Source organism: Phoxinus phoxinus (genome assembly GCF_949152265.1).
Source record: "Phoxinus phoxinus genome assembly, chromosome: 9".
Taxonomy (NCBI): domain Eukaryota; kingdom Metazoa; phylum Chordata; class Actinopteri; order Cypriniformes; family Leuciscidae; genus Phoxinus; species Phoxinus phoxinus.
Window position 1 is genome coordinate 29954048 of NC_136884.1, and position 144179 is coordinate 30098226.

A 144179-nucleotide genomic window follows, 5' to 3' on the forward strand; every position below is an offset into this window, starting at 1 on the left:
ACAAACACATTAAATGGCCAACATTTATACTAACGTGATTAGCCTGCTGCTGGACGGGTCGTAAAAAATAATAGCACACTGTTAGCCATACTAGTTCAGACTAGCTGAATTTACCTTCATAATTGCAGAGATAAGACGACACATAAAACTTGAAACCTTTCTCAAGTTTGCTCTGTGGCGTTGTCCTGCACATCCGTAAAATTCTTCGCACATCATTGATTGTAAATTTGGGCAACTCCAGCAAACAACGAGTAAAATTCGACGACTCTGCCATAATCCCTTTTTCCTCCGCTTTAAATCTCCACCACCGGAAACTGAAGAGCAGCCTTGCATCAAACATGGAAGTTAAGCGTGCATATAGCCTATCCCTCCCAATTCCTAATAAATTAAATCTATAAATTTCTCATAATTACATCTCTGTGCACTTTTACATGTACATTAAATGGTTTAAATAAACTTATTTTAAATCGATGCTACAATTCTATAGTACATATTTCTGTAGCTAATATGCACAATTTCTTTATTAATATATACAATTATGTAACTTTCTACTTTTACATATTCAACAACTAAATTGTGACAATGAGAAATGAACAATGACTATGGGTTTGTTGACTGTACTAACCTGCATGCCAAACCATGATGTTTCACAGATTCACCATCTCAGCATTATTGGTGGGGCCAATCCAGGGGATTGTGTGAGGAGAGTGATGCGGGAAGTAGCGACAAACATCGTGTGGAGCCACTTCAGTTTGAAGGGGAAAAGGGAGAAATTTGCCTCTGATTGACACTACTCTGTGTAAAGTCATCAAACGTGAGTCTGAAAAACCCTTTCTTAAAAAAATACACATTTTCATCATTTACTTGCCCTTATGTCATTCAAAACCGTATTACCAGAGAATGTCTAATAAGGGGAGAAGGTTCACTCTCGCTACACTTCCGGCTTCTGACTGGTTGCAGTTCCACTCTGATTCCACATGAGGGCGCTCACAGGACGAGTGCAGAATGAATGGAGGTCTATGGAGCTATACCCCTCAAAATCCACTTTTCTCAGGATAACATTTTTTTGTCTAGTAATTTGAATGTTGTATTCGAAAGGAGATACAAAGAAATTGCACATTGCTGGGTGTTAGATTTTTTAGAGTCACTTATTTGCTTTAAAAAGTCTTTTAAAATGTCAATGACGTCATACACATCGTACGACCGGAGATACTGCTTTACGGCAATCCTTCAGTCACTTTGGTGCTGTCAGAGCCCGTCTACTGGTGCTTTCCAGAGCCGTTGAAAATTAATTATTTAACGGCTCTGGTGCTTTCGTGCTCTGCACTTTCTTTTCTCTCGAGGCATCGACAACACAGCTGACACAGGTAAACACACGTGCTAGAAGAGTTTTTGCTTGAAGACATTCTGGTCCTGCTTCGGATGCCACGATGCCATCAAGCGGTATCTCTGGTCGTAATCAGTCCTTTACTGACCAATCAGCGTTCATAAGCAGAATGCTAGCGTGTTATGGGCAACAACAACTCAACCTGTAAGAAATCGAAAGGACATAAGTACTCGTTCATTCAACTTTCGACCTATAACCCATGTTGAACTTGCCAAACCTACAATCAAATCTGAGATTTCTCAACGGCAATCGGGTGAAAGAGACACATTTAGTCGTCTAGCCCCATAGACTCCCATTCATTTTGCACTCGGGCGATCGCCCCCAGTGGAACTCTGGTGGAACTACAACCAAAAATTTGGTACAATAGGACTTAATAGGGAGTGGGCAGGCTCTCCATAGACGGGCTCTGGTATTACTTTCTTGCATATAACAAGGGATCCTTTGCAGAATGTTAAGCCATTTCAAACTATAAAATCACTGTGCACCTTTTTTGTGTTGAAAATATCAGCATCTACTTTAGTGTATCAGAAAAGACAAAAAAATGTGTGTTTCAAGGACAAGGAGTCAAGTAGATAATAATCAGGGCTTGACAATAAGGACTGCACGACGCTCGGGAGAGTTGAGGGAACGGTCCCTTGCCCGATGGGGCCAGTGCTGAGGGGTGTGATATATATCGTCTATGGCAGTGGTTCTCAAAGCGTTAAATTTCACTGCTGGTTGTATCTTGTATATAACTGTACATGTGACAAATAAATCTTGAATCAAACTGAATTGCAAAACAATTTCAAACCTTTTTGCAAACTCATTTGACTGATTACTTAAAAAGAGTGATTCGTTCGTATATCTAGGACAACCAGTTCTGATTCTAAACAGCGGATATAAATCACATATGATACATATGACTTGATTGCTAAAATATTATCAGAGAAAATGATTCTCAGGTCGGTATACGTCAATCGAATTGATACAGTAATATTTTACTGGAGCGTAAAATAATTTTACCATTTAAAAATAAATTAAAAAAAAGGGATCAAGTGATGCCTCTGATAACAACTTTTGTAAGTGAAATACCTTTACCAAACTTGGAATTAAAGTATTATATTGATAAAGTGAATTTGAGCTTGAAAGATAAATAAATGGTACTTGCATAATATTTGTGATTTCTGTTTTGTTACAGATGCCGTCATGAAATCTAAGTCTGATCTTGGAGAGAAGGATGCTCAGAGAAGGATGTTTTTTCAGGTGCTACACTGAAAAAACATGTTCAGGTATTGATGTTGAATATAGGAGAATAGGGGAAAAGAATACTACAATGTTCTAAGTCAAAAGTAAAGTTTACTATTTTACTTTTCTTTTTTACTATTTTATATTGCTCAGACAATGGTTCAAGTTGATTTAAACTATGGAGGGCGAAACCTGCAAAAACAATAAATAAGTTAACACGCATAAATGCATAAATAAATCCACAAAATTCTACATAAAAAAATAAATGTGCAAATAAATACATAAATACATATTTTTTGCATAGATAAACCTAAATAATTAAATGTACAAGGAAATAAATAATTTAAAAATAAAAACAAATGTTGGGGGAAATTTAAACGAAATGCTAAACGGAACGTTTTTTTCCCTCACCCTTTTACCGTTTTTTATTTTTTTAATGTTGCTCCGTATACATTTTTCCTTGGTGCAACATGCAAATGAGAGGGTGTCAATCAAACATCAGAAGACAGTCTCAATGACACTGTTGAAAATAGTAGTAGGCTACACTATCTGCTGATTATATTTATCTTCACAGTAGATGCATACAACCCTCTACAATGCGACTAAATCACTCGCATGAGTAAATTTAACTCTGGGTGACTAAATAATGTCTATTATTAGCTAATAAATTCTTAGAACAGACAAAGCTAATTTAAAGACAGAATTTTTTTTTTCCATTCTTAAATCTAGTAATTTACAAAAAATACAAAACAATAAAAACCCATCAATGTGGCTTTTCTTTAAGGAGAACAAAGGACAATGCTCTTAACACCCCTGAAAATACAACAATACACAATTGTATTTATAAGGCCACATTTATCATTCAAACAGTCTAAAACATATAGTCTTAATTATATAGTAACACAATTATACAGTTAAGAACAGTATCATGGTATCCGTTTTACAACAGATTTCTTGGATTTACAACACAAATAAATCAACATCCCTGCTAAAAAAAAATGCAGCTCTTATGTGGTAGCCAACGTACTTAAAGTAACGGCCCAACATTTATAGCTACCAACTGGAATATATCATGTATAAGTTTCTTTCTTCTGTGGAACATAAAAGAAGATATTTTGAGTATTTTTTAATACAATTGAAGCTCATTTATGTTTTGTCTTGAAGATCCACATAGGAAACAATGTTTGGATCAGAGAAGAGGCGTGGAAGAAGATTAATTCCTCTACAAAAGATTCGCTCTATGTTAAAGAGATGGCTGTGGCACTGTGGGGGACACACACTTTAAAGAGCAGAAGTGTGTCAGGAAAGGAGTGTCCCACGAATAAACTTTCTGCAAAGCCTCCCCTGACACCCTCCAAGCTGCATGTTTTAAAGGGTAATCTATTATTTCATTCATGTACTTTATGTAACCACAGCCAATTTAGTTAAAATGGTTTTACATTAGTTGATATTTGTAATGTTTGTAAAACTGTCAATGTTTAGATATCCTTATTTATAGTAATCCATTTATACTCACCTATTGGTCAATAAAATATTTAGAACATATTTAAACACCTTCATATGTATATTTAATTTCATTGGCGTATAAAGAATAGATTACTTTACATACACTTTCTCTTTATATTAGCAATACATACAAGGAACAACTATCAGAGACAACTGTAGGCAAATATGTGACACTCTAGTTTGCCTTTCTAAATTTGACTAGTTGAAAAGTGACAAATTAATCATCTAAATGATTTCTAAATTATTTCTCTTTCAAGTCTGCTTCAGTGACTGGCTCAAAGAAAGAGAACCGGAAAAAGGAGAGAGAGAGAGAAGAGGGAGAAACAAGTGGGGTATTACATATCTCAAAAAATACAGGATGTCATAAAAAAAGAAAATCTTAATCGACTTTAATCTCGAAATATTTCGACTTTAATCTCGAAATATTTCGACAAAACCATTCACATCAGTCGCGACGCGAATTTGCGTCTCAAAATATTTCGACTTTAATCTCGAAATGGTAGAAAAAAATTGTCACTTTTTTTCCCCCACTTTTTTTTTTTTTTTTTTACTTTTTTTTTTTTTTTTTACGTTTGCGTTCAGGGCTTCCATAAAAATCAATTCACAAAACTGAATTCGATTAATTTTTTTCTGTATTTTAATTTCATTAATTCAAAACAAGAATCAAAATTAAATGAAAGCTTGCGAATCAGAATCAAATCGGGACATCTGAATCGATACGCTGCTCTAGTTAATATGTCCTGCATAGTTAACATTTTACTTTTTTTACAGGTGAAGGTCATAAGGATGACTCGTCTGAGATGGGAGAAATACCAGTCCTGGACCTGAAGGGAAGCACTATACCAAGCGCCGCACTGTGGCGGGATGAAGCCCTAATTCCAACGTGTCTGGACGACGAGGTCATTTTGACACATTTAAGACCCACCACATCAAATGGCCTTAACAAGCTAAATAGCTCAGCATACACATCAGTCAAGGTACAAGTAGCCTTCTGCAACAATTAAGCTGCAATCAATGACATAGTACGAGAAACATATTAAAACTCTGTCTACATCAAGTTCAATGTTTATGGAGAGACGACCACAGGACTGCTGGGTGAACGGCTATAATCCACTGCTGTTAAGAGCTTGGGATGCAAACATGGACACACAGTTCATTCTGAACCTCTACAGCTGTATCATGTATATTGTCTCGTACATTTCAAAAGCTGAACGCTGAACTGAGATGAGTGATTACCTAAAGAGAGTTATAAAAGACTCAAGCCATGATAACCTGTCTGAACGTGAGTGCATGAAGCAGGTCATGAACGCATATTCAAAGAACAGAGAAGTCAGTGCTCAGGAGGCAGTCGCTCGCACATGCAGTCTGAAGTTCATCATCACGTGCGGTCATATTCATACCTACTGATGACAACGCTGTAAAGATGAGTTTACCGATGAGGTGCTTGGAGTCCATGGATGATGACGTAGAGAACGTGTGGATGACAGGATTGCCAGAAAAGTACAAGGCCAGACCAAACAGACCTGAATTTGAGAACATGTGCATGGCTGAATTTGCAAGTGAATACCGCATTGTTTATGCAGGACAGAAAAAAGGTAAAAATGTTTTGTCACTTCAAATAAATATGGGACACATACAGAAAAGAACGAGGGGAAAACCGGATCAAATTTGCCCGTTTTTCACAGCAGAAAAATTATTTGGACCATTTCTAAAGCTTTACCTGCCATATCGCTAGGGTTGCTAGGGTGGCTGCTAGGGTGGTCTGGGTGGTTGCTAGGGTGTTCTTGGTGGTTGCTAAGTTGATTATATGTGGTTGCTAAGGTGTTTGACTGCTGTTGCTAAGGTGTTATGTTTGGTTGCTAAGTAGTTAGGGTGGTTGGTAGGGTGGTTAGGGTGGTTGCTAGTGTGTTCTTTCTGTGTGGTTGCTAGGCTGTGCTTGGTGGTTGCTAAGGTGTTTGACTCTTGTTGCTAAGGTGTTATGTTTGGTTGCTAATTTGTTGTTGTTGGTTGCTAGGGTGTTTTGGGGGTTTGCTATGGTATTATAATTCTAACCGGAAGTTTACATATATCTCCGCCCAGGAAGCTGTCAGCCACATGAAATCGGTATCATTCGAAAGGGTATGTTCTCACCTTTCCAATGAGTGTAAATTCATGTATGTGGTATGTTTGGTTAATGAGATATTGACCGTCAAACTTTTAACCGGAAGTGGCCATATCTCCTAAATAGAAGAATGTAATGAAGCATGGGAGGGGTTAAAATAAAGGTCCTGATGTGGCCTTTAAGATGACACTAGATGTATGTGTTTCTGAGCTTAGGGGGCGGAGCTACGGGACATAATATAATCGTGTATTCAAAAATTATCTCTATTATGTCTAGGAAAGTCGAAACGACTCGTGATTGGTGTCATTTTCGCTGAGACCTTCCTAGACCGAGATACATTTTTGAAACATGAATATATTTTGTCCCGTAGCTCCGCCCAGGAAGCTGTTAGCGACATGAACTAGGATCTATTCTAGAACTATTATCACTCGAAAGGGATTTCTCAGACCTTTCCAACGAGTGTAGTCTGACTTCTGTGGTATGTAGGGGTCAAGAGATATTGACAGTCAATTTTTAACCAAAAGGGTACTTATAGCTCCGCCCAGGAAGCTGTCAGACAGATAAAATTGATATCATTCGAAAGGGTTAGTTCTCACCTTTCCAATGAGTGTACTTGCATGCCTGTGGTATGTCTTAAATCAGTAGAAATATTATGTTAGGTGATTTTAAGGGGCCTTTTTTAACTGAACGTTGTAATTTTTGTTTATTTACTATTCATAAAATTTTTATTTTTTGGGAAATTCTGCTAGAGTCACATGAGTACTGTTATCCCAGTCCTAAATCAGTAGTTTAAATCTGAAGTAGAAAGTTCTGTGATTTTTAAGGGGCCTTTTTTGATTAAAAGTTGTAAATGTTCAGTAATTGTACATTATTAAATCATTTTTAATTGAAATTTATTATCATATGTGTAATTATGAATTTTTGGAACATTAATATTCACTGTATGATCATTAAAACCTAATAAAAAAATAAAAAAATGCATATTTTCTGGTTAAACTGAACTGTCAGTTACTAGTGTGGGAACTGGCAGTTGTTTTATTTTGTTGTTTACAAACATCGTCTAGTTCAGCAAGGTCATAGACTGCAGCTGTCAGTTGGTGTGAGGAGAGTGAATAGAGAGGTTGGCTTGATTTTTTCAGTAGAAATTTGAGAAATCTGAGTAAATTACAGAGATGGCACTGCTTTTTGACATTGGGAGAGCTAATGCAGACAACATTTTGTCTGCTTTTTCACAGTTTCCAGGAATTGAGGAGTTTCTTCGTGATGAAGAGCTTAAAATCCCCATTCACTGTACTAGTGTTGATGGTGAAAGTGTATATTTCACATATGATATTGATGGAGTTGTTGTACAGCTGAAGGAGTTGTCTGGTGTGTGTGGGCGTGTTCATTATCTGTTCCTGCCGCAATTTCATCCACATATGATGAATGAACATTTTGAAATTTTGAGAAAGCACTTCAAACTGAGCAACCTAACCCAAAAATATGCAAGTGCACTGCACAATTGCACTGGTTGGACGCTGGGCCATGTTGAGGGTGGTTATTTCATGAACATTTTTTGTTGTTCCACCAATCAATGGGACAATAGACGATATGTTCGTGGATAAATATGTAGCAAAATGTAAGACTGCTGAGATATTAAATGCAGTGTTAGATGAGTTCAAGTCCGCACTGCGTGCAATGGCTCCTCGTAACATGGATCGTCCATCCATAATGAAGGCCAATTTTCATGACCAGGGTTTCTTGTTTAGTCTATTGCAAATGTGCATTAGCAAGGTAACTGAAGGGTTAAACATCAAGGTGATGTTTACACTGTCCAAGTTTGGACAGAAAGATGATGATGTGCTGGATTTGAGTACATTTGTGGATGTTGAGTGCATTATGTCTGTGTCTGTGCACACTGCATGTACGGTCCACTCAAAAGACCCGAGGATCCATCTATTGTGGTCGAGGTATGGTGTTCAGGAGGTTGTGGGGTATAGAGGGAGTTTGTTTACAGCTCTCTCTATGAATGAAACGGCCAATTTCTCCTCAAACCTTGATCACCGTGATCTAGATATCTCAAGGGCACTTCGGGAGATTTTTAGAGAGCGTGATCTTGGGTACAGCCTCACGTTTGTCCAAATATGTGCTAACACACCGCACAACAGACTACAAAAAGTCAGTTTACATCCAGTGAGTGGGTGCTTGGTCACCTGTGGTGCATGTCACCCAAGACACCGGAGAACAATGAGGACGAGGGCAGACACATATCTGACTTACATGTCAGATATGTGTCTGAAGTTTGGGTCGACAGTGAGGGCTCGTATTGAGCAAGTTGGGCTCTTTGAGGAAGGTCAAATTGATCATGTGATTGATGCTGAGTCCAGTTTTAATGAAGAGAACTTGGTCAGTTTGCTGAGGGACAAGCCTATGCTTGTTCCGTTTACCGATGTCAGTGCTGATGGTGGGGCCATTCACACTGTGAAGAATGTGGCACAGCACATGGTGGCCAGTCTAAGATCCCTTTTTGAGGGAAATTGCGATAAAGGAGGTTATGGCCAGTCCTGGGCTGCCTTTCAGTTGGAGTTAGGGCTGGAGGAACTGTTTTTCGGCCACCCATTCTGCTCATGGGACCATCAGTACAGTGTTAGCCTGGGAACTAGCTCAAACCAGAGCAAAAGTCTGACCTACCAGCGGGGATTTGCTGCTCTAGCCCCACCCAGCAGTGCCAGTGCTGGTCTTGTTCCACCTCCACCTAGATACTGGACGTCGAATGAGACTCAGCAGAGTCGTATCGAACGTCTGTTTAAGTTTTCAGACACTGTCAATGCTGGAATGAGTGTGGTTGGGGCAGAGCTGGTCGTGCTACTGCTGTGTGATCTGTACGATCGCAATGATCGAATCCCCATTGCGGCCCTGCAGAACAGTATCTGCCCGGGGACACTGAAGGGGTCCATGTCCATCCAGGGTCTAAGTGAGACTCTGGAAGGTGAGGCCTCCTTTGTTTATCCCCATACTTTCAGCAGGGCTAAGGATATGGTGTCTCAAGCAGGACATGACGTAAAGTCCTGCTTGCTGACAGGATTGCGTGGACACTGCGTTCGCTTTTTCCCAGCCTTAAAGTTCTATAGTGTCAGTAAAAATAAAAAAGTGACCTGGAACTTTAAGGATTTCTGGGAAATCCACGACATTAGCGAAGAACCATCCGTGGAGGCTAGGGCAGTGAGCCTGGTGGGAGATGTGTGTCTCGAATTGGAGAAAAGGGGACTTTGCTTCTTTCGAAACACATGATATAGATGAGCAGCTGAAGTCCACAAGATTTCAGACATATAAATAATTTTATGTATTCTCGTCAAAAAAACTACCAGGAACTGTACAATATTGTAAACGAAAACTGTAAGAAATAAAACATAACGAGGCTATAGAACAGGGTTAGGGCAATACATTATTATGAGCAATGCAAAAAAAGAACTGGGTAAGACAATTAACCTTTATGTGCTAAAATAAATAAAAACTATCTAGGATTATTAACATGGCCTTTATAAAGGCAGATAAACCTTCTAAAGTAAAGAACAATAATGAGGGTTAATAAATATAGTACAATAATTTATGTCAATTTCCATGACCTTTATGAAGGCAAATAAACCTTCTGAAATAAACAACAGCCATTTAATGTTTTAAAATAAAGAGCAATTATTTATGACAATTTCAATGACCAAATACACATTTATAAACAGGGGTGCACATAACTGGTACGCAGGTACGCATGCGCGACAAAAATCAGGAATGCGTAATGCCACTTGTGTTACTACGCGCCTTTGCGTACTGTCGCCAAAATGCAACCTAGGCAGTGTTAATTTAATTTTTTCACAGATGAAAACGAGACGATAACTAAATAAAAACCTTGTTTTAAATGACGACCACTATGACGAATAAAAACTAGACGGAAATGTAAGGGAGGGAAGATTGGGGAAGTGATCCAGTCAGAACTGATTTGCGTTTGTGGAAGATGCGCACATTTGAATTGTAACGTGCTGATCTACCGAGTCGGCATGCATGTCTCAAATCGTTAAAAAATGTAAACGTCTGGGAGAAAGAGAAGAGCAGACATATGGATAGATCTGAATAAGAGTGACGACGCGAAAGACAGCTTTATTCGGTATGTTTTTCTGTGCGAACACACACACACACACACACGACCCGAAGCGTGCAGCCCCGCACATAGACACAGCGCGCTGCGCGCAAGGACTGAATTGAGCTCTCTTTCGCGTCTGAATGGACAAATACACACACAACATTATGTCTAAATGTCCGTTTTGGAGAGTATTCACGTAAACACAGTCGGTTATGTCTTTACAGAACATACAGTGCATCAGTGCACACTCTTAAAGTGACAGTGCGTAATAAACCTAATGCCTTCTGTACACTTAATATTGATCAAACAACAAAATAAAAAGAGAAAATTCACTGCTCTTTAATATCTTTAATAAGGATTAATTATATTTAATTTATACAAATAAATATATCTGAACCATCAAATAACACTTCAAATAATTTATCCATCAAATAAACACTTCAAAAAATCTATCATTTTAGGTCGTTCTTTTCACGCTGATGTAAATTTAAGTGTTCGTTTATTTATTTGTTATAAGTTAGGTTTTAGTTAGTTATTTTATGCTATAAAAACGGAAATGTGACGTCATGATTGACAGCTGTGGCCACGCTACATATGGGGTGAGTACCAAACACCATCTCCTGGTCCTCATCTGAGTAACTCACTGAAAAAGTTATGTGCACCCCTGTTTATAAATATAAAAGTATCGGCATGACATTTATGAGGGATTATAACAAATATTTATGACAAATAAAATGTTCTCAAACAAAGAAAAATATTTAAATGTTAAGAGTAGCTAAATGCTAAAATAAAGAGTAATTATTTAGGACAGTTTCCATGACCTTTATAAAGGCAGATAAACATTATAAAGTAAAGATCAATCATTTAGGACTATTTACATGATCTTTATTAAACACAAATAAAAGTTCCTCTTCTCTTCCTCAGTGTTTCCCTCTGCTGTGTCACAGAAGAAGAAGAAGCTTCCCACCCACATTGACTGCATGTTTAATCTTTTCGATTGGGGTTTTCCCTTTGCTCCTGGGCTAAAACCTGCTGCCTTCCTCTTCCTCCACAGTTGTTCTGCTCAAGGATGTTCCTGGAGCTGCCGGTGGAGCAGAGAGGAGGTTGTTGCCCACGTCGTGTGGCCTGACCTGACATGTTATTACATGTTATAGTCTTGACAAGATATTATTACAAATGTTTATTCATTAAAAAATTAATAGTTACTCACGAAAATGTTTATTCATATTCTATGCGGTGGTCAGTTCACAGCAGTGACATAAATTAACATTTTTATTAAGGTCAATATTTGCCTCCTGAAATTGATTGCCAGGGGCATTTTTACCTATATACGGGCAGTTTTTTCAAACTTATTAGATGTATGCATCACCGTTTATGTTTTATGTTCTATTAGAATAATAACAGTTTAGGGCATATACCAGTCAAATGCAATCATTATCAACAAAATCCTTCTTCGCAGTGAAGAGGAGACATAGAAGCGGCATCAGGAGCGGCAATAATATATTTATTTTGCATAAATAATGCTGAGTTTTGTTTTAATTCAATATTTAAATATGAAATGATTTACAATTTGAAATTTAAAATTAAAGGACATTTTAAATATGAAACTAAAACCACCAGTAGGTGGCAACAAGTCACTGTCTTAATAAGTGAGTTGAAGGAGTCATTAATTCAGCCGATGACTGAGGTCATCCCTGGACGCCTAACCATCCTGCCACCCACAATTAACTGATCACCCCAATGAGTTCCAAGATGGCATGGGTTTGGTACGAATCAAAGGAAAACCTGACTTCTTCCTCACCTTCACTTGCAACCCGAACTGGCCTGAAATCACAGGGTCACTTTTTGAGGGTCAACAGACCAACAGAGACCAGACATCATCGAGTATTTCACATGTAGGTGGAAGCACTGCTCACAGACCTCCTCAAGCGTGTCATCTTGGGTCACATTGATGCATATGTGATAGTGAAGGAAACACAAAAGAGGCATCTTCCACATATACACTCGCGACAAACCCAGGACCGCCAGCGATATTGACCACGTGGTGTCTGCAGAGGTTCCTGACAAAAACACAGATATGGAACTACATCGTATGGTAACATGGACTGTGAATCATGTGTGATGTGGACAATTGAACAGTGTCAGCCCCTGCATTGTAGACGGAGTGAATGAATATATGACAAAGAATTTTCCAGGAGAAGAGCATGTTTACAGACACTGCAGAATCTGAGGCAGCTAGCATACTAATCCAAATAAGTGACAAAATAACGCAAACATTTTCCTATTTACATGTTGTGATTTGTATAGTCACAGAGTGTACAAAAAACAAAGTCACATGAGACAGACATATTTTAACCGTATAAATACTGGGAACTATATTCTCTGAAGGCGAAGCACTGCTACTTGGGCAGAGTGATAATCGCAGCACCTGAGACGCGCCGTGGTGAGGAGCAGAGAGTTCATTTTAACAGTAGCTACAGTTGAAGTAACAAGTAAGACCACGGCAAACCAAATCATGTCACTTAAAGGAACACTCCGACTTTTTGTGACTTTAGCCTTTTCACCTTATCCCCCAGAGTTAGATAAGTCCATACATACCTTTTTCATCTCCGTGCGTATACAAATCACAACATGTAAATAGGAAAATGTTTGCATTATTTTGGTCACTTATTTGGATTAGTATGCTAGCTGCAACCATTTACATCCAGTCTTTGTGCTAAGCTAGGCTAGCGGTGGCTGCGTCAAACAGACTTATAGGACGCACGGAGATGAAAAAAGTATGTATGGACTTATCTAACTCTGGGGGATAAAGTGAATAGGCTAAAGTCCCAAAAAGTCGGAGTGTTCCTTTAAGTGAAACATTGCGGGAGTTTTATGCCTCTGTTCAGTCTACCGCTGGACGCGAATACAGTGTTGCAAGTTTGATGTGTCTCAGAGCAGGTATAAACCGTCACATTACAAAATACAACATCATAAGTGATAAAGACTTTAAGTCAAGCAATGCCATCTTTAAATCAGTTTTAAAGCGCTACAGGAAAAATGGAAAAGACACCAGCGTTCATCATCCGCGTATTACTTGGAGAAAATTAGAAATGCACCTGCACTCTCCCCTTTCACACCCACAGGACTTGTAAAAAAAGTTTGGTTTGACATACAGCTGAGTTTTGCACGGAGGGAAAGAGAAGGAAACCGTAACCTATTAAAAGAGTCTTTCGTTCTCCGGCAAGACGAGAATGGGAAAGAGTACCTGACCCTGGCGCATAACCCAGAGACAAAAAAACACAAGGATCCCACTGCATCGGATACGGGGAAAACAGTTGTAAGGGAAAAAAAGCTGCGGCGACCCACTTTGTCCCATGGACAGCCTAAAAAAAATATCTGTCAAAGTGTCCAGAAAATGCCGGTGCTTTCTATATGCATCCGAGACGCATCCCTCTGTGCAAACTCGAGAGCACCGACGTGTGTGGTTCACCAGGGAGCCGATGGGGCTCAACTACCTTGGCAATATGCTAAAAAGTATTTGTTAAGAGGTTGGTAATAGATATTTCGTTTTTGCCCATGAATTTAAAATGTGCTTTTATATTATTTTCCAAATCTAAATTGTATACATTAAATTCTAGTTGTTCAGGTGGAAGGTATCTCACAAATGTACACAAAGCATAGTTTGCGGAGCACTGCCGTTGGACGACTCTCTGATGCAGGACTAGAAAGTCGCCAGATCATGTCAGTGACAGGCCACCGATGTGAGTTTGCGGTCATATTGGGCCCCATCTTTGTCAGAGAGGAGGGCATGGAGACGCCGGTTTTATTTCACACTCTACATAATTCATTTAAATAAATGACATGATTAGTTCAAATAAAGATTGCCCTGTAGACTTTAAAGAAGAGGTAACTTGCGCACACATCTCTCTCTCTCTCTCTCTCTCTCTCTCTGTTCCTTCTCTTTCAGTTCTCTGTCTCTTTTAATAATGAATTTAAATAAATGTGATAATTCATTCAAATAAAAGCAATCCGATGGCTCTACTTTAATTAAAGCGGACGGAGTGCTAGAACTAACGAGCCGTAACTTAAGAAAATAACCATAATTTTTACCCGTCTGTTAAAAAATGACACAGTTACAGCTTTAACTTGTTAAATAACCAAGGTATCCACGGCTTGCCATGCATTAAAGGATTTTAATGCACGACGTAGATGCAACCACCCTCCGTATAAGACCCTAATACTTGAGAGCGGCACATATGAGATGTTTCTGCGTATTTCTCCCTCATATCTGCTTCAAGGTCTTAATAAATTGTGGCATTTCTTTGTTGTTTAGAATCCAGTATTCCTCTAATACTTTAGTCTTTTATGAGTTTAATGAAGAACTTGTCTCGTTTTCTGTCCAAACATAAAGAATGATCGACTTCTACGTACTCCAGTTTTGCAAAATATTCCTCCTATGCAAAAAAAAAAAAAAACTAACTTTTTTGCGATATATGGGAGTTTTTGCAAAATTGACAAAGTTTCCATTTGGAGTATTTTCAATTTGCACAATTTTAAGGGTAATTGAAACACAGCTAGTGTCAGAATATTGTTTATTATTCGTTTTGAAGCCATAATCCGTGTCTTTCCGAATAAAGCCTGGCTCACACTACAGGAGTTTCAGGCCGATTTATGTCCGATTTACCCCTCCCGAGAATCTGAGAAAAAAATCTTGTCGAGGACCTCAATCGGTTCCGATGTTTGGCGCAGATTATCTGGTAATGTGAGGCGTTCACAGATCGAATCTTGCACCTCCCGATCTGCTCGCAGACACATCGGGGCCGCCCCGATAATATCAAACATGTTTGATATTTAGGATTAAAAATCGGGCATAAAACGTCAGTACTTCCACAATAGCCAATGAGAGACCGGTTTACAAGGAGACGGAAGTGACGTAACTTTTGAAAATGTTAACCGCGAAAGCAGCTGTACGGGTCCGGTGTAACGGGTCCTGCTTCTATGTTGGAATACAATAACACCTATTTGATTTAAATTGTACTAAAACACAGTTCTACACTGTTTTAGAGTATGTTAGCGCTATAAACTAGCAGAGGTGGGTAGAGTATCCAAAAACTGTACTCAAGTAAAAGTACAAGTACTTATAGAAATATTTACTCAAAGTAAAAGTAAAAGTAACAATCTTAATAGTTACTTGAGTAAGAGTAAAAAAGTATCCAATGAGAAAACTACTCAAGTAGCTAGTTACTACGGATCATAGGCCTATATATATGATATATATATATATATATATATATATATATATATATATATATATATATATATATATATATATAAAACATGATATTATTTAGATATTTTTTATTTAAATGACTATTATTATCATAATTAGATAGGCTATCTTTGCCACAAAAACAGAAGAGACAAGCATTATCTCTGCGATCTGTAGCCAGAAAATCATGCCTGTCCTTTGGTTTGTATAATAGTAACTTATACAACTACAGTTGGATTATTAGACAATGTCGAAATATAGTGAATCTGCAGAGTTTAGCATTTAAAGGCATGTAAAGGGAAACATTGACACAGAGAAGAAAGAGTTAAAACTCTTCTGACCGCTACTGAACATCTGAACACAAACGATGATCAAATGCACATCGACGGATCTTCTTCTGTCTGTTCTCCAAAATGTAGCTAATCAAATGTATATTTCTGCAAGCATGTTTAAACTGGTCAACAGTGTCTAAGCCAGGCAAAGGCATTGTTTTTAAGTTGAGTTCGCACGCGACTGCGCAATAGGCCTACACATTACCGCGGGATGGCAGGTGTTCATTTCATATGTGGACAACGTTAGCTTATTTATTGTATAAAGTAATGTAGGCTATATGTCCAAAAAAAAACAGGTAATGTCATACTTTGAAGTAGTGCTATCATATCGTAATAATCTGTTTGGTTGTAAAATGTATTAGGCCTACCTGAATGAAATTAAATCGAATATCGTCCTGTGGAACGATATTCGTTCCACAGGATATCGTCCTCAGCATACGAAGATGTTCAACTAATCTTCATCGCTGGCAAAAATTATGCATTTGCAGATTTGCTTTCACTTGACTGTACTGTACGTAGGTCCACAGCCACTTCATCCAACGCTCTTGATGTTCTTAAATCTTCCTGTTACGACTATGAGTCGAGTGTGAATTGAAAGCGCTTCAGACGACTCAGTGCGTGCAGGAAACTGAACAGATCATACAAACTGATTCGCGAACCGATTTAGACATCTGACAACTTGTTTGATGAAGTCTTTGAACAGAATCGACTCAAAAGAGTGATTCATTTGTGAATTGAGCATCGCTCATGCCCAGAAAAAAGATACAGCGCGCTTGGAATAAACTGCGCATTTAACAACACGTATTGCATTAAAATAAAGTAACGAGAGGAACGTCGCTCAACGTAACGAAGTAAAAGTACCGTTTTTTTTATTAGAAATTTACTCGAGTAAAAGTAAAAGTACCCACATTTAAATCTACTCTTAAAGTAAATTTTTTTCCAAAAAATACTCAAGTAAATGTAACGAAGTAAATGTACTTCGTTACTACCCACCTCTGTAAACTAGTGCTAACATGTTGCCAAACAACTGTAAACAATCTAGCTCTTGCTCGCGCACTACTGTAAACATTTTAAAATAGTTAAAAATCTTACCTCTAGTTCTCGCTGAAGAACAGACAATCCATGCTGACCCCATCTTCCCATTTCCTCGTCCACGCTCGTTTGATTTTCTTTTGTTTTTTATTGCTACAAAGAATAAGTATTAATACAGCAAGTTGCCGCGACAGTATCCATTTTGTTTACATGTGCTTCCGTGAGATCGCGTCACGTGAGGTGGTAAATCTGGCAAGATAAATCTTAAGAATATCTTGTAGTGTGTGATGCGCCACTATTTTCAAATCTTGTAGTGTGACAAGATTTGAACATCTTTACGATTTGAGGGAAGAAAATCTGCAAAGATTCTCCTTAAGTGTTTTCAAGATTTCAAAATCGGTTAGGATTTTAGTGTGAGACAGGCTTAAGGTATTCAGCTCCAGACCCACCCCTAGTCACTAGACAGAGGTAATTATCCGGTTTCCACTGTTGGGCCAAAAGCGTGCGTGCCAGTGGATGATATCATATACCAGGCTAATATCAGCATTAAAGAGTTATAAAATAATTTTAGCTCAAAACTCACTTTTCATGTTTGAATATCTTCTGTTTGTGATCCGATGTGGATTCTGATCACCGTATAAGGCAGAAATATTTATACGCGATGCAAAAGTCTATGCACGCTAAACATTACATGATATTTATGACCGCTTGAAGAAATCAGACAAATCATATAGACTATCACAATCATGGTTTTATTTTATCTGTAAGTGTGCTTGTCTCTTTATACCAGACTGTCTGATATCCATATTTAACTCTGCATATGTCATAAAATAAATCAACTCCAGTTTTTCAAAAGCTTCTCTGTTTCTCTGCCTGAAAATATAACTGTATTGGGAGAGAGTGCTAAAGCTACTCAAGTTGTATTTTTGGTGGCATAAAATGATCATTCTTTCTAGAAGTGATTTAAACCATCGTCCTTTGACTACAAATAAACAGAAACAGACACGACTGAAAAAGTAGGCTATGCGTGTCCTCGTTCTTTTGTAAAATAACGGTAAACCACTTTATTTCTGTGTGACTATTATGCACTCTTGACAAATTAATTAATTGTGATCAATGTATCACTTTTTATTGTAAACTTGTGGTAAACCATCAATGCTAGGGTTTTAAATATTTGAGGGTTTTAAATATATATTAATATTCACAATATTAAGTGGTTGCTTTTATCATGTTCATTTTGCGATCTCGCTAGTTTCCAGTGCTTTCTTTCTGATTAGTTGTCTGATAAAACTAATGGGAAAAAAGATGGGTTTTGTGACGTTGTTCCAGAGAGGCGTGTTACGGGCGGGTTTTAGTGACTCGACGGTGGAAACGCAGCATGGTTTCGGGCTCAGTGAAACAGGCCCGAGGCTATTGGCCCAACACGGCACAGCCTTTTTAAAGCCCTGACTCGCACTGGCCTGACAGTGGAAACACGGCTATTTACTATACCATATAGATGGCCACCCCAATGCTTGCTCTCTCAAAGTCTTTTGTTTAGTCCCCATAGATCCATATACACTTGAATATAGAAACACTATCTCAAGTCAGACCTACTACAGCCCACCAATATTACTTTCTCTGATAGTAGCTTTGGTTTGGTCATGCCATGGTTCCCATGTACACTTCTTATCTAGAGTAGCATACCAATAAACAGAGGTAAGTCATTCTGTTGTCCTAAACAGAAGTTCCCTTCTTAGCCTTTACAGTCCAAGTACACTTGATCCAGTGCCAAGAGTAAAATCGCAGTTGGTGTGCCGGATCCAACATAATCTACTAGAGTCAATTTCAGAGTAAATCAGAATAAATTCTAGCCTGGTTCTACCAGACTTTCGTACATTTCATTTGTACAGAGAGTCTGGCCACTCTCCATTGACAAGCGTTATCTTCCTTGAAGGCGGGTACTCTGTTGAAGTTTAAAATTATTGGATCTGCCCAGAGCCACTCAGGATCTGCCATAACCAATCGCTAACGTTTGGTCGTGACGAAACTTCAACTCAAACTAGCGCACAACCTTAACGTCATCGTTCTCAGGCACTCCCTCTGTTTGCTGGTTGGACCGGTAAAAAAATGACTGGAGAAAACCCAAGAATATACCACAATCCCAGACCTAGTACTGAAGGAAAATTACAATTGAGCGGAAGTGCGTAGGAGGGCGGAGCCAGGCTAAATAAATTCAAACCTAACAATTTATAATTAGGGTAAATAAGTCATGGTAATTACACAATTCAAAGAAAATAAATACAAAACATCAAATGCTCAGAAATAAAGAGTAAAAGACGCATATAACACTGCAGTTTCTTTCTAAAATGAGTTTGCAAATTACTTTTCACATATATTTGATATGTGAAACGCACTAAAGATAAGTCCTCTTTTCAGTGTGTGTTCTCATGTGGGTGTAACGGGTTCCTTTATGTGTGAAAGTCTTTCCACACTGAGGACAGGTGTAAGGTTTCTCTCCAGTGTGAAGTCTCATGTGACTCTTCAGGCTTTCTTTTCGCGGGAAGCTCTTTCCACACTGTTGGCAGGCGTAAGGTTTCTCTCCGGTGTGAACTCTCATGTGAGTATTGAGGTTTCCTGTGTTTGTGCAAGTTATTCCACAGTGATGGCACATAAAAGGCTTCTGTCCGATGTGAGTTTTTACGTGCCGTTTGAGCCGTTTCCTGTCTTTAAAGCTCGTCCCACACTGATGACATGTAAAACAGTTCGCTCTTAAGTGAAGCTTCATGTGCTGAGTAAGGGTTTCTTTACGTGCGAAACATTTTCCGCACTGACCACACGAGAAAGGCTTCTCTCCAGTGTGAACTCTCATGTGTGCCTTAAGATTACCTTTTCGATTCAAAGTTTTTCCACACAGTTTGCAGGTGTAAGCGCTCTCTCCAGTGTGAACGATCATGTGAGCATAAAGGGTTCCTTTATGTGCGAAACTCTTTCCACACCGATTACATGTGAAAGGCTTCTCTCCGGTGTGAATCCTCATGTGGACTTTAAAGTTTCCATGTTGATAAAAACTCTTGCCACACTGTTGGCAGGTGTAAGGCTTCTCTCCGGTGTGAATTCTCATATGGACTTTGAGGTTTCCATTTTTTTTGAAAGACTTTCCACACTGTACGCAGATGAACTGACTTCTAGTTCCTGTGTCTTGAGCTCTTTTTTCCGAGGAAGTCTTTTCAGTCTCTGAGCAACTAAAAGATGTTTCCTCAGTTATGAAATCATGGTGTTTCTCATTCAGATTTTTCTCATTCAGATTTTGACTCTCCTCTTTCAGCACCATCAGATCTAAGGCAAATAAAGACAAATATATGTTAACCCCAGCTAATGGCAGAAAGCAACAGACATCAAAACATTTAGCCATTTAAAGCATAAAAACCAACAATATAGCTGTAAGCAACGATAACAGGCTGAAGCACTACATTCCCATCGTCACATATGCATTTCAGTGGATAAATATAGAAGGACTGTTTCATAGTGTGTTGTATGTGCTACACTTTCTGCTGCCAGCTGGTGGCGTTATGACCATGAATCACAGTAGCCATATTCATGACCCCGTGACCAAACCTACAACACCAATGTGATCTTTATCAGGCAATGCACTAAGAAGATCCGAGACTCTTTTATGACATTAATTTAAACCCTCGCAATGGCCACAGTGTTCGAGATATCAAGATTCTGCTGGCAACTTAGCATCTTCAATGTCTTGCCTATTGGTTTGTCTCAATCAGCACTGAAGTGGTGGATTCTGGAATCCACTGCTGCTTCAATGTATATCTAATGAGTGATTATAATCAAGGTATTAATCAATATTTTTCCTTCTAAATATCACATGAGTTGAATGACTTCTCTAGGCTTCTGAGATTTTACCTTGTTAAAGAAGTTACCAGTGTGATTACTGAAATGTTCTCTTCATGTATTCTCTAATGTCTGTATTTGATATGATTGGAGTAACAATGCTTGGTCTCTTAGCCTGGCTTCCAGAAATGAAATTTGGAAAGATGTTTTGTTTGAGAAAGGTCTTCAACATGTGTTAAAACATATCTGTTCTTCTAGCTCATCCTGGCGACAATAGGTCACAAGGGTCATTGAAGTCTATAGTTTTAAGGGACCATTTCTCAGTAAAAGCCTTACTTTCCATTCAGACTAAAGTGTCCTCTCCTTGAGAGAAAGAACGTATTATCTTGATGTTTTGAGAATACTCTCCTGTTTATAGTTAGAGCAGGGTCCCCGCAGATCCTTAAAATGTATTAGAAGGTCTTAAATTCGATATTTAAAATTTAAGGCCTTAAAAAGTCTTATTTTTACCTATGAAAGGTCTTAAATTTTAGATGACACTTTGACGACGTATCTAAATGCTTTCCAAATGAAAACTATCTAATTAGCGTACGTATTATTTTTATTATTCTATCTTTGTGGATTTGCTTGCATGTTCACGTGACAATTTGCGTCATTTACGGCAGCATATTAGCCTGCGTCTGTCTCCTGCACGCGAGAGAGGAGAGGATAAGAGAACGAGTAAATGTCAGTTCAATAGTAAGTTCATTCTTTGTGCTTAGGATTGTCTATGAACTATGATGATATTGTAATCATTGTTTTAACTACGTATGAGGCACCGCGAGTGCGAGGTGACATCGCGTTTGTCTCTCATGCTGCTTTGACTGCGTGATGTGTCAGTGCAGTTATAGGTATGTCCCCAAATTAGTTTTTGTCTTATTATATTTATATCATATTATGTTGTTATATTAGAATATCACGAGCAAAAGTGCCGTTTTCCTGTGCACAATTGCAAATGTGCTATTTATTTTATACAACAGTTAAATTAACAATAAAGTTAACATTGTGTGTTACTTTTTATATTGTCAATATTGTTTGTTTCCCCCTTTATTTCGCCGACGAGAATTTCAAAATGAAACTGTAGTCCAACAGACAGCGATTATTTTTAAAAAAACTGAAATCCGCGTTTTGAACGAATCATTTGATTCAATGAATGAATCGGCCGTTTGAACAAATCGGTTGAATAAAACTCCAACAACTCGCTTATTAAGACAGTGACTTACTGCCACCTACTGGCGGGTTTAGTTGCATATTTAAAGTACCCTTTAATTAAAATGTTAAAATTATAAATAATTTCATATTTAAATCTTGAATAGCTTTATTTATGCAATTGCAAATGAAGTGTAAATATAGTAATGCCAGTTCGGATGCCGCTTCTGTCACCTCTGCACTGCAAGGATGGTTTTTAATTTAATTATTTAATTTGACAGTGGTACGGTCTTATTCTAATAGAATTTAATTTGAATGTTAGAATTTGACATAAAAGGTGATGCATACCTCTAAATACGTTTAGAAATAATTTCCATATTTAGGTGAAAATGCCCCTGGAAATCAATTTAAGGTGGCAAATATTGCCCTTTAATAAAATGTTTTATTTCAGTCACTACTGTGAACTGACCACTGCACAGATAGAATATGTTAAATATGAATATCTTTGTGAGTCTGCTATCAACAACAAACCTAATGGTACCAGTACAAAATCAGTAAAATATCATCTAATTATTATCAACAAAACTTTGAAAATATCGAGATATATTTTTGTTAATATTGCACACCCCTAATGTACGGTATTCATTTTGATTTCTTCAGGTCTTAAAAAGCCTTAAATTTGACTTTAAAAAATGTGCAGATACCCTGTAGAGCCTGGCCAAATCCAACCTTGGAAAAACTGTGTCGGTGTGCGTGTTAGTCTTATTGGGTACAGGTTAAGGAAACACTGGCATTATTGGAGATTGACTGACTTGTTGTTCTGGACAGGCTGGAGCCCAGCTACACAGATCTGCGACCTGGAAGGTCACGACGTGCCTAATTCAGAGTCCAAGTGTCAGCCGCATAATCGATGGAGATTTGCGTCAGTCTATCTGTTTATGTGTGGAAAATTACTGTTTATCGATTTCTTAGCCAATGAGAAACATTCAACCTGAAGCAAGGACGTAGCTTAGACCTTGGTGAAGGGAAAACTGCTGTGATCTTTGTAACTTGTGAGTCTTGACTCCTGGTGATGAAACTGCAGTAAACTTTTTTTCTTCAAGTTATTATAATTCTGACTCCGGGTCTTCAAGTGTACCTGCATCTACAGTAGAGATAGCATTTTCCTTCAGGTCAGTCCTATAAATTCATAATAAAAAAAATCCAGAATGTCCGCAGCGACATCTTGTACTTTTAACAGTTAAGGGGTTTTCCCGTGCCTATAGTCATCTGTCAGTTGCGTCTTCCTTCTCCGTGATCACAAGTTTGAGTCCTTTCAATGTAAAAGTCTTCTCTACTGACTGACTCACTCATAAAGACATCTTTGCCGCCATCTATTGGCGAAATAATGTATGTAACTTCTGTTGCCGTTTATGGCCAGGGACTATTTTTTCCAGCGGAAGGAAGGCTTTTATTGGTTTTACTTCATGAAAGTTGCATAGATGCATATTTTTCGGCTTTAATATTTGTATTGTGTGGTAACCATTTTATAAAAGCAATAAGGTACTCGAGGCAAGTGCTGTATCGTGAATAAGTCACGGCTAAAGGAGTTACTTCGCTTCACGTCATGCCTTCAGCCGTGACGTATTCACGATACAGCACAGCCTCCCTAGTTTATTAGTCAGGCTTCCGATCAGGGAGTCGGCCATTTTAAGGGTTCTTAATCCTACCAGTGGACTGAAACTTTCACACCCCAAAAAAGTACCCCAATGCACTTTGAAAACCAGGAAGCATCAATGAAATTAAGAATAACTATTAATGGGTTAATTCACCCAAGAACAACTGTTAAAATACATATTATACACAATATGAACAAGCATCTTCTGTACATTATGTATTATAACAAATGCCTGCAGAGGGCGGCAACGGCCTGGTGTTGTTTTACAGCAGATCAAATCCTTGTTTAATATTGGCCAAACAAGATTTAATTCAAATGTTTACATATTGTTTAAATTAAATTTAACAAACAATGCTACTGCCACTGTAATTTCATGAACAAGAACATGGGGATTAAACTTTTTTTATTTGAAATCGTGATGAACAGTTTGCATATTTAGTAACATATTGATGTATTCTCCTGTGTTGATATAGGTTTATCAATTATTTATCTTACAAATGTAGGTTTATCAATGATTTATCTTAAACATCTGATGAAATGATGAACATTGCGTACCCAGATGAATGTTATAAGCAACCCAAACTCACAGCATATGCAGAGATGGAGTTTGAGACGCTCCACGCATTTACTGTGAACAGAGCCACTCTGAGACGCACGTAAATAATTAAAGCTCATATATTAAACTCACAGGGCATAATTTATTTATTTATTTGAATAGTAGCCTTAGCACTATGCTATTTTCATTGGTTTTGATACATCATGCCACCGTATTTTGCCGGTTACTCGACGGGTAAATTGCAATCGAGGATTTTTTTATTTATTTTTATCGAGTACTCAAATTTAATTGAGGAATCGTGACAGCCCTAATTGTGTTCATGTTGAATTGCAAAACTATGGTGACCCAGTACTGCACACTTGACCTAAATGCACTTTGTTTTTATGAGAGAACATTTCATTTTAAAACCTTTCTGCCAATAGGCCTGTACATTATTATTTAATGTACACATGAGTGGGGTCAAGTTAAACATTTTAGTTTGAATTTTATTTTATACTGTGAATTGTTGCTATGTGCTAAATAAATATTTGCATAATTTGTAATTGATTTATTCTTTGAAACTTTTAATATTAATTTATGCAATTGCAATGCCTTGAATTTTATTTTATACTGTGAATTGTTGCTATGTGCTAAATAAATATTTGCATAATTTGTAATTGATTTATTCTTTGAAACTTTTAATATTAATTTATGCAATTGCAATGCCTTGATTTTAGTAAAGTTAGTACACAGTCATAGCCATAAATGCAATGGTACTAATAATCAGAGGTGGGGGGACTCGAGTCACATGACTTGACTCGAGTCACAATTTTCAGGACTTAAATGATGAAAATGACTTGACTTGAGAACAAGTTACTTGAGACTTGACTTGAAGTGGAAGACTTGACAACGACTTGAACTTATAATAAACAAACAGCAATAAAAAATAAAAAAAACATTGTGACGTCACGTCAGCGCCACTAATCAGCGTCTGTGCCTTTAACGCTGCACAATTCAAACCGCGCCAAACATGACAGACAGTAGTCGAGCTCCACAAATAGTCTCGTTTGGCTATAAGAACTTTGAACTGGACCGTGCCAATAAAAAAATATTTGCCAGATGCAAAATATGCAACGCAAGAAACCGACACGACAACGTCAAATTTCATTCGACATTTCAAGAACCACAAGGAAAGGTAAGAAAGTAATCTCTTTATAGTCAGTTTCACTAAGATCTATAACAAATACAATGTAATGAATTAATCTTTTCTCTTTGTCATAATTTGGCCTTGGTTACATATGTTTTTTTCTTATTAGAAATGTGACTATTATCATTACTGATACGTCTTGTAAATAGATGTAGCCTATTGGGGAATTTGACTATAACAGTGGCGTACCCTGAATTTTTATGTTGATGGGCATCTTAAAGTGAGCGAGCCGCTCTATATTACATGATGTAGGCTATAATGTCTGTATTAAATGTGCGCATATTCAGTTGTGGACTGCGTGTGGAAACTACAAAGCATTGCGCTTATACCATAGGCTACTGCATGACAGGCTAACATGGAGGCGCCGACGTGATCACTACAGGGTTCCAGACTGCGCATTTTTTGACAATGTGCGAGTTAGAATTTGATGTGGTCGCAGTGCATGCAGTTAAATTTGCGCGTGCGCAACAGAGCGCCGTGGTATCCGTAACTGCTGCAGTCCGTAACTTTTTGTGTTCAAAATGAACAGAATTTATAAAATGAACGGGTACATCATGAATCCATTTTCCAAACCGTATTTTTGTCTTATCCTGAATCACTACAGTACGCATATAATAAGTGTTTATATTCTGCCTATTTTATCCAGAGAAGTAGCATTAGACTCTAAACGTTTTGTGTAAACAACACAATTTTATTTTATTTTCAAATATTAATGTAGCACAGATATGCATATGATTCATATATAGCAAATGTATAATGAATAAGATACATAATATGTATACAAGTTCATCTTTTCTGTGCAAAAGTAAATATGATTCGAAAAAAATTTACCTGTATTTATTTTAGTACTGTGACTTGACTTGAAACTTATCAGGACTTGACTTGACTTGCTTAGAGTGAACCCTTGACTTATCTGAACTGTGACTTGAGACTTGACGGTTAAGACTTGAGACTTGCTTGGACTTGACCATGTGTGACTTGTCCCCACCTCTGCTAATAATTGGCACAATTTCTTTTGGTGTTTCGGTTTTCGGCCTTGGTTTCCACTTTTTCGGTTTCGGCCAAGAATTTTCATTTCGGTGCATCCCTAGTAATAATATGAGCAAAGTTCAATGATCCATAAAAAACATTGGTGTGGTAAAAAACTGGTCAAGTGCCACTAGTATAAAGCGTCATGTTAACTTTAACACACAACCTCTAACTATTGGCCCATATAGGCTGTTATAGTTGATGCTATATACCGGTAGTGGAGTTTTGAAGCAAGCCTCCTGTCCAATAATCGCAATAAGCTTTGTTATTTGTTCCTTTCGATATAAAACAGTGTCATCTTTCAAATTCTGTGAATGTTTTCCGGAAATTCATACAATAAATGCTGTTTTGACGCTGTTTGGTGTGGCGTGACAGATCACTGCACTGCCTCAGTTCAAGCAGCACCGCAAGAGAACGCCATCATACCGTCCTCTTTACTACCAGTTACAGAACATCTCATGTAATCACTCAATCTGGGTTTCAAACGCAGAAAGACGTCAATTACCGTAGTGAAGACTAACATTTTATTGTTTAATGTTATTTTCTTTATTAAATTTTCATAATGTATTTTGTGAAGTCAGAGTATGCTGTACATGTGCACTAAGCAGAGATGTTCTACTGATGATGATACAGCAAATGTGTAGAGTTGGCATATTCTTCTTATAGTGTAACCCAGAGAAACAGCTGGCATGAGGGGGTGAGGGAAGAGTAACACATAAAGGCATAATGGGCTGAGAGGAGAGAAAGAGGACAGAGAAATGGGGAACAGAGAAATCTGGGATGAAGACCACCTCTCATATAACCTTCTTATTCTATGCCCGTTTCTCTCGTATGTCTGACACATGTATAAAAATAATATTTAAAGAATATATAAAACGGATAGTTCCAGTCCTCGATTCTGATTGGTTGAGCCGCGTTCAAAGCCGTTGTAAATTACTCAACAAACACACACCTGTGACCGCATTACATTAGTGTTACTGCGCAACTGCCGTTTGTGATTCTTTATTGCTGCATGTGTTGCTTAGCAACCTCTTTGGAACTACACAGAGCCATATAGAGAGAGAGTTGCGACAACTCCATTCACTCCAATGGAACGTTTTTTTACAGCAATGGCGGCTCACGGAGCCTTTCAATAGTTCCCGGAAGTAGCATTTGTGATGCCCTTTTAAAAGGTAAGACGTTTAAAGAACAAGATTGTATATTATCAGTACATCGGAATCAATTTAACTTGTGTATTAAAGCATGCTAGTTGATTATTGCTATCTAAATTAGTAGTTTTAGGGGACGTTATCAGATAAATGATAGGTCATTGGATAAAATTAGTAGCGCATAACAAACCCACGAACAGCCTATTGATGTTAAACCCGTTATATTAATGTAGATTTATCCTTTGTTGTGTGTAATAAGAGGGACACGCTTCTAAACAGAGGCTAAATATAACATTGGGAGTGTGATAGTCATTAATGGAAGTGGTAAAATAAGAATATCCGTTTAATTTCGTATTAAATGTGCAATAAGAAAAGAAAATCCTTATTTTAGATTGCATATTTGAGTAAACAAAAACGTATGGGTGGAGTTTTTTAGGCATTGTGTTTCTGTTGACTATTATCTGTCTATTACTGTTTCAGCCCAGCTGATTTTGTATATAATTTGTCCCGTTTTTGTCTCCTTTATCTCTTTCAACACAAGAAGCACAAGCGGATTCAGTGGATCCTGAAGACTCCCGCACTGACGCTGTACCCTCACCTTCAGTCTCAGCTCCTTGGATTTGCAAGACTTTTCTTGCTCCTCATTTTAAATAAACATTAAACTCGCCAGTGTTGGTCTTTGTGAAAAAGTGCAGATACACCTAAGTAGCCTACTGTATGATTAACGCTCAATTTAACAAAAGTTGTTAAATTATCTCAACATCTTTAAAACGAAAGGTTTATGTGAAAGGTTTTAAACATAAAATGATGCCATAGAATTTCGTTTTAAATTTTTTGTTCTTAAGACAATAGTTTATTTATTTTAAATGGTTTATTAGTCTGTTTATTTGTGCGGACAGTTGCACAACCTGACATTTTGGGGGTTTAAGATAACAAAACACAAAATATGTATTATTTAAATGTATTAAAAATGAATTCAAACTAAATAGGTTTTATAGATTAAAGTGATGTATGTCATGAATTTATCAAATTATGTTAAAAGGAAATAATGCACTTGGACACAAAATGCAATTGGACACTTGGAAATAATGTGTGTGTGTGTGTGTGTGTGTGTGTGTGTATATAATCATGTTTTGTTATAGAACTGAATATATTGTGTATTAATTTATATAGTAATACGTGCATTGGGGTGCATAAGCATGGTAAACATTAAGATTATTTGAAAATTCACTTAATTAAATTTTACATTAAGACAATCACCTGTTACCAAGTCTCCTGTCCTTGTGAAACCGTAGTGAACATATACGTGAACCCCTTAAATAACATACAAGTTTAAGAACACAAAAATATATCAAAACAATTGACCGTTCGCAAAACCCCGCCCTCTAACGGTTCTCGTCCAATCCTAGCTCAGCAACTGTAACTAAGGAGAAGGACACCGTCAAACATTCCGATTTCAGCAAGATAGTGCAACGATGCGCCTATGGCAGTGAGGTCTGCACGGGCTTAAAACTTGCTGTATTTTATGATTGCTTGCAACTATAATAAAAAAAAATAGGCTACATGTACAAACACCGTTTCACTACGGCACTGCGGCCCCCTCATCAGTCAGCAAACAAGAGGAAAAAAAGAGAAAAAGCACGGACTTACTAATTAGGACAAAACTTTGATGTGGTTGAACAGGTACACAGTCACAAATTCCTCTGGAACTCAAGCATTAAACTTCAAAACAAAGTTCGCGCAGTTGCACAACTATTTACACAAATGTATCCTTCTCAGTCGGCTCCGAGTTATGAATGAAGAGAACAGCATCGAGAGTTGATGGTTTCAGCGCGTCCTCTGATTGCAGTGTTGCGACTGAAGCGCGCGGGAGCACATGCGCAAAACAGTTTTGTAAAATGATATATGATCAAATAAAAATGATTGATATATAATTTTACAAAACTGTTTAGTGCATGTGCTCCCGTGCGCTATTCTGTCTATACTTTCTGTCGTGCCCTGGAGGATATGTCTGCTGCATTACTCCAAAACCAATCACTTAATGTATGGATCTCAACCCAGCCATGTGTCTGGTTCTCAATTGTTTGACGGGCGTAGTAACAATAACTAAGGGGCGTGGCTTTTGCGAACGGTCAATTGCAACACGGTCTTTTACCAAGGTACCTTTAGCTAGAAACATGTTAACAAAGGCAGGCAACGCAAGTTAAGCACACTAATCATTAAATATTATCAGATTTTTATATTTTTAAAAGTAACATTGATGTAAGTAACTACATATACATACTACATTCACATGTCAGTGTATTATATACATATTGTAAATCAATGCATTTATTGACTACAAATTACCAAAAATCACAGTTCTGCTGTCTAACTCCATCGATTTGAATTGGCGCCGAAGCACTTCCTGGAACTATCCGCCGTCTGCGCGAATCACGTGACGAAGAAGCATCTGGAACTTCCGTTGTCGCAACTCTCTCTCTATATGGCTCTGGAACTACATTGCTTGGCGGAATACATGTGTTAATAACGTTTTATTTTTGTTGCTGGTTTTTATTTTATGAATAAAATAAATATTACAATGAATATTTTTAAGAAGTAACTGTTTTATAAAAGCAATAAGCCCCTTGAAGCCGTGTTTTACAGTGGATGTAGAACAGGTAAGGAGGTTTAGACAATATCCCTTTTAGCTGATCTACATCCACTGTAAAAAGAGATCTCTTGGCGAAATAACTGGTGTAACTTAGAGGTGTGCGATACCGCTAGAATTGGTATCGATCCGATACCAAGTAAATACAGGGCCAGTATCGCCGATACCGATACCAATACCGATACATTTTAATAATTAAGGTGGATGCGTCTTCAACCTAAATCTAAATTAATTTTCATGACTTTTAATTTGTTTTTGTGATTTGCATTTTGGGTTATTAATCAGTACTACAAAAGCTTTTGTTCAGAAACAACTTTTGGTTACTTCTGTTTTATTTAAATAAACAAAGTTACAAAATGATTACTTCACAAATATAAAAAATGTAAAAACAAATTCTCTTTTCAAGTAGCATGTTAACAAAAAATGTTTCTCCTCTTTAGTGCACTTCTTTTCAGGATTTTTTTTTCTTAAATAAACAGTCACAAACTTTTAATTCACAACAAATATTATAAAAAATGTAAAACAAATTATCTTCTTTAGTGCACTTCTTTTCAGGATTTTTTCTTAAATAAACAAAGTTACAAAATTATTACAATTATTATATTACTTAAGCCCCGTTCACACCGCCAGCGATTTTGTCGCTGTGTGTCGCTAGTCTCTGTACTGTGAAGTCGCTTGTGGGCGTTGGTAGTGCTGTCACACTAATTTTATTGGTTGACTGGACGTCTGGCCATATCTATACTAAATACCATCACAAGTGATAACTAACTTTATATTATTTTAATTTGACTAGAAATTATAGGCTCAAAAGAAACAGTATGCTGTTGGGATAGTGTTTTTATATTCCCATAGCAGTGTTCAGTGGATTAAATCATTTACTAGATTAACGATCGATCAAGCAACAAATTAAACTCACTCATACGGTCATAAATGATTAAAACGTCATTCGTATTTGACAAATAATACAGTTTCTTGTCTCTAATAGTCAACACAATGCAGGGGAAACTGTAAAGTGAACTGCAGCAGTGCCAAACTTGCATCAAAAACGTACAACACTCGAACTATAAATGAATTAAACTCACTGAGACTGTCGACAGTTTCTTTTCCATGCATCATTTTTATTATATCCATGAATGTGGTTACAGTCAAATCATATAAAACAGTGAAATCGCCCTCGAACTCTGTCTTGCCTGCACTCGAGACGGTGACGTAACGTGAGCTCCACTGAAAGTCTTCTTTCCTATTGGTTGTCGCTCGCGAAAATCGCTTCTCATTTGCATAAAGTTGAAATTTCTGAACTTTTGTCGCTTGTCTCCTGTCGCTTGACACGCCCACATTCTGTCGCCAACGGTCACTGTCGCTCGTGTCGCCGGAAGTCGCCAGCGCTCCATTGAAATGAATGGGATCTTGTCGCTTTGTCGCTGCGTGTCGCTGGCGGTGTGAACGGGGCTTTATTATATTATTTATATTATATATTACTTCACAAATATAAAAAAATGTAAAAACAAATTCTCTTTTCAAGTAGCATGTTAACAAAAAATGTTTCTCCTCTTTAGTGCACTTCTTGGAGAATCAGCTATTGATAAAATAATAAATAATAAAAATAAATAAGTCTGGTGCACATCTACGTGTAGTTTAAATATAGAAACTAGTATCCCTTTCACAGCGAACACAAAAAGGGTAATTATATTCAAATATCAAATATGACCTACATTATATTCAGTATATTTGTTTCAGTTCCAGTAAATGTATTCATTTAAATAACACGCTTTAAATTATTTTTCTCCTCCTCTCTCCGTTTCTGCAGCTCTGCATTTTCTGGTCCGTGATTTTTCATATGTTTAGTACAAATTAGTTGTATTGCCACTGTATTTTAAAGACTTCGTCTTTAAGTCGCTGTCGTCTCATTTTCGGCCTGAAAATACAGCCATACAACGCTCCTCTTTCTCTCTGCTGCCATTCTCCGCCTCTGACTGACTGCTGTGAAATGCGCGGCTGAGCGGCGCGCGCGCCTGATTGCTGGTGGTAGCGCTAGTGGTGAGTCCTACTGTCTATGGTTGAGTCACGTGACGGTACAACACAGGAGAGAGAGGGAGGAGAGCAGTGTCGAGCACGAGCAGCACTCTTGAGAGCTTGCTCTGCTCTGTGACAGCAGCAGCATTTTGACAAACACGGCCAGGTCGCAAAACGAGAGAAACTGAAACTTAAGTATCGATATTTTCACATTGGTATCGATCAATACCGATACCAACGTTGGTATCGATATTATCGATATTAGTATCGATCTGCCCACCTCTAAACTTCCGTGATTCAACCATAACGGGGAAAAGCTTAATTTTCAAATCTATAGTAGCGTTACATTTAACTCAGGCAAGTCATTCAGTGTCCACAGCTTGTTAGTTCACTAGAGAAATTAACTCTAAAGAAGAGCATTAAGCTAAATACATGCACAACAGTAGCCTATATATTCATTATATTTTACTTAACGTGTTAGTTATGTCTTCATTATTTAGTGTATGTTTAAATAAAACTGTCATGAAAACACTTTATGACAGCCACTGTGTAAATAATTACATTTCAACAACGAGTTGGAGTAAAAACAATTTTAGAATTAGCTGTAGAAGTTAATGTAAAAACTGCAATTTACATGTTTCCATACAATTTTGTAAAGTATTACATCCAAAAATAAATAGCACTTGAATTTGACATGTTTGGCTCTTGTTAATTGTAGCCTTTAATATTGTAGTAATATGGCTCCCTGTATAGTTTTACAGCATTAGCTGAGAAAGATTTTTATCCTTAAAAGGACAGTTCATTCAAAAATGAGAATACTGTCATCATTTACTCATTCATTACCTCAAGTTGTTCCAAAGCTGAATGAATTTATTTCTTCTGCTGACTGCAAAAGAAGATATTTTGAAGAATGTGTGTAATCAAAGAGACTTGAGGTTGAATAAATGATGACAGAATTTTCTATCCCTTTAAGAAAATGTATTATAATTACATTTATTTAAAGCCACAATTTGTTCAGTAAACCACTGTTTGATAAAAAAGAAAAGCAGCAGCAATTTTATGTTTAGTGTTTTGGAAAGTAGGAACTTCTCAGGTTCACTTGAAGGTATTATACTTGCATTAGTTATTTGTATGGTCATGTGATCTCAACATGTCTCATGTCTGACCGCTACATGTCAAATAAACCCACTTTATTTAGGACACTATGATATTCTTCAAAAAATATAATTAATTTATGTAGAGCTGGACATTTTTAATAAGGATCAAATAAACCAACCTGTTTGTGTCTCAGTTTGTGTTTCTTCTTGTTTCACTCTGATTGTTTCTTCAATCTTCACATCTTCACTCTCCTCTTTAATAAACGCCATCTTTATAAAAGTGTGTCACGTGGATCTCAGACGCTTCACCAGGAGTTGTTCTGTGTGTTTGTCCTGTTTGAGATGAATAAATACACACAAAAGTTCAGTTCACTGGTGAGAGAGTCAGTCAGAGAGAGAGTTAATGGACATAAATCACCTGATTAGACTAAAAACACTCAAAACTAAATCTCAAAATGTTACACTGCAGTTATTTATAGTTGGCGTTTAATTATAGATGACACTTTCATGAAAACATTTGCAGGTGGTTTGTTAAAGTTGTCATTACTCATGTTTGTTTGTTGTTCTTACACCGTTTTGACCAGCAGATGACGTCAGTGTGTGTCATCATTTAAATTAAATCCAGTTCAATTAAAAAAACATCCGTTTCTCTCATCACTATTTTCAACTGACTAAATTTACGAACTGATTCACGATATTGGGAGCAAAATTAGACGCTCCTTTTCTTTTACTCAAGTGCTGATGCATTAACATTAGATAAAGCATTACAATGTTACATTAAATAATAAATAATTACCTTTAGATCGCTTGCAAAAACTATAAAATACACTGATTGGTTTGCATCTATATAAACGCTTTAAATTGTTTAAAACACGAACCTTAATTCAGCCGAATCACAACAGTTGGTGGAGCGCGTCGCAGCCATATGACGTCACGTCGACGCACCATAATAAAAGTCCTGTTCACACGCTAAAATGTGCATGGAAATTACATACAAAAAAACACACACACATATAAATAATAAAACATACCAGAAGTATTCAGAGTAATAAACACATTTAAATACATGTTGCTGAAAATAACTGCTTATGAAAGTGTTTGTAACACTTCTAATATTTAAGATTCTGTCTAACAAGTCATGAGGTTGGCCATTTATTTTTTAATTATTATTACTGGGGGTTTTTCACAAGCCATTTTGTCATTTTTGTTTGATGCATTTTCTAGTGCATCAGCAAAAACTATTACTGTCATACAACAAATGGTTGTCTATAAATTAAACCATTATTAGTGCCGCAGATTATTCAAAAAACAAATGAATGAATCCTAAATGTATATAATTGCAATTGTCTTCTATCCACATTAGCATGCACAATACAGGTGGATGTGTAACATGATCTAATCTCTATAGTAATCTCTAATCTCTAATCTAATCTCATAGTAACAGCTTGTTTTATTAAAGGGGTGGTAAAATGCCCTTTAGGAGTGACTAGTGTTGCTTCAGACAGACATATATCTGAACATCTGCGTTCACAATGCTTGTAGGGGTAAAGATAAATATCTGACCATTTTGAGCCTTAAACAAACTCAGCCTAATGTCAAAATCACAAAAAAAAAAAAAAAAAAAAAAAAAATCAGAGAAGGGGTTTTTAAATGACAAATGGAGGTTATTAAAAATATAAAACAGACACAGACAAATAGAAAGCTGGTGTTTCAGTGGGACAGCATCAAATACTCTGACACAGCCTTTAAACATTAACAAAAGATCAGTTAAAGGTAGGGTAGGTCAGAATTGTCTATACCAGTACATAATTAAAATGCAAGTACTCTGAAATAGAGAGTATAAAAAACTGAGTGACTCTAGTGTATTTAATCTTCAATAAACACAGCTCATTAATTCCATTCACTCCCACCTAAAAACGAGTGCGCGCACGTGGGCAGAGCCAGTAATAGCAGCGGTAGTCATGGCGACGGAGAGTGACAGTCGCGCAAGCCAATCACTTGTTTCGTCCCGAATGGAATTAATGAGCTGTGTTTATTGAAGATTAAATACACTAGAGTCACTCAATTTTTATAATCTCTTTTTCAAATTACTTACATTTTAATTATGTATTGGTATATATAAAGACAGTTTAAGCCAATTTGAAAAAAAGTTCTTTAGACAATTCTTACCTACACAACCTTTAATGTAAGGTTTGTTTCATTTTAATGTAATATTTTGTTTATGTATAGTTGTCCACAAAAGTCCACATCTAATGTGGATCGATATGCTTAAAACTGAGAAGTTTTTCCGCGTACAGCATTGTTATAACGATCGGTTAATATAACACACGGATCCGCAAAAACGAATAAAACCCCCCGTGTTTTTAAAACCAGAAGGGGAGAGCCGGGACAGGTGAAACACTTTTCAGATAAACGTTATTTTCTAGGATAAGGTTACAGATAGATGTTTTTTTTGTGTGTGATCAACAACTCTCACATGTGTTCTCTTAGTATCATGTGTTATTCGGTACAAATCTAGAATTATTTAAGCAAAAATTTACTTTGAGTGGTTGTTGTGCTTTGTTTCAATCGTTCCGCTCATTGCAACACAGGCAACTATTCATCTAATGCTTGGTTTTATGAATACCTGACAAGTAACTTATAACATATTGTTACAAACATATTTTGTAATTTATTTTAATTCAAAGATTCATATTAACAGTTTTGTTCAGTCGCCCAATAAACAATAGGCGATAAGCCTATGTGCATTTTGCGTAATCTTTCTTTCTAATAGGCTATTTTGACAAAGGCAGACAAATCCGTTTACAATTCACAAAATTGAGTGTTTGCTAGTTGAATAGCCTGTTATTATGAAGAAAACAAGGTTTATTTATTGAAGATTGAAGATTGGTCAATTGATGATTATTAAAGAGATAACATGGAACAGTATATGAATCTATGAACAGTATAGGCTAAATAAACATCTATGAACAGTAGTCTATAGGCTAAATAACAACTATATAAATAACTGGTTTAATTCATGTCACAAAGTTCACAGATGTAATGCCCTGCACCATCGACACTTCCCCAGGCATGGAGGAATTAAAGGCCTCGCCACACACCACACATTCCTCCTCCACATTCAGTCGCTCCTGCGGTGGCAGGGATGGAGAAAAGTCACTTCTTTGGACGACGGTGCTTCTTCAGAAGACGCTGCTCCTCTTCCTTCACTAAAGCCGCCTTGACTGGGTGTCTGTAAGGACCGCAGTTGTCCTGGAACAGTAAATAGGACAATGGCAATAATTATCTTGATTTATATAGGCCTGAGTGATTGTATCATGTTTTAATGCAGGCTAATGACAGCTAAACAACTTGGAATTCACTGCACATGACTGGAAAGGAAGACAAGTCAAACACTAAACTTCACTTGCCGCCTCCTCCCTCCTCTCTTGTTTTCCTTCCTAGGACCAGCCTTAGGAAAAGGACGGACTGCCTCCGGGTTAAAGTCTTGGGCAGCTTCAAGGATATCTATGTCTGCAAATGGAAGGATGACTTTTTTTTTTAAAGAAGTGATTAATTTTAAATGTAACATTCATTCATGCATTTATTTATTTATTTATCATTCATCTATTTAATGTACCTGGCGTCGCAGAGGGTTCTGTCTCCTGTTCTGCACTGTGTGATGGGGGAGGAGGACGCTCTGTCACGAATGACGGGGCAAAGGCATCCTTATCAAAGACGTCAGGATTCAGGGCCAGATCCGATGCAGTAAAACCCAGCCGCCAGGTTAGATACTGTTGCCGCCAGGGGTAGTGTTGCTGCCTCCAGGGAGGGGACGTCATAGATGGTCATATGCTGGCCTGGATGGTTTTTCATCCACAGGTCTGCAGCTGTGTTGACGTAGTGTTTGAGTGGACCCAACACACTTCGATCCAGAGGCTGGAGGCGGTGGGAACAGTGAGGTGGGAAGGACAACATCACAATCCCGTGTGCCCTGCAGAAGTCTATTGCTGCTCCTGAAATGTGGGAGTGGTGGTTGTCCAGCAACAGAAGCAGCATAGACTCCTTGGACTAGTCTATTCTAGAGAATATGAAGAACGGGGGACAGGGTTGCCCTGCGCGTTATATCCTTCGCTGTGAATTTTTGGCGGTCCAGGACCTTCTGTAAATTGCTGAAGAAGAAGTTCACATTGTTTTTGTTGAAGCTGGTTGCGCGCTGCATGCTGGTGGCTTTGGGGCGGCGGATGGACAGGGAGTGGCACGCTGGAGAAATGATGTGAGCCAGTCCTTCCCTGCCATCTCCTCCTTCTCCCAGGAGGCAGGGCATTTGCAGTTAAAAGTTGCTCCAGGTTGGTATGCAAGCCTGCGTACCTGAGCTCATGGAACATTTAAAAACATTTTTATAATGAAACAGGACATTTTTGTAACTTATCTTGGTCATCACTGTGTGTGTGTGTTTTGTATTCATATTTAACTGTATATAGTTCTGTATTTATTGGTGTTCATGTGTGAATGTAGGATGTAGTTTAATTTTGTGTTTCCCTGTTTTCTTCACACTGACCTCTTTAGGGCTCAAACCGAAGTAAATGGCAGCTGCTCTTTTAAGATAGGCCTGCAGCTTGCCCTCCTGCTCTGGGTTGAACACCCTATTATTCGGGTTCAAGTAGCCTGGGGGCATAACTTGCTGTAGGGATGTCTCAGCTCTCCTATTCACGTAGCGTGACAGGGTGAGGCCATGTTTTTCTGCTGCACACCTAATGCTGACCTCCCTAGACACTATATCTTAATAGGCCCTTTCATATACCTCTGGCTCAACCTCTCCTTGTAGTTTTTCTCCGTATTCTTGGCATTTTCTGTAGGCTCATATGATTAAATAACTATTAAACATCGAAAACACATCTTATGCATTACAAATGTTTTCATTATTTATTGCAAAACACTTTTTTATTCAATGCTTAAACACATAGTGTGACCACATTAACAGCGATTGAAACGTTTCAACAGTCCCGACAGCGCCTCCTGCCAGTTAATGTAATTGTGATGTACTTCACAGAGACACGAAGAGTGAAGATCCAAGCACAGCTTTATTTGACAGTAGCCAAGAATCGTAGTCAATACAGGAGACAAAGGGTCAAAACACACGTAAACCATCCGAATACAAACACTAACTCGGGAAAACAGGGAAATCCAGGAAACTGAAGGTCCAGAAGTGCAGTGGTAACATATACTACATAAAACCTCGCAATGAATGACAGAGTGAACCAGGCTTTATAGACAGAACAAACAAGGCTAATAAGCAACAGCTGAAGACAATGAGTGATGATGAAACAGGGCAGAGGATTATGGGTAGTGTAGTCCATGACAGAGTAACAATAGTCTTTGGTGGAGAGCGCACTGGTGGACAAGCAGCACTTCAGCTGGAGACTGGGACAGTAATGAAGAGAAAATAAGAGACTCTATAACAGAAGTCAGCAACATATGGATTGGTAATCGCTGGCACGTGAGTAAAAGAGAGAGAGGTGTATGTTTTTCATTCAGATAAAGTTCCTCGTACCTGAATACAGATCTATAGTTTGAGGTAATCATTCCTCATAGTAACACAGCTTGTTTTATTAAAGGGGTGGTAAAATGCCCTTTTCACAAGATATAAAATAAATCTCTGATGTCCCCAGAATGTACATTTCCTGAAGGAAATGTGAAGTGGTGCTTGCAGTGGCAAAACTGGCCACTCGGTTGCTAGAGTGTTGTAAATTATTGCATTTCGAGCCAACAACCATGTTCTACGATGTTCTGGTGCTGAGATATGGCTTATTCATGTTGTTCAGGTGGTTGCTAGGGTTATCTGGATGGTTGCTATGGTGTTGCTAGGCAGTTGCTATGGTGTTGCTAGGTGGTTGCTAGGGTATTCTGGGTGGTTGCTAGGATAACATGGGTGGTTGCTAGGGCGTTGCTATGCAGTTGCTAGGGTGTTATGGGTGGTTGCTATGGTGTTGCTAGGTGGTTGCTAGGGTGTTTCTAATGGGTTGCTAAGGTGTTCTGGGTGGTTGCTAGGGTATTCGGGGTGGTTGTCAGGGCGTTGGTAGGTGGTTATTAGGGTGTTCTGCAGGGTTGCTAGGTGATTCTAAGTGGTTGCTAGGGTATTCTAGGTGGTTGCTAGGGTGTTGCTAGGCGTTGATGATAAATAAAATGAAGCTCATATCTTGCTTTCTTTGACGTGAACTCAGTGATGTGAAGTTATGTTGCCGAGTGTGAATGGAAGTTTTAACGGATAGCGATCCAATCGGAGTGATTAACTCAGAAACTTAAAAATGGCACTTCATGACAACAAAGTTCAAGTCAAGTCAAGTCAAGTATGCTTTATTGTCAGTTCTTCCACATGTATAGTTCATACATACAGAGAATTGAAATTGCTTTACTCTCGATCCCATGGTGCATACAGATAACACAATAAAGCCTAAAATCTAGATCAATATAAAAATATAAAATACAACTATACAATAAGTAATAAAAGAAGCAGCGCAAGGCACATGGCAGGTAGAGTGCAAACCATGCATTGAAGTAAAAAAATAACAACCATACAGTGTAGATTAAGTGCGAAGAAAGCTTATTCTGTATGATTTAAAGTGCCAAAAGGGCTCCAAGAGCAGTTATTTTAAACTGACTGATGAGGTAGTAGGATGACGTCAGTTCTATGCTGAATGAGGTAGTGAGCAGACCCATGCTGCACGAGTGACTGGTGCATGTCATCATCATCGTACGTTAGTGGGAGGGGGGGTGGGTGGGCTCTTGTGGATGTGGAGCCTGGGCGGAAAAGTGAAGGGAGGTAAGTTCGGGAGCGAGTTTAGCTTCCTGACAGCCTGATGTATGAAGCTGTCCTTCAGCCTGCTGGTCCTGGCCCGGAGACTCCGCAATCTCCTCCCTGATGGCAGCAGACTGAAGAAGCTGTATAACGGGTGAGTGGGGTAGGTTGCCAACCCCTTCTCTCTAACATCTCCCTGTTGCTGGTTTATCATGCAGCTCAAAGCATTATGGGTAGAGTCTCTCTACAGTCTGTTCTCATTCATCAACACAGTTTCACTGATGATCGATAACCAACAGTAAACCCAGGATAGAGCGGCTGAGTGAATGTGGTCTGGACTGTGTGGATGAGGCTCATTGTGTCAGAGACGCTGTAGAAGGACAGAGTTCCTGTGCTGTGATCCACATACACTCCTATTCTCCTGTTGATGGACTTTACTGGGAGAACAGTCTTTATATTATTATTGTGTGTGAATGAGTAACTGGAGGAAGAGCAGAACAAACTCCAGGACTGATCATTACGTCCAAACAAACACTCATCACCCGATCCCTTCCTCCTGATGCTCTTATATGACACTGATATACACACACCACCAAACACACCATCACCACTCCACTCAATCTCCCAGTAACAGCGTCCACACACACTCTCTCTACACAACACCTGACGCACATCATCAAATCTGTCTGGATGATCAGGATACGGCTGAACTGTGCCAGTGTCAGTAATCACTCTGTTCTCCTCAGACAGTCGGAGACGTTTATTCACTGTGTTCGGATCCAGAGTGAACTGATGAGAATCTGATGGAGAGAAAACACATCAGAATCAGGAATTATGAATCTGATCTTTTATTATAGCTGAACTCAATATATCTGCAGTGTCTCAGTGCAGTTTACCAGATATCCTGTGCAAATCATCACATGATCAACTCTAAAACTCTTCTGTCATGTTTTCTTTCTCCTTCTACAGGAAGAACATGAAGACACTCAGTGAGTTTCTCTGCTTGTTTTCTCAGTGACTTACATTGTAGGAAGTCGTTCCTGGTTCTGGGAACAATGTTGGTGAAAGTGACTGTGGAAATCAACAGACATGAAGAGAGTTATTATCATGTCGAGAGAAAACGATCCTAAGACATTTCTAACATTTTAACATTCAAAATCTTTAACGACCCCCCCATCATCATCCTCATCAAACACACTAGCAGACACATTTCATTTAGTAAGTCATTCAATTAAGTTTTTAGTAGTTGCAACAACAAATGAAGACAATTAGCAACATGCAATTTCTGAAACTGATGAACAAATTATAATCTGTCAATGTAAACTATCAATTAATCAGAGAAATAACCTCATGTTATTAACCCTAAAACTGGCAATGTGATCTGGGTGTAACAGTTTTTGTCGTCTGTTTTGAGGCGTAAGAATGACTTTTTCATCAAATCCTTTTATCATTTATCACAGCCTGGTCTGTCTTGAGCTGGTCACATGATTTGTTTAAAAAAATGTGTGATTAATTAGTCAGCCTGACCTAAATTCAACATGGCTGCCAGTGGTGCAGGACATTCAGATTTTGAGATAAGTAAATATATATTTAACTTACTTTTCTTTTGAAAAAATAATACTAACACTGCTAACATTAATTATGAACATTGTCTTAAGGTGCTGTAAAAGAAAATTGATCAAAATGTTGTTCATGTTGTTATTTAGCACGTTTTGAAATATTTGTTAACTTACACCTGAGTCACATTGCCACGTTTGGGTATAAAAAGGGATTAACCCTACTTTTGACTATCTTTGTGTTCTGAATTTTTTTTACAAATTATAAAATGTACAGGTGAAAAATGCAAGAAAAATGGATTTATTTGCTGCAAATAAAAAACAACAACAATATTTCAAACCTGTCATCCCCCTTTTCTGAGAATATATGTAATATTGCACTATCCAAATTTAAATGGTTGTAATTCAAGAATGCTTTAGGAGCTGTACCAAAAATGGCCACTGGGTGTTTTTTGTAACACATTAATTTATTTTTAGTCTCGATACAGTCTCAGACCTTTCCGACGATATGTGTTTTGTCAAGATTAGAAAAGTGTTTTATTATAAAGTAGTTAAAATAAATTTTGTAATAAGAAATCTGACACCACCCACTAGGTAAGGAACTCGTTAAAATAATTTTAAGTACCATTTTTATGGTAACACAAGGTCTGATTTCAAAACGGTTTTCACCGGCTGAATCTTGAGTTTTATACCCTAAACAGGCAATGTGATCTGAGAGTCACAACTCATAAACTCATAACATTTTTCAAAAATTCTTTTGGATATGATTTACATAAGTCCAGATGATATAAAAAATGACATGCAATTATTTGTTGCTTATCATTTTCTACTCTTGCCTGTTTAAGGGTTAAACAAATGTATCCATTTTATACCTTAAAATGTGTAACTACAACATGCAACGGTTCACAGGGGCAGATTTGTCTTTGCAACAGCAGCTCTGCTTTTATTTTAAATGTATGGAAATACGACAGGAACCACTTAAAATCTATTAATGTGAATATCAAATAATCAAATAATTCATGTATTATTGTATGTATTTTTACCCCAAACATTCATTAATTTAAGAAGAGCAATAATATAACCAAATCAAATATATCCGGCATGATTTTCGTGAAAGTCATCAGTTGAAAATGAATCTGAAAATATCAGATATGAAGCTCTAATAAGAAATGTGTCTGTCATTTCGTCAAGCAGTTTCTGGATGTTCAGTCTCAGGAACTCCTTTAATTTTTCTTTTAGTTCATTAAAACTAACTAACTTTAACTTTTCAACCAGAGTGTTCTCAACATCATTTGCCATCTTGTTGATTCTGTCTTTTACTGTATTATTGGAAAGAGGTTTAAGTTTGGAAGCCACATGCGGGTTTGAGCAGAGTTTCCCCGATGGTGTGCGGCTTTTTTGATTGGGCAATGCGGAGAGCGCACTCGAATGATGCAATCGTTGCCTGTCTATTCTCCTCATTTCCAGCTCTAGTGAAAGCATCTCTGATGTTCTGGGGCCTGTTGGATATAACAAGTTATGTTTTCCTCAGGAAGAGTTCTCTGGGTTTACCAGCCGTCAGTGGGTGTTTGCTGCTCTGAGGCCTCCTCAATTTGCAGGGCTTCACGCTTTCACTCGCTAGTCTCTCACTACACATCTATTATAATAGAAATATATCTCAATTCTAATATAACTTAATATAACACAGATTACACACTTAATTCTCACCTTGTCCATTGCTTCAATGCTTCAAGATAACTGTCCAAATAAATCCTTGTTTTCTTTTTAGCGCTTTGCCATATTTGCTTTTGCCGCCGCGTTTTTTTACATTTTATTTTAAAGCTGCGTCTGTCTATTCCCACCCTCGCGATAGATCATTTGCGATGTTAAGGAAATTGCTACACTTTTAATTTATAAACTATTATTTAACTATTCTAAATTAAATAATTTATCGTGCTGTTCTAAAAATGAATACAAAATCCTCCAACCTAGAGTGAGCTTGGCGACCCCTCGTAAATCTTTAGTGACCCCGGGTTGGGAACCACTTCTACATGATATGAGATGATGGGGATGATTTCTGAGAGCTGGTGAGTCTCCAGGACTTTACCTCTGTCTGAGATCTTCTTCTCTTTGCAGAAATCCTCCAGTTTGTCTCTCAGCTGACGGACAGATTCTCTCACGCCATCAAAAGAGGAGAGAGAACTGAAGGGATTGTCATTTACGTCTGTAGATTCAGGAGGAGCTGAGAGAGACTGGAAACTCTACAGAAAACAGAAATCAAAGCTCATCACCTCCACACTTCATCAATAACCTGCACTACTGCCAGATCTGAGCGGCTATATAGTTATAAATAAGAGTTTAAATATTAGGGAAGTTTTGAGCTGTTGTTGTCTGGAAACTCAATATATCATTCAGAAAAAAAGTTTCCTCAGAGATTTCCAGAGCTGAACTGCATTTGTAAGCACGTCTCTTTCAACAGAAGAAGATCAGATGAGAGTCTGACTGATGATGATATAATAACCGAACACACAGATCAACACTTCAGTCGACGGCTCATTCTGCGGTCATGAAATGTTTCTCTGTGAGTCTCTTGCTCAAGTCCACTATGACCCTGTTCTTCTAGATCTGTGTTACCTGCAGGAACTGGATGTGATCCTGTGTGTGTGAAAGCTGCTCCAGCTCAGCGTCTCTCCTCCTCAGATCATTGATCTCCTGCTCCAGTCGCTCCAGTCGTCCTTCAGCTCGACTCACTGCAGTCTTTTCCTGATCTCTGATCCGCTGTGTCGCCTCAGAGCGGCTTCTCTCAATGAAGCGGATGAGCTCAGTGAAGATCCTCTCACTGTCCTCCACTGCTGTGTGTGCCGAGCGCTGTTACACACACATCACAATCACACAGTGTCTTCAGTGAGTCCTGACTGAGACTTCTCAAACTTCTCTTCTTCTCCAGACTCACCTTATGAGACGCCACAGCCTCTCTCAGCTGCTGAAGATCTTGCTCTCTCTGCTGGATCCTCTGCTGGAACGACCTCTGCGTCTCCTTCAGCTGGAGCTAAAGGACAAACCAATGACAGGAGAAACATCGGTAACGCTTGGTGAATAAAGGGGTAACAACCAGAAGAATAAAGCACAGCGCAACGGGACTATCTGCGCGTACACACACACACACACACACACACACATACCAAGACACACTCACACACACACACATGAGCCGAAATGCTCATCCACGGACCTTTTTCACTGAAAACTACCTTTTTAATGTTTGAAATGCATCTCTTTTTGTGGTTAAATGTATGTACATGTCATATTAGAAGTAGCTCTGAGGTGTGCAGGGTGAGAACCAAACTCTATATGCCCATAATTACAAACAATCCTATATCTCTGTGTTCCGGACTCGCAAAATTGTAGTTTGTGGTGTCTGTAGAATTGTAAAAACCCAACGGCGTCGAAACTCGACGACAAATCACAAAAAGACGCATTATTTCAGAAATACCATCTTTCTGAGAATAAATACTCAATGTTGGCACCACCATAAAATTAGGTAAGGAGGGTTGGACGATTCGAACAAAGGACGTCTTTCCCGCCTCCGTTGCTAAACACCGATTGGCCCATCCACAAAAGATAGGTATGACCCAGTCGCCCTTAAAGCGGTCATATAATGCCATTTTTGTACAAGCTAATATGATTATTTAGGGTCTAAATTAAAAGTTTGTAATATACTTTAATTAAAAATTCTCATTAGTATTGTAAGAAAACAGTAATTTTACCTGGTCAAAAACAGCTCTGTTTTCAGCACGCCGTTTTAGTGCATATGTCTTTAAATGATAATGAGCTGAGTTTTTTACACAACACACGTGGAGTGTTGCCTTGACAACAGTTGAGGCAATATTTTGAAGAATGGCAGCGGGAGTCTCTGAGGATAACATAATAACTATAACGCATTGTTCAGTATACACGTGGAATTATTAATTATATTGAGAACGTCGTAAAAACATGCCGTAATGTAACGTTACCCTGAGTGTAAAATTAAGTTAGCCTTTCATCGTGAAGCGTGCTAGCGATTTGCAAAGATTAATATAAGGATTAATATAAAGGTTAATAAAACGTTACTCACTTCTTCTGGAGGTTCAGCAGGAACACGAATAGTTGGTACAGATCCTTTTTTCAGGAGCAGCTTCTTAGCAAAACCAGCTTTATATTCATTGACCTTCATTTGTAAAGCAGTCTGGTGAAAAATGATTTGCGCAAACAAAAAAAACATTTGTCCTGGGGAATATTCCCTTCTAAAGCAAAACTCAGCCACTGCGTCTTCAGCGGTTCTGATCTAGGAACATTAAAATGACTGCTGTGTTCCTTATTGCACCCGAGAGCAGAACACCACAATCGCTGAGACGCCATTCTGCTCATAGACAGTGCTCCAGCGTATATCAACAATGACGCGCGGACTATGATTGACAGCTCGCGAGGGCGGGCGGGTCTGTGTTGAAACGCTGCTGTCAATCAACAATCGTGGGAGGGGCGTCGATTTTGTGACGTCACAAAATCGAACAGCTCAATTCGAGACAGGGTAAAACATATAAGGAGATAAGAAAAAAAAAAATGGATGGATTTTTATCATTTTATGATGGTTGTGTACAGGCACTGCCAACACACATTTCAGTGCAATCAACTTGTAAAAGTGCATGTACCATTATATGACCCCTTTAAAGACAAGCCTCCCCGTTATTCTTGGCACTCCACCAAAGAGAAGAATCTACTCATCATCACGAGAAAACTCCGTCAAGGAGCCTCTTCGTTTATTTTCTGAAAACTTCGTTTTCATCTTAGGCTTTTCTTTATTTCCATCTGAGTTCAGTCACCTTTCGGTAAAGTGTTACATTCGTGTTAGCTGCCGAAGTTGCGCTCCACCTGCGTCGGAAGGAACTCCGGAAAACTGCTAGAAGGACAATCTGAAATCAGCACACACACCTCTGAGAGCCAGATCAAAAGCAAGTATTTTATCTCACGATTGAAACTGCTGTTTAAAGGTTGTCTAGAATATTCCTGCGAATATTTTAATACATACTTGGGGTCTCTTTGGAAAGTAACTGAATTGAAAATTGTCACTCTATCTCTCTCTCTCTCTCTCACTCTCTCTCTCTCTCACTCGCTCCCTGATTCATTCTCTCATTCTTTCTCTCTCTCCTCTCATATTATTCATTATTTTGATTTATTTAGTTGGTACCGTATGTGTTTTGTTTCACTATATATGCATATTTACTCCGTGTGAAATTGTAGTTTTGTATTCTTTAGTCTGTTTTATTAAAATCCAATAATTGCATTTGAATTGAATCTGTTATTTGCTCACAAGCTCGAAAGTCAATGAGACGTAAGATCTAACGTTACCTAAGCTTTATTTTGTTACTATTTAAGTAATATAAACTGTCCACACATAGGAAATATTATTTGTCCTGATCAGAGAATTTTCCTTGGAAGTTTGTAAGAACGGTACTTTAATTGATATGGAATGAGGAAGTCTGATTTTCAGTTTGCAGGACAAACAAAAATGTCAGATAACTGAAACCAATTTGATAAAGGTTACTTGTACATTATTAAATATTCCCTTTATTGGGAAGGTTAATATCTGTAGATAACGAGCAAATCATACTCATAGACTCATGAATATCCATTCCATTTGAACTAATTATTCCCAGAGACTCGTTGTTGCTACACCATATAAACTTCCCTCGTCCACTTCACAAAGTGGAACGCACTTCAAAATGGCGACAGAGATTCACAGAGAAGGAAGTTAGCGGGTGTGTATCTAAAAGTGAGTTTAACGCAGCCTAGTTTACCCCCCTTGGAGTTGTTATGGATTTATTTTATGCTATGTTAATGTCCCTTTTGAAGACTGAAACTTTTGGACCCTATTGACTTTCAATATATGGACAGTCCTTAAAATACCTTCTTTTGTCTTCGTCAGAAAAAATAAAGTCATACCAGTTTGAAATAACTTGAATGAGAATTGAACTTGAAAACGATGAATGTTCAGTTTTTTGGGTAAGCTACTGGTTTAAAGGGGTCCTATTATGCTTTTTTCCATGTTCATCTTTCTTTGGTGTTGTTTAGTGTTTATGTTTGAGGATGAAAAAGTCCCTCCAGAAGGAGTTATTCTCTATATCAGTGTCACTGTTTCTGAACTCTCTGAAACATTATTAAACATGTGACTCCTAACACCTCTCAAACTTGCATTGCTGGTTTTTCCAGCGGCGTTCGCCCTACTACAAGTTTGTTTACCATCGAAATGACTTTGAAGCTGTTATATTAAGGTACAATTCTTGCATAGTGTGCCTTTAAGGGATAAAATGATTGACTACAGGGGGACTTTAAGCATATCGTTGTCTTGTAAACGTACCCTAAACCAGAGTTCAGACAGAGGGTGAAAACAGACATTAAATGATGTAAATGTTTTCTAGTATAACCCCATTAACAAAACTAAGAGCCAGTAAATGATAATAATGGGACGTCTGTAAGTTCATACCTGATTCTCTGTCCTCTGCGCTGCCGCTGATACAGTGTCGTGGTTTTTATGTTCATCCATCACACACAGCAAACATATACACTTCTGATCAGTGCGGCAGAAAACCTCGAGGATCTTGTCGTGTTTCTGGCAGATCATCTCCTGCAGTCGTCCAGTGGCATCAGTCAGATTGTGTCTCTTTCCTTTAAACCAACTCTCATGTTGTTCAAGGTGATTCTGGCAGTAAGAGTTCAGACACACCAGACAGGACTTGACGGCTTTGTGTTTTCTTCCAGTACAGACGTCACACTGCACATCTCCAGCTCCAGCGTAACACTCAGCAGCAAGTTTAGTCTTCTTCAGTTTCTCCACCACTTCAGCCAGAAGTGTGTTTTTAGCTAAAGCAGGTCTTGGCCTGAAGGTCTGTCTGCACTGAGGGCAGCTGTAGACTCTCTTCTCATCCTCCTGATCCCAGCAGTCTGTAATACAGATCTTACAGTAACTGTGTCCACAGTGGATAGTCACTGGATCCTTCAGGAGATCCAGACACACTGAACACATGAACTCATCCTGAGATATTCTGGCTTCTGCCATTTTATTGCATGAAGACAGAGACACAAACACACAACAGCTCAACTACACTTCAAGCTCACTTTCCCTGAACTCATGTGATTCCTGTTTCCTGGTTCTGTGTTTGAGTGTCGTGTGCAGAACAGGCGTGTCTGTAAATCAGTGACGAGGCGTGATGGTAAGAACAGTCACTGGTGTCAAAAAGTGCAATGCTTTTTATTGCCAGTCTTTTGTGATCCAGCATTCCCAAAATTGTGAGAAAGGAATAACAAAAAGCTCTCTCTCTCTCTCTCTCTCTGTGTGTATATATATATATATATATCAAAAGCAAGTATTTTATCTCACGATTGAAACTGCTGTTTAAAGGTTGTCTAGAATATTCCTGCGAATATTTTAATACATACTTGGGGTCTCTTTGGAAAGTAACTGAATTGAAAATTGTCACTCTATCTCTCTCTCTCTCTCTCACTCTCTCTCTCTCTCACTCGCTCCCTGATTCATTCTCTCATTCTTTCTCTCTCTCCTCTCATATTATTCATTATTTTGATTTATTTAGTTGGTACCGTATGTGTTTTGTTTCACTATATATGCATATTTACTCCGTGTGAAATTGTAGTTTTGTATTCTTTAGTCTGTTTTATTAAAATCCAATAATTGCATTTGAATTGAATCTGTTATTTGCTCACAAGCTCGAAAGTCAATGAGACGTAAGATCTAACGTTACCTAAGCTTTATTTTGTTACTATTTAAGTAATATAAACTGTCCACACATAGGAAATATTATTTGTCCTGATCAGAGAATTTTCCTTGGAAGTTTGTAAGAACGGTACTTTAATTGATATGGAATGAGGAAGTCTGATTTTCAGTTTGCAGGACAAACAAAAATGTCAGATAACTGAAACCAATTTGATAAAGGTTACTTGTACATTATTAAATATTCCCTTTATTGGGAAGGTTAATATCTGTAGATAACGAGCAAATCATACTCATAGACTCATGAATATCCATTCCATTTGAACTAATTATTCCCAGAGACTCGTTGTTGCTACACCATATAAACTTCCCTCGTCCACTTCACAAAGTGGAACGCACTTCAAAATGGCGACAGAGATTCCCAGAGAAGGAAGTTCACGAGTGTGTATCTAAAAGTGAGTTTAACGCAGCCTAGTTTACCCCCCTTGGAGTTGTTATGGATTTATTTTATGCTATGTTAATGTCCCTTTTGAAGACTGAAACTTTTGGACCCTATTGACTTTCAATATATGGACAGTCCTTAAAATACCTTCTTTTGTCTTCGTCAGAAAAAATAAAGTCATACCAGTTTGAAATAACTTGAATGAGAATTGAACTTGAAAACGATGAATGTTCAGTTTCAACACTTCAAGCTCACTTTCCCTGAACTCATGTGATTCCTGTTTCCTGGTTCTGTGTTTGAGTGTCGTGTGCAGAACAGGCGTGTCTGTAAATCAGTGACGAGGCGTGATGGTAAGAACAGTCACTGGTGTCAAAAAGTGCAATGCTTTTTATTGCCAGTCTTTTGTGATCCAGCATTCCCAAAATTGTGAGAAAGGAATAACAAAAAGCTCTCTCTCTCTCTCTCTCTCTCTCTCTCTCTCTCTCTGTGTGTATATATATATATATATATATATATATATATATATATATATATTTATTTATTTATTTATAAAGTGCTGGTCAACTATAAAAAAAAATTAATCGCAAAATTCAATAATGAATTCAAAAGTACTGTATTCCGCACTTTTATTTTAAAAATACTCCTATATAAACAACAGTGCTATAACATTTGGTTTGCAAATACTTTAATCAAATAAGGTGCTTTTTAACAGCAATATTCCCTTTACACAGTTTAAATATTTATTGTAAATCTCAACTTAAACATTGTAACATACCATGGTCTGGGTGAATACTCGATTCTGATTGGCTGCAGGGTGTCCATTAAAAAGTGATGTAGGACACCTAGTAAAGGAGTTCTAAAACCGTTAGATTTCGATTGTAAAACTAATGTTTAAAAAATGTGTTATTTGGCAAGTGAACATGGTATAAGCGGGTTAATGCCCTTCGAGGTGTCCATTGTCAGGTATTAATGGACTTCGGGCATTAACCCTTACATAACTGCTCCGGGACTCAAGGGTTGAGGATCCAGACGCAGTTTAATGGGTTAATCCACAGACATACACAAAGGCCAGGCAAAGGTCGAAACACAGATGAGCAGTCCAAACAAAGACAACGTCCAGGGCCAAGACAAAACCAAGTATATCCAGGGAACAGAAATAACACCGATCCGGGGAACAAGGCTCAGAAATTCAGTACTTACAGACTAACAAGACCTAGCAAAGAGTGTTCTTCTTCTTCTGGGGTTTTATGGCGGTTGGCATACCAACTTTGAAGGTGCATTCCCGCCACCTACTGGACTGGAGTGTGAAGTGCCTAAGAAAGGAAGTCTAATCTAAGTCTACTCTTTAAAAAATAAATAAAAAATTACATCCTATTAATTAATCCTGTTTCCTTTAAAAATATAAATAACTCATTATATACTCTTGATTGTTTGTTACCTCCTCCTAGTAAAATCTGAAGTGAAAACTCATTAATTTCTATATTACTTAATGCTATTATTAGCTTATACCTCTCCCTTTCATATGCTTCACATACCATAATTACATGCTCGACCGTTTCAGGTAACCCACATCTATCACAGTTACCATCCTCATGTTTACCCATTCTTTGTAAACATTTATTTAATATGCAATGTCCAATTCGCATTCTTGTGACAATAACATCCTCTTTCCTGTTTCCAAATCTTCTTCTCTGTGGACCAACTTTTCCTTGAATACCATAAAAATGTCTACCCTTAGTTCCTTCATTCCACTCCTTCTGCCATATTTCTTGTATTTGCTTAGCGATAATCACTTTAATTTCTGTTTTACTTAATGCCACTTCGATGTCAATTTGTGAATGCTTTAATGCCTGTTTAGCCAGATTGTCAGCCTCCTCATTTCCTTTCACACCCTTATGCGATGGAACCCAAACAAGATTTACCAAAATTCCATACTGTCTTGTTCTGTAAAGACTCTGCATAACTTCGTTTGTCATGTCTTGCCTTGCTGATGACATTCCACTTTCCAAACTATTTAGTGCTGATAAAGAATCTGTGCAAATCACTGCCCTTGCAGGTTGTATTTCTTCTATCCACTGAAGTGCTAAACATATTGCTATTATTTCTGCAGTAAATACTGAGATATAATCTGACGTTCTTTTTGCCATTCTAATGTTAAAAAGGGGAATAAATATCCCTACTGCTGTTTTCCCAAATTCTGGGTCTTTAGAACCATCAGTGTATATTTGCACTGCACTATAATAACTTTGATCTATGTATTTCTGTACACCTACATTTCCTAATCCATTTGTCTTATATTCTCTTTTAAGCAATTGTATATCAATCAAAGGCATTGGGAAAAGCCAAGGTGGAATTGCTGAACTAGCCACAGTAGGGGCAACTTTGATATCACTTAGTCCCATTCTCCGAGCTTCCTCATTGGCCTTCCATCCAAAACTTGATACCTTTTTAGTGTAATCATAATATTTAGTGCTTTTTTGCATTTGTCAACCAATTTCTGGATATGAATATTAAAATTCATTTTCACATCCATCCATATTCCGAGAAATCTTACAACTGTTGTTTGCTTCACTTCTTGTTCATACAATTTAATGTTAATGGTAGGGTTACTCTTCTTTTTTGAAAAACAGATTACCTGAGTTTTATCTACTGAAAACCGAAAGCCCCATTCATTTGCCCAGTTCTCTACCATTTTAACTGCATTCTGCAAACGTCTTTCCTTAACTTAATACTTAACATTACGCCCTCTTTTCCACAGCGCTCCATCGTCTGCATATAAAGATTTTCCAATGCCCCCATCAACCTTTGAAAAAATGTCGTTAATCATGATGTTAAACAGAATTGGACTGCTAACGCTTCCCTGAGGTGTTCCATTCTCTATTGTATGTATCTGTGAAAAGGCAGTACTTACTCTTACTTGTATAGTTCTGTTAAACAAGAAATCTCTGATCCAATTATACATTCTTCCTTTAATTTCCATTTTTTCTAACTTAATTAAAAGTCCCTCTTTCCACATCATGTCATATGCCTTTTCGACATCAAAAAATACCCCCACTAAATCTTCTTTATTTACCTGAGCCTTTCCTATTTCAGATTCCAAGCACAGTACTGAGTCCATTGTATTACGTCCTTTCCTAAATCCACTTTGGTAAGGTGATAATATATTATCCCTTTCAATAACATATACTAATCTACTCATAACCATACGCTCCATTATTTTGCATAAGTTCGATGTTAACGCTATAGGTCTATAATTATTTGGTTGTGTATGATCCTTGCCTGGTTTTGGAATTGGCACTATGACCCCATGCTTCCAGTCTTTTGGTAACTTTCCTGACTCCCAAACCTTATTAAAAAGCCTCAGGATTGGCTCTAATGCTGTCTTTGATAAATGTTTTACCATCTCATAACATATATCATCTCTACCTGGAGATGTTTGCTTAACCCCTGCAAGCGCTTTTTTCAATTCATACAAGGTAAATTCTGAATCCAAAGTACTTCCCGAAAGTCCTTTTTCTTCCCATATATGAGGATACTTACTTATTATCTGGCTCCTAGCATTCCTCACAGCCTCTGATAAATTTGCATTACTATGTATTTTAACAAATGTTTCTGCAAACACCTCTGCTTTACCACTTTCTGACATAATTTGTCTATTATATAGGTATATTGTAATCTCTTTGTATCCCTCCCATCTTTCTTATCATATTCCATAACTCACTTATTTCAATGTCTTCCCCTATTGTATTACAAAAGTCCCTCCAATAACTCCTTTTAGACGTCCGAATAACTCTTCTCACTATAGCTTGTGCCCTTTTATAATGAACCAAATCGTTAAAATTAAGTGACCTTCTTACCCTCTTGAGTGCTTTATTCCTGCTTTTTATTGCCTCATTACACTCCTCATTCCACCATGGCATAGTTTTCCTCCTTCTGCCAGCCTTTCTCTTACCTATTACCTCTTCAGCTGTACTCTGAAGAGCCATGCATATTTCATTGTTAAAAACATCAACATCTTCTATACAATTATCTATTTCCTTCATTTTCCTTTCACATAACTCCTTATACTTATCCCAATCTGCTGACTTGCATTTCCACCTAAGTATTCTTTCCCCGATTCTTTGTTCTATATCTACTCCAATTTTACTGCAAATAGGAAAATGATCACTTCCTATTGTACTCTGTTCAAGTACCTTCCATTCACATTTACTTGCTAAACTTTCAGAGACTATAGTCAAATCTAATGCGGAATGCCTACCCTTATACAAATCAATTCTAGTATGACTGACTTCCATCATTAATGCACACTAATCTTCCCCAATCTAGCATATCTTCAATGATCTCACCATTATAATCCGTTTTTGTGCTTCCCCATATTGAACTGTGAGCATTAAAATCGCCACACCACACTATTTTCTGACTCCCATTACCTCCTATACTTTCTAAACTTTCCTTGTTTAACCTGTCACATGGATTGTACAAATTTATTATTCTAATACACCGTGATCCTTCCCATATTTCCACAACAACAACTTCTTTTCCCTTATCAACCTCAACTGTTTTATACCCAATTCCTTGTTTAATAAAAGTAGCTACTCCACCTCCATTCCCTTGATGTCTATCCCTCCGAATAGCAGAGGTGTGGACTCGAGTCATGTGACTTGGACTCGAGTCAGACTCGAGTCATGAATTTGATGACTTCAGACTCGACTCGACAAAATGTACAAAGACTTGCAACTCGACTTGGACTTTAACATCAATGACTCGTGACTTCACTTGGACTTGCGCCTTTTGACTCGAGAAGACTCGCTACTTCCCATGAAAACTGGGGGGAAAAAATGTTCACACGGCCGCGCCGCTCTCTGTTTATCTGCATCTGTGAAAAAAAAATGTGCACCACGTTTGCATGCAGAGAGCGCGCGCGCTGCCTGCACGACATCCAATCACTGTAGTCCCACGTTTTGATTCGACAGCATCTAAGCAGGCACATTGCAACTAGACAAGCGCAACAACAACAAGCAACAACGCGCCAGTTGACAAAATGACGCCGAAGATAATTTTGTTTGGATATAAAAATTACGAAGTACTCAACAAAAAAAGAGTTGCAATTTGCTAAATATGCGGGTCGAAGATCACAGACGGAGCTGCCACAACGTCCAACTTTGTTCGACACCAAGTTGCACAAAGAAAGGTAAGGTTTCTTTAAGCACCTTATTGGATGTACCGTAATGTACTACTAGTTATAGCTGCTGCATATTTACTGCAACGAGACAGTAAACGCACGTCTCCCTTGCTGGTAATGCTTACAAAAATGTAGTTTTACTCTTTCAATTATTCAGTTTCAGAGTGGCTGGTGTGCTGCCTCATTGAGGTTGTTTATGTAATTTTGGTTAATAATCACAAGCTGAACCGTCACTGAAGACATAAAATATCAAAATTAAAGCGCACCACCGAGATATATACAGCATATAATAACATAATAACGATTATTAGGGTGTGCAATATATATCGTCGTCTGCGATAATATCGTAATTGTTGTTTTAACAATGTGCGATTTGACATGACACACACACACGCAGAGAGTGCATGCATATTCAACCAGTGGTCTAGAACACATCGCTCGCGAGCTACCAGTAGCTTGTGGCCTGATTGGAGGTAGCTTGCTCGCCAAGGGGCCTTTCACATATCACATCTTTTGCGCTCTCAATTTCGTTCAAATGTAGGCTCGCGCGCTCACAAATGAAGCGATGCGCTCATTTTTTCCAGGTGCAGCGAGAACTTTTCAGAATGCCGCAAACGCACATGCAGGTCATGTGACAAGAACCAACCAATTAGCTTTACCCTTTCCATAACAACATTGAAAGCATTAGTCAACATGAAAGACCCAAACACTACGGGTGTTTTTCTCTTCTCCGTAAATAAATCTTGTAGCAGAGCTACAGCAAGCGTTTTTCGGTGGTGGAAAACCATTAGCTACTAAAACCTCTTTGTCGTTGTGGAGAGCGCAGTGCATGGTTGCATAGCAACGACAGACGCCATGGGAAAATCGGACCGAATTTTACTATTAATAAAATATAAATGTGCATTAAAAATGAGTATTTCTGTACTTTTACTTAAGTAAAAATCTGTCTTTACAACTTTTACTTGTAACGGAGTAATATTTGTTTGACCAGTAGTATCAGTACTTTTACTCAAGTAAGGAAGTTGTGAACTTTGTCCACCCACTTCAGTTTCTTAAGGGAAAGGGCTTTCTAATGACTTTTGAAGCAGTGAAAATATTCTTAATATTGCATTCACTTAAACTGAAATGTATTATCGTATACCGTATTAGTGTACAATAGACAATGAATATTAACACAAAAATATTGATATGAGTAAAGAGTAGTTTCAAATACAACATGTGTGGCTATAAGGGATTTTCTGACATCCGTTTCATATTCTTCTCTGTTACAGATATCAAGAATAATAGTTTTTAGTGACCGTAACTTACTAGCTGCTGCATATTTACTGTATCAATGAGAGATGAGTCAGCAGTAGACCTGCAAATACAAGCATTTTTTGTGAAAATTTAATTTTCAGTTTTTTTTTACTGTATTTGATTAATGTCATTGTATAAAAATAGGTTTAAATAAATACAAATCTTACAGACATACATGATTTGTATACATTTTATTTCTGTGATAAGAGGACTTGAAATGACTCGAAACTAAAATGGTAGGACTTTGGACTCGACTTGAGACTTGTTGGCTTTGACTTTTGACTCGACTCGGGACTTGCCTCATCTTGGACTCGACTTGACTCGGGACTCGAGGGCAAAGACTTGAGACTTACTTGTGACTTGCATAACAATGACTTTGTCCCACCTCTGCCGAATAGTAATATAACCATTTATAAGATAGTTGAATTGTGGTTTAAGCCAAGTTTCCTGTATACATATTATATCTGGGCCTTTCTCTTGATTTGCTATAAATTTCTTAAACTCCTGTCCATTTGAAATTAAACTTCTTGCATTCCATTGCAAGATAGTTAAAGGAACACTCCGACTTTTTGGGACTTTAGCCTATTCAACGTATCCCCCAGAGTTAGATAAGTCCATACAAATGTGGCAAAGCGGTGCTCGCTCAGGCAGTTCTAATTTACCTACTTTCGACTACGCCACCTGGGGAATTTCACCCCAGGAATCTAACGGTAACTCTAATGTAAAAGGAACGCACAGGTCCTAATCACGTTGAGTCAGAGACACAGATAAATTGCAAAAATAGATGTACGTTTATTTCATTCAGCATTAAAAGACATTTGTCATTAAAAAGGTGTTGACCAGCAATCACTTCAATTTACAATCCTAATGTTGGCTGTGGAGGGACCTGGACACATCCAGGGGGCAGTCTCAGGATATCACCTTTTTGGTAATTACTCTACTCAGTGCACGCACACCAGCACAGCACACTCAACGACTCATGTCAGAGAAGACCACGACACACAGTGAGGACACCACCACCCAATTCGGTCACTCGTCTGCCCCCTGTGCGCCCAGGACCTGCCAACAAACAAAAGGAAAAAAAATACATTAACCAGTGATATACAACAAAAATAACATGTAAGCAAAAATGATATATATAAACAAAAATTATATTGTTTACAATTTCAAGAGGGGACCAACTCCTTGGTCCCGATCTGGTCGTCACAAAATAAGAAAACTATAAACAAAATCACAATTTCAGCAGCATATGTCAACCAAAAATAATATATAAATTTACCAACACAGCAATTGAGTAGGAAACAAATACAAATTCAGAAAACACTCGCTCCTTAACATAAATCAAAGTAATAAACAAAAAGACAAACTAAACTCAAAACATACCACGGTTACAAGTCACCGTCAGTGGAACTGGTTCATGGAAACGATTCACCTGATGCGGCTCACCCAAAACAGTTCACCTACAATGATTCACTCAGAATGGGTTACTTGAAGGGTTTCTCACAAAACAGTTCGCTCGGATGATTCACTGGAAATGATTCACTCAGAATGGGTTACTTGAAAGGTTTCTCACAAAACCTATAGTATCCAGCTGCAGACCCGCAGCACCACCAGTTTCAGAACCCCAGCGCCAGAACCGGAAGCAAGGGGCGGAGCTTACGTTCTAACACCAGCGCCAGAACCGGAAGTGAGGTGCGGAGCTTACGTTCTAAACCGAGTAACGCGTTTTGGAGCGTAATTTGCTTAGACACAAAACGGTATACTTTTATTACACACGAAACGTCATACTTTATACGCATGTTATAATGATACATTAAGGTACAGAAACATTGGGCTTCACCATATTTTTAATATCGTGGTCCGTTGTAGGCTATGCATTTATATTAACTATGGTTCTTTTTTTATAATAATTTTTACAATGTATTTACCTACATATTGTAAATACAGTTGTTATGATAACACATTTATTTCTATTTGTATATAGGACAGTTAAGCTGTCATTTGTAACTATACAAGAATATAGAAACTATTTAGCTATTTTAGTAAAATGTTCTTATTAAAGTGGTACTACTTACAAGCAGGAGTATGTTGTTTGTGCACCACAAATTGACACTTACCAATCAGGTATTTCAAATAGTTGTAAACTAGCATGAGAGAAAATGCCACAAACTATTGTAAAGTGACACATAACATTGTTAAAGTAATTATGAAAACTGTCACCAATCATTCAGAAGTGTGCTGGACCTTGACACTGGCTTTTCACAATGCAGAGTAGTGTACATCTGTAGATCCTATATTATAATGTGGATACAGCAAGTCAAATATTTGAACAAAACATTCGGGAATCTCCAGAAGGAATATATATTAAATTAATTTGTAGTTATTGTAGACTAATCCCCAATGTTTAGTCAATGGTAGCTTATACAATGTATGGGCGTTTCTTCAACTAGGGGCACTTTTAGGCTTGTGAAGTTGAATAAAAAAAACTTGTTCAAAAGTCACTTAATACAGTCTCATAAGTTTAAATAATTTGTCTAGTTTTAAGGTCTGTAAGAGGACAAACTTAGATTACAAGAGAAATTGTTAATATTTTAACTTTTTTACGACCTGCAATAAACAAATGTCATTTCCACCACATCTCAATATACAGCTGTTATTTAAAAATAGAATAACTTATGCCACTCAAGATTTGTCTAAGATCATTTTTGTAACTAGTTTTATCATTTTTTCCACAATGTACAATAATTATACATTTGTCAATGAGATAAATTAACTCCCCTAATGACCAAATGCTGAACTGTACACCTGTCACACTCTGAGATTTAATATTGTTTTGGGCAAGAGCTTATTAGAAAATAAATAACTTGAATTTTTATATTAAGTAGAGCATGATCTTGTAAATTGTGGATATATTTTTAATGTGTGATGAGAACTTTTTTAATATTTTTAAAAAAATGTGTGTGGTGGTGGAAATGACAATGAATTAACGTGAATGTAGAGAAACAGTGATATTTATTAGAAAAACTCTTAAACTCATCACACTCAGAAAAATCAATTCACAAAGTCATTAAACATAACTACACCTGTTTTTAGTGTAGTACTGAGTTTGATGTATACAACTGATTTGTCTCACAGATGAACGGTTACAGTGCATACGGTAAATAACTGACACAACTGATGGCAAGGCAACAATATAATGATGCAACAAAAAAATTAACACTCATCTTCTGTAAAGAGCAACTGTAAAGAACACCTGAAACTGTATCATTTAAACAGAGATGTGGAATGTGGACAAATTTTGAGCACCTTGAATGTGTGTGTGTGTGTGTGTGTGTGTGTGTGTGTGTGTGTGTGTGTGTGTGTGTGTGTGTGTGTGTGTGTGTGTGTGTGTGTGTGTGTGTGTGTGTGTGTGTGTGTGTGTGCGTGCGTGTGAGAGAGAGAGAGAGAGAGAGAGAGAGAGAGAGAGAGTTTGCGCGTGTGTGTGAGTGTGAGAGAGAGAGAGTTTGCATGTGTGTGTGTGTGTGATGTGATGTGATTCAAGGCCAAATCTAATTAAGTGTTTCACAGATTTCTTTCCAAACAGACACATTAATTTCCTTGTGACGTTTGGTGACTGGTACAGGCTCAGGGATAAGGCCTATAATATTCCTGGTTTGGTACCAGATTATGTCATCCCTTAGAGGCCAAAAAAAACGATTGAGTCCAGCACTGCTCATGGTTTTAACCAGAGCGCCACTGTAGACATCAGTATCCTGTATGATACCAGGATAAATATCTCCATCATACTTCACAGCACACCACTGACCAATGAGTCCCTCATTCAAGTCCACAATGTGCAGCAGACCTATTTGAGGTGTGTCAGGATGCGATGTACTGGTTGAGGGGGAAGGTTTGTCCCAGTGCTGGAACATGACTGTTTCTGGATTGAAACATTTGCAGTCATGAGTTGCAGAGCAAAAGCAACTGAGGATTCTCCATGACATTTGGCTTGGGCTAGCAGAGATTATCTGAAAGGAGAAAAAAACTGTTAAGACATGAACTTAGTAGCAACAATTATTTGTTTGGAGTCAACTGTCAACCATTACCTGATGTATCTTCATTGTGCCACGGATTGTTTGTAGCTCGGACGGCACAAGAATGTCCATAGACTCAATTTCTTCTGGCTCAACATAGAAGAGCTCTGTGGCAGACTTTTGCTGCTGAAGCTCCTCAAAGAGTACCCGAGCATTTGGTATGTCCTTCCCTCTAGCTATGATGTCATCAGCTCTTCTTTTCACTGCTGCTCCTATCCCATCAGCAGGGCCTTTTCCGTGGCCAGCCTCCAGAAAGTTCCAAGTCAGTTTCTTCCAGCCCATCTGATATGGAATGTTGGTGAAGAAATAGAAATTCTTTTTTGAGCGGTATTGGGTGGTTGGCCCATCACTGACCACATGCAGCACTGAAAGAGTGGGGTATTGATCCTTCAGGAAAGTGAGAACTTTTGATAGATGTGCCCAAATAGCACAGGGGTCATGACGAAAAGATGAGCTGATTGAGCAGACTGAGATGACACTGTTTTTGGTGTAGGCCACACCCGTGTGAAGTGAGGCCTGTTTATGGGAATCTCCAAAATGTACTGCTTGAATTTCACTGCTGTACTTGCAGAGAAAATTCTCTGCAAAGTCAATATGCAGGACAACCTCATCTTCGCTCAGATTTTCTTTCAAACCACGAAGAGCAGCATACTGGTGTCTGATGTTGTAGACATGCTTCCCCAATTTTTCTTTTAGTCCCATGGAAAAATCTTCAAGCAAAGTATGGAAAGTACCCATAACCTTCTCTTTAACTGTCAAATGGACTGTGAATTTTTCTTCACTACCATCTTTCTTTTTCTTCAGTCTCTCCTCAGCTTTTCCCTTCCATTCATACCAAAATGTTTGGGTCCCAGGGTCAAAGGTTGAGATTTCCAATTCTTTAGCTTCACAAACGGTACATTCCCTGTACATACATTGCTTGGTATATTTTGGTGAACAACACAGGGATACAATCAAATCTTCAATGTTGCTGCTTTTGATGACTTTGTGATAAAGCAGCTTGTCTGCCATACTCTGCAGATTGGCATGGGTCTTGCAAAGGCATGTGTCTCTATCCTTAACTGTGGGCTTTACAATCCAAAATGGACGTCTCTTACAGAACTCACTGTTAGAAATCCTGATGTCAGGATACTCCTTCCGGAACTTCTTATGGAGTTTTTCCAGAGGCTCATTCAGGAATCGTTTTTGTCTTTTTGTCTTTTTCTTGGTCACAGTGTCCTTTTTTCCAGTTGATGCTCTGCTATTCTCATCTCTTTCTAAGAACTGTTTGATTTTTTCTTCTGTGGCTGGGCTAATGCTGTTCTTTTGTTTCTTCCGTGTGTAAGTAAGAGCTGTTGTCCTTTTTTCATTACTTCTCATTCTTCTGGGTGAAAAGCCAAATTCCCTTTCAGCCATTTTCAGTAGTCGATACTTCTTAAGGACTTTTCCTGCCATTATTTTGGAAATAATTTGTTTATCTCTGTCTGATTGGAGATTTTTATATTTGTCTCTCAGTTCACTGATCATGGCATTGTGAAAAACTAAAGTTCTTCGTAGAGTGCTAGGTGCTGTTACCATTTGCCGTTTGGATTTTGTATTTGGAGAGTCAGCCTGCCTTTTTTTTTCCATCAGTCTATTATACCGCTGACGGTATTTCTGTGCCTTTCGCAAAGCTTTCTCAAGCTTGGCGTTACTCTCATATAGTGCTTGATACACTTTTTGACGGTTTCTTGCTACCCTCTTCCTTCCCCTCTGTTTTTGGGATTGAGATTGGGCAGAAGGTGGTGTGGGGGGCAGGTCAACATCATGTTCTGGCTGCAAGGCAACATCAGGAGAGTGTGGTGGTGTGGTGGTGGAAAGGTAGGCCTGCATTGTGAGGTTTTTTTTAATCTCCTCTCGTCTATTTCTTTGATTCATTCTCCATTGTCTCCTTTGTTTGCGGTGCTCCCGCTTTGACAGATCTGCAATTGCTCTTACTACTCCTTTTTCTTTTTTCCTCAGGTATCTCTCCCTGTCTCTTTTAAGTCTCTCTTCATATTTTATAGGGTCAGCTTTTATTTTGTCCCTATAGGCCTGTGACCTTTCTTTTGTTGTCTTAGGTGGCATCTAAATGAAATAAATGAATATTAAAGTATAATTTAGAAATAAAAATAATATCATAATATAAATACAAATATCAAAAGTATTATAATTTATTATAATATAAAAAGTATTGCACAAATCTACTCTTGCTATCTATATCAATTGTACTTTGTAACCATAAATGTCATTTCCACCACATGCTGTCATTTCCACCACAGAGGGCAGTGCGGTGGAAATGACTGTGGTGGAAATGACATTTCTGTAGTTTTTCATGAAAAAATGGAAGATAGCTTCACTGATTAGCTTTGAATTAATACTTAGCATTTAATGTATGTAAAATACACTTATTTAACTTAAAATTTTTAACTTTTTAAAAACACCCTTGAAGGTACAGCATGTTTGGAAATGACGTAGAATAAATATATTAACTGATCAAGCAATATTTACCTTGATTTTTCTTCTTTTGTTCTTGATGAAAATTTAAAATTGCCTCCATGTCCAACATGTGCTGTGATGTCACTGACCATTTCCATAGAAACCACCTAAACAATCTTTCACACAAACTTTTTAAAGGGACATTACAGTGTTGTGGTGGAAATGACACCAATACTGTGCGACAGCTATATTTTGTATAAAAAGTAATATTGATAGTGGTCTCACATTAAATACTATAATGTATTTTAATTATTTTACTATTACTTAATTTAGGTATATTAATAGTTACCAGATAAGTCATATTTTTAAACTGTATTTTCATTGTTGAAGTTAAAAAGCCTGGGTGTGCGACAAGGAGAAAACAGTGATTTTTACAGCTATAAGAAGGTTGAAAAGTATGAAAAAATCATAATAGAAAGGTAGTAAAATAAATGTAAGGAGGTTTTATTGTTAGTTTAACAAAGAAAGAGGAATTTGTCCAAAATTATATGTTATTTTTAAAAGTACATAAAAGTGCCCATAGTCTAAGAATCACCCGTATACACCTTTTTCAGTAAGCAGAGACAGAAAAGAGACTCAACAAATATGTAAGTTGAAGTAATGAATATTTAGAATAAAAAAGGAAAAATTACATAAAAGCAGATCATCATTCATTCAGCGCTGTGTTGTGGTTGCGCTGTGTCACGTGACAAGCAGTGACGCGTCACCATGGAAACCATAAAGTCACAGATTCGAAATAACGGTCGCCTTGAAAAACTCACGCTGGGGGGGGGGGGGGGGGGTGTCAATTAGAATATTTTAAACTTACGTGTGAAAGGGTTTACATTCTTCAAATTAGTGAAAATTCTGTCATCGTTTACATGCTTGTCTCATTGTAAATAATTCCGCCCCTCACTTCCGGTTCTGGCGCTGGGGTTCTGAAACTGGTGGTGCTGCGGGTATGCAGCTGGATATGTCTCCACAAAACAGTTCGCTCGGTGATTCACTGGAATGGATTACTTGAAGGGTTTCTCACAAAACAGTTCACTCGGATGATTCACTGGAAACGATTCACTAGAACCATTCACTTGGTGTGAAACCGCGCCAAACAGAACAAAAACAGAACAGCACATAAGCAGAACAGCACATAAGCAGAACAGCAGCTGGTAAGGCACAGCGCAAACAGGCTCCACAATGAAGCACCAGGCAGATAACTCTCGTTCAGAATGACGATATTGTCCTTGTCGCATGCAACGGAGCACGCTGTCCCGGGATCAATATGAGAGGAATACGGCCGAATGCCTCCGACAACACTCACCAGCGCAGACGAATCTACACTGTCTCAAATGTCCACATACAACTCCCAACAGCACCCAGACCGGCCTACAGCACTGCCAGAGGCCAGCAACTTCGGTGAGCTTTTACGAACCGCAACACAGTTTGCCGTGCACTCGATTAACCCGCAGCAGGGCACATGGATGACGTCATGGCCCCGGACGATGACGCATGCCAAAACAGCAGGTAGGCTGTGCTCTTATTCACACTGGGTGCCGGGCCATTGGCCACACATTAAACAATTACGAGTGGGAGGGGCGATAGACCGTCATGCTACACATACCTTTTTCATCTCCGTGCGTGCTATAAGTCTGTTTGACGTACCCACCGCTAGCCTAGCTTAGCACAAAGACTGGATGTAAATAGTTGCAGCTAGCATACTAATCCAAATAAGTGACAAAATAACGCAAACATTTTCCTATTTACATGTTGTGATTTATATAGTCACAGAGTGTGCAAAAAAAAAAATCACATGAAACAGACATATTTTAACCGTATAAATACTGGGAACTATATCCCCTGAATATAGGGCGGAGTGATAACCGCAGCGCACCTGAGACGCGCTCTGAACGAACTCTCTGCTCCTCACCACGGCGCGTCTCAGGTGCTGCGGTTATCACTCCGCCCAAGTAGCAGTGCTTCGCCTTCAGAGAATATAGTTCCCAGTATTTATACGGTTAAAATATGTCTGTGTCTCATTTGACTTTGTTTTTTGTACACTATGTGACTATACAAATCACAACATGTAAATAGGAAAATGTTTGCGTTATTTTGTCACTTATTTGGATTAGTATGCTAGCTGCAACCATTTACATCCAGTCTTTGTGCTAAGCTAGGCTAGCGGTGGGTGCGTCAAACAGACTCATAGCACACACGGAGACTTATCCCCCATCTAACTCTGGGGGATAAGTTGAATAGGATAAAGTCCCAAAAAGTCGGAGTGTTCCTTTAACACCATTAAGATCCACCACATGTTGTCTGACTACTTTCTACTTGACTATTTAATGTTGGAATCTTGAGCCTTTCATTGATCATGTCAACAGTAACATTCCCCAGATCCAAGTACTTTTCTGCAGCTCTGACAATAATTTTGATTCTTTCTGTTCTGCTTTCAGTTTGAGCTGAACAGTTCACTACTTCAGCAATAAATGCTACAAATGCTACCTTATCATCCACTACTACCTTTCTATCTTTTTGCTCTTTCCTCTGTTGTATAGAATGAATTTCTTCATTCCTAGTTTCAGTTGTGTTAGGAGTCTTCTCTACTTTCTTCAATGCCTCAGCATATGTTATACCTTCTGTCATTTTAACATTTTGAACTTTGACGGCCTTTTTCCGTACCTGACAACCACCGTATCCTGCACTATGATCCCCTCCACAATTGCAGCATTTAGGGTTTATAACAACACAGAACAAAAAGATAAAATAGAAAAACACATATCACACATAGACAATAAGCAATATACAATTATTTATCATAGGAATTTAGAAGATGTTGTTTCAGCATTGGTTTGAATATGTATAAGGATGTGACTGATCTAATGGACATAGGAAGGTCATTCCACAGTTTAGGACCTACTCGAGAAAAGGCTCTGTCAACTCTAGGTTTATACTTAGTCCTGGTAGTGCACAGCAGTTGTTTGTTCTCCGATCTCAGGGATCTAGGAGGGGTGTAAAGTGTGACCAGGTTTGACAGATAAACTGACAGATTTCACTTAAGTGAAATTAGAAGTGGCGTCACAGCATCATATTTCTTAGCCGACATTAACATTTTTGCTGCCGCGTTTTGAATTTTCTGAAGACGCATAATTGCTCCAGTATCCACACCGAAATAGAGGGAATTACAGTAATCCATTTTTGAAAAAACAAAGTTTGAGTTTAGTTCTTTCACAGGCAGATAAATCTGCGTGTCGTCGGCGTAACAGTGAAAAGACACTTTAGTTCCTGTAAATGTAATGCGATCATTGAGATGTAAGAGTACCGGTACTTTGATTTCTAACATTATTCTCTCAATAGACATTTACATCGACAGTCTGGCGTTATAATTTATTTTCTTTTGGTGTACTGTGGAGTGGGTAAAACTGTTTTTAATGGCAGGCTAGCAGATACTGTTGACTCGCGCTAGCCTAGCATCGGCGAACTATGCAACTGGAAGGACTGGATAAATTTTTTTGAAAACTGTCTCCACTGATGAATAACAACCAGGCTAACTTGAAAATGAGGTCCGATGTCCAAAATCCTGAACCACCCCTTTAATTACAAGTAATGTGCATTACGTAATCAGATTACTTTTTGATGTTACGAGTAAAGTAATTCATTATTAATTAATAAGCTCAGAGTTCATCGCTGCACGGACACAGGGAACACCTGCAGTACTCTGGATCCAGAGATGCCAAAGTGTCCGGCGCAGGGATTGTTGTGAGGACAGGGGGGAAGTGAAGGACAAAAGCCAGAGAAAACATCGAAAAACTGCTCTGTAGGTTTTGCACGGCCCGAGACTGGGTGATGACAGTCGACCTGGAAAGGCAGCTGAAAATCCCAACACACCCAGTCCAAATTGAACCTGACTTCATCTTGGTCTCAGACATGGGCAGTATTTCAATTAAATGTATTTTAAATACGTATTTAATTACTTTTGTGTATACTTTTAATACTTTTTTGTATTTTGCAGGTGTGGAAAAAATAAAATGTAGTTTGTAACAAAATATTTAGAGGGAGTGTATTTAGAGTATTTCAAACACTTAAATACTTAAGAAAAATCACCATATGCTTAAGTATATAAAAAAGCACATAGAGCACCAAAGCACGAGTAGAGTAACGGTGATAATATGGCTACGTAGCCTACATCAAACACGTTTTGCTATTAAGGGCAGCCTACCACACCATTGATGTGAACTTAGCTATACATGCCATTTACGTCAGAGGGAGCTATTTCAGGCCCTGTAGAGCTCTCAGGCACTATTATTATGAGGAACCTTGAACAAAGAATGAGGAGATTTAAAAAATAATGGCTTTTTGATTGTTTGGATTTATTCACAACACAACATAATCCAAAGATACACAACAAATGGCAAAAAAGCACATTATTTAAAGGGGTCATGACCCGGGTTTTTAGGGGCCAAGCACTGAAGGTGCGGGCACCTATTGTATCTGTTCCCGCTCTTCTTCTTCTTCTTCCGACTGGGAGTCTATGGTAGCCCATAGAAGCGTATGCGGGAAAGTTGTTTTGCTTTGACATTCTGATAGAGGACAGTCCCAACATCAAATACACCAATTTTGGTGTTTCTAACTCATTCCCTCTAGCGCCACCACCTGTCCAAAGTTTCAGAAATTGTATGCTAATAACCAGTGACGGCTGGTGATAATTATTTTTGGGGGGGGCGCATTTTTTATTTGAGGGGGGGGGGGGGGATACAAAGCAGAAACAAAAAAGCTATTTTGATCTCTTTTTATTATTTTTTTATTTCAGACCAACAAAGTAGTAACAAAAAGCATGTTTCCTACTTGAACATAATGTTGCTCTCCTTTATATACAGTCCCTTTCCAAAAATTTGAATATCATGGAAAAGTTAAATTATTTTAGGAATTCAACTTAAAATGTGAAACTAATTTTATTTAAAAAAGGCTCATTGCTTGCAAAGTGAGATATTTTAAGCCTTGATTTGTTATAATTTTGATGATTATGGCTTACAGCTTATGGAACCCACGAAATAATTTTTTGAAAATTAGAATATTAACGTTACATGAAATCACACTGTAGTAGTGACACGGTAATCCCGTGGTCATTGAACCATGTTTTGGTTATTTTGGCAGTGTGGGAAGGTGAAAATCCTGCTGAAAATCATCTTCATCTTCATAAAGCATCTTCATAAAGCTTTTCTGCTGAAGGAAGCATGAAGTGCTCTAAATGTCCTGGTAGACGGCTGCATTGACACTGGACTTCCAGGACATCAGAGCACTTAATGCTTCCTTCAGCAGAAAAGCTTTATGACATTTAGATTTTGTGAGTTTCATAAGCTGTAAGCCACAATCACACTTTGAAAAAGAAGACAGGGAAAACAAAACAGGGCATTGCTAACATCACATCCAGTCAGCCAGCTCCGTTTCTCGTAACAAGCGCGCGTAAAGCTCCGTTTGTAATGATATTGTCGTCCTCTGTCACTTGCCTGCTGCTGGATGTGTAAATCTGGTTGTTCCGGTCCGAGATCCTTAATCTTTTTTTTTTTTCTTCAAGCGAAAGTCTTGAGAAAGGTTTTTTGTGTGTAAATAAATAACAGAATTTGGATTAGCTGCTGCCATTGCGTAATAAAAAGTGATCAGCCTAGTAGCAAGCAAGGTTATTTCTCGCCGCGTACAGTTGAATGACAGGTGACGAGAACCAATCAGATTGGATAAAATAACATGTATCCAATTATGATTGGCCAGGGACGCAACGACTTGCGCCCCGAGGAGGATCTTTAAGAAACCAATCAGAGACCAGCTTCAGGTCACATGCTGCCCGAGAATTTGTGTACTCAATAGACACCCATGTGTCCGGCGTCCCTCGCCCATGAAACGTATTGAAAATAGTAAATAGTTAATCGATTAAAGACAGTTTTTATTAAATTCTGAGGCTCTTACTACCGGCACATGAGTAAACTATTTTTTTTAAAAATATTATTTCATTTTAATATAATGTTTTTACACATGTTAATTTCTGAAATGTTGACGGGGGCGGCGCCCCAGCGCCCCCTATGGACAAGCCGCCACTGCTAATAACTTTTAAACCGTAAGGCCTATCAACAAAATTATTTTTTCCTCTGATTCCTGAGCTCATGGCGATTTGATTGCACCCTATGACGTCATTTTCCGTCATGAAAAATTGTCCGCCATTTTGAATTCTCAAAAAAGCTTACTTTTTCGAACTCGTCCTAGACGGTTGCTCCGATTTTCACCAAAATTGAACCAGATCATCTTCAGACCATGCTGACAAAAAGTTATTAAAAGCTTTTTGATAAACCCAATCTTTATCAAATAACACGCAAACAAATTTTACGTAGCGCTTGCGAAAACAGACTTAAGGCTGTATCTCCGCAACGCTTTATCGTATTCTGACCAAACTTGGTACATGTCATCACAAGCCTGACCTGAGGCTACATGCAGCGTTTCGGCACAGCGCCACCTACTGGTCCAGAGATATGAAAAATTGCTATTTTGGCTTATAACTTCTGAACGGTTTGTCCAATAATCCTAAACCTGGTCTCGTTAGATTCAGGGCGTCATGCCGAGTCGACTGATATCCAATTTTTCCAGATCGGCCATTTTGTCTGTCGGCCATTTTGAATTATGTGCTAAAATGCTGTATTTTTTGAACGCATAAACGAATTTTTACGAAACTCGGTATGGGTCATCAGTACAATGCCCTGAAGGAGCCTGAGAAGTTTCGAAACAGCACCACCTAGTGGATAATTTTTTTTTTCAAATGCTTATAACTTTGGGTGTGGTCGACTTATTCTCACGGGAGTCATCTTCTTAGACTCCTGAATCGTTGCCGAGTCCAACGATACCAGACTTGCCAGGTTTCGGCATATGGTTTGTGCAGCGTTGTAATTTAGCGCTAAAAAACATTTGGCGATATCTTCGAAACCGCTAGTCCGATCGAGACGAAACCACCGTCAGAAGTTTGGAAACATAGGTCGATAGCTATACACCAGTGTTTCTCAAACTTTTTCAGCCCAAGGACCACTTTATCTTCAAAATTTTTTCTGAGGACCACCTACCAGAATCCCACTCTAACACGCCCCCCCCCCCAAAAAAAACTAAATAAGAAGGATAAGCTAAATTTAAGTTTAATATGCAACTGTTTCAAGTCAAAAACTAATTATTCAAACACAAATGCAATGATATGATCAGAAATTATTATATGAATTTTATTTCATTTGAAAAAGTAATTGTGAAATGAGTTGCAGCTTAATATGAACAGCAAACTGCACAATATGTGAAAAAAAACTGCAATTAAACGTACTGTAACAGCCTAGGTCCCACTTAATTTCATTCCAAAGAGCCATTAGTTTAAAACTGAGGTTGTGGGTTGTAACTATGGTAACAATAAAATGCTGAATTTTTTTTTACCCTAAATGTCCAATATCACTGAAATCACTGGGATTTTACACATGAAACAAAAACTAGTACATTACAAAACTAATAGATCTGTGGATTTTATATTTTGAGATTTCCATCTAAAACTTAACTTGAATATTAATGAGACGAGTGGTGCTGCTTATCACACATCAGTTTCTGAATGTCTGGCTCCAAAGAGGAGAGTTTCAGTCTCATACTAGGCTCCACGTTTAGTCTGTTGCGCTGTTTTGTTTTCAAACCAACCAGTGTGGAAAACCCAACTTCACAGTTGTATGTAGTTGGGAAGGGCATGAGCACTTTGAGGGCAGATTCTGCAAGCTTTGGATGTTCAGGAAGGAGCTGAGCCCAGAAGTCTGTTAAGGGCTGTTGTTTGAATGACATTTTGAGACCTCCATCTGATGCAATGTCCACAAGACTATTGCCTTCTTGTATTGAGAGCTTGGTACATTGCTCGATGATGTCGCCAAACGGATTTCTGATCCACTCAAAGTCCACATCTAGCTCTGGAAAGTATTTTCCCAGCTGCATGTGAAGGCCTTGTAGATGTTCCTTTATGGCTGTGACGGTGTCGTCACCCAGGGTCTCTTCAGTTTCGAGAAGAAAGTCCGCTAGAGTGGGGAAACAGTCAAATTCACGGCGATCAATACGTGCGCACCAAAGCTTTAATTTGGTGCGGGCCCCTTTAATTTTGTCCTGTACAGTGAAGACTGTGACCGCTTTTCCTTGCAGTGCTAAGTTGATTGTATTGAGCGTGCTGAAAATATCTGCAAGATAGGCTAGTTTTGAAAGCCACATAAAGTCATGAAGTCGATCATACAGTTCACCAGCTTGGTGCAGAAATAATTTTACTTCATCGCGCAGTTCAAAGAGACGAGACAGGACCGTGCCACGGGATAACCAGCGCACTTCAGTGTGGAACAGAAGTTTTGTGTGCTCACTCCCCATTTCTTCACACAGGACTTTAAAAAGACGCGAGTTGAGGGCCTTGCCTTTGATTGAGTTGACTATTTTAACTGCCTCGTCCAAAACAGTTTTAAGGCAACTTGGCATCTTTTTCACCGCGAGCTGTTCTCTGTGAATGCAGCAATGAGTTGACACAGCGGATGGAGCAACAGTACGCACACGCGTTACCAGGCCCTTGTATTTGGCTGTCATCGCAGTTGCACCATCAGTGCAAACTCCAACACAACATTTCCAGTCAATGTTATTATGCACAATGAAGGCATTTAGTGCATCAAAGAACGCTTCTCCTGTGGTGTTCGTTGGAAGGGATTTACAGAAGAGAAAATCCTCGTCGACTGAGCGTGCATGGATGTATCTCACAAAACACAGAAGATTGGCCTCGTTACCAATGTCTGTGGACTCGTCCAGCTGAAGAGAAAAGAAGGGACTCTGGTGTAATCGTGTGATCAGCTGCTCTTGGACATTTTCGGACATTGAAGTTATGCGTCGCTGGACAGTGTCATTGGACAGAGGTACTTTGTGCATGTCATCACTAGCTTTCTTCCCTAGCATTACGTTTGCCATAACTTCTGCAGCAGGCTTAATTAGAGTCTCTCCAATTGAATGGGGTTTCCCCGTTTTTGCAATGAGTAGAGACACTTTGTATGATGCCTCAGTAGCCTTTGCATTTTCACCGGGCATAAAAAACAGTGAGGTGTTTTTACTCATGTGTCGCTCAAGCTCATCACGTTTTCTCGCAAAAAATGACACTGGTTTATCTGTACAATCTTTGTGCTTAGACTCAAAGTGACGCTTGAGTTTAGATGGTTTCATTGCTTCATTAGCCAATATTTCATAACACAAAACACAGTGAGGTCTAGGATCCTCAAGATCCCCAGTCCAGGAAAATCCAAAATGTATGTACTCATTGTGATATTTTCGCTTAACTTTCTCACATGGTTTTCCACGGTGCGCTAGCTCCGTGGTCTGCGGGAATGTGGTGGCCAGTGGCCGTGACTCGGTATCTTCGGTACCGGCTTCAGTGGGCCTTTGTGGTGCTGTAGTTTTGCTGCTTTCAGTGGACGCTTGATCTTTTCTTTTGACTCCTCTTTGGTTTAGCCACCGATCCATTTTTACGTTATTAAAACCCTTTCACACGTAAGTTTAAAATATTTTACAAATGTTTTTCAAGGCGACCGTTATTTACAATCTGTCACTTTATTGTTTCCATGGTGACGCGTCATTGTTTGTCACAGCGCAAGCACAACACAGCGCTGAATGAATGATGATCTGCTTTTATGTCATTTTTCCTTTTTTATTCAAAATATTCACACATTTATTAGCTGTAGTATGAAACACCGATATTCCGATTGTCAAATATGTGCATGTGGATGTGTTTTGTTGTATAAACACCTTTATAACGATCGCGTTAGTTGAGCTGTATGCGCGATGGGCGGCGCCATGTTAGTTTGTGCCACAGTTCAGAGATTTACAACACGTCAATTCCTCCACTTCTCCCGAAATACATGAACGTAAGTGGCTGGTGAACTGGGAGAAGAATAGGGTAAAATGTAAAGCTACTTACACAATGTGTATCTGATATGAATAAAACGTGTCGTCTTTTATAATATAAAGGATTATTATTGCCGCTTCCATAGACATCAGTGTGTATTTTATCATTGTTTTTTAGAACTGACGTGATTTTTAACAGTCTGAAACCTAAAATAACCATCATGTGGTTGAAAACATTGAATAGTTGTGATAACGTTTTATGACAAGCACTGAGCGCGGCCGTCTCTGGCTCAGTGCCAGCCAACGCGCCAAAGCACATTTGAATGCAGTTGATCACGTGATGCACTGACCATTCTAATCACACCGGTGCGTGCAAAAGGGTTACAGAATGGCAAAAACTGTTATCACAGTTTCGCAAGTGCATTAAAAATCTACTTAAATAAGTGACGATTTTATAAACACTTGCCTAGTTTAGGGCATCTTTTCGGACCACACTTTAAGAATTACTGCTATACACCAATGCCCATATCTCAAAATATTGATAGTAAGGGGTAGTAAAGTTCAATCAAAGTCATGTGTCAGTCATTTTTGACGTGTTTTTTCACATAAATGTCTATAACTCCGAAGCGAATTGAGATATTTTCACCAAAATTGACACACATGTATGGGCTCACTGTGAGGACACATAAAAAAAAGGTGGGATTGAGCCTCTTGGTGGCGCTATAATAGAACAAAACATGAAATTCCCATTGACTTTAATACAGTTTTGTAATGTAAAATGCTATACTTAAAGTCCCTGTAAAGTCAAAATTAAGTATGTGTTCTGAGTTTGTCATATCACAGAAAAATGTGTTATTAGCCACCCAGCCAAATTTGAATGATAAAAAAAGCCGGCAAGTACATAAAATAAGCTATTAAAATCTTGAAAAAATGAGCAGTGGTCTCTGCTCTCAAACGCTGGGGGCGTGTCCGCCGGCTGCGCTGAAACCTGTCTGACTGACATCCAACTTCTCGAGTGACTTTATGCATGAAAGACTCGGTCTCTTTTGTGGTCGGAAGGGGCTGCTTTGTGAACAGATAATAGTTTCAATTACTTGGCTAAGGAATCATATTGATCATATAAATAAACAAAAAAATCACGTTAGAGTGTTGCAGAATTTAGTAGCCTACTTACTGTGGACTACCTACTATAATTATAACATAAGCACACAAGGCAGCCTACCCTCATTGGTGGGCACGCACTGCCGAGGATGGCACAGTTGTCGGCGCGACGGGAGGATGACGGCCGAGGCGGGAGATAGACGGTTCGGCCACATTCACCAGTAACAGCGGATTATCAGAGCATCCCAGTTGTCTCCGACGAAAGTTTATAAAACTATCCCGTGTAAAATGATCACTACAGAGGCGGGTTTTGGTGGTGATCCTCAGCTCTCCATCAAGGTGGCTCTTCACAAAATTAATCCACCTCTTCTTGATGTGATCGTTTTTAGGAAATGTAAATAAGGACACCGATCTGTTTCGTACATGATCGCATCCAGGTAGTACGCATTTCCGTGACGAAGGCATAGCTAACTAGCAAACTGTAGGCTGTAGTTATAATAGTACTGACAGTAACTCGCGATTGAGCGCCAAACTGATGCGAATGTGCTCTGTTTATATTGTTAGAGAGCGGCCAGGCTCAGGGGCTCCAGTGCGTCATCAAGTAGGGGCGTGTCCAGGAGCTCAGGGGCTCCAGTGCGTCATCAAGCCCCTTTAGCCCCGCCCAAAAAATCCGGAAAATAGCAATGGTGAAAAACTGTTTAAAGGTCTAACTCCACAATTCAGTACTTCGCAGTTCACAGTCTTTGTAATATGTTTTAGCAATACATTTCTAACATTTATAATGTGTTTAGAATTTTTTTTTAGAATTGCCTTTACAGGGACTTTAATGAATGCATTGCTGTAACATTACGAAACTCAGTATTGGTCATCAGTACAAGGCCCTAAAGGTACTCAAAAGATTATGAGACAGCGCCACCTTTTGGTCAAAAGTTATAATGAAATTTCCAAAAATGCGAATAACTTTTGAATAGATTTGCCTATAGTAATGACACTGGTCTCAATTAGGGTGACCAGATGTCCCGAAAAATTCGGGACAGTCCCGAAATCTGAGCTGTTGTCCCGAATCCGGCCCTAAATGTCCCGAAAATTATACTTATACAAAATCTTGAATAGAACTTGTATGATAAAACATTAAAAACTGTCCGTGGAGGTTGAGTTTCTTTTTATCTTAGAAAAAAAGAAACAAAAACAGATGCCGCAGCCAAAAGCAGCCAGTGTATTATGATATATGAGCCAGCCCCCGCCGGCCGGCGGCTCATTGGCTGCGGCATCTTTTTTTGTTATCTTTTATTTCTAAGATACCGAAGGCGCGAATTTAGATATGCATTTGTAAGCTAATTTTCATTCATTCGTTTTGTGGACATGGCTGAACTGGAACACATCGCTAAAAAGAAAAAACGCCACTGCAGGTACCGGGAGGAGTGGGTGGGGAAGTATCCATGGATTGCGACAGCCTTAAGCCATGAGAGTAAAGCGTTCTGCAAAGTGTGTAGGAAAGAGTTTGGTGTTTCTCACGGAGGGGAGGCAGATGTCAGGCTGCATGCTAGCAGCAAACTGCACTGTAGCAACACCGCGACAGTACAGACCAACACATTGGTCTCGTCCTTCTTTAAGAAGCAGGATGATTCCATGTATACTAAAATAGCTGCTGCTGAGCTGACCTCCGTGTTCCACTGTGTGGCCCACCAACAATCATATAGATCACTTGATTGTGCAATGAAATTAACACCAAAACTGTACACTGATTCGGCTATAGCTAAACTCATCAGCTGCGGTCGCACAAAAGCTTAAGCACTGGTCACAAACGTCCTGGCACCCCTCGCATCTGAATTCTCCCAGACCCTCGAGTCAAAAGACATATTTTTTTCCATTGCAACAGATGCCTCTAATAAAGGCAATGTGAAAACATTCCCGGTCTCTGTGCGATTCTGGACTCCTGAGCAGGGCATCAATTCATTATGTTTAATTTATTTGACAAGTAATTTTATATCGTTTGACCAGCAGGCGTCACCAGCGCGCGGTGTTTACAATTTTTTTTTTGAACACTACACACACAGGAGCAAAGTTGAGGCATGATGTCAAAATGACTATTCAGTCTTTATATCTGCAATGCCTTGACAGATTGACACCAAACTTTGTATGTGACCACATCACATCAGTTTCGTAATTGCGCCACCTTTTGGTCGAAAATGATAATCATATTTTTAGTTAATGTATGTGATTTTTCAACCATTTTGCCAAAATTCATCTTCAAATGTCTTTAACCTGTTAACCTTCACCAGAGCGAGGACGCTCTGAAGCGTTTTTTTTTTAAATAGTTCAAAGTTACTATCAGATTTAATGTTATTACCTTGACAAACTATACATCATTAAAAATATATAAGTCTCACGTTTCAGTATTTGACCACTATTGTATTCTGAGAAACTTATAGTGACAGTTATGTCTTAATTTGTGTCAGGATTTATGTAATGAAAAAATGAGTCGATACCTTTAATATGAATTATGAGCGTCAGCTGCTCCATTCAGAAAAAAACTCCGGTGCTGTTGTCTTGAGAACGCGTGACAAAACAACGTTCCTCAGGGCTTTTGGCTAAAAAATGTGCAGATTTGGAGAAATATTGATATATTATCATAGGTTTACATCATATTTCTATAGACAGGAATAATATTTATTGAATTTATATCCAAATGCGTCGATGTATACATAAAGAGCGCTGGATACTCTGATGTACTGTGTTTTCAATCCATACAGCAGGCTGAGGGCGCCATTTGCACAGTTTTTTCCAAATATGAAAGCTCACGAAGAAGAAATAACCTGTGACCTTCCAGGACGTCACTGACATAAACACAGCTAACGTTAGCTTTCAGAGATCGCTATAACATGCAGATAAAGATGTTTTGAAGACAATAAACATGATTGCAATGATATTTGATTTACCTGTGTTCTTCGAGCCATGTCAGGTATTTTTATAATAATAGATTATATGTATAATGTAATGCTAATCGGTATAGACTTTACAATAGTGCAGAATAATATCAAATCATATATTTTCTGTCTGATTTTCTTTTCTGAAGCCAAATAAGCTCATAGAAGATTATTTAAAACACTCGACTTGCACTATAAAGTAAGTTTGGAGCACAAACAGGGTTTTAATCTCATAAATTGTCGTGTATTGATGGTGTGCTAAGCTAACATGCTAGCTAGCTCTCTAGTTGCACCTGCCATCTAGCTGTTATTTTTTATGATTTTTTTTCTAAATCGGAATGCTTACTGAAATATTTCTTTATTTAAGAAAGGCATTTGATACAGTTTCAAATGTGAAGTGAAGATTATGAAAGAAATTAGGGGGTGAAACACCGTGATTAGCCAGTCGTTAGCGATTATAATGGAGACAAAGGAAAATAATATTTATGGCCATAAGCCGGCTGGAAAGGTGTGTGTGTTATGTGTGCAGGAGAGAGTGACACTGAATGGGGCTCGTTTGCACCACAAAACAATAGAGACAATAGACTGAATAGATGCTAATAGATGACAATAAACACAAGTTTGCATTTTAGAGTCAATTCAAAATAAAGTCATTTGAGATGATCTTGAAAAACATTTAACAAAATACAGAGTTTTAGACTTATCACCTTCAAATTTTAAATATAACATGGTCAGACATGTGTCTTTAGCTGGAGTGCATTTCTAGAGTGCTGACGGGCCAACTTCAATTTAATTTTCATGAAGATGTTTCATAAAAATAAATTTCTAATAACTTACACAACTTTGAAGCTATTCATAATTTTTTTTTCATTATGACAATAATTCATTCTACATTTCCAATAAAGTGGCAGGTGTCAGCTTTCAAATGAGACCATACTTGAGCTTTTAGGACAAAGGGTCAATTAATTGAATCTTTTTTAGGTTGGGTATGCTATTTCTGGGGATTTTTCAAAAGTGGCGCTGAAGGCTAACAGGTTAATTGCTCCTTGCTGCAGTTTGTCTCACACTTTCAGCCATGTAGGCATATCTCGTCGTCTGCTTTTGCGCTTGGCCCCGTAATGGCTGCTTGCAGCTATATTTTTATTTTATTATTATGTTCCCTTAGGTGCAATTATAGTATTACTATAGTTTTTTTTAACAAAAAACTTTTAAAATGTAGTGATTTATGACCTTTTCCCACCCTGTTTCTCATCCTCTGATTCAAACAGTCTGTTTTGGGGGTGTTTCCCCTTTAAGAGTTCAGTGTTAACGCCCACTGTTGTGATTGGCTAACGTCAGTGCCTATGCATCAATTATTAACGCTCCCAGCCAGAACATTTGCGGATTCAGCGTATTTAAAAAGTAGTTTAAAGTTTTAAATACATTACTTACAGTTTGCGTCGTCGTTGTTGAGCCCAGAATAGTCGGCACGGACTTATCTTTGAGCAACAGTTTTCTGGCAAAGCCAGCATCATTTTGGGATTTGTTCTCAAAACAGTCATCCTTCAAATGTATAGAACAAACACTTACATTAACACTGCCGTGACTGAGACGTCCGCAAAAAATAAAGTGCCTCCATTTTTCCCTGACGTCTGGATCTTTCGGCAGCGTATTCAAAGATGTTGTTTGTCCACAGCCAGGAACAGCACATCTGCGGCATCGTAACTTCCCTGTACACAGACCCACTCGCTGTCCGTCGACTGAACACTTGTGAGGCGCGCGGGCGCGACAACGATACAAAATGAGCGTAGTTGTCTTACGCTTTAAGCGTAGTTGTCTTGCGCTGGAGGCAGTCATATGCAAACGCTGGTACGTCACTTCGTACCGTGACGTCACTTCTTACCATGGATCCAGAACGAGCTGTATTTAGAGCTTGATTAAATAAATTAAACTTGCAGGACGTTTTAATGACACAAAGACCTCTTATATACCAAAAGATCAAGGCAAATTTGGTTTCTCATGTCATGACCCCTTTAACACACTGAACTAAAGACAGAGACTTAACCAGTCACACACCTTTGTGCCATTTCTGAAACATAGTACATACCTGTCATTTCAAAGGTGTTTGATTTTTCACTTTACCATGTCTCATGTTTAAGTCAGCAGGACTGGTAACTAAAAAAAAAAAAAAAAACCTGTGACCATGCTGATATCGAGAGAAACTAGGGCTGCATGGTTTTGTGAATAGCCTACATTTTAGATTTGGTCTGGTTAAAATCGCTTTTTAAAATGTACAAAATACACACACACACATATATATACTGGGTTCGAATTACGTGGGAGTCAGTGGGAGCTGAGCTCCCATAGAGAGAGGATGAGCTCCCATGAAAGCAGTAAAAATCATACACCTGTGGGGGTCTCTAAAAATCATCAGGACACACATCCCCTGGTTTTTCATTAAAACTAAAATAATAGAAACATAATTTATAGGTAATATATATATATATATATATATATATATATATTATCAAAGTATTGCGCTGCTGCTCCCATTAGAAAGTACTTTTAATTAGATTTGCGTCTGAAAAGCCACTCGCTGTTTTCTGAAGGAATTTACAGACTGTTGAATTTATAAACAGATACAGAACATTTTATTCATCGTGCCATTTATACGCCAAAAATAGTTTTTTTTTTTTCGTGTAAATGATACGCACTGCAAACCCCTTGGGTAGTGGTGTGGAGTACTTGTGTATTACACGCCATAAAGTGCGTATCATATGCACGCAAAAAAATATTTTTGGCGAATAAGTACGAGAAATAATTTCGTGCTATAGATACGCACTTTCAAGAGAGTCTGGCAGAGTCATTTTCACCTCACGATGACGGTAAGATAATATTTCTTTCTTTTATGATTGTTTGGTAATTTACTGATCTGAATAGAACTTTGACATTACGCTTGTCCGGGACACGTGCGTGTGTTTTTTAAGGGACAAGTGAAAGAGAATTGTACTTGCCCAACCGGACAAAATAGTATCATATTATCATGCTTAACACAGAGAATTTGAATAATTGTAATGTGATGATGCAGATGCATCTAAATCAGAGAATATCATATAGGTTCGGGAGGTTGGCGGGTCGATGATTTATTTTTAACAGCAGATTCGGGGGACTCAAAGTGCACCAGATTAATTAATTTATCTTTAAAATGTACACAATTTTCTTCCGGGGGGGCAAGCCGACGGACCCCCCTAGAGGTACCGAGCTCAACACACAAAAATACTAAAAATAGCAGAGACTATAATCATGACATGGGGGCGCCAGCACTAGCCTTGCTCGTGAACTGGAGCGCATCTCATCATCAATGATCCGAAACTCAGTGTATTATTATGAATATATGTACTGTAGGCTAATAATAATTGTGCCCTCCCATGCATTGCATATGCCCCCGTTCTGGCGACGGCACTGCACACACCGCCTGCTCATAGGCTACTTTTCTTTTCTTTTTTTTTAAAGAGATTTTTTTTTTTTTGCTGGGCCACAAAGATGAAATCATAATTCGAACCCTGGTCACAACACTTGCTACTTCCGGTTCACGCAGACTTTAATCTGTAAAGCAGCTCTGTAGAAAACACAGTGATGGCCTTGGATAATTAAAACAATACAAAAATGGATATTAAAAGATTCCAAAAACCTTCTGAACGTGAGTTGAAGATGAGTTGACCCAGTCTTGTGTGTACGCTACTGTGGAAAAGAGGAAACGATATAAATACAGTATATATATATTCTGTGAAATAATTTGCTATATCGTATTTTCTGGACTAAAATAAATTTTTTTTTTTTTTTTTTTTATAATCTAAAACATGCTGTGATTTATACTCCAAAGTGATTTATGTAATGCATTTAATGATATAAGTAAGCAAAAAGCAAACACCAAGAGTGTTTTTAAAAGACATGTTTCAAACACACAGCTACAGACTGAAACACTGTAATTCAATTTCAATTCAATTCAATTCAAGTTTATTTGTATAGCGCTTTTCACAATACATATTGTTTCAAAGCAGCTTTACAGAAAATGCATTTCAAAAATATACACACAAAATACAGTTAGTTAATCATAAAATTTAGGGCATAACATATTGCCGGCGTTGGGTCGTCTCTTCACAGGCGTCGAGTCGTCTCATCACAGGCGTTGGGGCATCTGAAGTCTCCATGAGAGGCTGGATACATAACTGGAGCTGACGAACTCTATTTGAGTTATAGGGACAGGCGTCCCGAGATAACAACAAAAAAAGGCAGATGGGAAATAATTAGCGTAGCTGCTGTTCATAATATGAATACATTTGATCTGATTTAACTGTAGTATAAAAGGTATGAGATGCATCATGTGAATTGCTTGGCTAAAGAGATGCGTCTTTAATCTAGTTTTAAACTGGGAGAGCGAGTCTGAGCCTCGGACAATATCAGGAAGGCTATTCCAGAGTTTAGGAGCTAGATGTGAAAACGCCCTCCCTCCTTTAGTGGACTTAGATATCCTAGGTACGACCAGAAGCCTCGAATTTAGCGATCTTAAAGAGCGCGATGGATTATATGGCGATAGAAGATCTCTTAAATACACAGGAGCTAAACCATTTAGGGCTTTATAGGTCAGTAACAATACTTTGTAATTGATACGGAACTTAATAGGTAACCAGTGTAGAGATGATAAAATTGGTGTTATATGATCATATTTTCTTGACCTAGTAAGAACTCTAGCGGCTGCATTTTGGACTAACTGTAGCTTGTTTACGGAGGATGCAGGACAACCAGCTAATAGAGCATTACAGTAATCTAGTCTCGAGGTCATGAATGCATGAACTAACTTTTCTGCATCAGAAACTGATAGCATATTACGTAGCTTAGCAATGTTTCTAAGGTGGAAAAAGGCTGTTCTTGTGACATTTGAAATATGATTTTCAAAAGACAAGTTGCGGTCTAGTATAACACCCAGGTCTTTTACTGTAGAGGATAAAGTAACAGGACGTCCATCTAGATTAAGGTTGTATTGTAAGAGGTTTTGTGGGCAGTTTTTTGGACCAATCAGTAATACCTCCGTTTTATCTGAATTTAATAGAAGAAAATTACACGTCATCCAATATTTTATATCTTTAACACACTTTCAGATAATTTAGTGTTATCATCTGGTCTAGATGAAATATATAATTGAGTGTCATCAGCATAACAGTGGAAACTTATTCCATGTTTTCTTATAATATTACCAAGTGGCAGCATATAAATTGAGAATAGCAGAGGGCCTAACACAGATCCTTGCGGCACTCCATAATTTACTGACGTTATCTTTGATTTTTCCCCATTTAAATGGACAAAATGGTAACGGTCTGATAGGTACGATCTAAACCAGCTTAATGCCTGTCCCTGAACACCAGTGTAATTTTGAAGTCGATCTAAGAGTATTTTATGATCTATAGTGTCAAACGCAGCACTAAGATCGAGTAAAACTAGTATTGAGATACAGCCTTGGTCAGAAGCTAAAAGTAAATCATTTGTAATTTTAACGAGTGCAGTTTCTGTGCTATGATGTGGCCTGAATCCAGACTGAAACTTTTCATAGATATCGTTTTCTTGCAAGAAAGAGCACAATTGAGCGGACACAACTTTTTCTAGTATTTTAGACATAAATGGAAGATTTGAAATGGGTCTGTAGTTTGCTAGGTTATTTGGATCTAATTGTGGTTTCTTAATAAGAGGTTTTATAACTGCCAGCTTGAATGTTTTTGGAACATGTCCTAAAGATAGAGACGAGTTAATAATATTGATATAATATTGTAAGATTGAACAGTTCTGAGAAGAATCATCTTCAACATAATGCACAAACCAGGTAAACCTGATAATCTAAAATGGCTCTGTCAAAAATGATAAAGCCAGCTATATAGGAGTTCAGTAATAGTTTCTGATACATATATTTATTAATATCAAACAAAAATGGGGGGGGGGGGGGGGGGGGAAGAGAATGGTTTGATATAGAAAAGTTCCAGAGACCACTGGTAGGTAGGTAAAGTAAGCGAGAAAATAAGTAAATAAAGAAATGGTGTACGCACTAAATAGTTTAAATCATTAATGTTTTGCCTTTTAGACAGAATCTCACGGATTAGGTGTGGTTCAAACCTTTTCTTTGGTAGATATTTTCAGCACATCACTGAACATGTTTTTTCTATTTCACAAAGAATTTAACTCTGGATGCTGCTGATATATGTTTTATTATGCGTATGACACAAATGCACATAGGTATTTCTATTTCTCTTGTGTAATTTTAGAACAGGACTTTTATTTTGGAGTTGCGATTGACGTCATAAGGCTGCGCCGCGCTCTTGCTTCTGTTGTGATTCGGCCAAGCGGCAACCTCCCTGTCTCTCTCTTGAAACCAACACGGAAGTGAATTAAACGGCAATTCATCGACTGGCCACTTGAGGCTGGCTGCAGAAGGGAGTCAAATCTGTATCTCCCGCATGTTAAAATGTCCAACTTTACAGCAGAACAAAACATGTTTACAGCCTGGTTCTCTCCGTGGCTTTGGTCTATAAAGCTAACTTTGCCCTTCATAACAACTGTGAGGGGGGTGCATTTTTTTATAACTCACCCGTGTAGTTGATTAATATTTAAAGTTCTGCAAAATTAAGGGTGTGTCCACTTTTGAGTGACAGGCGGATTCCCGCGGATGTCAATGCTAGCCGGTTAGCAGTCACTTCACTTCAGCAAATTCCAGCTGCTGAACTTGCCATCTCTGCCGTGTTTGTGCTTTTCTTCGGGATTATTTCATATAATTTAATACACACATTACCTCGCCCACGGCTTTGGATTCCGCCGTTTTTCGTCGAGTGTCGTTCGAGAGAACACCCAGCGCTGTATTCCAGTTGTTCTCCTCTGTGAACATGCACTAATGGATGTGATGTCTGACAATTTCGTTGCTTTTTGGAGTTTTCAGATTTAAAAACGTCTATAGATATAAAGGCTACACTCGTTCTGCGGTGCCGTTGCTCTGGACAGATTATAACATGCTTATGTGCCGTCAGATGAAATCCTGCAGGTGTCTTTGTTTCTCCGTCCATGCAATAAATGCACATCCTTGAATGAGCGCGGATTTCTAGCGCATTTACTTGAACTTCACAGGTAATATATCTATGTTTTGACCCATTTGAGAATTGAGATGCGGCCAAAATCAGAATTTAAAATGGACTGAATAATAAAGCTCTCTACGAACTTGACGAGCGATGCCGCGCTGACGGACCATAGACTGTAATAAAGAGTGACTGACATGTAACATTATGCACATAATCACGGTCACACACACTCTCAGAGTAGCCTAATATTGTAAAGTTACTGCATAATACATTTTCAACAAGCAGAATAACTTAGCTGCACAGAATCGCGATACACAGTCTCACTTGTAGCTATGTCTTTTAACTATTACAATATTTCGAAGGGCAAAAACGGGACCTTTTAATTGCCATTCAGATTTTAATCATCAACTGTCAGTGCCCCTGTGCAGTCGCAGACTTGGTACTGTGAGTAGCATATAGCATTAGCTCCCAAGCCTGCTAACTCCATAACGTCGCGCTAGGTGGGCGTGGTTTCAGATAGCCCGGCTCCTCAGCTCCGCCTCTTTGCCCATATTCTGTTATCCGGGAGTGACGAGCGGTGACGCGAGGCCAAGATGGCGACGGCCGGCTCCGCCCACTTTAGGCTTCAAAAATGCTCTTCAGAAACCTACGGGTGACGTCACGGACACTACGTCCATATTTTTTTACAGTCTATGGATTCGGCTGAAGAAGGTTAGTGTTTGTAAAGTGTTTAACTCAAAGCTATCCGGTCAGGTAATTTCGTCGTTTTAACAGGAATTGTGACAGGAATGCGTTATTATTGAACGTAACGTTGTGATGCATTATCTAACATCAGTGCATGTTAATTTGTTTGAGTAAAGCGCATCCACACATGATTAACAGAACATTTGCATCTCATTTCGCTCCCTTTATCATGAATGAGTTTATCATAAACACGAATTTAGTCACGAGTAGAGATGAGCAAAACATAGCTTTTTGAAACTCCGAGTCAATTGAATCAAATACTTTTCAAAATGATTCAGTGATTCGAAGCGCTCGATTCAGCGCGCATGAAAATAGTGTAACGTTAAATGCAGAGTACTAACCGTAACCAGGGGCGTAACCAGACAATAAACTTAAAATTTATAAAAAAGAAGGGGACGCCAATAATATGTTTACACAGAGGAAAGCCTTACTACTATTATGAGTGTATGGAGAGACAGTGCCATATCCTTCCTCTCAAAGTTTCTCTCTGGTTCAATGAAAAAGCTGACTAAATTGACCAAAATATTCTTCATTGGAGTACGATATTGACAAAAAATTATCTATATTTTCTGGGATTTTATCGATAACAATAATTAGACAATATTTTGCTGAGTGTGTTATTGTGCTGGTACCTTGGCAGGTTTAGGACTGCCGTGGACAGCTGACTCTTAATAGTTTTTAGTATTCTTCATATTCTGTGTGGTGGTCAGTTCACTGCAGTTACAGAAATAATAAATATTTTACAGAAAAAATATATTTTCCAATAAGTTGAAATAGATTTTTTTACCTTTTATTGGCATTTTTACCTTTTATAAATCTAATTTAAAACTAATTATGTGCATGCATCATCTTTTGTGTCAATTTCATACATTTATTCCAAATAATAATAAGACACAATAGGGCTGTTACTAATCAAATGAAATAAGTATCAACAAACTCTTTGCAATGGAGAGGAAACAGAAGCTGCGTTTGAAATGGCATTTAGATGCTTTTACACAGACATAAACACAGATATTTTGATGTTTTAAACATAAAACGTTGAATAATGATATTTGAAATGGTTTAAAACATGAAAAGATACTTTAAATGTTAAATTAAAACTGCCAGTAGGTGCAGCAAGTCACTGTTAATGAGTGAGTCATTGAGATTCAACTGATTCGTTCAAAAAGCTGATTCGTGAAACACCTCGGTGTGTTTCTCAGAGACGCAGATACAGTGCTGTGGCTTAGTTTTCAACTATTTTCGATGGTGAAATAGAGCTAAAACAGGCAATATGGTGTCTAAAATGTAAGTCACTTAATATTAGGCTAACTTCTTGTTTATTAAACTTGTATCAAATCAAAATCACATGTTATCATGCTAAATCTGGTGAAAAACTGCACTCTTTGTGTGATATTAGATTGTATTAACTATATTAAATTATATAAACCGACTAAATCACACATTGAAAGCGTGAAAATCTGTGCACCCGCACTAGTCTAACGTTAATCTAAAAGACTAACGTTACATCACGTAACGTTACACGATATGGGTGTGTGTGAGGCATATAACATTAGCTACTACGGTGTTAAACAAGCTACGTAAACGCATAGAACTGTATAAAACAAGGATTAACGTTATAATCGCTAACATAGCGGACTACATCAGTGACAAAAAAAAAAGTTTTGTCATGATTTATTAATGACTCAGCATCATCTTTATTAAAGAGAAAATAATCACTTCATCCGATGTTTAAAGTGAATAAAATAGCCTTGACTTACCGGAGTTCCACAACTACTGTAAAAACTATGGTTCTCTCCCACCGGACTGCGTGTTGGTGAGGTAAAAGAGGAGCAGACAGTGGACCAAAGCACTGTGAGGCAAGGGAGGGGGACTCAAAATGTTTAAAACGTTTAGTTTTTTTTGCCCCGTTTGCATTGTTTTACTACTTACACAATTATTTTAAGTATATATCATTATTTTATTTACAATACACATATTTTAATTATATTTTTAGGGAGGGACAACCCTCAGATAGGGGGGTCCTGACCCCCCGACCCCCCCGCGATTTCCGTAACAATAAATTTTTTTACATTTTAAAATGTAATTACATATCATTAACTACCTAATTTTAATACGAAATATTAATCTAATTATGAGATGTTTTATATTTGTGTTCTTTTATTAATTTGTAGTTTGAGTCTTTTTATAAATTTTAGTCTAATCAGGTGATTTAAGTCCATTAACTCTCTCTGACTGACTCTTTGCCAGTGCACTGAACTAGAGCTGTGACACACACTTCTATTTATTTCTAATAATTTCTACTAATTATTCTCATCCTGCACATACTATTATAAAGATGGCGTTTATTAAAGTGGAGAGTGAAGACATGAAGATTGAAGAAACAATCAGAGTAAAATATGAAGATACTGAGGAACAAACATATATGGCATTTATTAAAGAGGAGAGTGAAGAAATGAAGATTGAAGAAACATTGACAGTGAAACAAGAAGATCCAGAAGAACAAACAGGTTGGTTTCATTCTCACAGCTAAACTCACTCATTTGATCCTTATTAAAAGCTAGAAATGAATGATAGTTTTGTTGTTCAGTTCACAGGTGAGAGAGTCAGTCAGAGTAAGAGTTAATGGACATAAATCACCTGATTAGACTAAAAACACTCAAAACTAAATCTCAAAATATTACACTGCAGTTATTTATAGTTGGCGTTTAATTATAGATGACACTTTCATGAAAACATTTGCAGGTGGTTTGTTAAAGTTGTCATTACTCATGTTTGTTTGTTGTTCTTACCAGTGTTGCCAGATTGAGACGGTGATTTCCAGCCCAAAAGCTCACCAAAACCCGCCCACTCCAAGATAAAACCGCCCAAAATTTTACCACCAAAATAACGTGATATAATTTTATGGCCATGTCATTCAAGGTTGATAAGCACAATTTGTATATCCTTAAAACAAAATAACGATGATAAAATAAAATAAAAAATAAAAAAAATTCCCAGGAAAACGGATCAAAACAGGGCAATAATTAGGGAGAATTAGCAAATATGACTTTAAATGTCCAGGTGGACACTGTCAAAACGGCAATCAAGAAATTAACCGATGACTTTAACCCTCGGAACATTGCAGAACATAACGCAGACTTTAACAGTCAAAACTGATCATTGTTGATTCAAACCTTTGTCAGCCGCTGTCAGGGACAAGAGTGCATGCAGTCTGGACGGTGTAAAAGTTGCAGATGTCTAGTTAGGCTAGTGCGCACATGACCATGGAAAGGAGTCGTCCCATATTCAATTTCAATTCAACTCATTCAACTGTGCTCTCCTCATCAGCTATTCACCATCGAGTCATCAACCCCCACATGTGTACGTTTTTAGAGTTGCTCTCACTCTTTACTGTAGATGCAACTTAGGCCCAATCCCAATTCTACCCCTTCGTCTACCCCTAACCCTTCCCCTTGAAACAGAGTGGCAAGGCGTAGGGGTGAAAATATTCCCCTAAGAAATGGGACACCACTACTACACCGTTACACGTCATTATACGTCATCGCCTACGTCACAGGAGATGCGCCGATGTTTATCACAAACTTCCAAGATGCACAGGACTTGTATTCTGTGGTGTTGTATTAACACGTTGGAGGTACAGACCTATGTTTGTCCTATTTTGACCTATTTATTTATTTACTGTGTGAAATACGACATTGTGTGGCGTTCATGTGCGTTCAACTCATAAATACGATCTTTGCGAGATGACTTGAACGCACCAATAGCTTGTGTGCTTTGTGTGTGGGAGAGAGTAGATTTTTTTACAAACATTTCTTTGAAGGAACTGACCGTAAATATGTATACAAGATTGAATGTAACATAAAGCAAATCATTATTTGTCATTAAAATACCTATTAAAGCCAACAATTCTTACATTTATGGGTCTCCTTTTTTGCTTGGGCAGCCATTTTGCGTCTGTAGCTGGTGTATGCAGTGACACTTCTCATACCCCTTCGTTTGAAGTGTGGTCCTGAAAAATCTTCGTTTGAAGGGCTATCTGGCCCTTCCCCTTAGCCCTTCCCCTCCAACCAAAAGAGAATTGAGACAGCCCTACCCCTTCACGCGCACGAGCAAAACAGAGGGGAAGGGGAAAGTGAAGGGGTAGAATTGGGATTGGCCCTTATGTCATTTCTTTGGCATTAGCGATCACTTGAATTTACAGCTACAAGTTATCGCGCTAAATCGCGTCTTCCTGCTGATCGCTCGTTGATTGGCTAAAAGTGCGTGCATGTGTGTGTTGTAATGTCATGATGACTGATTTTATGGACTATGCACACTTTAGTTTAGTTTTTTAACCAATTAGACTTTAAAATGTAGATGTTTGAAAACCGCCGAACTGACCCCAAACCAGCCCAAATTTTGTCCACCCGCCCAAACACTTCTTTACCCGCACAATCAAATTCAAAACCGCCCAATCTGGCAACACTGGTTCTTACACTGTTTTGACCTGCAGATGACGTAAGTGTGTGTCATCATTTAAATTAAATCCAGTTCAATTAAAAAACCATCCGTTTCTCTCATCACTATTTACAACTGACCACATTCGTGTTTACGAACTGATTCACGATATTGGGAGCAAAATTAGACGCTCCTTTTCTTTTACTCAAGTGCTGATGTACTTTACTCACAAGAAATAACGTGCATTAACATTAGATAAAGCATTACAATGTTACATTAAATAATAAATAATTACCTTTAGATCGCTTGCAAAAACTATAAAATGCACTGATTGGTTTGCATCTATATAAACGCTTTAAATTGTTTAAAACACGAACCTTTCTTCAGCCGAATCACAACAGTTGCTGGAGCGCGGCGCAGCCATATGACGTCACGTCGACGCACCATAATAAAAGTCCTGTTCACACGCTAAAATGTGCATGGAAATTACATACAAAAACACACACACATAAATAATAAAACATATCGGAAGTATTCAGAGTAATAAACACATTTAAATACATGTTGCTGAAAATAATTGCTTATGAAAGTGTTTGTAACACATCTAATATTTGAGATTCTGTCTAACAAGTCATGAGGTTGGCTTTTTATTTTTATTGGGGTTTTTTTCACAAGCCATTTTGTCATTTTTGTTTGATGCATTTTCTAGTGCCATAGCAAAAACGATTACTGTCATACAACAAATGGTTGTCTATAAATTAAACCATTATTAGTGCTACAGATTATAAAAAAAAAAAAATGAATGAATCCTAAATGTATATTAGTGCAATTGTCTTCTATCTACATTAGCACAATACAGGTGGATGTGTAACATGATCTAACCTCTATTTAGAGGTTTTATTGCTGTAGATTTTCATCAATCTTTTCTCAAGGTCAGCATGTGTCTTTCCAGTCTTTTGGAGTGACTAGTGTTTCTTCAGACAGACATATATCTGAACATCTGCTTTCACATTGCTTGTAGGGGTAAAGAGAAATATCTGACCATTTTGAGCCCTAAACAAACTCAGCCTAATGTCAAAATCACAAAAATGACAAGGTTTAAATGACAAATGGAGGTTATTAAAAATATACAACGGAGACAGACACATAGAAAGCTGGTGTTTCAGTGGGACAGCGTCAAATACTCTGACACAGCCTTAAACATTAACAAAAGATCAGTTAATGTAAGGTTTGTTTAATTTTAATGTAATATTTTGTTAATGTATAGTTGTCCACAAAAGTCCACATCTATGGAACACTTAATAATGTATATTTGTAACATTTGCTGGTCAAGACTGGAATTTTGTAAAGCAAATAAAGATTAAAAATTTTTGCTTGAACTATCCCTTTAAACGGAGAAGTTTTTCCGTGTACAGACGACACCATTGACGACACCACGATCCCCATTAACACGGATCCGCGAAAACGAATAAAACCCCCCGTGTTTTTAAAACCAGTAGGGGAGAGCCGGGACAGGTGAAACACTTTTCAGATAAACGTTGTTTTTTAAGATAAGGTTACATATATATATATATTTATGTATGTGTAATCAACAACTCACATATGTTCTCTTAGTATCATGTGTTATTTGGTACAAATCAAGAATGATTTAAGCTAAAATTTATTTGAACAGTTGTTGTGCTTTGGTTCAATCGTCCCGCTCATTGCAACACAGGGGTATGGGACGGATGAAACATAACAGTTTAAACGGCAACTATTCATCTAATGCTTGTTTTTATGAACAATACCTGACAAGTAACTTATGTACATATTGTTACAAATATATTTTGTAATTTATTTTAATTTAAAGATTCATTAACATTTTTGTTTGGTCGCCCAATAAACAATAGGCGATAACCCTATGCGCATTTTGCGTAATCTTTCTAATAGGCTATTTTGACGAAGACAGACAAATCCGCTTACAATTCATTTTCTTACATTTCTTCCTTGAGTCATATTGAGTGTTTGCTAGTTGAATAGCCTGTTATTATGAAGAAAACAAGGTTTATTTATTGAAGATTGAAGATTGGTCAATTGATGATTATTAAAGAGATAACATGGAACAGTATATGAATCTATGAACAGTATAGGCTAAATAAACATCTATGAACAGTAGCCTATAGGCTAAACAACAACTATATAAATAACTGGTTTAATTCATGTCACAAAGTTCACAGATGTAATGCCCTGCACCATCGACACTTCCCCAGGCATGGAGGAATTAAAGGCTTCGCCACACACCACACATTCCTCCTCCTGGGAACCTGCGTTTGCGGTGGCAGGAGCGACTGCAGCAGAGGCGGCGGTGGCAGGGATGGAGAAGAGTTGTTTCTTTGGAAGACGGTGCTTCTTCAGAGCCGGAGCGACTGCAGCAGAGGCGGCGGTGGCAGGGATGGAGAAGAGTTGTTTCTTTGGACGACGGTGCTTCTTCAGAGCCGGAGCGACTGCAGCAGAGGCGGCGGTGGCAGGGATGGAGAAAAGTCGCTTCTTTGGTGCTTCGGACTTTGTTCAGAAGACGCTGCTCCTCTTCCTTCACTAAAGCCGCCTTGACTGGGTGTCTGTAAGGACCGCAGTTGTCCTGGAACAGTAAATAGGACAATGGCAATAATTATCTTGATTTATATAGACCTAAGTGTTTGTATCATGTTTTAATGCAAGCTAATGATAGCTAAACAACTTGGAATTCACTGCACATGACTGGAAAGGAAGACAAGTCAAACACTAAACTTCACTTGCCTCCTCCTCCCTCCTCTCTTGTTTTCCTTCCTAGGACCAGCCTTAGGAAAGGGACGGACTGCCTCCGGGTTAAAGTCTTGGGCAGCTTCAAGGATATCAATGTCTGCAAATGGAAGGATGACATTTTTTTTTAAAGAACTGGTTAATTTTAAATGTAACATTCATTCATGCATTTATTTATTTATTTATCATTCATCTATTTAATGTACCTGGCGTCGCAGAGGGTTCTGGTACCTGGTCTGCACTGTGTGATGGGGGAGGAGGACGCTCTGTCACGAATGACGGGGCAAAGGCATCCTTATCAAAGACGTCAGGATTCAGGGCCAGATCCGGTGCAATAAAACCCAGCCGCCAGGTTAGATACTGTTGCCGCCAGGGGTAGTGTTGCTGCCTCCAGGGAGGGGATGTCATATATTGTCATATGCTGACCTGGATGGTTTTTCATACACAGGTCTGCAGCTGTGTTGACGTAGTGTTTGAGTGGACCCAACACACTTCGATCCAGAGGCTGGAGGCGGTGGGAACAGTGAGGTGGGAAGGACAACATCACAATCCCGTGTGCCCTGCAGAAGTCTATTGCTGCTCCCGAAATGTGTGAGTGGTGGTTGTCCAGCAACAGAAGCAGCATAGACTCCTTGGACACACGGGTGTGAATGGCAAAATGCTGGAGGAAAATACCATTTTTTTTCAAGGGAATATGAAGAACGGGGGGACATGGTTGCCCTGCGCGTTACCCGCGAAGGCGACCAATGTCCCCTCTCCCCAGAAGTCATTGCTCCTACCTGCCTCTCCCCCGTGGCGGCTATCACTCTGCCCGGCACCTGCACAGCACCTGCAAAAACAAATGTTGAATGAAATGTTAACTTTTAAATGAAATTAAGCACGTATTTATAGTTAGACTCGTGTTTATTTATTTATGGATGTATTTTATTTATCTGTCTATTTATTAACATGAGTTTCATGAATATAGCCTACCCGTCTCATCCACGTTCCAAATATCCTTCGCCATGAATTTTTGGCGGTCCAGGACCTTCTGTAAATTGCTGAAGAAGGAGTTCACATTGTTCTCATTAAAACTGGTTGCGCGCTGCATGCTGGTGGCTTGGGGGCTGGTGGCTTGGCTTTCGCTGGAGAAATGATGTGAGCCAGTCCTTCCCTGCCATCTCCTCCTTCTCCCAGGAGGCAGGGCATTTGCAGTGAAATCTTGCTGCAGGTTGGTATGCAAGCCTGCGTACCTGAGCTCATGGAACATTTTTATAATGAAACAGGACATTTTTGTAACTTATCTTGGTCATCACTGTGTGTGTGTGTTTTGTATTCATATTTAACTGTATATAGTTCTGTATTTATTGGTGTTCATGTGTGAATGTAGGATGTAGTTTAATTTTGTGTTTCCCTGTTTTCTTCACACTGACCTCTTTAGGGCTCAAGCCGAAGTAAATGGCAGCTGCTCTTTTAAGATAGGCCTGCAGCTTGACCTCCTGCTCTGGGTTGAACACCCTATTATTTGGGTTCAAGTAGCCTGGGGGCCTAGCTTGCTGTAGGGATGTCTCAGCTCTCCTCTTCACGTAGCGTGACAGGGTGACATGGTTGAGGCCATGTTTTTCTGCTGCACACCTAATGCTGACCTCCATAGACACTATATCTAAATAGGCCCTTTCATACTGTATACCTCTGGCTCAACCTCTCCTTGTAGTGTTTCTCCTTATTCTTGGCATTTTCTGTAGGCTCATATGATTAAATAACTATTAAACATCGAAAACACATCTTATGCATTACAAATGTTTTCATTATTTATTGCAAAACACTTTTTTATTCAATGTGTCACGGGGTGACAAATAATCCCCGGAACTGATTCCACAAGAGAGGTGTTCCCGCTGGGGCACTTTCAGTGTAACACTGTCCCCGGGCCGGTGTGTGTCTGTTGTCATGACAACTAAACGGCAGATTGGAAACAGGTGCGGGGACTTCACTTTGAGTGCCTGATTGAGGTGGCGCCAGTGTTTGGAGAGGATAAAACACAAGGGGAAGAGAAGGCTGGGTGTTCTCTCTCCGTGTTGGCTTGTTGTTTCCTTGTCTTCCCCCGTCGATTTGGTGTGGTTCTCTATGTTTATAGAGTGTTGCAGCTGAAGGATCATCGTGAAAGAAGAGGAGTGTTGCTTGTGGGACCCGAGGGCAGTTTTGAAGAGTGGAATTCGTCGCCTGGACTGGAAAAGAGTGAGATGAGTGATTGACAAATTGAATCTCATAAACGCATGTTTTCTACACTAAATTGGATACTGGTTTGGAGTGCTCGGATCACGTTGTATACATCGCACTGAGTGAAATATACTGATTCCTTGTCGATCTCTTGCCTCCTCCTTGACCATTGGAAACAGCGAAGTGAAGCCCGCTTGTAGTGGTGAGGAAATTATTCACAACATCTGTCCCAACTCTGACGATCATCGGCTCTTCAGATCGAGACCTCTGGGTGAGTGTTGGCCTTATTTTGCACTTGAAGAGTGGATTTGTAGTGCTGGAATTGACGTTTCCCATCACGTTGCATGTTTGGAGTTGGACTGTCGTGTGTGTGTGGAAGATTTATCTTTTATCGCCGTGCACTCCCCATGTGTCATGCTGGTCTACCGTTCATCATAAGAGCCTAGTAAGATCGATTGTAGTCACCTGTTGGATGTCAGAAGGAAAAGCCCCCGTGTGCACACTACACATAAGAACTGTTTATCTCTGCTTGAAGTTTTTATGCTGTCTGTCCCAGTGAAAGCCCTGCTCAGCTGGTGACTCCGTCTCCTGCCACCCATGTGAGTTGTTCATCTCTATTTTAAGTGTTGATTCTGTCTGTCCCAGTGGAAGCCCCGCTCAGCTTGTGACTCTGTCTCCTGCCACCCATGTGAGAGCCGTTCACATCGATTTGAAGTGTTGATTCCGTCTGTTCCAGTGAAGGCCCGCTCAGCTCGTGACTCTGTCCCTGCAACACACGTGAGAACGGTTTACCTCTGCTTGAAGTGTTATGCTGTCTGCCCCAGCGAAAGCCCTGCTCAGCTTGTGACTTGAGTCTGTTGCAGCCCTGAAACCCACCTGTATGGTGTGAAGTGCCCGCCCGTTACAACCCACGTGAGAACCGTACATCTCTGCTGGAGGTTCTGATCCGGCCTGTTCAAAAAGAGTTCTGCTCCGCCGACGACCCTGAGGTTGCTGTGGCCCGGAGGCCCTTGTGTGGTGTTCATCCTTTACCACTGTGAGTCTGGCACCAGCGCCAGAAGGAAGTGAGCTCCGACCGTCTACTCACTTGGGATACCCACCTGTTCGTCACTCACCACTGTGAGTCTGGCACCAGCGCCAGAAGGAAGTGAGCCCAGACCGTCTACTCACCTGGGATACCCACCGGTTCGTCACTCACCACTGTGAGTCTGGCACCAGCGCCAGAAGGAAGTGAGCCCAGACCGTCTACTCCCCTGGGATACCCACCTGTTCGTTCCTTTACCACTGTGAGTCTGGCACCAGCGCCAGAAGGAAGTGAGCCCCGACCGTCTACTCACCTGGGATACCCACCTGTTCGTCACTCACCACTGTGAGTCTGGCACCAGCGCCAGAAGGAAGTGAGCCCTGTCCTACCTACTCACCTGCGATACCTACCTGTCCATAACTTACCACGGTGTTGCTTTGGATTCCTGGGAAGAGGAAGGAAGAGGATTTTAGATAGGATTTTCAAATTGCTTTTAGACATTAAATAAAGTTGTTATTCTTTTATTCCTGTCTCCTGCCTCCTCCTTTGACGCGCTCCTCAGGGTGATCCTGGTCCAGGGGTGGGTGCAGTCTGGCTTGGCCCACCTCGACCTGTGACAAATGCTTAAACACATAGTGTGACCACATTAACAGCGATTGAAACGTTTCAACAGTCCCGACAGCGCCTCCTGCCAGTTAATGTAATTGTGATGTACTTCACAGAGACACGAAGAGTGAAGATCCAAGCACAGCTTTATTTGACGGTAGCCAAGAATCGTAGTCAATACAGGAGACAAAGGGTCAAAACACACATAAACCATCCGAATACAAACACTAACTCGGGAAAACAGTGAAATCCAGGACACTGAGGGTCCAGAAGTGCAGTGGTAATATATACTAAATAAAACCTCAAAAAGAATTGACAGAGTGAACCAGGCTTTATAGACAGAACAAACAAGGCTAATAAGCAACAGCTGAAGACAATGAGTGATGATGAAACAGGGCAGAGTATTATGGGTAGTGTAGTCCACGACAGAGTAACAATAGTCTATGATGGAGAGCGCACTGGTGGACAAGCAGCACTTCAGCTGGAGACTGGGACAGTAATATATAACAGAAGTCAGCAACATATGGATTGGTAATCGCTGGCACGTGAGTAAAAGAGAGAGAGGTGTATGTTTTTCATTCAGATAAAGTTCCTCGTACCTGAATACAGATCTATAGTTTGAGGTAATCATTCCTCATAGTAACACAGCTTGTTTTATTAAAGGGGTGGTAAAATGCCCTTTTCACAAGATATAAAATAAATCTCTGATGTCTCCAGAATGTACATTTCCTGAAGAAAATGTGAAGTGGTGCTAGCAGTGACAAAACTGGCCACTCGGTTGCTAGAGTGTTGTAAATTATTGCATACGAGCCAACAACCATGTTCTACGATGTTCTGGTGCTGAGATATGGCTTATTCATGTTGTTCAGGTGGTTGCTATGGTTATCTGGATGGTTGCTATGGTGTTGCTAGGCAGTTGCTATGGTGTTGCTAGGTGGTTGCTAGGGTATTCTGGGTGGTTGCTAGGATAACATGGGTGGTTGCTAGGGCGTTGCTATGCAGTTGCTAGGGTGTTATGGGTGGTTGCTATGGTGTTGCTAGGTGGTTGCTAAGGTATTCTGGGTGGTTGCTAGGACGTTGCTAGGGTGTTATGGGTGGTTGCTAGGGTGTTGTTAGGGTGTTCTGGCTGGTTGCTAGGGTGTTTCTAATGGGTTGCTAAGGTGTTCTGGGTGGTTGCTAGGGTATTCAGGGTGGTTGTCAGGGCGTTGGTAGGTAGTGATTAGGGTGTTCTGGGTGGTTGCTAGGTGATTCTAAGTGGTTGCTAGGCAGTTGCTAGGGTATTCTAGGTGGTTGCTAGGGTGTTACTAGGGTGTTCTGGGAGGTTGCTATGGTGTTGCTAGGGCGTTGCTAGGGTGTTGATGATAAATAAAATGAAGCTCATATCTTGCTTTCTTTGATGTGAACTCAGTGATGTGAAGTTATGTTGCCGAGTGAGAATGGAAGTTTTAATGGATAGCGATCCAATCAGAGTGATTAACTCAGAAACTTAAAAATGGCACTTCATGACAACAAAGTTGCCAACCCCTTCTCTCTAACATCTCACTGTCACTGGTTTATCATGCAGCTCAAAGCATTATGGGTAGAATCTCTCTACAGTCTGTTCTCATTCATTAACACAGTTTCACTGATGATCCAGGATAATAAACCCTAAACCCAGGATAGAGCGGCTGAGTGAATGTGGTCTGGACTGTGTGGATGAGGCTCATTGTGTCAGAGACGCTGTAGAAGGACAGAGTTCCTGCGCTGTGATCCACATACACTCCTACTCTCCTGTTAATGGGCTTTACTGGGAGATCAGTATTTATATTATTGTGTCTGAATGAGGAACTGGAGGAAGAGCAGAACAAACTCCAGGACTGATCATTAGATCCAAACCGACACGCATTACTCCGTCCCTTCCTGCTGATGCTCTTATATGACACTGATATACACACACCACCACTCCACTCAATCTCCCAGTAACAGCGTCCACACACACTCTCTCTACACAACACCTGACACACATCATCAAATCTGTCTGGATGATCAGGATACGGCTGAAGCTTTGGGAAAGTGTCAGTAATCACTCTGTTCTCCTCAGACAGACAGAGGCGTTTATTCACTGTGTTCGGATCCAGAGTGAACTGATGAGAATCTGATGGAGAGAAAACACATCAGAATCAGGAATTATGAATCTGATCTTTTATTATAGCTGAACTCTTCATGTTCAATATATCTGCAGTGTCTCAGTGCAGTTTACCAGATATCCTGTGCAAATCATCACATGATCAACTCTAAATCTCTTCTGTCATGTTTTCTTTCTCCTTCTACAGGAAGAACATGAAGACACTCAGTGAGTTTCTCTGCTTGTGTTCTCAGTGACTTACATTGTAGGAAGTCGTTCCTGGTTCTGGGAACAATGTTGGTGAAAGTGACTGTGGAAATCAACAGACATGAAGAGAGTTATTATCATGTCGAGAGAAAACGATCCTAAGACATTTCTAACATTTTAACATTCAAAATCTTTAACGACCCCTCCACCCCCCCACCCCCACCCCCATCATCATCCCCATCAAACACACTAGCAGACACATTTAACTTAGGCCTTGTCCACACGAACACGGGTATTTTTATAACCTTGACTTTTTTTACGCGGTTCGCCCGTTCGTCCACACGGAAACGCAGTATCAGGTCACTGAAACCGAACATTTTTAGATTCTGCCAGGGTGAGGATTTTCAGAAACGCCGGTTGCAGTGTTGTCGTGTAGACAGTAAAACCGGAGTTTTTGCCTTGCGACGTCAAAGTGTGCGCCGTTATCCGCTGTGTTTGACATCAGATCGTGCGCCGCTGACGGCTTCTGATTGGCCAACGTGGCTTTACGGTTAGGTTTATATCGCCGCCTGCTGGTGTGGAATGCTCTTGACGGCGCTTGATAGCGTGTTTTTGCGTTTTCATGTAGACGGAGATTTTTTTCAAAAACGCAGGAGGGAAAACTCCGGTTATAAAAATACCCGTGTCCGTGTGGACATGGCCTTAGTAACTCATTCAATTCAGTTTTAATAGATGCTACAACAAATGAAGACAATAGACTATGTGCACGTTAGCATATGCTACTTCCGGCTGCGAAACCGATAGGGGGTGTCTGATGGACGACGTAGAGGATGTATATTTCTCCAGATGTCTTGGACATTTGCCGAATATTACAGTCGATGATGTTCATCGACTGGTTAGTGATTTTTCTCCAGCTCCCCAGAGCAAGAGAGAGAAGGGGTTTAAATATTACATCTCTCAGTATTTGCATAATTTTGAAGGTAATGTTAAGTCACAACAACATCCATGCTACGTGCTCAAGCTATGCTATCTGGTAACTGTTATGTTATTCAAATCCAAATTTATGTATAAAGCACTGAATAAAACAACACAGTTGACCATAGTGCTGTACAAGCAGTAAAACAGTGAGCAGAGAAAAAACTGCATATCCATATATCTAAATAGGTAATATAAAACTTCATAAAACATTCAAAAACATATATTATAAAAAGGAAATAAATGACCCTTCACACTTATCTTGATCGAACGCTATCATAAAAAAATATGTTTTCAGATGGCTTTTAAACTGACTGAGTGTAGAAAGGTCCCTGATATATAAAAGTAAACTGTTCCATAATTTAGGGGCTGCGACCGCAAACGCGCGATCCCCTCTAGACTTCATCTTAGACCGAGGAACAACAAGACGTTTCTGAAATTGTGATCGTAATGATCTCATTGACTTTTGTCATGTAATTCATGTATTATTGTATGTATTTTACCCCAAACATTCATTAATTTAAGAAGAACAATAATATAACCAAATCAAATATATCCGGCATGGTTTTTGTGAAAGGCAGAAAGTCATCAGTTGAAAATGAATCTGAAAATATCAGATATGAAGCTCTAATAAGAAATGTGTCTGTCATTTCGTCAAGCAGTTTCTGGATGTTCAGTCTCAGGAACTCCTTTAATTTTTATTTTAGTTCAATAAAACAAACTAACTTTAACTTTTCAACCAGAGTGTTCTCAACATCATTTGCCATCTTGTCGATTCTGTCTTTTACTGTATTATTGGAAAGAGGTACCAGTCTAAGTTTGGAAGCTACATGAGTCCCACACATTATTTTCTGCCATTTTTACACATGCGGGTTTGAGCAGAGTTTCCCCGATGGTGTGCGGCTTTTTTGATTGGGCAATGAGGAGAGCGCACTCGAATGATGCAACCGTTGCCTGTCTATTCTCCTCATTTCCAGATCTAGTGAAAGCATCTCTGAGGTTCTGGGGCCTGTTGGATATAACAAGTTATTTCTTCCTCAGGAAGAGTTCTCTGGGTTTACCAGCCGTCAGTGGGTGTTTGCTGCTCTGATGCCTCCTCAATTTGCTGGGCTTCATGCTTTCACTCGCTAGTCTCTCACCACAGATTACACACTCAATTCTCACCTTGTCCATTGAATGAAGCAAAATTCGAGATAACTGTCCAAATAAATCCTTGTTTTCTTTTAGCGATTTGCCATATTTGCTTTTGCCACCGCTGCCACGGTTTTTGTTCTGTTTTATTTTAAAGCTGCGCATGACTATTCCCACTCTCGCGATAGAAAATGTGCAATGTTAAGGAAATTGCTACACTTTTAATTTATAAACTATTATTAAAATATTCTAAATTAAATAATTTATCGTGCTGTTTTAAAAATTAATAAAAAATCTTCCAACCTAGAGTGAGCTTGGTGACCCCTCGTAAATCTTTAGCGACCCCGGGTTGGGAACCACTTCTACATGATATGAGATGATGGGGATGATTTCTGAGAGCTGGTGAATCTCCAGGACTTTACCTCTGTCTGAGATCTCTTTGCAGAAATCCTCCAGTTTGACTCTCAGCTGACGGACAGATTCTCTCACGCCATCAAAAGAGGAGAGAGAACTGAAGGGATTGTCATTTACGTCTGTAGATTCAGGAGGAGCTGAGAGAGACTGGAAACTCTACAGAAAACAGAAATCAAAGCTCATCACCTCCACACTTCATCAATAACCTGCACTACTGCCAGATCTGAGCGGCTATATAGTTATAAATAAGAGTTTAAATATTAGTGAAGTTTTGAACTGTTGTTGTCTGGAAACTCAATATATCATTCAGAAAAGTTTCCTCAGAGATTTCCAGAGCTGAACTGCATTTGTAAGTGCGTCTCGTTCAACAGAAGAAGATCAGATGAGAGTCTGACTGATGATGATATAATAACCGAACACACAGATCAACACTTCAGTCGACGGCTCATTCTGCGGTCATTAAATGTTTCTCTGTGAGTCTCTTGCTCAAGTCCACTATGACCCTGTTCTTCTAGATCTGTGTTACCTGCAGGAACTGGATGTGATCCTGTGTGTGTGAAAGCTGCTCCAGCTCAGCGTCTCTCCTCCTCAGATCATTGATCTCCTGCTCCAGTCGCTCCAGTCGTCCTTCAGCTCGACTCACTGTAGTCTTTTCCTGATCTCTGATCCGCTGTGTCGCCTCAGAGCGGCTTCTCTCAATGGAGCGGATGAGCTCAGTGAAGATCCTCTCACTGTCCTCCACTGCTGTGTGTGCCGAGCGCTGTTACACACACATCACAATCACACAGTGTCTTCAGTGAGTCCTGACTGAGACGTGTCAAACTTCTCTTCTTCTCCAGACTCACCTTATGAGACGCCACAGCCTCTCTCAGCTGCTGAAGATCTTTCTCTCTCTGCTGGATCCTCTGCTGGAACGACCTCTGCGTTTCTTTCAGCTGGAGCTAAAGGACAAACCAATGACAGGAGAAACATCACACAAATCATCAGCTAAACAGATATCAATCCACTTATATCATACACTTAAGTTAAGCGTGATCTGCCGTGACGTCACAATCAAGTTGAATTGTGGGATAAAGAGCTGCTGGAAGTGTACATCAGAGTAGACTCACTCCCTCGGTCAAAGTCGAGGGGTCGAGGGTCTGTCCATATAAACTTCCCTCGTCCACTTCACAAAGTGGAACGCACTTCAAAATGGCGACAGAGATTCACAGAGAAGGAAGTTCACGAGTGTGTATCTAAAAGTGAGTGGAACGCAGCCTAGTGTACCCCCCTTGGAGTTGTTATGATTTTATTTTATAGTACCTTAATGTCCTTTTTTGAAGACTGAAACTTTTGGACCCTATTGACTTTCAATATATGGACAGTCCTTAAAATACCTTCTTTTGTCTTCGTCAGAAAAAGAAAGTCATACCAGTTTGAAATAACTTGAATGAGAATTGAACTTGAAAACGATGAATGTTAATTTTTTTGGGTGAGCTACTGGTTTAAAGGGGTCCTATTATGCTTTTTTCCATGTTCATCTTTCTTTGGTGTGTAGTGTTTATGTTTGAGGATGAAAAAGTCCCTCCAGAAGGAGTTATTCTCTATATCAGTGTCACTGTTTCTGAACTCCCTGAAACATTATTAAACATGTGACTCCTAACACCTCTCAAACTTGCATTGCTGGTTTTACCAGCTTTGCTATAGGGATGATTCGCCCTACTACGAGTTTGTTTACCATCTAAATGACTTTGAAGCTGTTATATTAAGGTACAATTCTTGCATAGTGTGCCTTTAAGGGATAAAATGATTGACTACAGGGGGACTTTAAGCATATTGTTGTCGTGTAAACGTACCCTAAACCAGAGTTCAGACAGAGGGTGAAAAATAGACATTAAATAATGTAAATGTATTCTAGTAGACCCCATTAACAAAACTATGAGCCTGTAAATGATAATAATGGGATATCTTTAAGTTCATACCTGATTCTCTGTCCTCTGTGCTGCCGCTGATACAGTGTCGTGGTTTTTATGTTCATCCATCACACACAGCAAACATATACACTTCTGATCAGTGCGGCAGAAAACCTCGAGGATCTTGTCATGTTTCTGGCAGATCATCTCCTGCAGTCGTCCAGTGGCATCAGTCAGATTGTGTCTCTTTCCTTTAAACCAACTCTCATGTTGTTCAAGGTGACTCTGGCAGTAAGAGTTCAGACACACCAGACAGGACTTGACAGCTTTGTGTTTTCTTCCAGTACAGACGTCACACTGCACATCTCCAGCTCCAGCGTAACACTCAGCAGCAAGTTTAGTCTTCTTCAGTTTCTTCACCACTTCAGCCAGAAGTGTGTTTTTAGCTAAAGCAGGTCTTGGCCTGAAGCTCTGTCTGCACTGAGGGCAGCTGTAGACGCTCTTCTCATCCTCCTGATCCCAGCAGTCTGTGATACAGATCTTACAGTAACTGTGTCCACAGTGGATAGTCACTGGATCCTTCAGGAGATCCAGACACACTGAACACATGAACTCATCCTGAGAAAATCTGGCTTCTGCCATTTTACTGCATGAAGACAGAGACACAAACACACAACAGCTCAACTACACTTCAGTCTCACTTTCCCTGAACTCATGTGATTCCTGTTTCCTGGTTCTGTGTTTGAGTGTCGTGTGCAGAACAGGCGTGTCTGTAAATCAGTGACGAGGCGTGATGGTAAGAACAGTCACTGGTGTCAAAAAGTGCAATGCTGTTTATTGACAGTCTTTTGTGATCCAGCATTCCCAAAATTATGAGAAAGAAATAACAAAAATCTCTCTCTCTCTCTCTCTCTCTCTCTCTATATATATATATATATATATATATATATATATTTATTTATTTATAAAGTGCTGGTCAACTATAAAAAAAAATGAATCGCAAAATTCTATAATGAATTCAAAAGTACTGTATTCCGCACTTTTATTTTAAAAATACTCCTATATAAACAACAGTGCTATAACATTTGGTTTGCAAATACTTTAATCAAATAAGGTGCTTTTTAACAGCAATATTCCCTTTACACAGTTTAAATATTTATTGTAAATCTCAACTTAAACATTGTAACATACCATGGTCTGGGTGAATACTCGATTCTGATTGGCTGCAGGGTGTCCATTAAAAAGTGATGTAGGACACCTAGTAAAGGAGTTCTAAAACCGTTAGATTTCGATTGTAAAACTAATGTTTAAAAAATGTGTTATTTGGCAAGTGAACATGGTATAAGTGGGTTAATGCCCTTCGAGGTGTCCATTGTCAGGTATTAATGGACTTCGGGCATTAACCCTTACATAACTGCTCCGGGACTCAAGGGTTGAGGATCCAAACGCAGTTTAATGGGTTAATCCACAGACATTCACAAAGGCCAGGCAAAGGTCAAAACACAGATGAGCAGTCCAAACAAAGACAACGTCCAGGGCCAAGACAAAACCAAGTATATATCCAGGGAACAGAAATAACACAGATCCGGGGAACAAGGCTCAGAAATGCAGTACTTACAGACTAACAAGACCTAGCAAAGACTGACTGAATTAACCAGGTATAAATAGGCAGAAACTAACGAGCAATAGCTGAATACAATCATGGCTGATAGCCTGGGCAGTGGGTTATGGGTAATGTATTTGCTGAGTGATAATAGTCTGAGGTGGAGTACCCACTGAGAGCCTACTATGCTCTCATTGGTCAGATGGCCCAATCTGTTGTGATCGACAGCGCATATCAGAAATTACATTACATTACATTACACAGTAGCGATGGCATCAGTTTAACTGTTTCAATTCAAGTCTTTTGCAAGAAGTGGCTGATCAACCACTTTCACAAGCACGACTTGAGCATGTTACTAAGTGTTAAGTTTTTATTAAGTTTGTCAAATATGTCACGGGATGACGAAAGCCGGAACTACAGGCTGGGAAGTTGTTGTGGCGGGGAGCACTTCCGGTGTAACACAAGGCCGGTTCCGGTGATACACAGAAGTAGGAAAAACACGCAGAGAACGAAAGCTAATGAGGGGATTCGTTGCCAGCTGTGCGGGGAAAACAAACAGGCGATTGGACTAGGAGGGATATAAAAAGAAGCTGACGCTGCAGAGAAAGGGCAGTTGGGGGAGCGAAGAAGGATCGGTGGAGACGCAGCGGAGACACAGCGAGGAAAGGACTAGAGGCAGAGAGACTGGATTCATCCTAAGATAAGTGCCTGGTTATTCTCTGTCGTAAACATTCTATGAAGAAGTACTGTGTTGACATACTGCTGAAGTTCCTCTGTCTATCTTCTGAAGCTGGATGTTTGGAAATGACACAAGCAGTGAGAGCCCTGTTTGTATCAACACACGGAGAGGCCTCTGTCGAGGCTGTCGTCTGGGTCCGCACTCTGCCTTAAAGGGTTAGTTCACCCAAAATTGAAAATAATGTCATTAATGACTCACCCTCATGTCGTTCTAAGCCCGTAAGACCATCTTCGGAACACAGTTTAAGATATTTTAGATTTAGTCCGAGAGCTTTCTGTCCCTCCATTGAAAATGTATGTACGGTATACTGTCCATGTCCATAAAGGTAATAAAAACATCATCAAAGTAGTCCATGTGACATCAGTGGGTTAGTTAGAATTTTTTGAAGCAGCGAAAATATACTGACTCTAAATAAGACTTTATTTAGCATTGTATTCTCTTCCGGGTCTGTTGTCAATCCGCGTTCAGGACTCCACAGTGACGCTGCTGACGTTTTTACAGTGTGCGTTTCCCTCAGTCTATAAATGAAGCTCGGGCGCACCAGATAACACGTCATCAGCGTCTTACGTCAGCAGCGTCACTGTGGAGTCGTGAACGCGGATTGACAACAGACCCGGAAGAGAATACAATGCTGAATAAAGTCTTATTTTGTGTTATTTTTGGACCAAAAAGTATTTTCGACGCTTCAAAAAATTCTAACTAACCCACTGATGTCACATGGACTACTTTGATGATGTTTTTATTACCTTTATAGACATGGACAGTATACCGTATATACATTTTCAATGGAGGGACAGAAAGCTCAAGGACTAAATCTAAAATATCTTAAACTGTGTTCCGAACATGAACAGAGGTCTTACGGGCTTAGAACGACATGAGGGTGAGTCATTAATGACATTATTTTCAATTTTGGGTGAACTAACCCTTTAATGATCTGAGGTTTGTGCATGAATTGAGTGTGTTGCAGTGTATACACGAGTGTGGGATGCCGCAGAGTGTACGGGCGACCAGCCTATATTCCTCGACAAAGATGTGAAGTATACGTAATGAAAAGAATACTTGTTACAGATTATAAATGAGTACTAACTAACAGATAGATACTAGCTAGGCTTCAAGCTTCTTGCATCTGGGAAGTTGAACCCATCCAGATTTTTGTCAGCAAGGAAGAGCAAAGTCTCCTCCCAGTTCTTCTTATAAAGTCTTGAATCCATTGTTCATGCAGGTATAATGAGTGACAACACGTAGGTATAATTGGCAACAACCCGAAAGTCCCATGTGGCTTCCCTGTAGTAAGCGTGGCTGTCTTTTAGCAAACGTAAGCGTCTTTAAGAAAGCGTGTATATTATTTAGCAAGCGGTTATAGATACAAGGTCCTTTGTTCAGAGGACTGCTGACTCTCTTGACTTGAGAGTTTACTGGACTGAGGGAAACAGCACTGAACAATGACCTCTTTATTCATCAGTACATTTCAGATGGTTATATTTTTTATTAGTCCAGCAAGTTCCCTACATTGGCTGTGTCACACTGAGCTGTGAATTTCTTATTATGGCCTTTTCTGTTTTTACGTCTAGATGAGGGGTCAGGTAAAGCGAAGGAAATGCCATTCTCATATGGTCTATTTTCCACAACCCCCCTCTCCGTCTGAGTCCAGTGGAGAGCCTGCTAAAGCTGTGAAGTATACGTACTCTCCTCTCCCTCTGAGTCCAGTGGAGAGCCTGCTAAAGCTGTGAAGTATACGTACTCTCCTCTCCCTCTGAGTCCAGTGCAGAGCCTGCTAAAGCTGTGAAGTATACGTACCCTACTCTCCGTCGAGTCCAGTGCAGAGCCTGCTAAAGCTGTGAAGTATACGTACCCTACTCTCCGTCTGAGTCCAGTGCAGAGCCTGCTAAAGCAGTGAAGTATACGTACTCTCCTCTCCCTCTGAGTCCAGTGGAGAGCCTGCTAAAGCTGTGAAGTATACGTACCGTCTTCTCCGTCTGAGTCCAGTGGAGAGCATGCTAAAGCTATGAAGTATACGTACTCTCCTCTCCCTCTGAGTCCAGTGGAGAGCCTGCTAAAGCTGTGAAGTATACGTGCTGTCTTCTCCGTCTGAGTCCGGTGGAGAGCCTGCTAAAGCTGTGAAGTATACGTACTCTCCTCTCCCTCTGAGTCCAGTGGAGAGCCTGCTAAAGCTGTGAAGTATACGTACCGTCTTCTCCGTCTGAGTCCAGTGGAGAGCCTGCTAAAGCTATGAAGTATACGTACTCTCCTCTCCGTCGAGTCCAGTGGAGAGCCTGCTAAAGCTATGAAGTATACGTACTCTCCTCTCCCTCTGAGTCCAGTGGAGAGCCTGCTAAAGCTGTGAAGTATACGTACCGTCTTCTCCGTCTGAGTCCAGTGGAGAGCCTGCTAAAGCTATGAAGTATACGTACTCTCCTCTCCGTCGAGTCCAGTGGAGAGCCTGCTAAAGCTATGAAGTATACGTACTCTCCTCTCCGTCGAGTCCAGTGAAGAGCCTGCTAAAGCTATGAAGTATACATACTCTCCTCTCCGTCTGAGTCCAGTGAAGAGCCTGCTAAAGCTGTGAAGTATACGTACCGTCTTCTCCGTCTGAGTCCAGTGCAGAGCCTGCTAAAGCTGTGAAGTATACGTACCCTCCTCTCCGTCTGAGTTCAGTGAAGAGCCTGCTAAAGCTGGGGAGCATATTCACTCCTTCCTCTATTCGGATCCTGTTGAAAAGAACGTTGAAGCTACTAACAGTAATTGCTTTTAAAGAGATGTTTTAAAGAAAATAAAGAGATTTTATACTTACCTTTCGTTGTCCTGCCTGCTGTGGTGCAGCTCCTCACGGTGGTGTGCAAGTCAGGGGTGACGGCCGGTCATTTAAGTGCCCACCCCGACCTGTGACAAAAGTGGCGTAGTCGGCAGGGTTTTTACCACCGTGAGTTGGAGCGGCCGTAGATTCACAAATGGGGGACGACGAGGTACCAGCGGTTCGACCTCAAGTCATGCCGATTTTTATGGGGGCCCCTTGGGCGCAAAGATACGGAGGTCCTGGATCAGAACTAAGCCTCCAAGACTGGAAGACGCAGACGGAATACCTTGCGGGCTTACAAGGATTGAGCGAGCAGCAGAAAGTACAGTTCGTGCCGGGGTCACTAGAGGGTGAAGCTAAAAGAGAAGTTCAAGCCGCACCAGGAGCCACACGGGCTAACGTCAAAGCCATCTTTGACTTTCTGACTGAGCTGTACGGCGATGCCACCCCAGTAGCTGCCCTCAGGGCCCAGTTCTTTAATTCTCGGCAGGGGCCTAGGCAAACCTTGCGGGCATTTTCACTGAAGCTGCGGGAATAGTTTGCTCGATTGCAGGGACGCCGTAATCATGGTTTGGGAGATGAAGATACTTTATTACGAGATCAATGTGTCTTGGGGCTTTACGGTTACAGCTTCGCCGGGACCACACGCTGTCATTTGAAGATCTTCGACAAGAGGCTTTGGCCCTGGAAGTTGACCAGATGGAGACAGCTGATTTACCGGTCTGTATGGCTGCTAGTAGTGCGTGTGTGCCCACTCTTTCGGAGGTGATTGACTGGAAGCAGAAACTACGTACAGAGCTTCTGGAGGATGTCAAGGGACAAATGACGGAATTGTCTAAAACTCTTGGAGGAGTTGCGCAGGGGTCGGCCAAGTGGGGCACCTGTGTTACGTGAACGGGCTTACTCGGATGGGAGTCGGGAGCCCGGAAGTCGTCTTGGACGACCGGCCAGCTCCAGGTTCCAGTGGGATGACCAGGGTCGGCCGATTTGTAACAGTTGTGGGGAGACGGGACACATTAGTCGTCAGTGTGGCCCCCGACGTGGTTCCCAGGGGGGTTTTTAGTTTCATCGGCCACTGTGCGTCAAGTGATCGGGACCCCCGCGAGTGACCCCGCCCGTAGGTAGCCACTGTGGAGATTCGGGTTAATGGGGTGGAGATTGAATGCCTAGTTGACATTGGCTCCCAAGTCACCCTGTTCTCTGAGAGTCTATCTAGAGAACTTTTCGAAGATCATCGGCTTCAGGGAGCGGAGGCCTCACGGCTTACTCTACGAGGGGCAAATGGACTGGATATTCCTTACACCGGGTATGTGGTCGTCGATTTTCACATACAAAATGTCCCCGTACACCAAAAGGGGGTTGTCATTGTTCAAGACCACTGCCTGGGTGCTCACCGGGCGTTGCTCGGTATGAATGTCATCTCAGACTGTTGGGAGGAGCTGTTTAAGAACAGGCCGGTTCGCGCCCCTCCGACGACAGAAAAACGAAAGTGGGAACGTATCCTGGCCGACTGATTCATTCGGCTGGTAGTAGGGAGTACCGCGAAGACGTTGGCCGGTGGTCTGCCGGTATGCCCTGTCGGTTCCAGCACGGAGTGAGGCTGTCATCTGGGTCAGGCTACCTGCTGGGTCTTATGGGCCGGAACACTGGGTCCTTGTAGAACCCCATTGGGACTGTCAGTCCATTGAGGTGGCCCGAGGGCTAGCCGTGGTCCATTGGGGCCGGGTTTCCGTAAGAGTGTGGAATGTGAACCCATATCCTGTCAATCTCCGTTGTCACCACCGTTTGGCCTGAGTTACCTCGGTGAGCCCCCAACAAGTGTGGGAGAGCAAGGACGTTTGCTTCAGTCAAGTGAGCCCTGCGGTGGTAGAGGTGGCCGTTAGGCAGGTAGAACAAAGGCCAGAGTTCTCGGAGGACGGAGTGCCGGACCATCTTAAGGGAGACTCCTTGGAGGGAGGCGGCTTGGAAGAGGATCAATAACGTCAGCTCCGGCATTTCTTGATTAAATGGCAGCATGTGTTCTCCACTCATGATGAGGATTATGGTTGCACTGGAGTTGTCAAGCATCAGATACCCACAGGCAGTGCCGTCGCAGGTGGGGTGCGAGGCCCTGTGCGAACTTGAAATGCGAGGCCCTGCTCTTTGATGTGGATGCTCAATTGCGCATGAATAACAGTCACTCGAGGCTGTTCTAGTTCTATTGTACGAATAATCTCGCTGCAATACGTTTTTATCAAGTAGAATAATCATAATCATGCACATAGTCTGAGGCGCCGCAATAGTATATAAAAAGACGCAGCGAAATCTCTGCATCCCCCTTAGTAGGGCCGCTCTCTCGTTACGCTCGTTATGAGTTTACCTTTTTCAAACTGGAGCAGCGCTAACTCGCGGTAGGTAGAAAATGCATGATTTGATTTGTTAAACATGAAAAGGATTTATCCGTCTGGCATGGCAGCTCACCTCGCTCTAACTTTAACCTAGAAATATGTTCGCTATTATAGGTGCATATCCAAGTGTTTGTGTAGAGTGCGCACAGCATGACAGGCGTCGGCGCGAACACTTTCATTTTCCTATCAACAGTGGAAACAACTTTAAATACTCAATCTTTTCTGGTCATACAGAAAAGGATAATGCATCAGTCGCAAACTCACAATAACAAGTAAACGTGCTTTTGTACAATAAAATAAAACAAACAGGGCGTGCTATATGGTCTCCGTGGCGTGAACTGGAGCGCGTCTCAAAAATGAACTGAAATACAGTGTAGCTATAGCCTCAACAACATGATGAATATTTCTATATAAATCTCGAAATGTCCACTTTTAAACAAACAAAATTTAATCGAAAGCAAATACCGGCTGATTAGGCTGTAGGCCTTTAATTCGTATGAAAGGTGCATTTCTCTCTAAAGACGCATCCACTTTGCAGCGGAGATGTATATAGATATGTTTGCAGCCGACACTGATTTAGAAATATATATTTTTTGTTAATAAACAATAAAAATGCCTCCTTATTTTTTCAGACATATTATCATTAGCCTGCTTTGGCCGGTGCTTTGCGGCAAGATTTATGCATGCGCTTGAGCGCGGAATAGGCTATATTCCTCCATGCACCCAGTATTTAAGATGAAATTAATATAAACGTGAGATTAGTCGACTAATTGCTTAAATTAATGACTACTAGTCGACTAGAAAAATATTTAGTCTATAGCAATTCTAATCGATGCATTTAGTTGACATTTATTTAATTAGTAATTCTAGTATCCAGCTCTTTACGTCAAATTAGTTGAGTTAACAATTAGTTAATGAACTAATAAAATAATAAAACAAAGATTAAATTAAGATGCTAACTACATATATATAGCATTTGTTCCACCACAAAAGACAGTTTTTAAGGTGACAATCCGTTACACATTTGAAGATTTACTGTATCTTGAAAATTGTTGTATTGTATATTATCTTCTGTTATAAAGATGAAGATTGACATTTCCTTTTCTCAGAACTTGATTCGTGCTTCCGAAATCGGTCGCGTTCTCTTGCAGCTGACATGTTGGCTTTCCCTCGCTTTAGCTTTCCCGCTCTCCTGTCTTCAGTTAGGACGCATTACGTACATAGTGACAATGAAAAACCCACTTAATTTGTTGGACTTTTTATTTTATGTGACATGATAAAAAAAATAAAATAAAAACAGCAGGATTGCGAGGCCCCCTAGTGGCGCGAGGCCTTGTGCGGTTGCACAGTTCGCACAGTCTATGCGACGGCTCTGCCCACAGGCGACATGGAGGCATGATCCGAGAGAGCAGCAGTCCTTGGGCGGCTCCAATTGTTCTTGTACGGAAGAAGACGGGCGCCTGGAGGTTCTTTGTCGACTACTGGAGATTGAACAATGTGACGAAGAGGGATGCGTTCCCACTGCTGCGAATCAAGGACTTTCTTACCAGTCTAACTCAGGCTGCGTGGTACTCCACGTTGGACTTGGCCAGTGGGTACTGGCAGGTCCAGGTAGAGGAGAAGGATCAGGAGAAAACGGCTTTTACCTTTTACTTAAACAACATTTGGCAAATTTCACCAGGTATGATGTCACAAAGTCACAGATTTCTTAATGACCAATTCTTTTTTTTACTTTTTGAAAATGTTTGGAAAAAATTATCATCATAAATGAAAGCTTTAGCGTAAGTTCTGCCAGGAAGACTCAATCAGCGCGCCACGTAATACTTCACTTCTTACCAATCATGTGCTAACACTCACAGTATAAAACAGTGGTTCTCAACTCCAGTCCTCGGGACCCACTGCTCTGCACAATTTGTATGTCTCCCTTATTAAACCAGGGTACCCGCGGCGTCTTAAAAGCATTGAAAAAGTCTTAAATTTGATAATCTAAAATTAAGTCCTTAAATGCCTTGAATTTGGTATACAAAGTCTTGGATTTCGTTACAAAGGTCTTATATTTTTTTGCCTTTTACTAGAATTAAGTTCATATCGTAAAAAAAAAAACTGTTACTAATGTAGGCTAATTAATAATTTGTGCAGCATAACGTTGAGTGCACCTCGCGCTCACGTCATAGCAGAAAGCGCGAAAGCGTGCACCCGTTACTATGGTTACTAGGCAAGTGAGGTAACTTACAGAACAAAATAGTAGCTAGTTTGTCGGCTGAAATGGGAAAGTGTCGGTTTAATCCACTGTGGCCAAGGAATCCGAATTATGTTTGGGTCAAGCCTGTGCCAGGTAATGACCGCGAGGCCTATTGCTGTTGGTGCCGCAAATCGTTTAAACTAGCAACGATGGGTGTTACGGCCCTGGACTCCCATATGAAGGGTGCCAAACACACCGCGTGTAGTACTGCTCGCCAGCGCCAGGCACCTATTGTGCAGTTCTGTGCACCGCAGACCTCTTTGGTTACTGAAACAACTAGCAGTAATGAAGAAATTGTAACATTAGAAGCATTGCCACCACAGCCAAGGGACATCCGATCTTACTGTGGCTCGACACCAACTCTGCGGGCAGAGGTGACGTGGGTCCTTAAAACAATCTCTGAGCACCACTCTTACACTCTTCTTCCTGACTCCGAGGTTGCAGCTACATTCTCGTGTGGAAGCAACAAAACTGCCTATATAACTAAATTCCGGTTGGCTCCCTTTATAACGAAAGAACTGACTGACCAGGTGAATATGGCCAATGGGTTTGTGGTCATGTTTGACGAGTCTCAACAAGACGACGAAAAGTAAGCAGTTGGACCTTCACATTCGCTACTGGGTGGACGACCACGTCCAGTCAAGATACTTCGGCTCGCAGTTTATGGGTCATGCAACGGCGGTGGACCTGCTCAAACATTTCAAAGTACGTTTTTTATTTATAATAATATGATATAACGTTAGTTAAGTAACATAACACGACCAAGTGAGCTGTTCTATAATATCATGATTGCAAATGTTACATTGAATGTATAGTTTAATAAACAAGTAGCCTAGTTAATATGTAGTCACTTACAATTTAGACGCAATACTGACTGTTCTATTTAACTGACGAAAATAGGTACAAAAGAAAAGCAACACTAAGCGCTGTGTTTTGTTATTGAGTGATTCAGTACTTTGAATGAATCGTTTTAATAAATGACTCAATGTGTTATGGTTTGTGGGGAGATGAACCCAATCGCAGACAGTATGCTCTTAACAGTTTTATTCAGACAAAACATGGAAAAACAAAACCCACGATGGGGCAAAACAAGACAGGTGGGCAAAAAAAAAGACAAACTACACTGACTTGACAGATAACTAGACTAATAACAGCAACAAGATCAGGACTTTACAAGACAGAGTTCTTCACAAGGTACTCACAGGAAGGTCTACAAACAGGTAATGTCTCACAGGATACACACAATGAGAATCACAATGAACCGGCACAGGACAGCAAACACAAGGGGATTAAATAGGGAGAAACTAATAATGACGACAGGTGATACAGATGAAACAATAATGACTAACGAGGAGAACAAGGGGGCGGGGTTGGGTGACAAGACAACACAAGCACACAGCCCAAACACAAGGCCATGTGCTTGCACACAAAACATGGGTCTGTCATGATCCTGCCTCAAGACTTAAAGAAAGACAAGGACTAGATGGCAGAATCATGACACAATGATTCATTTATTAAGACGGTCAATTCAACCAGCTCACACGCCACACCATGTATTTCTCACGCTGAAAAAGCAATGCCAACCAAGTTGTCCTGTAAACTTTATATATAACGTTGTATACAAGGCGCAGACACACAAAGTGAAGTTTCCTGCCGCCCGCACGTATTTCGGCCAGATTGCGTTCGTTACTAGGCAACATGGATGCGCGAAGTCGCGAACACACGGAAGTTGACGGAACATTCTCGGCTACCGTACGTTCATTACTAGGTAACCAACAACATCGCACGAACACACGTGATGGAGAAGGTAAGTTGGAAGAAAGCTTGTGTAACATTTTTAGCCTAGAACATTTAATATATAGCCCATATACATTATTATTGATGCAGTCAAAATCTCTACAACTACTTTGCAACCTGGCCAGAAGCTTTGGCTCAGTTTGGCTAGTGTAGCACCCGTACAGCCACTCAGAGCGTTACTTACGTGAGAATGGTGGGTGCTTGGGTTCGGTGTAGTTCAGGTGGATACCACGAAGGTGCACCTAATAAGTTGTAAAACCTTTTGACAATACAATATTTTGAAATAATGAGACCCAGAGATAGTTTTTAGTTTAGCAAAAAATAGGGTAATGCCCTGGTTTAATTAAATAAAACAATTTGGCAAATAGAATATAAAAGCTTTCCCCAACACAAAATATCACAGAATATCCAAAATAAATAACCAAAAAATTCCCCAAATACTTAAATGATAGCCTCTTTGAATCTAGCTAGAAACCTCAATAGTTTCACTCACACTTGTTACACCAGAATAACAATTGCTAATACACAAGGAACTTTACAATAAACAAAAAACTTCACCACGTGTAAGTTACTGAAACGAGTCTTAGCAAATGCAGTGGTGGGCCCACTCACACACATTCACACACATTTCAGTCTACTCACGGTACTTCTCTGAACAGAAAAAAACACGTTGCAGGCCTGTGTTGGTCGTGCAAAACATTGAGTGCGCTGAACAAACACTTGCAACACATTGAGAGCGTGGAAATACTTCGATCCAGATGAGATGATCACGTGCAGCGCGATCAACCGACAGGTCCCGCCAAGCCCACCGTGCCTCGCTATCTCGGCTGCCTCCGATCACGCGTCAGCTCCGTTCACGCGTCAGCTCCGTTCGACGGGTCTCCGGCTTCGTTTCTCACTCAGTCGCTTGCTCAACAACACCCCGAGTCCGCGATCCTCTCATCTCAACACCCCGTTCATTTTCATCTGCTTTATCAACTCTTTCTACCGTTATTATTTTCTCAAACGCGACCGTCCTGTTCTCCACACTCGTCCAGCCGGAAGCGAGGAAAAAACCTTCCCGCACTCTCTCTCACTGTTTCCTTTCCGGTCACGTGTATCCACGATACAGCGTTAATACCCAAAAGACCAATAAATATTGTGACATGAAAACTAGTGATGGGAAGTTCGGCTCTTTTTAGAGAGCCGGCTCTTTTGGCTCAGCTCCCAAAGAAGAGCCGGCTCTTTCGACTCCTGAACGGCTCTTAATTTAGGATTTTTATTTTACCCTAACTTAAAAAAAAAAAAATGGTTTGTGTGTTAAACCCTTTCATGTGCAGTGTTTTTATGCATTTATTTTGTTACAAAAGCATTCTTTTGTTTTTAATCAAACATTTTATTGCACAAATTAACAACAAAAAAACAGCAAATAAACAGAATTGAACTAGAACAGTACTAGAACCAAACTCAAGCAAACAGTATTAATGTCCTCAGTGAAGATTGGCATTCAAAAAAATCAGATGCCTCAGCTTTGATGGACTGATCCTATTTCTTCTTTCTGAGATTATCTGCCCTGTTTTTGAGAAGATTCTCTCTGAAGGAACCGATGTTGCCACAATACACAGTCTCCCTTCCATCACCTTCGCCAGGCGTGGAAAGACTGAGGCCTTGGCCTGCCACCAGCTCAGTGGGTCTTCTGCTCGTTGGATGATGGGCTCCTCAAGATAAGACCTCACCTCCAGTATAGCATCAGCTGTAGGATTTCTTCTTGTAGCATCTCCTGTAGCTCTTTCATCAAAAAGCCTCCAAACAACAGAGGTTTGTGGTTCCTCATCCACTTGGCCTTCTAATGGCGGAGCTGGCTGGCTGCTAGGGGTGCATCTTGCTGCTGCTGCACTAATTCTCTGAAGTGCCTCATCAACAGCTCTGTTGTCATTGAATGCAAGTTTTTTAAACCTAGGATCCAATAATGTGGTTTCTGAGTGGACAGTGTTGTACTCCATACGCAGAAATTTCCGGTCCATGGCTGAACAAAGAGCTGCAACCAATTCTTTTCCTTTCTGCATGGTTACAGTCTGTTGGGCTGTCACACGCTGCAAACCTTTGCATAGCAGGAGCATTTTTGAGGCAGAAACATAGCTGAGGGAGAGAAACAGCAACTTTTAAAATGAAGCTTTTTTTAAAGTATGTGGCATATTATATGTGGCACATTATACTGTATTGTTTCTGCAATGTATAATAGTGACTGGTAGTAGTGAAAAAAAATGGTCCAAGGTACCTGTCTGCACTTATCTCCACAGTCACCTCCTCAAATGGTTGCAGGACGGTGCAGACCTCTTTCACCAGCTCCCATTCCTCTTGACATAGAGCATCAACTGGTGCGTTGATGAGGGCCAGGGTGGAGATGATGGCATCTTTTGTTTCAAGAATTCGTTTCAACATATAAAATGTTGAGTTCCACCTGGTGGCACACTCTTGTTTGGGCCTCAGTTCAGGCATCCCCATCTGGCACTGTGTGGACTTTAGCCTCTGTGTTGCAACTGTGCTTTTGTGGAAAAACTCCACAACAGCCTTCACCTTATCCACGGTTGGTTTGACCACCTTTAGGGCATCTCTAATCATGAGGTTTAGTGTATGTGCCAGACATGGGTGGTGGGTCCACTTAAGAATTTTTATGGCTTTGGTGATGTTTGCTGCATTGTCACTCACACAGCACACCACTTTGTCCTCTACTTGCCACTCTTTTGCCACTCTTACTAGCTCCTCTGCTAGGTTTTCTGCAGTGTGTCTGTCTGTGAACTCAAAACAGTCCAAAAGGCAAGATGTCATCTTGTAATTTTCAATGAAATGGCAAGTGACAGCCATGAAAGAGCAGGTTGTTCTGGAGGTCCAGCAGTCAGTTGTCAGGCAAACTGATGGAGCTTGTTTCACCCTTACTTGCCATAATGCCCGTTCTGTGTCATATAGTTTAGGTATTGTTGTTTGGGACAATGTTTTTCTACTGGGAAGAGTGTATGTGGGATTTAAAGTTTTGACAAAACTTTTAAAACCTCTGTCCTCCACAATTGAAAAGGGTTGGAAATCAGTAGCTATCATTTTAGCTAGCTCTACATCAATGCTGTGCTGTTTTAATGGGGTCATCACTTTGGGTATAAACTGGCTTATTTTGCTTTGAGCTGCCGTAGGAGAGGTTATACCTGCATGTGTGGGGAAGCCAGTAGATGCTGCTGCAGTTGCTGTTTTTTGGGGATGAGACACACCAGGATCTGTAGATGGGGTGCTAGCTTGCCCTCTCTCCTCTAACTGCACTGTAGGATGGACAGTTCTCACATGTCTATGCAGGTTTGTGGTGGAACCTGCTCTTAAAGTAATTTTCATCTTGCAGTGAACGCACTCTGCTTTGTTGTTTCCATTGTCTTTAAACTGGAGCCAGATGCTGCTTCTCTTTCGGGTGTCACTCATAGTTACGACTCGCGCACACTCTCCTCACCGCTATCTGACAGACAGTGTCGTCGTTATTAACGTTGTTACGACTCATTAACTTGCAGTGGAGTGCCGCTTCACTTCACCCCCCTCTCTGTTTTTACATAATGGTATGATCCCATATCCTCACATCTGATTGGCCGCGATGCGATTGCTGACCAATCAAAACAAAGTTCTGCCTGTAAGCACGCAGCGAAAGGAAAAAAACTGGGAGCCGGCTCTCACTCGATGCGAGCCGGCTCTTCTGATTCACTACAAAGCATCGGCTCTCAGAGCCGCATCTTTTGCGCATGACACATCACTAATGAAAACAAGAAGAATAAAGTAATAAAAGGCTTACTGTATAAAACCTCTGATAATATTATTTAGCTAAATAATATAAACTTTAAGCTTAAGTCATGAAATAAAACAAATATTGATCTCCTTTTAATTATGTAAATGAATTGATATTTCCTTCTTTAGAAATCACTGTCTCCTATTATTTAATTAAAGTAAATAAACGTTTACTTTTTTTAATAGTCATGTGACTCGTTTTTGAGTAAGAGAGATTAATCATAACCTACCCTGTTTCCATTAGACTATAATACCCAAGTTTACCACTGGGCTACATCAGCTTACGTTATCTGAAACTAAGGGAAATGTTAAGGAAGGAGTGAATGTATTTCTTCATTTTATTTTAAATTGTATATTATACTGTATTAATAGTCTTTCTAGTTACATTAAGCCAAGGCTACATGTATTAAAGCAGAGTGCTCCTCCCGGGAAATCCAGACTCGACCCACCCTGCATGGGCTCGTGATCGTCGACGTGGCCGACGTGTTCTCCTCCGGGCTGTAGCGTGGACCGGCCCCTCCAGATTCACGAGTGCCGTGAACATGACGGCCCAGCTGGTCAATGCGGGCATCCACTCGTAACGCTAACTCTATGAGTCCGTTGAGTGTGCTGGGCAGGTCCAGCATATTAATCTCTCTTTTAACACGGTCGGCCAGCCCATGTAGGAACATATCCCACTGTGCCACCTCGTTCCACTTGCACTCAGCCTGCGTCACAAACGTTTGGATAGCGCGTCCGGTGTTTGAGATGCTCTCCTGCTGCTGGTCCATACGGGCGATGCTGTGGTCGATAAACTCCTTTAAAGAAGATTTTTGACACTTGCTGCTTCCATGGTGGTCAGATCGTTATGTTATGCGAATCAGGACGGAAGCAAAAGCAAGTAAAAGGTCTTTATTTTGTCAGAGATACTCAGAAGAATAACACTGCAACAGACGAAACGCCGTCGGAGATCCTCTCTCTCGCTCTCTCCCACTCAGGCAGGCGGACGGAACGCAGACAGCAGGAGAGGTGACGCAGGGACTGAGACGGGCGAGGTGGTGTGCAGGTGAAGCTTTGAGTGCGGTGAACTAACGGCGATGAAGTCCAGAATCCAGTGACGAAGACACACGAGGAAACAGGGACAGCACGCGGGACAGGCAACATCAATTCAATTCAATTCAAATTTATTTGTATAGCGCTTTTCACAATACATATTGTTTCAAAGCAGCTTTACAGAAAATGCATTTCAGAAATGTACATACAAAAATACAGTTAGTTAATCATGTATAAATTTAGGCCATAACATATCGCCGGCGTTGGGTCGTCTCTTCACAGGCGTTGGGGCGTCTCTTCACAGGCGTTGGGTCGTCTCTTCACAGGCGTTGGGTCGTCTCTTCACAGGCGTTGGGGCATCTGAAGTCTCCATGAGAGGCTGGATACATAACTGGAGCTGACGAACTCTATTTGAGTTATCTCGGGACAGGCGTCCCAAGATAACAACAAAAAAGGCAGATGGGAAATAATTAGCGTAGCTGCTGTTCATAATATGAATGCATTTGATCTGATTTAACTGTAGTATAAAAGGTATGAGATGCATTATGTGAATGCTTGGCTAAAGAGATGCGTCTTTAATCTAGTTTTAAACTGGGAGAGCGAGTCTGAGCCTCGGACAATATCAGGAAGGCTATTCCAGAGTTTAGGAGCTAGATGTGAAAACACCCTCCCTCCTTTAAACCAACGATCTGACAAACATGAGACGAAAGACAGGGCATAAAATAGAGGCTGATAATGATACACAGCTGTCACTGATCAGGATGATCAGCGACAACGCCCACATGAAACGAGGAACGTAACGAGACACACCCACCCAACACGAACACATGAGACTAGGGTGAGACAGTGGATCTGATAACCGTGACACTACTATCACATGCGTAACTCCAAACATTATGAGTTTCTCGTTTTGGTCAATATGTAATTTGTGACCAAAATACTTTGTAAGGAACTGGGTTTAAGGCCCCATCCACACTACTGCGTTTTCGTTTAGAAACGGAGACCTTTTGCTACGTTTTCACCTCTCGCCCAGACTACAACAGCAAAAACGAAGACCTAAAACGGAGAAGTTTAGAAACGCTGCCGACCCCGTTTTGCGTTTTGAAGGGCGTTTTAGTGAAGACGGTCAAAATGGAGGACTTTACAAACGATGACGCAGAGGCTCACGCTCGGCTCTATGATTGGATGTCATCAGTCATGGCATATCCTTCCCTGATTCGTCAGCCACCCATCACATGACCCGTCCCCATGAAGAAAACATACAAAAACAGCCTGGAGTACGTAACGTTAGTGCAACATGGATAACGAATTACAAGCGTTACTGACGTTGATGTCTTTGCTAGCAGCTGTTGTGCAAGTAAATTCTGCATTTTACAATGCTACAACTGCCTACATGTGCCTGTTTACACCGGCACGCGCATGCCCAGTGTTCGTGAATGGTCATGTGATCCGCATTTTCAGTCGTTTTAATGTGGACGGAGATCAATTCTAATAAGCAGCTAAAACGCTGGTGTGGACGGAGATCGTATTCGTTTTAATTCTCCGTTTCTAAACTAAAATGCAGTAGTGTGGATGAGGCCTAAGTTTCGTGCTCCCTGTGAATTTAAATGGTAATATATATAAGAGTTTACTAGTTGATTAAGGTTAATAATGTAACATACACAATGTGTTGTCTATTCAGTTTAATTGTGCAGTCTTTGATTAGTATTGTATTAATTCCTCATACCCCAATTTTACTATACACATACTAATCAAACACTGCATACATTATTACACAATTAAACTGAAAAGACAGACAACACTTTGTGAAATAGGCACCTGTCAACGAGCTTGGTGGTAAGGTTGATGGACAAGCCTCAGTGATGATCCAACGCGGCGTTCTGAAACGCAGAGTCCCTTTGAGGCAAGGTAACCCGTCATAATTTTTCGGCCAAAAGACGGTCCAGTCAAATTGCAGGCGGACAGTACACATCTCTTAGTATTAGCAGCAGCAGCATGATTATATAAAATAAACTCACCTCTCGAATAGCACTGGCCACTGCCATCTCTAAATGATCATCCTCCAAATGCCCTCTCTTTACCAGGTTGCGTTCGCCAAGGAACTTCTTTATGCTGGCCACAGAATGGCCTCTTTCAATTTCAATGGACGCCAAGTCAGTGGAAACATCAGAGTACGTTGCTCCATTATTTATCATATTAACTATGTTTCCAGCGTGATTTTCCAGGACTGACCCCATTTTGATTGATGAACGCCACCTTGTTTGTCGCAAGCGTCAGTAACCAGGGATACAGTAAACTTCCGGTGAACTAATACGCGCTTTGTGCATTAAAAACCTTAATTTTTCTTTTTTTGTTTTATTGTTGTAACGAGGTATGTTGTTATGGGAAGAAGGAGGCAGGAACCGGCGAACGTTCAAAGACTTTAATAAATAAAATCGGGGGGACAGATCACGGTGGCCGCGGCACCTGGGAGTATGGATGGACGAGGCGAGAGAAAAGTAGACGGAAGCATGAGGAGCGAGAGAGGAAAAAAATAAATCTTGGTCCGGTTCCTACAATGCGCTGCCATCTGGTCCTCCACCAGCTAGGCGATCTTCTACGCGGTGCCTGGCGGTGGCGCTGGATAGCCCTCGGTGGACGCCTCGATACTCTTCCGCCGCCTGGTGGATGGCGACGGCTCCTCCGCGTTCGGGCAGTCGGCAGGAGTCCCCTGTTCCCTGCTCCTCCCCAGCATGGCGGATGGCAGCAGGCGGTGACTCCTCCGCTCCCTCACGGACGGAAGCCGCCCCTCCAGCGCCCAGGCGGCCGGCAGCGAGCTCGACCGCCCCCCCGGCAACTTCAGCGCGCCGCCTCGAGTGTTCATGGTGACGGAATCTGCCCACCATGCTCGATGGCACCGCGGATTCCACAGCGGCGAGGGCTCTTTGACAGCGCGTTCCTCCTTCTTCCCGGGTTTTAGCACCAGTGTAACGAGGTATGTTGTTTTGGGAAGAAGTAGGCGGGAACCGGCAAACGTTCAAAGACTTTAATAAATTAAATAAACAAATACAAAATGAAAGTATAAGCCAACAGCCCCTCGCGGACGACTGCTGGCTACAGAAACAAAACACAACATAAACTCAGGCCTGTTCTTCTCTCGATCTCCACTGTCGTCGCTCCTTCTTTTATGCTTCCGCTCCTCCGTGAGAGATACGAGACCGGTGCGTCGCGCAGGTGTCGTTCATCATTAATCATGCCACCGATCTTGCGCCACTCTCTCACGTCCCTCGACCTCGTCCTGCTCGCCACAATTGTATTTTCATTTGATGCATTAGAACAACATGTGATGAAAACAAAATAAAAAATATGTCCACGAGAAGGTTTGAATATGCGATAAACTAACGGTTTCTTAGTTTTTCCGTTTTTTTTTAAACAAAAACTAATTATCCTAAGGTACACGGACCTAAACGGCACCTAAAAGCTGTCACAAAGAACCAGCAAAAGTAATGATTTTGAATATGTAAAATATTGCAATGAGACATTTTAATTGTTTATTATTAATAAACAAGTGTTTTCTGTGTCGGCTGCCTGCAAAGATGAAGTTGACGATACTGACGTGACTCGCGATCTTCGCAGTAGTAAACACGCCGGAGAGAAATGCACATTTCATACAGATTACATACTGTAGTTTTATTTTGTTTTGAATGGTTCTGTTTAAAAGTAGAGATTTCAAGCTTTCTGTAAATAATATATATATTTCTAATTTTTTGTAGGTCTGTGAGGCGAGTAGTCTACCTTATACGCCTTATACGGATGAAAGCTTAAGCTCCAGTTCAGGTGCAGGCGCCGGCATCTCCGTGTTGTGATTATCTGCTATTGTCTCTTATATTTACTTTTTATTTATTAAATCCAGGAATTTCAGAGCGGTCGCGTCCGCAATGGAGAACTGTCACGTAGCCTAACATTGTTTTTTCCTCATAAATGCGAAAACGAAAATAAAAGACAAAATACTTTTTACTTTTTATAGCGTTCTGAAAAAAAAAAAAGGATGGATTTATAGCGTTTTGAAAAAAAAATATGGATGGATTTATAGCGTTTTGGGGAAAAAAATGGATGGATTTACAGCGTTTTGAACAGAAAAAAAATTACTTTGAATTTATCAACAATATTGTTGTTTGATTTAATAATCATTGTTCAACATGTTCAGACTGAGCCAAAAAAACAGAATGAATTGAATATTCACAAAATGTGTGGGTCTAGGTAAAAAATTTTTATTATGTTATGAAAAAATAGAGTATCCAACGCTACTGTAAAGTAAAATAAAAAAATTATAATAATTTCCTACCTATCCCTTGCTACTACTGAAAAAAAAAAAAAAAATCCCTACCCACCCATGACCTCAACTGACAACCAACCGGAACCAAACTTTTTTATTTTTTTATGCCCTATGAAGTTTAAACAATAATTCATTGTTTTTGTGTTTTGGAAATGTAATCTAAAACATAAAAACAGTCAGAAAACAACATTTCAACAGAAAACAACATTTAAAAATACAAGTCAAGTCAACTTTATTTATATTGTGCTATACAATATAGATTGTTTCGAAGCAGCTTCACAGTGATAGCAGGGCAATGATTTATTTCAGGCTGTTGTTCAGCTCAAGTCAGTTCAGTGTTGATTCAGTTGTTAAGATCATCAATTATTAAATTAGTTAATTTAAAGTCCACATGATATCAAAATTGACCATATTTACTTTGTCACAGGTCGGGTGGGCCAAGCTAGACTGCACCCACCCCTGAACCAGGACCACCTCGAGGAACGTGTCAGAGGGAAGAGTCAGAGACAGAGAATAAAATTAACAAGTTTTATTTTGAAGTAAAAGCTAATTGGAAACCCTAATCTAAAATCTTCTCCCTTGTTGCCCTCAGGAATCGGGGGTGGACGGTGCAGTGACTGGGGACTCTCCCGCCCTCTTCCCCAGTACAGACCCTGCAGCCGATGACCAGCGCACAGGTGGGGGCGGTGGGCAAACGAACGGTCCGGTAAGTCTCCTCTGGTAAGTAGGTAATTCCAACCTTCCTTCCTTCTTTCACAGGTGGGGGTGCGGTCAACGAACAAGCAGTCCGGTAAGTCTTCTCTGGTAAGCAGATAATTCCAACCCTCCTTCACAGGTGGGGGTGCGGTCGACGAAAGAACAGTCCGGTAAGTCTCCTCTGATAAGCAGATAATTCCAACCTTCCTTCACAGGTGGGGGCGTAGTCGACGAACGAACAGTCCGGTAAGTCTCCTCTGGTAAGCAGATAATTCCAACCTTCCTTCACAGGTGGGGGCGTGCGGTCAACGAACAAGCAGTCTGGTAAGTCTTCTCTGGTAAGCAGATAATTCCAACCCTCCTTCACAGGGGTGGGCGTACGGTCCACGAGCGAGCAGTCCGGTAAGTCTCCTCTGGTAAGTAGATAATTTCAACCTTCCCTCCTTCACAGGTGTGGGCGTTGGGGCAGAGGGATATCAGTCAAGTACGTGTCCGGAGGGGACCCGGTCTTACGGGGGGTGGCTAGGGGAGTCTTCCGCAGACGTTGCTCCAGAGCGAGGGGGTTCCAAAGTGGTCATGGACCCAACGCCGACAGCTAAACGGGGCTTCTGACACAGACAGGGTGGATATTCCAGACAGAGTGTGCCAACCTCACGTTCGTGACAGAAGGACAGCCGCTTCTCCCAGCACAGGTGACTATACGGATGCAGCAGGCTCGAAGGCGACAGGCTGCACGAGGCTTCTACTGGGACAGACAGAATAGGTGCTTCAGGCAAAGCATACAGTACACATGCGTTGGAAGGAACGAACACTGCTCACAACACAGATGAGTTGCAGGGGTACGGCAGACTCGAAGTCAACGGGCTGGACGGGGCTTCTTCCGACACAGACAGAATGGGTGTTCCAGACAGAGCGCGTCAACCTTACGTCCGTGACAGAGGGACAGTCACTTCTCCCAACACAGGTGGGCTATGAGGATACAGCAGACTCGGAGTCGACAGGCTGCACGGGGCTTCTACTGAGACAGACAGAATAAACGCTTCAGACAAAGTACACAGTTCACATGCGCTGGAAGGAACGGACACTTCTCATAATGCGGATGGGCTGCGGGGATACCGCAGACTCAAGCTAAACAGGTCTTTTTCTGACACAGACAAAGTGAATATTTCAGACAAGGCGGGCCAACCTCACATTCAGGGCAGGGGGACAGTCACTTCTACCAGTACGGGTAGGCTACGAGGATACAGCAGACTCCAAGTTGACAGGCTGCACGAAGCTTTTACTGAGACAGGCAGTGAACATTACAACAGGGCATCTCCTCTCCTATCAGCGCAAACAGAGGGGTTAATTCAAATCCAAGATAATAATTCTTCAACATCCAACAGTTTGAATAGATTAATGTCACCGAACTCTCACTTTTGACAGTAGACCAGCATAACACAGGGAGAGTGCACGGCAAAAAGGGAATGTATCTTCCACACACACAGCAATTCCACTTCAAGCATATAAGGTGGGGGAAACGTCAATCTTAGGCACTGCAAACTCACTTCACAAGGTGCAATTTAAAGCCAGCACTCAACCTTGGGTCTCTGTGCGAGGGGACCGTGATCATCAATACTGCAGATAATATTTTGGGAGGTTTTTCTTCACATACACGGGCAGTTCACATCACCATTTCTCAATGGAGGGAGAGATAAGAGATCGGTAATGAATCAATACAATCCACTCAGTGACATTTATGATCGTGATCCAACACTCCCAGCCACATCCAATTCAGTGTCAAATGCATGCAATTACGAGACTCAGTTCTCAGTTACTTAGCTCCTCTCCAGTGCAAACGGGATATTTCACTCTTCCTCCGTTGTCCTCAAGTCCCTCATTAAGCCAGCGCTCTCCTGTTCATTCACCAGTATTCCAATAACTGCAACCACCCAATAAAACAACTCCTCACAGGGGAGAAAGACCACTCTTTACTGACTCTGTCTCGTGCTTTTTATCCTCTCAAATGCTGACGGGTCTCCTTCCAAACTCTCAGAGTAAATTCCCCACACCTGTCGCCAATCTGTCATTTGGGGTTGTCATGGCAACAGACGCATCCACAGACCTGGGGATGGAGTTTCACCCAAAAGTGTCCCACCGGAAACACTACTTCGGCGGAATTAAGTTCCATATGCTTTGTCACCTCGTGACATTTGCCTAAATTGATTGTTTTGTGGTGAACAATTCATCCATGCAAGTCAATCCACACAAAAAAATGTTTTGGCTTCGTAATCTTTAATCAAGCCCCCGGACCCCCCTAGAGGTACCGAGCTCAACCCACAAAAATACTAAAAATAGCAGACACTATAATCATGACATGGGGGCGCCAGCTCTAGCCTTGCTCGTGAACTGGAGCGCATCTCATCATCAATTATCCGAAAATCAGTGCATTATTATAAATATACGTACTGTAGGGTGTAGGCTAATAATAATTGTGTCCATCCATGCATTTCATATGCCCCCCTTATGGCGACGGCACTGCACACACCGCCTGGTCATAGGCTACTTTTCTTTTTTCTTTTTTACAGAGACCCCCACAAAGATGAAATCATAATTTGAACCCTGCTTAAATGTTTATAAAGATATAGAGCTCATAAATGTGTGACAAGTATTCGCTGAGTTTTGTTTATGTTTAGAGACGTGCTCAAGAAAAAAAAGTTCACAACGTTTTGTTTTGATTATAAGTGGACACATACAAAAGTAGACATCTCACAGATTCTTTTTTCATATTTCTTAAGTCTGTATGACCATAAATGACGGAGTATTTTAAGTCTATGTTGCTGCTATGTAAAAAAAAAACAGCAAAAGGCGCCCGCGCGTTTGCCGAGCCCACAGGGTTAAGGTTACTAGTTTCTTGCTTTCTAATCAAGCTTGATATGTCATGCAATAAATTATTCTTATTGAAATAATATTGTTTAATAATGTTTAGCCTGTCTTTGCTCTGAAGAGTAGATCATACTTTATATTAATGGTGGTGTTGTTTCACTTATAGGAATTTACACGGCAAGCTACTGATACTGTATGGCGGTTTGTTTTCACCTAAAAGTGTAGTTCAGAGACATTCTATGACGTTGCGCTCACTGTGGCGTCATGGCTGCATGTCGCATGCTTATAGAACATCCCATGACGTCACAGTGAGCGGCAATAAATAGGTGTTTTTGCACACACATAAACGGCATAATCACACATTTTTGTTGTTCATTGTGTGCAGTGAAGTGAGGTGATCAGCTCTAATTTCGTGGATGCGAGCGGCACAACTCTTGAAACAAAACATGGCAACAGAGTGCAGTTGGAAAAGGTACACGCTAACTTTAATGCTGTTATTTTGGAGTTTAGTCTGTGCGAATGCAGAGGAATCCTGGCGGAGCGACAGCCGGATCCTTGGCATGCGGTTTGAAAGGAGCGTCAAGCCTGCCACCACCACCGAGGCTGGGATCATACGGGTATCCGAGGATAGCGACATCCAGCTCAGGTTCTACAGACTACAGATCAGCCATGACACCTGGAGGCAGATTAATTTCATGGATCAGAGCGAGGACAGCAGCTCTAACATGCCTTGTGTTGACTTCACCAAAGACATCTCCATCAGTAAAAGTGTGAATGTCAACAGCCAGGGCACGTCTGTGGTGCTGGAGGTCCAAATCAAAGCACTTAAGAAAAGTGAGTCTGAGAAGGATTATGCGGTGTGCGTTAGACACAGCCAAGATGGGAAGTGGTACCAGCTGGGAGAAGATGCTGGAAGGTTGTGTGTGGTGGAGATGAAGAAGTCGCTCCTTCCCATTTGGCTCCAAATAATTTTGATAGCCTTCCTCCTGGTGCTCTCAGGGACGTTTGGTGGTCTAAACCTCATGGCTTTTGACCTCAAGGAGCTGCGAATTGTGCAGAGGAAGCAAAGGAAACTACCTGTTGTGCTCGCTTCTCCTCGGGAACATCCTGGTCAACAACACCACGCTGACCATCCTCCTCAATGATCTCATCGGCTCAGGTTTGGGTGCTGTGGAGGCATCCACCATCGTTTTAGTCATCTTTGGAGAGATCGTTCATCAGTCGCTCTGGTCTCGTCACGGTTTGGCGGTGGCTGTCAACACCATCCACATCACCAAGTTCTTCATGTATCTGACCCATCCACTGTCCTTACCCATCAGCAGACTCCTGGATTGCATGCTAGGCCATGAGATCGGTACCGGGTACTATCGAGAGAAGCTGATGAGTATAATTTGTTCCGCACTGCCCAATGACAATAGACGACAATTGATGATAGAGGAGAGGAACATAATCCAGTTACCTCCGGAGTTGATGACTGTGACAGTGGAGACGACATAATTACTCCACTCAGCCACTGCTTCATGATCAACAGCGACGCTGTCCTGGACTTCAACACCACGTCGGAGATCATGGAGAGCGGATACACGCACATTCCCGTTTATGAGGACCAATATCATGGACATCCTCTTTGTGAAAGACCTGGCATTTGTGAATCCAGATGACTGAAGAACATTACAATTACCATTACAAAAAGTAAAGTAATTAATTACAAGTAGTGCTGTAGCGGCGCGGCGATGACGTCGACGATTCGACGTGAAAATTACGTCGACGTCATATTTTTTCGTCGACACTTCTTTATTTATTTTTTGCACCGTTCCCGGAGGTCCAGCTCGCCACACACACGTGGGAGACCGAAACATTGCAGAATGGAGGACGAAACAGCAACCTCTTCACAGAATTCCCAATAGTGTTGTCAAAGTACCGGTCGGTACTGAAAATGTGACGGTACCAGCATTTCTGTAGTACCGGGAAATTCGGTTCCCACTAATAGGCGCTGCTTTCTGTCGCTTCCGTGTTTATCTCAGTGCGGGTTCAAGACTAACTTTTTTACTATGAGCACTGTAGCCTATACCACGATATAGTGTCTGTGTGTATTAAACTGCAAAAAGACTATTTAAATATTAACCCTGCATGTTCTGCTTGTCTCTGTGTGAATGGATGGCGCAGACGCGCGGTTTCATTTACCTCACACACACACACACACACTGAAGAACGAGTGACGCTCGCGCTGTTTTTAGACTCTGCTGCCTCAAGATAAGATGACATGATGAAATTCATCTCCAGAGCCACTCTGAGAGTCACTTCATGAGCATTTTACCGTTTTGAGAAAAACTATCGTCATATCATACACACAGAAACTCAAAGGTCTTCACGGCAACCCGTCAAAATAAAAGTTCGGTTTAACTTTGAAAATTTTTACAGAAATAATGATATTAGTCTACTGTACAATAGATTTAGGTACATCTCCATGTATTAAAAATACTACTACTAATAATAATAATGTGTGCATAAAAAGGTTGCTTATTTTTAAGTAATATTTCTCAATATTTGCGTTTTACAGCATGTAGCCTTCAATGTATTATTTACTTATGATTACTGTCATAAATAATAAAGTAATTGAATTGAATGTTTTTTTTTCTTTCAAATAGTTAAATAAAATAGAAAAATAGTTCCAACAGATTTTGAACTAATGTGAACGGTAGCTACTAACCTAGCACAAACAAACTGCACAGAGCTAAGATGCCTTGGTTAGCCCAGCACCAGCAACAGCTGCTGGATCTAGCTAACGGTAGCAAGCAGATTGCAGTAGCTTTTAACGTTACGTTAGCTAACTCAAGTCACGACTTAACGTTAGTTAGCATTAACTCATGCTGTGGTCGTTTACGAGTCAAATACATAACGTTAGACTAATGTTAGCCAGCTTATAGTATCATGATTCAGTACGCTAGTTTGCCAATGTCAATTAACGGAGCCAAGCAATGTCCAGGCCAGGGTTTTTATTAATCGAGCAACAGAAAAATAATTGTTATATTAGTCGACTAATCGATAAAATAATCGCCCAACTAATCGTTTTATTAATAATCGTTTACCCCAGCCCTAATTACAAGTAATGTGCATTACGTAATCAGATTACTTTTTGATGTTACGAGTAAAGTAATTCATTATTAATTAATAAGCTCAGTCAGGGAGGAGTTCATCACAGGAAACACCTGCAGTACTCTGGATCCAAAGATGCCAAAGTGTCCGGCGCAGGGATTGTTGTGAGGACAGGGGGGAAGTGAAGGACAAAAGCCAGAGAACTTGGCATCATCTTGGTCTCAGACATGGGCAGTATTTCAATTAAATGTATTTTAAATACGTATTTAATTACTTTTGTGTATTTTGTATTTTGCAGGTGTGGAAAAAATAAATGTAGTTTGTAACAAAATATTTCGAGGGAGTGTATTTAGAGTATTTCAAACACTTAAATACTTAAAAATCACCATATGCTTAAGTATATAAAAAAGCACATAGAGCACAAAAGCACGAGTAGAGTAACGGTGATAATATGGCTACGTAGCCTACATCAAACACCTTTTGCTATTAAGGGCAGGCTACCACACCATTGATGTGAACTTAGCTATACATGCCATTTACGTCAGAGGGAGCTATTTCATGCCCTATTAGGAGCTCTCAGGCACTATTATTATGAGGAACCTTGAACAAAGAATGAGGAGATTTAAAAAATAATGGCTTTTTGATTGTTTGGATTTATTTACAACACAACATAATCCAAAGATACACAACAAATGGCAAAAAAGCACATTATTTAACACACTGAACTAAAGACAGAGACTATGGGCGTTTATGAGTGAAATTATATTTGTATTATCTTCCTTTAGCTACAATATGTATCGTTTTATTTCGATTTTCTGTCTAAAAGTGACCAAAAAGACAAAACTATAGCTCACCATCGGTGTCGCCAAACTGCTCCGTCTCCAAAACGTTCGTACGCATGGGTCAGAGTTTGCGTGCAGGTGCGCACATTTTCCCGTCAAGTTTGTTTTTATAAATCACAACTTATGCGTCGGAAGTGGCGTACGCCTCTTTCAGGGTCTGTTTTGTGCGTACGCAACGGTTCCCGCGGCGGTAAAATTGCGGGGGTGTATTTGCTGCCTTTGACCGCTAAGAGGCGCTACAATCGCAGACTTTGAAAAGTGTCAGTTTATTCTCTCTATTGCGTAATCTGCCGCCGCGCCGCGGCTCATTGAGAGTGATTGAAATGTGGTAAAACAGATCAATTCAAGTTAAACATGTAGTTAAATTAATTCATATAATCACAAGACTGAAATTAAATGTAGGCCTAATACATTTAATAAAAAATGAAAACATTTCAACACAAAACATTGCAATAGAAAAATATTAGGCTATACATCAATGAGCCTTTGCAAGAGCAACGTCTTATCAGCGGACCGACGATAGCGCAGTGGACAACGCAACAGCACGAGCTTCAAGCGATGCGAGATCGAATCTAGCTTTGGCTGACAGCGTTAAATGTTTTACCATTCTTGATGCTTAGATAGGTAACTGTTTATTTGAAGTCAAGTGTTTAGTTTAATTATCAATGGCACATTACAACATAGCCTACATTTGCTACTTTCCAGAGCCGCTGCACAGACGACAAACCTGATGAAGGAAGATTATCAGCCGATCGCGTCAGAAAATGAAAATGACGAAGCTATCTTTAATCTGCTAAAATATTGTTTTGTGAATCATCCACGAAATTGAGATGACTGACAATTGATACCTGCCATAGCAAAGGAAGAAATTTTTAAAAACAGATCCTGGACATTTCAAGGTTTAAATAAAGTGTCGGGGGCAGTTTATTTATTTAAAACAGGGTTGCATCGAGTTAGAGTTTATTAAGTAGCCTAAGAAACAGAATCTTATTCTTGCAACAAATTGCGACTGTATTGACAAAGAAATTGCAGCTAAATAAACAATTAAAACAGTAGGCTAGTCTACAAAACGAAAATAGTTCAAAGCAACATAAATTAAGATTTTCTTTGCTTCTCTCTCGCGCTGGATCTCTTTTATTTTAGTTTATTTAGTCTCCCTGCACTGCGCGCGCCGGGTCTCTCTCGACATTAAACAAGATTTCAGGGTAAAACCCCATTATACAGCTGATAATACTGATGTCGCTGTGTGTCATCCATACAGATCACGAAAAAAAACTGTAACAAATGATTGAGTCTTGCTTCAAACAGAATGCCTGGTTGAATTCACCGTACAATAAAACGAGGTGGATCGGGAATAAATAGCTATATCTGCTGCTCACTTGCATTCGTTTAGTTGGCAAGAACGCGTTTCGTCGATACGATAGTTCATGTTTAGATAATGCCAGATTGTTGACAAACACACTCAAACGAGTTAAAATTCTACAAAACTAGTTGAAACAAATGGATTGAACACTTCAACTGAAAGTGTGTGTGAGACCTCTTTAAATACAATACATAAAACTACAATATTTATAATTTAAGGGCCTACATTTGGACACATCGAGAGATTTATCTTTAAAAGCTCACTCTGCATAAGAAAGACAGAACATTAACACCTCCTGAACCCCCAACCCCCCACAGGCGATCTGAGTTTGAGACCGACTTAAAACAAAGAGAAGTCGCAATTCACACTTAATTCTAGACATAGCATTAGGCTAGTAAAGTGTTGATAATGAAATAATTAAATTATTTAGGCTACATGTAGGCTAATAGGCTAATATTTCTGTCATAAAAGTTTATTAATAAACATTTAATTATTTCAATAATTGAAGAAATAAAACACTACCTCGGTTTGGGCCAGCTTTTTCCAAGCAGACCTAAATACAAACGCATGTTAATTTGTTCAAACGCATGTTCATTTGTTCATGTTCATTTGTTCAAACGCATGTTCATTTGTTGTCATGAATACAATGTTCAACTCAATGTTAAATTCCACGGGGATCTTTGGATCCTTACAACCAGGGTGCGCGATTTGTGAATTAGCTATTATTATTTTTTTATATATAAATCTCGAACCACAGTGCTGGCTGCTGCTAAACTAAATAACATTTATAAAATAATTATGAACTTAAATTAAACAATATCGCAACATTTCGACAAATAAATTATCGGATCTATTTTTACAATTTAATTCAGGGTGATTTAGCCTAGACTACATTTAATTATAGCGAGATTTTCACCCTTGTCCGTTCATCATTGGGAAGCGCTCACATAATAGCTAAACATGTCTGAGTAGATCCTCTGCACCTCTCGGTTTCATACGGATTACCTAATCAGATAACATGTATTAAATATTTAGACATTTAAAGGCTTTAGCCGATTTCTTATCATGACTGAGTGGAGGAAAGTGGCTTTCGGTTCATTTTTGTGACGCAGTTCCCGGAGACAGAGACGACAGATAGGCTACACTTTTGAATAAAAGTTTGAATATGAATAAAAGTTTACAGTTTTGAACGATGTAGGCTACTCTACTCTGATCTGTATGACTAAAAAACTAAGGAGTAGCCTATTAGGGCCTAAGTTATTTTAGATGTCTGTTATGAGAAAAATAAATCCAAATGAACGCGCAGCCGCGTCTGTCGAACACTAATTCAACATGCCAGAATAAAACCCGACTTTAGAACAATGGATAGCGCCACTCGGCGTGGTGTGCCAAAAATACTTAATTATAAACTTCAATATTTCATTCAAAATAATCTCAAAACGCTTTGTGACATTTTGAAAGCCGTATGCATTAAGGCACTGGAACCATGAACTGAAACTGGTTCTGATTTTATTGTTTGTCGTTTAAACGTGCCTGTTGCATATCTTTACATTATATATTTTAAATGGTCTATTGGTGAAGTAATTTATAGCATTGATTACTGTGGAGGGAGGGGGGATTAAAATAATTCAGCAGAAGCAGGGATGTTTAGACCAGAAGGAAATCCCCGTCCCCCTGGCAAATCGCACCTTTGCTTAAAACCATGTTTTACAAACTCTTTATAGGAACAAAAAAAAAGGCTATCCTGTATAAAAAATTATTTTGTTTGTTTGATTGTCTGCATTAATAATAGGCTATGAAATGCATTAATAGGCTAATATAAAATGTACAATAATCTTTGTTTGTACAGGATTCGAATCCGTGTCATCCAAATGACCGATACGTAAGTTCTACCACTCGACCATGAATTTACTCATTTAGAAAAGCCCGGTTTATCCAGTCTGTTCCACAGAAGCGCTCATCATTCGTCTCATTCCCCAACAGAATAGTAAATAAATAATCAGCTTCTTTGCACCTAATTTATTTTTGTTCGTTATTTTTGTTATTATTATTATTTTATCACGCTGCTCCCAACGGGCAATAGGCTTATGTCGCCCACCGGCTACAATATGAAATAAAGGCTATATTGTTCTCGTCTCTATTTTTTAATTATGATTCTATTTTTCTGTCATAAACAATGTTCTATAGTAGCCTATTTCATCTGTTAATTGACATTAACCCCGCTTACATTTCAAAATACGGCAATAGCTGCTGTTTTGCACAATGTCCCTCTGCGCCACCTGGCGGTCATTTCGCGAATGACTTTGAAATGCGACTGGATTATTTTTACCGCGGTAGTTTTGGCGCGGTGCCTGTCGCGGCGGTAATAGGCATTCTGGTTGAGTACCATCTGCAGGGCTGCATGGTTTTGGGAATAGCCTACATTTTAGATTTGGTCTGGTTAAAATCGCTTTTTAAAATGTACAAAATACACACACACGCACACATATATATATATATATACTGGGTTCGAATTACGTGGGAGTCAGTGGGAGCTGAGCTCCCATAGAGAGAGGATGAGCTCCCATGAAAGCAGTAAAATCATACACCTGTGGGGGTCTCTAAAAATCATCAGCACACACATCCCCTGGTTTTTCATTAAAACTAAAATAATAGAAACATAATTTATAGGTAATATATATATATATTTTATCAAAGTATTGCGCTGCCGCTCCCATTAGAAAGTTCCCATTTTAATTATATTTGCGTCTGAAAAGAGTGCGCCACTTGCTGTTTTCAGGGAATTTACAGACTATTGAATTTATAAACAGATACAGTACATTTTATTCATCGTGCCATTTATATGCCAAAAATAATTTTTTTGCGTGTAAATGATACGCACTGCAAACCCCTTGGGTAGGGGTGTGGAGTATGTGCGTATTACACGCCATAAGGTGCGTATCATATGCACGCAAAAAACTATTTTTGGCAAATAAGTACGAGAAATAATTTTGTGCTATAGATAAGCACTTTCACGAGAGTCTGGCAGAGTGAATCCTCATTTTCACCTCACGATGACGGTAAGATAATATTTCTTTCTTTTATGATTGTTTGGTAATTTACTGATCTGAATAAAATTTCGACAGTACGCTTGTAATGTAGGCATGTGCCGGTATCACTTTTTCATGCTGCGATTAATTGAGAGAGCGTTTATCACGGTATACGGTATTATCACGATATTGTAAATTTACAAGAGAAACAGGTTAAAAAAAGAAACAAACTTCAGTTTTGTCCTTTTAGTAACTTTAATAACTTTTTAATAAACTAAAAGTAACTAATTTAACATTTAAATACAAATAAATATAAATAAAACAATATAAAATATAAAAGTAAACTGAACAATTATATCAAAATGAATAATGTGCAAACTGCAAAAGAACAACATTTGCAAAAAAAACACAGAAAAAAAACACTATAAAGTTGTGTCGGGCTTCCTGGCATATTTACTCAAGATTAAAGTGCAAAAATGTGAGCATGTTCACTTTACAAGAGAAACAGGATAAAAAAAGTAAACTTCAGTTTTGTCCTTTTAGTAACTTTAATAACTTTTAAATGAACTAAACCTCAAACATTTAAAAACAAATAAATATAAGTAAAACAATATAAAATATATAAGTAAACTGAACAATTATATCAAAATGAATAATGTGCAAACTGCAAAAGAACAACATTTGCAAAAACAGAACGATACACAACTATAAAGTTGTGTTGGGCTACCTGGCATATTTGCAGCCACTTTCCGTCCACATGTCTTACACAAAGGGAAACTGTCTTCGATCAGCAATCCCTCTGCATTTTTTTGGAACCCAAAATATTTCCAAACATCTGACTACCCTTTTTGAAGGGGGATAAATTGTCGGCAGCGTTCCTCCTTCCGCCATTCTTCTTCTTCATGTGAGAATGTGAATGCGGCGTCAGTGGTCGTGGCGTGCACTGCGTGCAGTGTGATTCTACATGTGACGTGAACACTGTTTACATCCGGGTGCGCTCACGTGTTCTGCGCAGCATATACGCAGTGTTTGTTCAAGCGGTTGATGGAAAATAAGCTATAATGCACATTCTAAAAATAAAAATTCAGATCTATTATTTTTACGGTATTTTGAAGTGCCCACGATAACAATATCGTGTATATTCATTATCGTGATTTATCGAATTACCGAAAATCGGCACGTCTATTGTAATGTGCGTGTGTTTTTTAAGGGACAAGTGAAAGAGAATTGTACTTGCCCAACCGGACAAAATTGTATCATATTATCATGCTTAACACAGAGAATTTGAATAATTGTAATGTGATGATGCAGATGCAGATATCTAAATCAGAGAATATCATATAGGTTCGGGAGGTTGGCGGGTCGATGATTTATTTTTAACAGCAGATTCGGGGGACTCAAAGTGCACCAGATTAATTAATTTATCTTTAAAATGTACACAATTTTCTTCCAGGGGGGGCAAGCCGACGGACCCCCCTAGAGGTACCGAGCTCAACCCACAAAAATACTAAAAATAGCAGACACTATAATCATGACATGGGGGCGCCAGCACTAGCCTTGCTCGTGAACTGGAGCGCATCTCATCATCAATTATCCGAAACTCAATGCATTATTATAAATATACGTACTGTAGGCTAATAATAATTGTGCCCTCCCATGCATTGCATATGCCCCCCTTCTGGCGACGGCACTGGACACACCGCCTGCTCATAGGCTACTTTTCTTTTCTTTTTTAAACAGACCCCCACAAAGATGAAATCATAATTTGAACCCTGGTCACAACACTTGCAACTTCTGGTTCACGCGGACTTTAATCTGTAAAGCAGCTCTGTAGAAAAACAGTGATGTCATTGTCCAGCTTGGATAATTAAAACAATACAAAAAATGGATATTAAAAGATTCCAACAACCTTCTGAACGTGAGTTGAAGATGAGTTGACCCAGTCTTGTGTGTACGATACTGTGGAAAAGAGGAAACGATATAAATACAGTATATATATATTCTGTGAAATAATTTGCTTTATCGTATTTTCTGGACTAAAATAAATTGCGTTGTTTTTTTAAATAATCTAAAACATGCTGTGATTTATACTCCAAAGTGATTTATGTAATGCATTTAATGATATAAGTAAGCAACAAGTAAACACCAAAAGTGTTTTTAAAAGATATGTTTCAAACACACAGCTACTGAAACACTGTAAGATTGAACAGTTCTGAGAAGAATCCTCTTCAACATCATGCACAAACCAGGTAAACCTGATAATCTAAAATGGCTCTGTCAAAAATTATAAGGCTAGCTATATAGGAGTTCAATAATAGTTGTTGATACATATTTATTCATATCAAACAAAAAAGGGGGAAAAAATGGTTTGATATAGAAAAGTTCCAGAGACCACTGGTAGGTAGGTAAAGTAAGCGAGAAAATAAGTAAATAAAGAAATGGTCATTCATGTTTTGCCTTTTAGACAGAATCTCACGGATTAGGTGTGGTTCAAACCTTTTCTTTGGTAGATATTTTCAGCACATCACTGAACAACATGTTTTTTCTATTTCACAAAGAATTTAACTCTGGATGCTGCTGATATATGTTTTATTATGCGTATGACACAAATGCACATACGTATTTCTATGCACTTTTGTAATTTTAGAACAGGACTTTTATTTTGGAGTTGCGATTGACATCATAAGGCTGCGCCGCGCTCTTGCTTCTGTTGTGATTCGGCTGAAGAAGGTTAGTGTTTGTAAAGTGTTTAACTCAAAGCTATCCGGTCAGGTAATTTCGTCGTTTTAACAGGAATGCGTTATTATTGAATGTAACGTTGTGATGCAGTATCTAACATCAGTGCATGTTAATTTGTTTGAGTAAAGCGCATCTACACATGATTGACAGAAAATTTGCGTCTCATTTCGCTCCCTTTATCATTAATTAGTTTATCATACATACGAATTCAGTCACGAGTAGAGATGAGCAAAACAGAGCTTTTTGAAACTCCGAGTCAATTGAATCAAATACTTTTCAAAATGATTCAGTGATTCGAAGCGCTCGATTCAGCGCGCATGGAAATAGTGTAAATGCAGAGCACTAACAATTATTACATTTTAAAATGTAATTACATAAAATGTAAAACATCTCACATTTAGACTAATATTTTGTATTAAAATTAGGTAGTTAATGATGTGTTCTTTTATTAATTTGTAGTGCTAGTTTTGAGCCTTTTTATAACTTTTAGTCTAATCAGGGGTCTCATTTATAAAACTGTGCGTAGGATCCTTACTAAAAGTGCACGTGCGCCCGAAAGCCCAAAATAGCGTACGCAAAAAAATATTCAGACTTATAAAAGCGTGCGTACGCCAAAAACTGCGCAGGATTCACTTTAGAAATCCCACTCAGTGCATTATATTTGCACAATCTGCTATTATCATAGGCAGCAATTATCTCTGTATTTAAAACATTAAAACACAGCATGCCAAAGGAAAAGTGTTCAAAAGCATTGCATCCACAACAAATATTTATAGGCTATTTATATATATATAGGCTATTTTAACTTTTCAGTAAATTTCATGTAGCTAGTTTAAGTGTTTAACTCCATTAATGAGAATGTCATATTTAATCTAAATGTAATATGACAAAGTTTAGTAATCAGAAGTAAAACATAGCCTAGTTTAAATCATTATTTTATTTAAACTGTTATTGTGAACATGCACTGTAGCCTATTTATGATTAGGACTCATAATGAAAATTTACAGTTTTACTTCATCTGCCGTTAGATATGCGTAAACGGCCCAACGCGCTCGCTGGCGCGGACATTTAAAGTGTGGATATTTCCTTCAAGTGATAGGCTTGGTGAGTGAAATTATATTTGTAGCTATTATCTTTCTGTATATGTATAATTTTATTTCGATTTTCTGTCTAAAAGTGACCAAAAAGACATTTAACTCCAGCTCACCATCGGTGTCGCCAATTCCCTTTGTCTCCAGAATCTGCGTACGCACAGCTCAAAGTTTGCTTAAAGGTGCGCACATTCTCCCGTCAAGTTAGTTTTTTATAGATCACAACCTTTGCGTGAGAACTGGCGTACGCACGTTTCCAGCCCCGTTTTGTGCGTACGCACGCTTTATAAATGAGACCCCAGGTGATTTATCTCTGACTGACTCTTTGCCAGTGCACTGAACTAGAGCTGCGACGCACACTTCTATTTATTTCTAATAATTTCTACTAATTATTCTCATCCTAAACATACTATTATAAAGATGGCGTTTATTAAAGTGGAGAGTGAAGACATGAAGATTGAAGAAACAATCAGAATAAAATATGAAGATACTGAGGAACAAACGTATATGGCATTTATTAAAGAGGAGAGTGAAGACATGAAGATTGAAGAAACATTGACAGTGAAACAAGAAGATCCAGAAGAACAAACAGGTTGGTTTCATTCTCACAGCTAAACTCACTCATTTGATCCTTATTAAAAGCTATACAGAAATGAATGATAGTTTTGTAGAATGAGTGTCCTAACAGGGCTTTTCCTGGGTCAAAAGGGGTCTTTGGTGGTGGCGGACGAACACTGTGTGAACTGAGCGCAGTACTGACAAGAAATCCAAAATAAATGCAAAGAAACAGTCTGTAATATTTATATGTCCTATTCATGAATTAAAAAGAATCTGTCAGGACAGATCATAAAACAATGTGCTTAGTTAGTAAAAAAAAAAAAAGTTGCATTACGTATACATTTAGGCTGCCCCTGACTAAAGATTTTTCTAGTCAACTAGTAGTCGTTCATTTGAGCCATTATTCAACTAATCGCATCATGTTCTATTATTAACTTAATTACTTGAATATACTGCAGGGGTTCTCAAAAAATCTACATTCAAAGGTCCAAATCTGAATTTTCATCAATGTCGAAGGTCCGGAAATAATTGGTTATGACAAAACTTGTTTTTAATAAACATGCATAACAAATCAACACTTTTTTTTTATTTTTAATAAAGGGCCATTTGCATTTAAAAATGCATTATCATCAGCATTTATTTTATTTCTTTTTTTAAACAAAGACTGCCATAAGAGAGCCCTGGAGCCTCATTTATAAAACTGTGCGGAGGATCCTTACTAAAAGTGTACGTGCGCCCGAAAGCCAAAAATGGTGTACGCAAAAAAATATTCAGATTTATAAAACCGTGCGTACGCCAGAACCTGCGCAGGATTCACTTTATAAATCCCAGTCAGCGGAAGATTTTTCAGCGCCTAGTTTTACTATGCATATCCTCATCTGCATATCATTTACATATGATTATTCATCCACGTGATAACATGTTTAACGGTACAAGACATTAGGAAAATATGAAATACGGATGTGCCGTCACATTACATTAGTAAAAATCATTTAGTAGCCTATCCTTGCCTTGTTTTTGAATAAATAGGCTAAATCAAATAGTGTAAAATACATTTCAGAGAAAGTTTTTCTCAATCTTTTCCACTGGCCAAATAGTCTTTTTAATTGATTTATATTTTTAATGGAAACAGATCGACCTTCAAAAGAAAGTGTTCAAAAGCATTGCATCCACAACAAATATTTATAGGCTATTTATTGAATATATATATATATTTTTTTTATTTTTATAAAAAAAATGTTTTTTTACTTTTCAGTAGGCTAGGCTTAAATGTCATAGTTTAAGTGTTTAACTCCGTTAATGAGAATGGCATATTTAATCTAAATGTTTATATCAGAAATAAAACATAGTTTAAATCATTGTTTTATAAACTGTAGCCTATTTATGATTAGGACTTCATCTGCCGTTAGATATGCGTCAGTTTCACTAAACGGCCCAACGCGCTCGCTGGCGCGGACATTTAAGATGTGGATGATTACTTCAAGTGATAGGCTTGGTGAGTGAAATTATATTTGTATTATCTTTCTGTATATGTATAATTTTCTTTAGATTTTCTGTCTAAAAGTGACCAAAAAGAAATTTAACTCCAGCTCACCATCGGTGTCGCCAAACTGCTCCGTCTCCAAAACGTTCGTACGCATGGGTCTGAGTTTGCGTGCAGGTGCGCACATTTTCCCGTCAAGTTTGTTTTTATAAATCACAACTTATGCGTCGGAAGTGGCGTACGCCTCTTTCAGGGCCTGTTTTGTGCGTACGCAACGATTATAAATGAGGCCCCTGGTAAGATCATTTCGGTTCTCTACTTTTAATGAAGATAATTGTTTGTTAAGCGTCTGCGACTTTCACTTTGATTTTTGATAGTTTGCACGTTGGCTTGATGAATAGATGCTCATTGCTCAGCTGCGGCGATGTGTGTTGCAATAGCGTCTGGCTATAACACGACATATAGCCTATAACACGCTCACACTTTTATTTTTTAGCATTTTTGTGAGTAATAAAAATTACATAAGTGGTTTCAACAACCAGATGCGTTTACATTTCTCCAATTTCGTCTGGAAAGCGGCCCAGACCTCCTCCTGAAGTGGTTTGAGCAATCGGATTTAAATGCGTTTCGGAGGGCGTTTACACCGGGTCTTTTCACGATTGGATAGATCCGATCACAGAAAACTCATGAAGTGGCCAAGTGTAAACAGCCCCATAGTGGCGTTTGACATTTCTCTTCACAACTCACTGTCTCGTTACAAATCAAACAGAACGGCTTTGTGCTGGATCTCTGTCCGACTCCAATCATATTTGAAAACAATATTTTCTTCGTCAACTTTTTTCCCCCTAAAACTGACATCCTCACCCATCTCTGCGGTGAAGACTCACCCGGTTACGTCAAACTTCATACGCTCACTGGATGTCATGACAACAATATCACGGAGGAAAACTTTAAATACTTGCACGCACGCAAAAGCTTTTAATAGTAGACATTTCAGGCATTCTATAGATATTTATCTAGTCTGTGAGGCAAGCATACGCTGAGTTTCAGTTCATTTTTGTGACGCGCAGTTCACGGAGACTGAGACAAAATAAAAACTATCAGGATACGCTTTCTCCTATTTTAAAAAAGCACAACGTTTTTTTGTTATTATTCGTTTAAACAAACAAAAGACCCTTTACAGTTTCAACTCTAGATATTTGGAGATTTTTTGGCTTTTGTCTTGACAGAATTAGTACAGGAAAATGACTAAACTTCCCATATTTGCTATCTTTAATACAGTCTGATAACTTGGATAGCTGTGAAGGTTGTTCAGGTTGTGAAGACATTTAAAACGGACTATCATTGACATAACAGTGAAATATTAGTACATTGACTCCTTGGGGAAGCATACGAGGAGAAAAGCAGAGAACCTAATACTGAGCCCTGTGGCACACCATACTTTCCTTGAGTAAATGAAGAGCCTTCTTATCAAACACAAGTAGTAGCAGTCAGCTAGATGTGACGGATGTCCACAAATGCCAACATAATTATAAATATATCCAAGAGTTTTTTTTCTTCCAGTTTGTTTATTACTTTAATATACATAAACCATGTGGCTGGCTTACATCCTGACTGATATTGTTCACAAATACAGTTTCTCTGCAAAACTAAACATAGTTGAGATGCCAATGTTTTTCTAATATTTTAGACCTAAATTGCAGGTTTACCAGTTCTTATTGGTCAAACTGTGGGTTTTAGATAGTGGATTTGGTAACAGTTTGGTAACTGCTTAGTAAAGAGTAAACAATATTGTGAAGAGGTTCTGAGATTACAGGTAATAACTCTTTCAGTTGCTTTGTGGCTACAGGATTTTGCATACATCCCTACATGTTTGGTGCCATTGTTAACTTGTCTATTTTCACCTTAGACCTGACAGCGCTGAAAGAGGAGAATGAAGTACTGAATGAAACGGAGGAGAAAGACCAGTATGATTCCAGAACGGGAGAAAACTCGTTTAGTTGCTCAAAGACTGAAAAGACTTCCTCGCGAAAAAGAGCTAAAAAAACGCAACCTAACTTCACCTGCCAGCAGTGTGGAAGGAGTTTCAAGAAAAAAGGAAGCCTGAAAAGCCACATTAACGTTCATAAGAGAGAGAAGCCTTACACCTGCCCTCAGTGTGGAAAGGGTTTCACTCAAACGGGAAGCTTTAACAGGCATATTAGACTTCACAATGGAGAGAAGCCGTACCCCTGCAAACTGTGTGGGAAGAGTTTCACGACAGATCTAAACCTAAGGTATCACATGAACAGTCACACTGGAGAGAAGCCGTTCACATGTGATCAGTGTGGAAAGAGTTTGAGACACAAGGTAACCCTTAAACTGCACATGAGGCTTCACTCAAAAGAGACCTGTTTTAAGTGTCATCAGTGTGGGGTGAGATTTAAAGACCGTAAACACCTTGAGAATCATGTGATAAGTCACTCTGGAGAGAAGCCTTTCATGTGCTATCAGTGTGGAAAGGGTTTCACACTTAAAGGAAACCTGCAGACTCACTTGAGGATTCACTCTGGAGAGAAACCTTTCACCTGCCCTCAGTGTGGAAAGAGTTTCACACTCAATGGAAACCTTCAGACTCACATGAGAATTCACACCGGAGAGAGGCCTTTCACTTGTCTTCAGTGTGAAGGGAGTTTCACGTACAAAAGAGACCTGAAGCGTCATGGGAAAAAATGTTGTGGAAACACATCGCAGTGTTCCTCAGCGTAGCAAGATGCTTATGAAAAGGAGCGATTTCAAAGTCATTTGCACATTCACTCTGGAAGAAGGCAATTTAACTGGGATTAGTGTAATAAAAAAATTTGTCACACTTAAGATTAGTGTTTAATTCTCACTATTTAACTACGACTTGTGCCTCAAACTCCTTACTGCTTATTAATAGTAAGGTAATTAAGTTTAGGAATTGGGTGGATTGAGGGATGTAGAATAAGGTCACATAGAATAAGGCATCAATATGTGCTTTATATGTACTAATAAACAGAAAATATCCTAGTTATTGACAAGCTAATATTCTAGTAATATGCATGCTAAAAACCAACTAGTTAATAGTGAGAATTGGACCCTAAAGTAAAGTGATACAATCAAGTATTTTGTCATAAGCCCAGGACACACCAATCCGACTGCAATATGTTAACAAAAGCCAGAACGGCCAAAAAGCTGCACTTGAACACACCAAAAAGACTAAAGGTGACTGTCAACTAGCACATGTGTTCTTGTACTTGTGTGAACAGATGATGCTCCGACACTCCAGCATGTCATTTATGTGCATCTGTCACTTTGGTTTGATGCTG

General features: G+C 39.6%; 6 protein-coding genes across 12 annotated transcripts in view; 1 reads left to right on the plus strand and 5 right to left on the minus strand.

Annotated features, from left to right (window-relative positions):
• Positions 1 to 17099: 17099 nt before the first annotated feature.
• On the minus strand, positions 17100 to 89567 carry LOC307004279 (uncharacterized protein). 2 transcript variants are annotated; one of them, XM_079623383.1, is made up of 3 exons: positions 89435 to 89567; positions 33479 to 33632; positions 17100 to 20265 (listed from the first exon to the last, which is right to left on the minus strand). In XM_079623383.1, the coding sequence occupies exons 2-3, from the start codon at positions 33567 to 33569 to the stop codon at positions 19343 to 19345; spliced, it is 1014 nt and encodes a 337-aa protein (XP_079479509.1). In that variant the 5' UTR covers positions 33570 to 33632; positions 89435 to 89567; the 3' UTR covers positions 17100 to 19342. The 2 variants fall into 2 exon arrangements, with proteins under 2 accessions (XP_079479509.1, XP_079479510.1); XM_079623384.1 differs by lacking the exon at positions 89435 to 89567 and adding an exon at positions 34178 to 34263 and having other exon boundaries at positions 17106 to 20265.
• LOC307004273 (tripartite motif-containing protein 16-like) lies at positions 38344 to 48803 on the minus strand. Its single transcript, XM_079623367.1, has 6 exons — positions 48133 to 48803; positions 44566 to 44661; positions 44247 to 44480; positions 43720 to 43873; positions 41101 to 41148; positions 38344 to 40877 (listed from the first exon to the last, which is right to left on the minus strand). Exons 1-6 carry the CDS (start codon positions 48703 to 48705, stop codon positions 40342 to 40344), a joined length of 1641 nt encoding a protein of 546 aa, XP_079479493.1. The 5' UTR covers positions 48706 to 48803; the 3' UTR covers positions 38344 to 40341.
• LOC307004535 (zinc finger BED domain-containing protein 5-like) lies at positions 70415 to 72370 on the minus strand (the record flags this gene model as incomplete). The annotated part of the gene is made up of 1 exon (XM_079623853.1): positions 70415 to 72370. The coding sequence occupies one exon, from the start codon at positions 72368 to 72370 to the stop codon at positions 70415 to 70417; it is 1956 nt and encodes a 651-aa protein (XP_079479979.1).
• Positions 89568 to 89846: 279 nt separating the features above from the next.
• On the minus strand, positions 89847 to 103137 carry LOC307004274 (tripartite motif-containing protein 16-like). 3 transcript variants are annotated; one of them, XR_013798967.1, is made up of 8 exons: positions 102454 to 103137; positions 101338 to 101433; positions 101019 to 101252; positions 100501 to 100648; positions 98028 to 98075; positions 96700 to 97795; positions 96151 to 96623; positions 89847 to 90436 (listed from the first exon to the last, which is right to left on the minus strand). XR_013798967.1 is itself a non-coding variant. In XM_079623368.1 (6 exons), exons 1-6 carry the CDS (start codon positions 103024 to 103026, stop codon positions 97272 to 97274), a joined length of 1623 nt encoding a protein of 540 aa, XP_079479494.1. In that variant the 5' UTR covers positions 103027 to 103137; the 3' UTR covers positions 95790 to 97271. The 3 variants fall into 3 exon arrangements, 1 of the variants encoding a protein (XP_079479494.1); XR_013798968.1 differs by lacking the exon at positions 89847 to 90436 and having other exon boundaries at positions 95790 to 96644; positions 96689 to 97795; XM_079623368.1 differs by lacking the exon at positions 89847 to 90436 and having other exon boundaries at positions 95790 to 97795.
• Positions 91088 to 93131, minus strand: LOC307004281 (uncharacterized protein; the record flags this gene model as incomplete). 2 transcript variants are annotated; one of them, XM_079623388.1, is made up of 5 exons in its annotated part: positions 91088 to 91674; positions 91833 to 91935; positions 92042 to 92340; positions 92615 to 92664; positions 92808 to 93131. In XM_079623388.1, 3 exons carry the CDS (start codon positions 93103 to 93105, stop codon positions 92143 to 92145), a joined length of 546 nt encoding a protein of 181 aa, XP_079479514.1. In that variant the 3' UTR covers positions 91088 to 91674; positions 91833 to 91935; positions 92042 to 92142. The 2 variants fall into 2 exon arrangements, with proteins under 2 accessions (XP_079479514.1, XP_079479515.1); XM_079623389.1 differs by having other exon boundaries at positions 91538 to 91674; positions 92067 to 92340; positions 92808 to 93105.
• A 34459-nt stretch (positions 103138 to 137596) lies between the features above and the next one.
• The window catches only part of LOC307004280 (uncharacterized protein), a 9289-nt gene continuing 2706 nt past the window's right edge, over positions 137597 to 144179 (plus strand). The window contains exons 1-3 of one of the 3 annotated variants that reach the window (XM_079623385.1): positions 137597 to 137709; positions 139230 to 139401; positions 142760 to 144179. The exon at positions 142760 to 144179 is cut by the window's right edge and continues 2706 nt beyond it. In XM_079623385.1, coding sequence (XP_079479511.1) covers positions 139230 to 139401; positions 142760 to 143598 — 1011 coding nt within the window. In that variant the 5' untranslated portion in view covers positions 137597 to 137709 and the 3' untranslated portion in view covers positions 143599 to 144179. Of the gene's footprint in view, positions 139402 to 142759 lie in introns of all 3 variants that reach the window. The other 2 variants (XM_079623386.1, XM_079623387.1) reach the window with 2 other exon arrangements.

Excerpts from the sequence above, each read along its gene's own strand:
- LOC307004279 (XM_079623383.1), bottom strand. The coding sequence starts at position 33,569 with ATGGCGTTTATTAAAGAGGAGAGTGAAGATGTGAAGATTGAAGAAACA. Across the intron at positions 20,266-33,478 it reads ACAAACTGAGACACAAACAG|ATCTGATGGTGCTGAAAGAG; the intron begins GTTGGTTTATTT and ends TATTTGCCTTAG.
- LOC307004273 (XM_079623367.1), bottom strand. The coding sequence starts at position 48,705 with ATGGCAGAAGCCAGAATATCTCAGGATGAGTTCATGTGTTCAGTGTGT. Across the intron at positions 41,149-43,719 it reads GAAGAAGATCTCAGACAGAG|TCACTTTCACCAACATTGTT; the intron begins GTAAAGTCCTGG and ends TGATTTCCACAG. Across the intron at positions 40,878-41,100 it reads CAGGAACGACTTCCTACAAT|ATTCTCATCAGTTCACTCTG; the intron begins GTAAGTCACTGA and ends TCTCTCCATCAG.
- LOC307004274 (XM_079623368.1), bottom strand. The coding sequence starts at position 103,026 with ATGGCAGAAGCCAGATTTTCTCAGGATGAGTTCATGTGTTCAGTGTGT. Across the intron at positions 101,434-102,453 it reads CACAGAGGACAGAGAATCAG|CTCCAGCTGAAAGAAACGCA; the intron begins GTATGAACTTAA and ends TTTGTCCTTTAG. Across the intron at positions 100,649-101,018 it reads ATCACATCCAGTTCCTGCAG|AGTTTCCAGTCTCTCTCAGC; the intron begins GTAACACAGATC and ends TGTTTTCTGTAG.